The sequence below is a fragment of the Nicotiana tabacum genome, chromosome 9 (genome assembly GCF_000715075.1).
Source record: "Nicotiana tabacum cultivar K326 chromosome 9, ASM71507v2, whole genome shotgun sequence".
Lineage (NCBI taxonomy): Eukaryota > Viridiplantae > Streptophyta > Magnoliopsida > Solanales > Solanaceae > Nicotiana > Nicotiana tabacum.
In genome coordinates this window covers 53397817-53541995 of record NC_134088.1, presented here as the reverse complement: position 1 = coordinate 53541995, position 144179 = coordinate 53397817, and the positions used below count along the sequence as shown (strand labels likewise).

General features: G+C 39.9%; 1 protein-coding gene and 1 pseudogene across 7 annotated transcripts; both read left to right on the top strand.

The window, feature by feature from the left end:
* The first annotated feature begins 31560 nt into the window (after nucleotides 1-31560).
* Nucleotides 31561-113730, top strand: LOC107761962 (isoamylase 3, chloroplastic-like). Of its 7 annotated transcripts, none has more exons than XM_075221685.1 (24): nucleotides 31561-31949; nucleotides 32041-32098; nucleotides 32228-32299; nucleotides 40438-40595; nucleotides 55343-55415; nucleotides 63782-64018; nucleotides 64300-64404; nucleotides 65047-65151; nucleotides 65988-66122; nucleotides 66247-66333; nucleotides 74141-74198; nucleotides 76300-76363; nucleotides 77380-77479; nucleotides 79254-79354; nucleotides 80451-80502; nucleotides 88484-88546; nucleotides 97777-97866; nucleotides 99370-99442; nucleotides 102759-102838; nucleotides 103475-103579; nucleotides 103684-103782; nucleotides 108814-108875; nucleotides 109288-109396; nucleotides 113075-113730. In XM_075221685.1, the coding sequence occupies exons 1-24, from the start codon at nucleotides 31846-31848 to the stop codon at nucleotides 113186-113188; spliced, it is 2304 nt and encodes a 767-aa protein (XP_075077786.1). In that variant the 5' UTR covers nucleotides 31561-31845; the 3' UTR covers nucleotides 113189-113730. The 7 variants fall into 7 exon arrangements, 5 of the variants coding, with proteins under 5 accessions (XP_075077786.1, XP_075077787.1, XP_075077785.1 ...); XM_075221688.1 differs by having other exon boundaries at nucleotides 31693-31949; nucleotides 32224-32299; XR_012694867.1 differs by lacking the exon at nucleotides 108814-108875.
* An 8764-nt stretch (nucleotides 113731-122494) lies between these two features.
* LOC142163910 (origin of replication complex subunit 2-like) lies at nucleotides 122495-141683 on the top strand (annotated as a pseudogene).
* Nucleotides 141684-144179: the final 2496 nt, after the last annotated feature.

Sequence of the window (144179 nt, the reverse complement as noted above, 5' to 3'; positions counted from 1 at the left end):
AGCTGAGACCTCTTATCAGCTTCCTCCTTCGCCACCTCGAGTTGGACCTCTACCAACACCAGTTTCGCCTTGGCGTTTTCCTTCTCTGAAGCCAGCATGTCCATTTTGTTTTTCCACCCATAGTCCATGGATTGGACCTCGTTCATCTCAGCTCGGAGTTGGTCGATTAATTCGATCTTCCGTTGGACCTGCGAGGTTTGTGTTGTTAGTCACCATAACTAGATCCTCGTTTTTAGCTTTAAAGACCTTTACCTTTTCAACCAGGTAGGCATGTTCCCGCCTCAGGGTCGAAGCTTCCTTCTGAGCCTTGTCCAGCTCGGCCTAAAGGTCCTTAATGGCCCCGTCTTATTGCTCATTGAGGAGCTTGAACATGTCCTTTTTCCAAGCCTGCTCCTTAAGCTTGAACTAGAGCTGGCTGATTTCCAAGCGGTACTGGAGAAAGCTCTTGTGGTGAAGCACTGAATCTTGTAAAGAAAGGGAACTAAGTAAGAAATATCAAAGGAAAACTTAAAGTGATTCATAAGGGGAGTTTGAAGGTGTTAGAACCTTACCTGGTTCAATGCCTGATGTGCCTCATTGAAGAGACTCGACGTGCTCACCTCATTTATCTTTGTTAGGTCTTCCTTGGTTACCAGGCATCAGAGGTAGCTAGCTATGCCTACCAGAGCGAATAGGATCCGGGCATCCTCCGGGACTGTAAGAACAACCGTCCTCTTGTGCTCGGGGTCCACGCTCGGCGCAGGGTACTGCTTCACCAATCTTGGGCTCGTGCTCGGCCCATCAGCTCCTGAAGGCACGTCCTTCTTCGGTATCTCCAGGTGGCCTAGCCCGAAGAAATCTTCCAATGTAGACATATCCATGCCATCGAAGAAGGAATGGAAAGGGTCTTCTGCACCTTGTGCTCCTTCACTTGTTTCTTTGCCCGCTTGGGCCTCTTAGAGCATAGACTCCGTGTAGGAGGGTGTCTAAATGATATTAATCACACCAGTCGCCTCCTTCAGGACAGGAACTATTTCTTGATAGGTCGTAGTCTCCATATCCACTTCGGCCCCTCAAACCGGATGGAGATCGACCTCATGGCCCTTCTCTCCGGTCGTCGCCTGTTCCACGGCAGGGGTCGATCCATGAGCGACAAAAATGTCATCTTCTTCTTACTCATCCCTGAGCCGGCAAAGTGAGTCAGAATCTGACACCCGGGAGTTGGTGCTCTTATTAGTCTTACGAGCCCAGGAAGCCGCCCTCTTTTTTGGCTTCACCTCGGGACCCGGGGAGCCCGAAGACTTTCTTTTCCTCTTCTTATTCTCCCACGCGGCAGCTCCAGGTTGTCCCGTAATGGAGGGATCAACGGATAGGTATGCATCCTCGTCCCCTTCCAGCGGTCTAAGTTTGGTGGTCTTAGGCAAACCTTCGAAAGAAAGAGAAAGGGTTAGTGTTATATAAGTTCGGGGCGTAATAGTAACTATTCTGAGAAGAGCCTTACCATGAGAATGGGCCTCCCATCTGCCCTTCAAAAGCTTACGCCACAAGCGCTCAAAGTACTATCACAAATACTGATGGCGAGATAGGGAACAAAGGAGACTCGACACTTAAGGAAAGACTACACTTATGGGATGCATTCCACTTCTCGGGAAATGGTAGGAACTCAAGAGGGATCAATGAAGTGCCCCTGCCAGCCTCGGTCTCGATCTTCGTTGATGCTCGAAAAGGGGGCCTTGCTAGCCCGGCGAGTGAGATTGATTAGTCCCCCTCAAAAAATTCGGGGACTATACAGACGAAGCAGATGGTCGAGGGTAAACTGATAAGACTCGGTGTTGTTCACAAAATGACGAAGGAGGATCACGATCCTCCAAATAGATGGATGGATTTGCCCGAGGCACACCTCGTACCTCTTACAAAAGGCCACGATCACCGAACCTACTGGGCCCAGAGCAAAGGGGTAAGTATAAATACTTGAATACCCCTCCACGTGGGTAGTAATATCGTTCTTGGGCCCGGGGACTACCACTTCCTTACCTTCCCATTTACAGTGCTCTCGGACTATGGGAAGAACATCTTCGGTAATGGAGCATATCTATCTCCATGCGCCTTCACCCCGGTCCTATTTGGAGGAGGCCTTCTCCACTTTGAAGTCGTCTATGATTGAACAGCCCCCGGGAATAAAGCTTTTCATAGGGGGTTCTGATGTCTCTTCGGTAGCGGTCACCTCAAGAGCAGCTATCTCGGGAACAGCCACCTCGGTACCTATGGCCCGGTGGGAAGATGAAGAGGCAGCTTGATGAGGAACTGATTTAGAAGTCTTGGCCATCGTAAATCTGGAAAATATATGAAGATTTGGAGAAGGTGTATCAAGTTTTGAAGTTTATAAGTGAAGATATATGGTTCTGGGTTGAGAATCCAAGAAAATGTATGAAGGTTTAGAGGTTGAAGATGAAGATATGAAGGTTCAAGAAACGAGGTATGAAAATTTGAGAGAGTCGATAGCCTTTGCAGAATTCGAAGATAAAAGTTAGGATCAGAAAATCAGAAAGTGAAGGAAGTGAAAGGGGGCAAAACTTTTATAAGGGGAAATTCACGACGTGTCACATTCAGAGGCACCAGCCGTTAAATGACACGTTTCCGAAGTCAGAACGACGCGACTGATGAGACGTTTTGGCCTATCCGCCATATTGGTTGTAACGTGCGAAGAAAGGAACTGGGGTTCATCTATCGTTTCGGTAAACCTACTCTCTGAAAAATAAGGGGACTATCTGTATATAGGTAAAACCGGGGCTAATGAATACCCCAATTTCCCGATGGGCCAAACGAAGCATAGACATGACTATATGGGATCAGAATCTAAGCTAGGAACTTCTTGTACTAAGGCCCGAACGGAGTGCTCGCTATCGGGCCCGACAAGACAACACCCCCAAACCCGGTACGAGCTCCAATACTTCCGAAAGCACTACAAACGGTTGCACACAATTAACAGATGACCGTGATATCCACACCTAACCGGATATCATGGTACGAATCTCACCCGATGTCAGTAGCGTATCAATAATTGATGTGCAAAGAGGATTTTTACCTTTTTTAAAATTTTACTAGTGGTAAAACTCCCTACTATATAAAGGGGAAGTTTTTTATTTAATAGACACACTGTAACACGCATATCAAGGTAATACAAACTTGTTTCTCTGCTTTCTAGTTATTGTAAAGTTCTTATTTTAATCATAGTTCTTCATATAATTTGGATCCGAATCGAGGGTCCGATCGAGGGCAGAACTATTATTAAGCTTAAATTCGAGCTCGGACTCAACGTGACAATTAGTTTGGTTATCCATAGTACATTTAATTCATTTATCTAACATTCTTGATCATTTGTGTTGAATCAATTTACATATCTTTAAAACCTCATATAAATTCAATTGTTAGCCATTTTAAGGGTAAACATAACCGACATTGATTCACTGATAAATATTCCTAGCCGATATACATAGTTTATGTACGGTATACATGGGCTATACATATAGTATTCATCTTTCCACTTTTTTTAGTTTATAAGCTGTTGAATACACAGCTATTTAAGTTCATTCCTTCCATTGTTATTTGCGAATACAAGCACTGAACACACACAATGAACATTCAATTAGTTTGTTTCCCTCTTTAGACATATAAAATTAATAAGGAAGAAAAGATGGAGTTGGAGGTTAGGGTGAAAGTGGGCCGCACACTATCTATTGGTTCTCGAATCTCTGGTAGAGTATGTGGGGATCATGTTTCCATTACCCACTTACAGATTTAATGTGCAAGGGAGTTGACAGAGTTCTTTATATGTTCTTGTTGGACTTTTGTCTCCAGCTGTATTCCTCAAATAGCATATTTGTGCTGTGGATACACCTGTCGGTCAGGGGCGGAGCTAGCCCATTAGCTACGGGTTCGGTCCAATCCATTAGCTTTGATCTAAACTCTATATTTGTCTTATGAAATTTATTGAATATGTACTAATTATTAATTTAGAACCTAGTAACTTAAAAGAATTAGAACTCTGAACTCTTAACCTTCAAATTCTGGTCCCGCCTCTGCTGTCACTAGGCTCTACACAAAACCTGGTAAGTTGTATATTTTAACATCATGAACAGATTGTAGAGCCATACATCAGGTAGATATTCATTAATCATTATAACTAGTCAAGATTATAACTTCTGTATAGAAATTGTGTGGTGTCCTTTCACCTTTAGGCTTCAGAAATTAATCATTTGTACTTTCCAATCTTTTTTTCTGCTTTGATCTATTCTGAAGATTCCTCCCAACGCTGGAAGTTGCACAGTTGAAACCACACATTCTAGCAGGATCACAAACCTATCAAAAGATTGAAAAGTACGTTAAATTCATTCACATGGTATAAGGTCCTGATCTGGTATCTGTCTCAATTTACCTATTTATGAGGATACTAGCAACAAAGAAAATAACATTAAACAACCAGTTTCTTTCCTAGAATTCTGCTTGAATACATACCTTTTACCAACATTCTTTAGAATAGGTAATACCCATTTTACTCCTAATGTTATGGCTCAAACAGTTAGATAATCCTTCTCAGAATAGGTAATACCAAATGTATTTTTATCTGTGTTAGAATTTAAACCCTGATCTACCATGGCTTTCACACACTTCTTTGATAATTGGCACTGTCACAATCCAAAATAACCACTAAGGCGTGATGTCACTTAACATAACCCGCTAGGTAAGCTAAACAATATAAGTTGTAACTGAACTATGAAATCAACAATATATATAATAGAAACTATAACCGGTTTCAATACAACTATCCCAAGAACTGGTAGTACAAGTCATGTGCCACTATAATTTAGATTTACAAACTAATATGAAGAATAAATACAATGTTTGTTTGAAGTTTACATAAACAGAGATGAATCCTAAACTACAATGAACAAGAGGTAGCTTGAATCTGGAACGCAGGTGCATCTTCAATGCAAGGCTCTGTCTTCCACAGCTACGCAACTCCAAGATCTGCACGCAAGGTGCAGAAGTATAGTATGAGTACAACCGAAACCATGTACTCAGTAAGTATCTTAACTAATCTTACTAAAGTAGTGACGAGGTGTTTTAGGTCAAAGATACTCACTAATATAACATGTGCAGTCAAATTTGTAATAGAAACAATACTAGAAATAACAGAGAAGAGTACAAGAACAAATATGCGAAGCAGTAAATGTATACTAAAAGAAATCACGGTCAGTTTTCTTAATATCACGATCAATCCTTTTCTTAAAGCGATAACCACCAAACAACATTGTAAATCTGTGGATCTTCATAGCATGAGAAATGCATTCAAGATATCAAGTCAAATGGCACGGGAACACCGTTCTTGCATGTATCTCATCCTCACCAAATATATGGAGGTATGTCAAATCAATTGGAATGACAACACCCTTCGTGCATTTATCTCTTCCTCACAAAGCATATGTATAACAGTACCAACCAAGTAAAAGAAATGCCAATAACTTTAGCAGCAAAGTAGAAATTACACAGGTAGCAATATAGAACAAGGCAGACCATACGGACAACGACAACCGACAGGGTGGGAAGCACATGAGTAGTGATAGCAATTAAGGTAGGAGAACGTAAATTTCACTATCTAGCAAAGCATAAGGTTTAGATGAGTGCACAACAAACGAGGGAAGGCATAGATGTAATATAACAAACAAGACGGAAAATATAATTTTGACCAAATAAACAGATTGAAAGCATGGATAGAACAATAACAATTAAAGTAAGAGGCAAAGACGTGACAACAACAACATGTCACATAGAAAGCATAGGTGCAACAATGACAACTTAAAATGAAAACATAAATGTATATGCAATGGCACGACATCATCCTCCGTGCTTTATTCTCTTTCTCACATGATAATGTATATACAATGTCACAACATCACCCTTCGTGCTTTGCACTCTTCCTCACGTGATAATGTAAATCAATGGCACAATATTATCCTTCGCACGTAATAATTTATATGAAATGGCACGGTATCACCCTTCGTGCTTTACACTCTTCCTCACATGATAATGTATATTTAATGGCACGGCATCACCCTTCGTATTTTACACTCTTCCTCATATGATAATGTATATGCAATGACACGCCATAGCCATTCGTACTTTACACTCTTCCTCACCAAACACATGTATATCAATGACAAGAAAGGTAGGAAACATGGATAACATAAAGAAGAGTGGTTAAGCAAATACACCATGTGAACATCAATCACAGCTCTCGAACCAATAAACAATTCAATAAATCTCAAGAACCCTATTGTTCAAGTATCTCAACAAAACTTAAACATCCTTTTAACATAAGTATGGAACTCAAGAACCTTAGAATTACGGTCATAGACATGTATTCATGATTAGGTATACTGACGACCGAATTTAGCACATCAACAGTTTCACAAAAAGTCCGTCAAATTTAACCAAGTTATAATAAGCTGAATCATGGTTTCAAGCATTGAAATTCATATTCATATTATTATAGAAGTCAAGTAAAACATGAAATAAGAAATTCATATAATCCAACAAGGCACAAAGAATCGTATAATCTATCCCGAGTATGGATAACCCTGGTACGCTCGTCACATTGCATGTGCATCAACCCTTCATGTAGCAAACAATATTATTTTATTAGGATAAATTCTCCCAACAAAGTTAGGCAAGATACTTACCTCAGACAAGCCAAATCGATACACTAGAAGCGCCATCCCGCACAAATCGACTTCCAAACGACTCGAAACTAGCCAAAAATAACTCAAAACATCAAACAATGACATAGGAATCGAACCCAACCGATAAAGGTCGAATTTTTAATCAAATTTTCAAAATTCAACCAAATCCTCAACCCGGGTTCGCACCCTGGAATTCGACAAAACTCACAAATTCTGATAATCCATTCGAATACGAGTCCAACCATACTAATTTTATCCAATTCCAACTCCGAATCGATGTTCAAACTCAATTATTCACTTAAGAAAAGTTTAGACAAGCTTCATAAAATTAAATGCCAAAATCAAAGATGAAATTATGTAAAATAATGTAAATCGAGTCAAAAATATTTACCCCAATCCATGTGGTAAAAATCCTCTCCAAAATCGCCCAAATCCGAACTCCCTAACTCAAAATATGATAAAATAACTCAAAGTCTGAAAATAGAGTACTTTATAACACTATCGAGGTAAACCATTCACGATCGCGGGACCAGCTTCGCGATTGCAAAGCAGAAAAGGATCAGCTTCGAAGACACCCTACGCGAACAGGCTCGCGATCGCGATTCACATCTGCACATGTCACGATCCAATTTCCCCTATAGGCCGTGATGGCGCCCAACGTCGCTGCTAAGCAAGCCTACGATGAATTTACTACGAGATTACTTCTTTTAATAGGCTTACAAGTAATTAAATTCTATTTATTTAGAATTTTGAGAAACAGAGAGTCAAATGAATAAAATGAAAGCTTCTAAATGCAAGCATAAATATGTAAATACCCAAAATCATAAAGTCTATTAAAGTGTGTGCCAAGATCTAGTGTCACAAGTGTATGAGTACTAGTAGAATATACAAAACTCTAACTACTGTCTGAAATAATATAGACAGAAAAATAGGTACAAAAGAGAGACTCTAGGGGCTGCAGAACAGCTTGGAAAGCAGCTCACTACTAGGGCTCGGGATATCTGGGACGCGTGCCGATTGGACCGCCAGATGTACCTGCCTCAGATCCTACACAGTTAGTGCAGAAGTGTAGCGTGAGTACATAAACAACATGTACCCAGTAAGTATCTAGTCTAACCTCGAAGAAGTAGTGACGAGGGGTCGACATCGACACTTAATATGGGCTAATGGTAAAACAAATACGGGATTCTAAATGAGCACGGGTTATGTATAAAATAACAATAACTCAATAATAAGCAAAAAGTAAATAAACCTTTCACACATGGTAAGTTCCAAATAAATTTCCATCTTATAATTTTTTTTTGCCTCTCAAGCCGGGGAAGGATATTAAATATATGATTACAGATCGAGTGTTATCACACATGATTATGCCGAGGTCGTATGGCCCAATCCAGAATAATATGTACAATGCCGAGGGTCGAGCGGCACGAGAACCATAGATGCATCTATCTACTGCCGAGGCGTTCGGCCCGCTCCACAAGAAGAGAGGATACTTTATAAGCATTTGACTTAAACATTATTAAAGGCTAATGCACAATGTAATACAAATTCCATTAACGGTCTTTCACAATTCCTCTTACAAGTTCCAATATAATTTAGGCACTTTAATTAATAAGTAGGGTTCAAATATCTCAAATAATTCATAATTTGGGTCCTAAGACTACCCAGACATAAGCATAATTAGTAGCTACACACGAACTCTCGTCACCTCGTACATACGTAGCCCCCCCCCCCCCCCCACAATTAAAAGCAAACATTAATTTAAATCAAGAGACTTGCCTCGTCGCAAGGCTCACTTTCCAGTCACAATCTCGCTCTAAAGTCTCAACTCGGTGCTGAACAATCCAAAACTAGTCAAATGTTATATAAATTAATCAATACATGTTCAAAAGTTAATATTCCAACTATTAGAGTGATTACCCAACCCCAATTGTAGGATTCCTAAAATTCATCCCCGGGCCCACGTGCCCGGATTCTGGAAATTTTAAAGTTGTTACCCATAACCTCACGAACTCAAATATATAATTTTCACTCGATTCACTAACCATTTTCGTGATTAAATCCCATTTTTATCAAATATGTATTTAACTCATAATATATGTATTTAACTCATATTGTATAGGAATTACTTACCTCAAAGTGCTAGGTGAAAACCCCTCTCCAAGGGCTCCAAAATTGCCCAAGAGATGAAAGAAAATGAGCCAAATAGCCTAAGTCCCATATTATATAAACCATTCAACCTCCAGCGATTTTCGCACCTGCGGCTCCTTGGCCGTATCTACGGAAAGTGCCTCGCAGATACGGTTCTCCCCTCAGCTTGCTTTCTCGCTTCTGCGACCAGCGGCTCGCTTCTGCGATGAGCTCGTCGCACCTGCGCCTCCCCCGCTTCTGCGATCGTCTGCTTCACACCTGCGCTTCCGCAGATTTGGTCTTCCACCCCGCTTTTGCAGTCCCTGGGCAGCCTTTGCTGGGCTTCTTCTGCGGTTACTAGCTCGCTTCTGTGAGCTCGCACCTACGGCTGGCCTTCCGCAGATGCGATTACACCAGAAGCTAGATGCTTCAGCCATTTCCTCTAAGTTCAAACTTGGTCCGCACCTCGTCCGATTAACACCCGGGGGCCCCGCCCAAACATACCAACAAGTTTGAAATCATAAAACGAACTCGCTTGCGCCCTCAGAACGCATAAAACAACATCAAAACTAAGAATCACACCCCGAACCAAATTGAATCAACTTATAAACTACAAGTTCTTCCAACTTACTCCGAACGCGCCGAAACATACTTAAACTACTCGGAATGACACCATATTTTGCGTGAAAGTCTTAAATCACTATACAGAACTATTCCCCGGCTCGGAATCCCAAACGGACCTCGCTAGCACCAAAATTTACTAGGGGTGGGTGTCGGTCGGTTCGGTCAGTTATTATGAAAGTACGGTTTGGTTTATCGGTTTTCTGTTTTGTAATATTAATAACCAAATCAAATCAAAGTATTTACGGTTCGATGCGATTTTTTCAAGGTTCGGTTTGGTTATTTTCGATTTAGTTTTTCAGTTATTAACGGTTCAAGATTTTGATTAATACAAAAAGTTGCAGCTACTGCAAGGTAATCTGGTGAAAAATCTAAAGTGGAGTTAGTTTCTAAAGACGGATCTTCAAAGCTCTGTTTTTGCTTTTGTGAACGGTTTCGAGATTGAGAGAGCAATCTGATTCATTTCTCAACGCTTTGTAAACCAGCGACAGCTTCTTGCATGGCATTTTTTTTCCCATTTTGGATGTGTAAGTATTGTTGTTTCCATAGCCAGTAGTCATTAAATCTACGGTCATCATCACTCATACGTCCAAAACATCAGTTTTTCAGTTTAACCGAAAACCGAAACACCAAAACCGTAAACCGTACCGAAAAACCGAAATTTAATAATTTAAAAACCGCACACCGACCGAATAACCATTTAAACTGAAACCGAAAAACTAAAATTCGCAGTTCGGACAGTTTTTTCGGTTCGGCCGGTATTATGCCCACCCCTAAAATCTACTCCAAACCAAATTTAAAGAACTTTAAAACCTTCAAGGTGCCAACTATCAATATTAAGCGCCGAAACGCTCCCGAGTCATCTAAAACCCGATCCGAACATACGCCCAACGCCAAAATCATCATACGAACCTATTGGAACTGTCAAATCCCGGTTCTGAGGTCATTTACTCAAAATGTTGACTAAAGTCAAACTTAGCCTTTTAAAGCCATATTAAGGAAACAAGTGTTTCGATTTCAATCCGAACCTTTCCAAACCCCGAACTAACCATCACCACAAGTCATAAAATAGTAAAAGCACATACTGGGAGTCTTATTTAGGAGAACAGTAATCTAGAAGGCAAAATGACCGGTCGGGTCGTTACATTCTCCACCTCTTAAACAAACGTTCGTCCTCGAACGAGTCTAGAATCATACCTGAAGTGCCGAATAGGTGTGGATATCTTCTCCTCATGTCCCCCTCAGCGTCCCAAGTCGCCTCCTTGACTGGTTGGCCCCTCCACTGAAATTTTACCATAGAAATCTTCTTGGACCTCAACTGGCGAACCTGCCTATCAATAATGGCAACTGGCTCATCCTCATAACCCAGGCTCTCATCTAACTGAACCATGTTGTAGTCTAACACATGCGACCTGTTGGCATGATACCTGCGGAGCATAGACATGTGGAAAATCGGATGAACTCCCGATAGACTGGTAGGCAAGGCAAGCTCATAAGTAACCTCCCCAACTCGCCTCAACACCTCAAATGGGCCTATAAACCTTGGGCTCAACTTGCCCTTCTTCCCGAACCTCATGATCCCCTTCATCGGCGAGACCTTCAAGAGAACTTTCTTGCCCACCATACATGATAAATCACGTGCCTTCTGATCCGTGTAACTCTTCTGTCTGGACTGTGCTGTGCGAAGTCTCTCCTGAATCAACTTTACCTTTTCCGAGGCATCCTTCACCAAATCAGTACCATATAACTTAACCTCGCTGAGCTCAAACCATCCGATGGGAGAACGACATCGCCGACCATATAAAGCCTCAACTGGAGCCATCTCGATGCTGGACTGATAACTGTTGTTATAAGCAAACTCGGCCAAAGGCGAGAATCGATCCCACTTCCCTCGAAGTCAAATTACATATGCTCTGAGCATATCGTACAAGATCTGAACTATTCGCTCTGACTGCCCGTCGGTCTGCGTATGAAAGGTTATGCTGAGCTCTACACGAGTCCCCAACTCGCTCTGTACTGCTCTCTAGAAATGTGAAGTAAACTGTGGGTCCCTATTTGATATGATAGAAATAGACAGACCATTCAACCGCACAATCTCCTAAATATAAATCTTGGCCAACCTCTCTGGAGAATACGTGGTCACAACCGGAATGAAGTGTGCCGACTTGGTCAACCTGTCGACAATGACCCAAATTGCATCAAACTTCCTCAAGGTCCGCGGCAACCCAACTACGAAGTCCATAGTAATGCGCTCTCATTTCTACTCAGGTATAGTCATCTGCTGAAGTAGGCCACTTGGCCTCTGATGCTCATACTTGACCTGCTAACAATTTAGACACCTCTCAACATACTCAACTATGTCCTCCTTTATCCGCCGCCACCAATAATGTTGCCTCAGCTCGTGATACATCTTTGTAGCACTTGGATGAATAGAATACCGAGAGCTATGTACCTCTTCTAAGATCTTCTCCTTCAAGACATCAACATTAGGAATACATAGGCGACCCTGGAGTCGCAGAACACTATCCTCACCGAGAGTAACCTCCTTGGCACCACCCTGTAGTACCATTTCTCTGAGAACCAACAAGTGCGGATCACCAAACTGGCGAGCCTTGATCTGCTCGAATAGTGAAGACTGAGCGGCGACGCACAAGAACTCAGCTGGGCTCTGAAATATCCAACCTCACAAGTTTGTTAGCCAAAGATTGAATGTCCAAAGCTAGTGGCCTCTCCTCCGCTGAAATGAATGCCAAACTATCCATACTCTCCGCCTTTCTGCTCAAGGCATCTGCAACTACATTCGCATTGCCCAGATTATAAAAGATGGTAATATCATAATCCTTCAGTAACTCAAGCCACATGCGCTGCCTCAAATTGAGATCCCTCTGCTAGAACAAATTCTGCAAGCTGCGAAGATCAGTGTAAACCTTATAGGACACCCCATAAAGATAATGCCTCAAGATCTTAAGAGCATGAACAATTACGGCCAACTCAAAATCATGTAGAGGGTAATTCTTCTCGTGGGGCTTCAGCTGACGTGAAGCATATGCAATGACTCGCCCCTCCTGCATCAGGACACAACCCAAACCAATGCGTGAAACATCACAATACATAGTATATATCCCTGAACCGGAAGGCAACACTAACACTGGTGCTGAAGTCAATACGGTCTTGAGCTTCTGAAAGCTCACCTCGCAATCATCGGACCATCAGAACGGAGCATCCTTCTGGGTCAATCTAGTCAAAGGTGCTAAAATAGATGAGAAGCCCTCCACAAACCGACGATAATTACCTGCTAACCGTAGAAAGCTCCTGATCTCAGTCGATGTGGTAGGACGAGGCCAACTCTGAACTGCCTCGATATTCTTGGGATCAACCTTAATACCCTAGCCTGATACAACATGTCCCAAAAATGCTACATAATCTAGCCAGAACTCACACTTAGAGAACTTAGCATATATCTTTTGTTCCTGCAAGGTCTGAAGAACCACTCTCAAATGATGTTCGTGCTCCTCCATGCTACGTGAGTAGATCAAAATGTCATCAATGAAGACAATGACAAACGAATCAATATATGGCCTAGACACCATGTTAATCAAATCTATAAATGTCGTCGGGGCATTAGTCAAGCCAAAGGACATCACTCAAAACTCATAATGGCCATATCTAGTCCGGAAAGCCGTCTTCGGGATATCGTAATCCCGAATCTTCAGTTGATGGTACCCCGATCTCAAGTCGATCTTAGAGAACACCCTGGCACCCTAAAACTAGTCAAACAAGTCATCAATACGCTACAATGGGTACTTGTTCTTAATTATAACTTTGTTCAACTGGCGGTAATCAATGCACATCTGCATAGTCCCATCTTTCTTCTTCACAAATAACACTGGTGCACCCCAAGGTGATACACTCATTCTAACAAACCCTTTTTCTAGCAAATCCTCAAGCTGCTCCTTCAACTCCTTCAACTATTTTGGAGCCATTTGGTACAGTGGAATAGATATAGGTTGGGTACCTGGAGCCAAATCAATACAGAAATTGATATCACGATCTAGTGGTATGCGTGGGAGATTAGAAGGAAACACATCAGAGAACTCCCGGACCACTGGCACTGAATCAACCGTCGGAGTCTCTGCGGTAGTATACCGAACATAAGCTAGATAAGCCAAACACCCCTTCTTGACCATGTGTCGAGCATTCAGAAAGGAGATAGACCGACTAGATGAACTGACAGATGAACCCTTCCACTCCAATCTAGGCAATTCTGTCATCGCCAAGGTAACAGTCTTGGCATGTCAATCAAGGATGGCGTGATATAGAGACAACCCAGGATGACCTCAAAGTAGGTCATATCAAGCTCTCTAGTCTCATAACCACATAATGTAACAATGTAGGACCGATAGATCCGATCCACAATAATAAAATCGCCCACTGGTGTGGACACATAAATAGGAGCACACATGGACTCACGAGGAACACCCAAGTAATGAGCAAAAAGAGATGAAACATATGAATATGTAGACCCTGGATCAAATAGTACAGAAGCATCCCTACCGCACACAGAAATAATACCTGTGATTATGGCATCTGAGGCCACTGCATCTGGTCTGGCTGGAAAAGCATAGAATCTAGCTGGAGCACCGGCTGGCTGGCCTCCACCTGGCTGAACAATAGCTGGGGAAATTGGTGTTGGAATCATAGGCTGCTGACCCTGCTGCACTGCCTTGCCCCGAAGCCTGGGGCAGAACCTCCGCACGTGACTAAGGTCCCCACACTTGAAACAACCTCTCGGTACGATGGACTGCTAACCTGAAGTCTGACCTTGATGGCCTGAATACCCACTGGAGGATCCTTGAATAGCTGGCGGACGGTAAGAAGTCTCTGGCATGGCACTAAAATAAGGTCGCACTAGAGCACCTCGAGGAGGCGGCGGTGCTGGATATGTGAGCCTGCTAGACTGACCCCTCACGAACTGACCCCTGCCCCCAGCCATGGCACCACTGAACTCTCCAAAATACCGGAACCACTTATTCCTCATAGCCTGCTCCCGACCACGCTGACGTGCACCCTCGATCCTCCAAGCTATCTCTACAACTAGCTCATAACAAGTCCCCATCTCCACCTCTCGGGCTATAGTGGCCTAGCTAGCAGAGTGCAAACCATCAACAAACCTCTGCACTTTCTCTGTATCAGTCAGAAGTATCATAAGTGCATGGCGAGACAACTCAGAGAATCTCGCCTCATAGTCAGTCACTAACACTTGGCCCTGCTGGAGCTGCTCGAACTAAAATCGAAACTCTTCCCTCTAAGAGGGTGGAATATACCTGTCCAAGAAGAGGCGTGTGAACTAGTCCCAAGTCATGGGAGGAGAACCAGCTGGTCTGCCGAGAAGATATTACTGCCACCACCTACAGGCTCTGCCCTCCAACTGAAAAGTAGTAAAATCCACCCCATGGGACTCCAATATCCTCATGTTGTGCAGTTTGTCCCTGCACCGGTCAATAAAGTCATGGGGGTCCTCGTGTCGCTCACCTCCAAAGATAAGAGGCTATAGCCTAGCCCATCTGTCCAATAGCCTATGTGGATCGCCGACCGCAGTTGGTATGGGCTCAGGTATAGCTACTATAACTAGCTGAGCTCTGCCCACGGATAGTGCGCCCGGGGTCTGATATACAGAAGCTGCGTTCCCTGGAGCCTGAGCAGTAGGGGTCTGTGCTCCCCCTCCCGTCTGAGATGTGGCAGGGTCTGCTGGAAATAAACCAGCCTGAGTCATAGAATCCAAGAACCCTAGCATACGACCCATGACCTCCTGGAATCCCAGTGCGGACATGAAATCCACCGGGGCTCGCTCTGTTGCAGGAACCTTACCATGCTTCTCAATAATAGGATCCTCTACTGGATCCACTGGTGGCATAACTGAAGCAACTCTGGGATGCCCTCGTCCCCTCTAGCAACAGGGGGAGCAGCTCCTCCATGGTCTGGAACATTCGCTGCGCGCGTTTTCACCATCTGTGAGAGAATGAGAGAAAAATACTTAGTACTACATCAACTACACGATATGAGATGAAGAAAGAGTAGTTTCCTAACACCCTATAGCCTCTCGAAGATAAGTATAGATGTCTCTGCACTGATCCAAAAGACTCTATTAGGCCTGCTCATAACCTGTGAGACCTATGTGAACCTAGTGCTCTAATACCATGTTGTCATGACCCAATTTTCCTTATAGGTTGTGATGGCGCCCAACGTCGCTGCTAGGAAAGCTTACGATGAATTTACTACGAGATTACTTCTTTTAATAGGCTTACAAGTAATTAAATTCCATTTATTTAGGATTTTGAGAAATAGAGAGTCAAATGAATAAAATGAAAGCTTCTGAATGCAAGCATAAATATGTAAATACCCAAAACCATAAAGTCTACAAAAGTGTGTGCTAAGATCTTGTGTCACAAGTGTATGAGCACTAGTAGAATATATAAAACACTAACTACTGTCTGAAATAACATAGACAGAAAATAAGTACAAAAGAGAGTATTTAGGGGCTGCAGAATGGCTCGGGAAGTAGCTCACCACTAGGCCTCGGGATATCTGGGACGCGCGCCGGTAGGACCGCCAGATGCACCTGCCTCAGATCCTGCACGGTTAGTGTAGAAGTGTAGCGTGAGTACATAAACAACATATACCCAGTAAGTATCAAGTCTAACCTCGAAGAAGTAGTGACGAGGGGTCGACATCGACACTTACTATGGGCTAATAGAAAAAACAATACGGGATTCTAAATGAGCACGGGTTATGTATAAAATAATAATAACTCAATAATAAGCAAAAAGTAAATAAACCTTTCACACATGGTAAGTTCCAAATAAATTTCCATCTTATAATATATATTTTTGGCTCTCAAGCCAGGGAAGGATATCAAATATATGATTACACATCGAGTGTTATCACGCACGATTATGCCGAGGTCGTACGGTCCAATCCAGAATAATTTGTACACTGCCGAGGATCGAGCGGCATGAACCATAGATGCATCTATCAACTGCCGAGGCGTTCGGCCCGCTACACAAGAAGAGAGGATACTTTATAAGCATTTGACTTAAACGTTATTAAATGCTAATACACAATGTAATACAAATTCCATTAACGGTCTTTCACAATTCCTCTAACAAGTTCCAATATAATTTAGGCACTTTAATTAACAAGTAGGGTGCAAACATCTCAAATAATCCATAATTTGGATCCTAAGACTACCCGGACATAAGCATAATTAGTAGCTACGCACAGACTCTCGTCACCTCGTACGTATGTAGCCCCCCCACAATTATAAGCCAACATTAATCTAAATCACCCATGATGTAAATTCCCTCTTGCAAGGTTAGACAAGAGACTTACCTCATCTCAAGGTTCACTTTCCGGTCACAATTTCGCTCTAAAGCCTCAATTCGGTGACGAACAATCCAAAACTAGTTAAATGTTATATATATTAATCAATACATGTTCAAAAGTTCATATTCTAACTATTAGAGAGATTACCCAACCCCAATTATAGGATTCCTATAATTCATCCCCAGGCCCACGTGCCCGGATACCGGAAATTTTTGAAGAAAGTTGTTATCCATAACCTCATGAACTCAAATATTTAATTTTCACTCGATTCACTAACCAGTTTTGTGGTTAGATCCCATTTTTATCAAAACCTAAGTTTTTTATCTAAATCCATGATTTTCACAATTTTACATGTTAAAATCTACCCATAATCTATGTATTTAACTCACATTGTATAGGGATTACTTACCTCAAAGTGCTAGGTGAAAACCCCTCTCCAAGAGCTCCAAAATCGTCCAAGAGATGAAAGAAAATGAGCCAAATAGCCTAAGTACCACATTATATAAACCATTCAACCTCCAGCGATTTTCGCACCTGCGGCTCCTTGGCCAAATCTACAGAAAGTGCCTCGTAGATGCGGTTCTCCCCCCAGCTCGCTTTCTCGCTTCTGCGACCAGCGGCTCGCTTCTGCGACCAGCGGCTCGCTTCTGCGGTGAGCTCGTCGCACCTGCGCCTCCCCCCTCTTTTGCGATCGTCTGCTTCGCACCTGCGCCTCCGCCGGTGCGGTCCTCCTCCCCGCTTCTGCGGTCCATGAGCAGCCTTTGCTAGGCCGCTTCTGTGGTTATTGGCTCGCTTCTGCGAGCTCGCCTTCTGCAGGTGTGATTACACCAGAAGTTGGATGCTTCATCCATTTCCTCTAAGTCCAAACTTGGTCCGCGCCTCGTCCGATTAACACCCGGGGCCCAAACATACCAACAAGTTTGAAATCATAAAACGGACTCACTCATGTCCTCGGAACACATAAAACAACACCAAAACTAAGAATCACACCCTAAACCAAATTGATTCAACTTAAAAATTTTAAATTCTTCAAACTTACTCCGAACACGCCGAAACATACTTAAACTACTCGGAATGACACCAAATTTTGCATGCAAGTCTTAAATCACCATACAAAACTACTTCTCGGCTCGGAATCCGAAAAGGACCTCGCTAGCACCAAAATCTACTCCAAACCAAATTTAAAGAACTTTAAAACCTTCAAGGTGCCAACTATCAATATTAAGCGCCGAAACGCTCCCGGATCAACCAAAACCCAATCCGAACATATGCCAAAGTCCAAAATCATCATACGAACCTATTGGAACTGTCAAATCCCGGTTCCGAGGTTGTTTACTCAAAATGTTGATCAAAGTCAAACTTAGCCTTTTAAAGCCAAATTAAGGAACCAAGTGTTTCGATTTCAACCCGAACCCTTCCAAACCTCGAACTAACCATCCATGCAAGTCATAAAATAGTAAAAGCACATACAGGTAGTCTTATTTAAGGGAATGGGAATCTAGTAGGCAAAACGACCGATCGGGTCGTTACAGCACATACTATCGCAAACGCGGACAAATCAGCGTGAACACGAAGAAGAACCCATCATGACCTGCCTAACCTAGCTCAACACTACACGAACACGTAGTCTCAGACGCGAAGGCTTAAAGCCTCAACCATCGCAAACGCGATCTTTATAGCGCGAACGTCAAGAAGATCAACTCCCAGAACACTACGCGATCGCGGCTTCATCTTCGTGAAGAACAACTGAAGCATTAGAAATTAGCAGAAACTAGCAATAACCAACTTGACCCAAAATGGTCTGAAACCCGTCTGCAACTTACCCGAGCCCCTAGGGATCTTGTCCGAACATACCAACAAATTCCAAAATATAATACGGACCTACTCAAGGCCTCAAATCATACATAATAACATCATAATACGAATCACACCTCAATTCAAGCTTAATAAATTATTTCAAATTTCCAAATTCCAAACTTACGCCGAACACGTCTAAACAACTCGGAATCACCTCAAATTTTGCTCACAAGTTCCAAATGACACAACAAATATATTTCAACTTTTGGAACAATAATCCGAACCCAATAACATCGAAGTTAACTCTCGGTCAAACCTATAAACTTTCCAAACCTTCAAATTGCCAATTTTTACCAAATAGTGCCAAAACCTTTTAGAAACATCCAAATACAAATCCAGGCATACACCCAAGTCAAAAATCACCATCCGGACCTAACAAAAGCATAAAAAATCTTCGATCAAATGCCAAATTTATAAAAGTCAAACTTGGTCAACTCTTCCAACTTAAAGCTTCTAAAATGATAACCATTCTTCCAAATCAATCACGAACCAATCAAAAATCAAAATCGAAGATACACGCAGGTCATCATATACCGCATGAAGCTACTCATGACCTCAAACTATCGAATTGAATGTAAATGCTCAAAATGACCACTCGGGTCGTTGCATGGCCCCACCCTTGGTTACTTGGACAATGAAAGAAGCAATAATCTATAACTCATTAAACAGTGCTCCAAGTATGTTTAGAAGCAGACTATTCAAAGTAATTTCCCTCTTTACAAACCTGAATCTCCAAATAAGAAGATGGTCAACAAAAATTATATAATGACTCGACCGGTCGATTTAAGTATTTGCACTCTGTTAAGCTATTTCAAGTCTTGAGTAGCTTCATATGATGTATTATTATCTTTTTGAATTTTCGGTTTTAGTTTTCAGGTGATTCGGAATTGGTTTGAAAGAACGAATTTCATGTTTGAAGCTATAAGTTGGAGGAGTTGATCAAGTTTGACTTTTGAGTATTTGACCTTAAATCAGAGTTTTGATAATTCCTTTATGTCCGGATGGTTATTTTGTACTTGGGCGTATTCTCGAATTCACATTTGGATATTTCTAGAAGGTTTCGGCACTAATTGGCGAAAGTTGAAAATTTAATTTGGAATGTTCATAAGTTAGACGGGGAGTTGACTTTGATGATATCGGATTCAGATTTTGGTTTCAGGAATTGGAATAGCTTCGTTATGTCATTTGGGACTTGTGTGCAAAATTTGAGTTCATTCCGAGTTGATTTGATATGAATTAGCACGAGGTTTGGAAGTTGAAAGTTCAAAAGTTCATCAAGTTTGGTTTGAGGTGCGATTCGTTGTTTCAATATTGTTATGTGTGATTTCAGAACTCGAGTAGGTCCATGTTATGTAATGTGACTTGTACGCATATTTGGACAGGGTCTAGAGGGGCTCGGGTGTGTTTCAGACGAGTGTCGGATTAGTTTGGTCATGTTGGCAGTTCTAGTGCTGGTTCATCGCACCTGCGCATAATTGGCCGCAGGTGCGGACGCGCTTATGCGATGGAATTCTCACTTATGCAAATTAGAGGTGTTGGTGAATTCCACTTTTGCGGAGGAATAAGCGCAGATGCGTAATTGCTTCTGCGGGGTCTGGAACTCTTCTGCGATAATGAACGTGAGCTAGGTGTTCCGCAGGCGCGAAAGGTGTTCCGCAGATGCGATCATTGTTCCTTAAGTTGAAGTCACAGATGCGATATTTTAGCTCGCAAATGCGAGGCAGCAAGTGCGGCATTTTGTCCGCAAAGGTGAAAGTTTTGGGCAGACTCATTATATATTTAAGTTTGGTTCTTTTTGTCATATTTTGAGTTGGAGACTTCGGATTTGGGCGATTTTGGAGGCAATTTTCACCACATGGATTGGGGTAAGTGTTCTCTACTCGGTTTCGATTATATTTCATGAATTAATTTTCGTTTTTGGCATTTTGGATTATGAATTTCAAAGAGGAATTTGGAGGTTTTATCTAAAATTTCATAAAGTGAATGTTTGAGTTTTGAATATCGATTCGGAGTCGGATTTGAGTGAAACTAGTATGGTTGGACTCGTAATTGAATGGCTTTTCAGATTTTATAAGTTTTGTCAGGTTCCGAGGTGCGGGCCCGGGTTTGACTTTTGGTTGACTTTGGAACTTTTGATTAAAGATTCGACCATTATCGATTGGGTATGCTTCCTTTGGCATTGTTTGATGTTATTGACTTTCTTTTGGCTAGTTTCGAGCCGTTTGGAGGTCGGTACACACGGGATGACATTCCTAGAGTATTGTTTGGCTTGTTCGGTATTGGATTTGGCTTATTTGAGGTAAGTATCGTATCTAAACTTGGTTGAGGCACTAGTTACCTGAATTATTTGTGATACATACGTGCAATAGGTCCGCACATGTGTGGGGTTTGAGACCATATGCTAACACCTAGGGTATTTATCCATGTTCGGGTTATGCTTAGGCTATAATAATCCTAGAATTGGATGTTAAGCTTTAAGCTATGATATTTTTCATATTTGTAACATTGTGTGAACTATTTGAACCATGTTTGATGCTACATAGAGGTTTAATCCCTGTATGAACTTGATAAATGCTTTTCTTTGATGAAATTGCTGATTTGAGCAATGATAGCACACTTTTCACATGCCTACACTTTAGCATATCATTTATACCAGTCCAGGAGCATGAGATTTGTTATTCATTTATCACATACATGTATTCTTATTTATTTGCTCCTGTGTGATATGATTGCACTGGATGCTTGTGACCAAGACGGGCGATTTGTGTTGTTATGCCTGTGACCATGCCAGGCGGATTGTATTATTATGCCTGTGACCATGCCGGGCGATTTGTGTTGTTATGCTTGTGACCACATCGGGCGGATTGTGTTGTTATGCTTATGACCATGCCGGGCGAATTGTGAGTATTGACATATGAGTTGTCCGTGTGGTTGATATTGAGCCTTTGACCAAGCCGGGCGATTTATGATATTCAGCTTGTGACCAGGCCGGGCTGGTAGCACGTTAAATTGGCTGTACTTGCATGTGGATACAAATCCATCCCCCTAGGGTCACCTGTTCATGTTTCGCTATTGATGGTGTACACGCAGATTGTGAGAAGCTGATGGGTTTCTGGTTGATGTGGACTTTGGGAGAGCTGGTTACTATTATTGGATCGGGTTGCGCGCCGTAACGTACAGATATTTGGTTATTGCATATCATTTTTACTTGAAATTTCCTTGACTGATTACCTAATTTTTTTACTTGCATATTTTCCTTATATGCTGGATTGTTGACGGAGCAGAACACTTTAAAACAAAAGAATCATGAGCATCGAAATGGTTTTACCTAAGATTTCTTGACTTGATCATGTATCTGTTCTATACTTGTTGAAATTATGAATTGCACAGGTGTTAGTGAGTATCATCTATAGTTCTTGCTTCTTTCACCTTGCCGAGGTTAGTTAGGATACTTATTGAGTACATGGGGTCGGTTGTACTCACACTACACTTCTACACCTTGCGTGCAGATCTTGGTGTTGATGCTGTTGTGCATGGCGAGGGCTGGCATTGAAGATGTACATACGTTCCAGTTATGGCTATCACTTGTTCTTGGTAGCTTTAGATTCGAATTATGTTCATGTACATTTCAAATATAGGTTGTATTTATTTCATTTCAGTTATGTAAATCTATGTCTTAGTGGCTCATGACTTGTACTACTAGTCCTTAGGGAGTTGTATAAAATTCAGTTATTTCATTCTTGACTCTTAGCATTATCACTATATTGTGTTTTATTGTTATTTCACTTACCTAGCGGGTTGGGTTAGGTGCCATCATGATGAGTTGGATTTTGGGCCGTGATAAGTTGGTATCCGATCTCTAGGATCATAGGTTCTACGAGTCATGAGCAAGTGTCTAGTAGAGTCTTTCGGATCAGTATGATAACGTTCATACCTATCTTTGAGAGGGTACAAGTCACCAAGGATAAACTTTACATCCATTCTTTCCTTGTCATGCGGTATTGATTCAGCTTGAAGTATCTCTTTGAATTCTTTTCACTCACTCGTATGTGTGTGTGAGCGCTCGATATCAGCTGTGCATCGACAACTTGTGATTCTATGGATGAGGTGAGAGATGTGTTTTTTATGTTTTGGTGATGGGCCAGTCGAGAGGACTTGAGGCAGGGTTTTGACCGCAGCATGGGCATGATGATTTTAGTTATGCAAGTATGTGCTTTTGAACTTTTATGTCCAGTGGTGTCCCTATGAGTGGGGCTGGTGGCTCGGTGAATGGTTGGATGGCTATATGATGAGTATGATGTGATTACGGGATGTGTTCCGATGGTTTGAATGTGACGAGAGGAGTTTGCTTGAGATGTGAAAAGGACTATTGGGTGCTTGAGTTCTATCTTGATATGTTGTAAATTCTCGAGTTATGATCGTACTGTGGGATCTTTCATGTTGTTTATTTGTGGAGCAAAGTAGATCCTCATGTCTTGTTGATGAGTTCAGACTCAGGAAGATTAAGTGATTGCGTAGTAGTAGTGGCTGTGAAAGGGTATAATGAGATGTCAGTTTGAGGCTAAGCAGGTGGGCTATCTCTTACGGGGTGGTCTACGGATGTGTAATCCTTATGATGTTATGTGGAGGATTTCTTTTCTACCAATGGGTATAGGTGTTGCGATTTGAGTTTGGATTGGTTGAGAAAGTTGACCTGGCCGTCACGAGGATGAATGCGAGCTTAGCAGATGATTTGAGGTATTATATGGTTTGTGTTACATGAGCTTATAAAAATTTAGTTGAATCTCACTGCGGTATTATGGTAGTAATAGAGTATGGGCATTGTGAGTTATCGAGTGTTTTGATCTATAGATTTGAGCCAAGTGGGGGAGTCTCCTATCGACGATTTGATTGCATGGTTATATGTTGTATTAGTTTCGGTCGGAGGCATACTTGTGGATCATTAATAACTTGCAGAGGCTGGTTTGGAGCATGACTTAAGCAAGAAAATTTCTGGATGCATGCTGTATTACACTTTATGGGTATATGGGAATTATGGAATGATTGAGTTGTTATTCGTGAAGTATGTAGTGCACATGCGGTTGGAATTTGGTCGGTTGCGTTAAGGCGGGGTTACTTCTTTGCGTATTGTCGTGCTAATGGGGCACAGGTCATTCATCTGGTTTGGGCGGTGCAATTGAGATTTGAGCAGAGTGGATGACTCTCGAGAAGGTTCTAATGGATTCAAGATTTATATGTGACAATTGATAATTTTCTGGACTTGTATATGGCTAGAATATGAGATTTGCATGGGTTGGTGCCGGGACTCGCGGTATTTCTGTATCACTATGGATTCTACATCTCAGTATCATAAATGTCAAAGGAATAATTTTAGATTCATAAAAGGTATCTTCAGAGTAGGTGTCTCGGTTGTGATACTTTTTGGGTGCTTAAGAGGGAATACATCTGCTTATGGGCCTTAGGGCGGTACGCGGTCAACGAACTCATACTAATGCTAGGACTTGGTTTTATGCTAGGATCTCTTGTGGTGATATTTGGGTAAGGATCGTAGTGTTCTGTCAAGGAGAAGTGTCAACTTGAAGGTAATTCGGAAGGAACTCGGAGAAATAGGAAAACTTGGTAGTGGGTGGGATTAGTATGGTAATAGTATGCTCGGTTCTTTTGATTCTTATGATGATGTGAGGCTTTACGGGTGCTTTGTGGCAATACTCTTGGATTTGGCGACCTGCGTGGCTTCGTTGAGTTAGAAGGATTCCGTTCTGATGGCTTGGCTATGTGAAAATGGATTTCAAAGTGTTCTCGATGGTTTCTACCATGGTTTGAGATGGATATTTACTACCGGCGTGAGGAGCATGTTGCGTATTATGAATTTCTCCTGGATGAGATCAAAGGGAAGGTTTCTGATTGATCGGGTATGTATTTTTCTGGTGACTCAGAGTTGATTATGAGATCCTCGTGCTTTTCATATGATGGCATGATAGATGCAGTGTGTTGTGTGGGATTGAGATTTGCATGTGCAAGGTCAAGGTTCCGTTTGAAGGAAAGGTCATGAATTCTTAGACAACATGGACGGTTTCAGATGACTAGATGAAAGTTATTACTACTTGGTATTGCTTGAGAAGGGGGCACATTTCAGAAGGCGCACTGTATTTTGACTTACTGATGCTTCATTGGTATTGCGGTACTTGCCTGATTGATCGAGTGCTTATGTTCAGATTTTTTCTATGTGGCATGGAAGAATTTTTGAAGTATTTCTCATGGGGATGATTGTGTATAAGATGTGTTTTAGTTATTCAAGTGGTGGAGTTAAGATCGACTATGGTGATTGATGTGTTCTATGGATTTGGAGACTGAGAGTCCTCAGAAGCAGATTGTTTCGGGGTTACGGACTGTGAGGAGGTGGCCAAAGTTAGCTAGATGATGGTACGTGCTATGGTTAGATCATTGTGGATTTTTGGAGGGATATTTGCCCATTTAGCAATGACTGAAGTCGACTTGGAGGCCCATTGGTAGGCCCAATGAGGAGGTGTATTCTACACCAGGTCGGATTTATTGACTCAGAACTATTAGTGTTGAGGGGTGTGGCATTCGGTCAGAGTTGAGCTTGTTAGTGTTCTGATATGTTCCATGTGTTACTCTTCTATGATATGAAGGGTTGTGATTTATTGGTTAAATGCACACATGATGCGGTTCTGTTTGGGCCCTGTAGAGGAATTCAAGCGAGATGATTATTGGGGTGTTGAATGGTTGATTGCGCCTTGGTTATGTTCTTTCCGGACCGTGGTATATTGTGTTATTTGCTTCTCCATGGTTATGGTCATGCACTTCGCGTACTTGATGTCGAATTGCGTGTGGTTGTTGATTTTGAGCATTGTGTCTTGATGTATTTCATATGGACCGCTGTTTGGATGGGTCACGCATTGCAACGGGGTTATGTTAGGATATGATCCTTTGTGTTAGATTTGTGTGTCTTAGTTATACTATGTATGATGGGTTCATAGCATAGCGGTTGTGGTAGTACTTGTTGAGCTTGCGGGATGGTTCTATCATTTGAGTCATTTTCCATGTTTGAATACATTTGAATTGTTGCTTATTAGTGGACGGATTGCACAGTTTGTGGCTCTAGGTAGTATTGGTATGGAATGTCAGTAGAGTAGCTTGTATTTGATGAGATGAAGTCTTTGGGCCTGAAGTGATTCTATTGAAATTGATTACGGTACGCGTGGAAGAATAAATATCGAAAGTCGGCCTAGGATTTGGCTTTGGTTCTTGTCGGACGAGAGATAGAGCTCCATGACTTGTTGGTTTGATGGGTAGTTATGAGTTTCTGCGTGTTTCTTTCATCATCGGCAGCGTACGAAGGTTTTGAACAAGATTTCACTTGATATGAGGTCCATTACATGTGCCGAGTTTGTTTTTGAGCAGCTACTGTGATCGGAAATTATTGCTACGAGTATGCGCGTTATGTGGTATAGAATGTGATTTCATCTTGGGTTATGGTTATGGCTTGATACAGCTTGTTCAGACTTATACAGTATGTAGATGCGAGATTCGGGTCTTGTAAGGAATTTCGGATGTTGGAAATTAGGTTCCAAGGTTTATGGGCTAAGGTTGAAGGAAGAATTTTTGGTTAGGTTGAGTTTACGGACTTATACAAATTGGGGTGGCATGGGATCACCCCCGGATATGTGCTTGGTAAGTTTACACGGTGATTTGATGACTTTGGAACGACTCTGGGCACGTTCGAGGACGAACGTATATTTAAGTAGGGAAGAATGTAACAACACGACCGGGCGTTTTGAGCATTTTCACTCCGTTCAGCTATTTGAAGTCTTGAGTAGCTTTGTATGATGTATTATGACCTATGTGAATCGTCAGTTTTGGTTTTTAGGTGATTCGAAATTGGTTTGGAAGAATGAATTTCATGTCTGAAGCTTTAAGTTGGAAGAGTTGACCAAGTTTGACTTTTGAGTATGTGACCTCGGATCGGAGTTTTGATGATTCTATTAGGTCCGGATGGTGATTTGGGACTTGGGCATATGCCCGGATTTGCATTTGGATATTTCTAGAAGGTTTCAGCACTAATTGGCAAAAGTTGGAAATTTGGAGGTTTGAAATGTTCATAAGTTTGATCGGGAGTTGACTTTGATGATATCAGATTCGGATTGTGATTCCAGGAATTGGAATAGCTTCGTTATGTCATTGGGACTTATGTGCAAAATTTGAGTTTATTCCGAGTTGATTTGATATGGTTCGGCACGAGATTTGGAAGTTGAAAGTCAAAAGTTCATTAAGTTTGGTTTGAGGTGCGATTTGTCGTTTCAATGTTGTTATGTGTGATATAAGGACTCGAATAGGTCCGTGTTATGTTATGTGACTTGTTAGCATGTTTGGACGGGGTTCCGATGGGCTCGGGTTTGTTTTAGATGAGTTTCGGATTATTTTGGTCATGTTGGCAGTTTTGGTGCTGGTTCATCGCACCTGCGCATAATTGGCCGCAGGTGCGGATGCGCTTATGCGATGGAAATCTCGTTTTTGCGAATCAGAGGTGTTTTGGTGAGTTCCTCTTCTGCGGAGGAATAAGCGCAGATGCGTAAGCGCTTCTACGGGGTCTGGAACGCTTCTGCGAGAATGGACGTGAGCTGGGTCTCCGCTTCTGCGGTGGTGCATATGCTTCTGCGGAGTCGCAGGCGTGAAAGGTGTTATGCAGGTGCTATCATTGTTCCTTAAGTTGAATTCGTAGTTGCGACATTTTAGCTCGCAAATGCGAGGTCGCAGGTGAGGCATTTTGTTCGCAAATGCGGAAGTTCTGGGTAGACTCATTATATATCGAAGTTTGGTTCTTTTTGTCATATTTTGAGTTGAAGACTTCAGATTTGGGCAATTTTGGAGGCGATTTTCATCACATGGATTGGGGTAAGTGTTCTCTACTCGGTTTCGATTATATTTCATGAATCTATCTTCGTTTTTGGCATTTGGATTATGAATTTCAAAGAGGAATTTGGGGATTTTATCTAAAATTTCATAAAGTGAATTTTTGTGTTTTGAATATCGATTTGGAGTCAGATTTGAGTGAAACTAGTATGGTTGGACTCGTAATTGAATGGGTTATCGAATTTTATAAGTTTTGTTGGGTTCCGAGGTGTGGGCTAGAGTTTGACTTTTTTGTTGACTTTGGGGCTTTTTATTAAAGATTCGACTTTTATCGATTGGGTATGCTTCTTTGGCATTGTTTGATGTTCTTGACTTTCTTTTGGCTAGTTTCGAGCCATTCGGAGGTCGGTACGTGCGTGATGACATTCCTATAGTATTGTTTGGCTTGCTCGATATTGGATTTGGCTTATTTGAGGTAAGTATCGTATCTAAACTTGGTTGAGACACTGGTTGCCTAAATTATTTGTGATAGCTATGTGCTATAGGTGCGCACATGTGTGGGGTTTGAGCCCATGTGCTAACACCGGGGGTATTTATCCATGCTCAGGTTGTGCTTAGGCTAGGATAAACCTAGAATTGAATGTTAAGATTTAAACTATGATATTTCTCATATTTGTAACATTGTGTGAACTATTTGAGCCATGTTTGAGGCTACAGAAGTTTAATCTCTGGATGAACTTGATAAATGCTTTTTTGTGATGAAATTACCGATTTGAGCTATGATAGCCTACTTTGCACATGCCTACACTTTAACATGTCATTTATACTAGTCAAGGAGCATGGGATTTGTTATTCATTCATCACATACATGTATTCTTATTTATTTGCTCCTGTGTGATATGATTGGATTGGATGCATGTGACCACACAGGGTGGATTGTGTTGTTATGCCTGTGATCACACCGGGCAGATTGTATTGTTATGCCCGTGACCATGCCGGGCGGATTATGTTGCTATGCTTGTGACCACGCCAGACTGATTGTATATTTATGCCTGTGACCACACGGGGCGGATTGTGAGTATCGTCACGTGAGTTGTCTGTGCGGTAGATATTGAGACTGTGACCACGTTGGGCGATTTATGATATTGAGTCTATAACCACGCCGGGCTGGTAGCACGTTGAATTGGACATTCTTGCATATGGATACGGATCCATCCCCTTAGGGTCACCCTCTCATGTTTCTCTCTTGATGGTGTACACGCGGATTGTGAAAAACCGACGGGTTTCTGGTTGATGTGAGCTTTGGGAGAGCTGGTTACTGTTATTGAATCGGGTTGCGCGCCGCAACGGACTGATATTTGGTTATTGCATATCATTTTTACTTGAAATTTCCTTGACTGTTTACCTGATTTTTTTACTTGCAGATCTTCTTTATATGCTGGATTGTTGACGGAGCAGAACATTTTAAAACAAAAGAATCGTGAGCATCGAAATGGTTTTACCTGAGATTTCCTGACTTGATCATGTATCTGTTCTATACTTGTTGAAATTATGAATTGCACAAGTGTTAGTGAGTACCATCTATAGTTCTTGCTTCTTTCAACTCGCCGAGGTTAGTTAGGATACTTATTGAGTACATGAGATAGGTTGTACTCATACTACACTTCTGCACCTTGCGTACAGATCTTGGTGTTGATGCTGTTGTACATGGCAAGGGCTGGCATTGGAGATGTACATACGTTCCAGATATGGTTATCACTTGTTCTTGGTAGCTTTAGATTCGAATTCTGTTCATGTACATTTCAAACATAGGTTGTATTTATTTAATTTTAGTTTTGTAAATCTAAGTCTTAGTGGCTCATGACTTGTACTACCAGTCCTTGGGGAGAAGTTGTATAAATAGTAAAGTGCGGAATTAAATAACACATGACCTTTTTTTACGTGAAAAATCTCCTTGTTCAATGGAGTAAAAATCACAATCCATCCAGTGGCGAAGCTAAGAATTTCTCCAAGGATGTTTAAATTTAAAAGAAGTGAAAATTTTTTCCGATAAAGAGTGTTCAATATGTGTTATATACTTCTAAAACGTATGTATAATTTTTCGACAAAGGGTGGTCAAGTGACAATCCTTATGAGCATGTGGCTTCGCCCATGGACCTATCTCTGGATTTCTCTCAAAAAACTTCACACAACAATGAGCAGTTTAAGGTTAAAAATTCTTATAACCTAAGAGACTAAATCATAGTCACTTGAATGCCTACAATTACTCTGATTATAACAAAATGCTCAAGCTACCTCTAGCCTAAGACTTGAATTTTCTCATAGAGAAAAATATCTCAAAAGTACTTCTTAAATAAGAAAATAAGGTTACAATTTTGAAACACCTGTTACAAGATCTAAAAAAACTAAAGAACTGAAAGAGTCTCCAATATCAAGGCTTGGTTCTTCAGTATGATCTCTTTTTTGCTTTCACAATTTTTTTCTCGCTTTCACGATTTTATTCTTGCTTTGTGCTCTCTTAATGTAGGTGCTCAAGTCTGCAAAAAGACAATCTCAAAGTATATATAGATACATGTCAGCAGCAAGGGTTAGAAATAAAGGAAGAAATCATAAAAGATCTCCTAATGCTAGAGAATAAAGGAAGTATAAGGAAAATATGATTCTTTGCTCGAAATAAACTCCAATTATATCTCTACTTCTTTACAAATTTGGTTTCCAAGTTAACAATAAAGATCCTCCAAGATTCTCTATTACTTGGGCGACTGCTAGGTCATAAAACCCGAAATAAAAAATATTTCACACAAAAGTGAATCCTACTCCTCTTAGGATTAAGTGCTATCGTTCTACGAGAACCAACCAATAGGACCAAGTCGTTCACCAGGTCCTTCAATTAATTCAATATAATTGACATATTTGTTAGTGATCAAAATCAAAATTCACTAATTCTCGAAAAAGACGAAGATGGGTATGAGAAGAGAGGAAACTCTAGCTATAGTTTTTGGGAAATGGGTCAAAATATACCCCTCTACTTTCAGATATTGTCTACATTTAACCTCCGTTATACTATTCGGCCAAATTTACCCCTGTAATCAGTAAACTTTTAAAAATTATCCCTTAGTCCGTTAGGTGACCCAGAATCTCCCAAATCAGTTTAATTAAGTCACTGATTCTTCTTTTTGGTCCACTATTTTCTAAATAATTGGCATTTACCTCCTTTCTGAATTGAAAAATGGTAAGAGAAAAAATATTAAATAATACAACGTTAATAAACAAAGTATAGAAAATCGAAGAATCTAAATTAGGTAGCTTATCTAAATTCTAAAAGTATTTACAATATCACAATTTTAATGAATTCGTTGCATCAAATGTATGGAGACTTTGCAAGTATTAGTGATTGAAGTTGAAGTTTTTCGAATACTTTACATTGTCGAATTCAACTTTGGTTTAATGAATTGCCTACACATTGTGCACTCTTAAGTTAGTCGATCGAACTCTATAATAACTAGACAATGATAAAATATATTTGAATATACATGTACATATATAATGATCAGCTGCATATAATAAACAATAAATAGACTCATTGAATTCTACGATGTGTATATTGTTGAAAAATAAATAAAATTTTAATTCAATTCCAAACCCATTATTACAAGAAGAGAAATGGGTGCATTGGTAACTAAAAATATACATGAATAATTTGTATAGTCTAGTAAATTTAACAGTCACATCAATAGTAATTTCTGAAAATAGCGAAGCAAGAAGAACAACAAGTGATTTAAATAAAAGGCATTTGGGAGATTTTGGATTACTTAACAGATAAATGGGTAATTTTTAAATGTTTGTTGATGATATGTGTAATCTGGCCAGATAATATAACGATAGGGGTAAATTTGACCAGATAGTATAACGGAGAATAAATGTAAACTATATTCGAAAGTACGAGATATATTTGGCCCGAATTATTTTTCAGCTTGTGATGCCGTTAAATTATTTTTTTTGGTGAGAATCAAAGTTAGTGTAGCGTACCCGCGCTCTCGCGCCACAGTGGCCCACGTGAGATATTTATGAGGAGGGAGATGCGGGGCGGGCCGTTCACGTACAACCTTTTCACGTGGCAGACCAAAAATGACCTCACTCCGCTTCCTTCCAACCATGCCGCTCTCGAATATCCAACAAAAAATCCGACGAATCACGCAATCCAATCTTCACACTTTCACTCTCCTTAATTTCACAATTTAGTTCTTTCTGGAAAATAAAGATGACGGCATCGCCCGTGGTGGCGATACTTCCTGCTCCTCAGCTTTCATCCAATAATTTCAACCGCTTTTTTATTGCTCCATATCGTGCGTCCTCCATCATAGGGTAATTGTTTTGTCTGAGATTTTCCAGTTGTTGCAATTATTTCCGTGCAGTAATAGATAAATTCACTTCTTTTTTGCCCTTTTGGTGGCAGATTGAACTCGAGTAAAAGACCTCCCGCTGAATTTTTCGGGCAGAATAGTTTCAGTAAGGTAGGATACCCTTTCTTATTGTTATATTTAAGATTGTGGTGTCACAAGTTTAAATTTTTCGAACATTTTGGAAAAGACAAAGGTGATTGTTGAAAAGTCAGTGACATAGTGTTTCTTGGCTTTAGTTAGACAAGGGAGCATCACAAGATTAGTCCTGCTAAGGTCTATGCTCGTCGTGCTGAAGAGCAGCGTGTGATCGAGGTACTTGCATTTCTCTCTTTATATGTGTGTGTGTACATTGTTGCTTGGAAAATTTGAATTCCTTCTTTGCTAAAAGACTAATACTTTTATGTGCTTATTTACGCATGTCTTTGCTGTTGGGAATTAAAGATGTCATTTGTTTAATGAATAATGTTGAAAGATCTAATGGTGGTTCTCCAATTTATCACCTATCAAGTTTTAGATGTTCTAAATTGATCTTGGTTCCTCCGTAGACGCGGAAATGAGATTTCTGTACATTGGGCTATCCAATATGGCCTCTTAACAGCGAATATACACTAGGAATGTTCATGAGATGAAATATGAATTGGTATTAAAGTTTGTTTAAGGCTGCATACGGTCGAAATCGAGGTCGCCTACAACTTGGTAGATTAGTCTTGGAACGTGGCAACCAAGGACTGAAGATCGACCTCGAATCCCACCAAGCTAGAACCCGAGATCGGAATGCCTGCCTTCGAGGAGCAGTGAGTCCGGCGTCGACCTTAGCCTCGAACGAGCTCGGAAAGACATTGTCGAGTTAACTAACAGAAGACCGAAATATCCGCGACTGGTCGAATATTGCGGCGGGAATCTCGGCACGTATCAGTAAGGAACCGACAATCAGCGAATCAAGAGTTCTTTTACCTTTTATAGAATTATACCTAAAGTAGAATTCCTCTACTATATAAATGGAGGTTCTGATTATTCATGGGATACATTTGTAACACGCATCCCAAATCAATATATTATTATTCTCTTTAAGTTCTTATTATTCTCTCGTTGTTCTGTTCTGATATCAATCAAAGCACTTTTGGCTCGACGGTGGCTAACCTTCTAGGGCTAAGATTGTTCAACTTGTGTGGTTAGCATTTACTTTTCCATTACTTATACCAATTGCAATCTAATTTGTCGTTTTGTATCATGTTAAATCACGTATCCTTAAAATCACTTACAAATTCAATTGTTATCCGATTTTGAGGGTAAACAGTTTGGCGCCCATCGTGGGGCTAAGGATAATAGTGGTTATTTGATACAAATCTCCATAACACACTACTTTATGCTTGTTCTTTGAAGTGTCTTTAATTTTAGGTTAAAACACAAAATGTCAAACTCTCAATCAGCAGCACCCCTACATGTGGACGAGTCCGGCCATCAAGGTGAAAATAACAACATAGCGCCTGGTGATGAGGTGCCGCCCGTTGATCCGATCGGAATTCCGGCCGCGGGTCCGATTGACGCTAATTCACATGTGGCTTGGTAAGTGCTACAAGATCTCGTGCATTGGAACCCATGGTTATGGACCCGAATCCGTTAGTATGGAACTTTTTTTTTCCAAGTGAAATCCCCTAGTATATGAAAGAGTGAAAAGGTGCTTTCGTTGTTGTGGAAGAAGAAGCTTTCATATCTTAATGCACGTATTTAATTTATTCGGAGCTTTTAGAGCGGAATCCACTTTTTAGGGAATATGAGTCGAAGCAATAACAAGAATATTTCTAGTAGAACATCTTTCACAATCCCATCGACGCAAATTTGCCTACCGACCTCGAGAATAGCGTCCGCGGTGGAGCCCGATCGGCAACTTGAAACACACAAAACATTGGAGGAGACGAGATCAGTTTACGGGTGATCTTTGAAATGCTGCAGGCTCAACAGGCAACAATAACTCAGTTACAGAACCAAAGTCGTGCACCGAGCAGGGTTGAACCCGATCCACCCCAGAAAGTCACCCGCAGGGATGAACCGGTTGCAGAAAGGTCAAATGAACATGAATTGGGAGCTAACCCCGAGATCATAAAGATGCTCGAAGAGCTGACAAAATGGATAGAATCAGGGGAGAAGAAAATCTAAGCTAATGACAAAAAAGTGGAAACCTATAATTCCAGGGTAGACCAGATCCCAGGAGCATCGCCAGTATTGAAAGGCCTGGATTCCAAGAAGTTCGTGCAAAAACCTTTTCCTCCGAGCGCGGCTCCGAAGCCAATCCCTAAGAAATTCCGCATGCCCGAGATTGCTAAGTATAATGGAACGACCGACCCAAATAATCATGTAACCTCTTACACATGTGCCATCAAAGGGAACGACTTGGAGGATGACGAGATCGAGTCTGTTCGGAGAGACCCTGTCAAAAGGGGCTATGATATGGTATCACAACTTACCTCCTAATTCTATTGATTCATTTGCTATGCTTGCGGATTCTTTCGTGAAAGCACACGCCGGGGCCATTAAGGTCGAAACCAGGAAATCAGACCTTTTCAAAGTGAAACAGAAGGATAACGAGATGCTCAGAGAGTTCGTGTCCCGGTTTCAAATGGAACGAATGGACCTGCCACCAGTCGCTGATGATTGGGCCGTTCAGGCTTTCACCCAAGGGCTCATTGTTCGAAGATCGGTGGCTTCACAGCAGTTGAAACAAAACCTGGTAGAATATCCGGTTGTACTAGGGCCGGCGTGCATAACCGGTATCAATTGAAGATCAGAGTGGGAGATGATCAACTCGGGGTCCCCTTCGGGGTCTGTTTATCCCGTCAGAAGCATTGACAGAGTCAAGAGAGACATCGATCGTGAACCGAGACCAAACAGGGATCGGTACCAGCCGTATAATGGAGACCGAAGAAGCAGTGGGTTTGGGCGGAACTCTATGAGAAACGAAAGGAGAAGTGACCGAGGTCAGAGCAACCGGGGACTCATGAGCAAAAACAGCTTCGATAGGCCCATCAGGCCTAAAGAAGCACCGAGGTTATCGGAATACAACTTTAACGTCGATGCTGCCGCAATTGTATTAGCTATCGGACGCATCAAAGATACCAAATGGCCTTGACCTCTACAATCCGATCCAACCCAAAGGGATCCTAACCAGATATGTAAATATCACGGCACGCACAACCACAGAACGGAGGATTGCCGCCACTTGAGAGAGGAAGTAGCCCGATTATTCAACAGCGGGCATCTTCGAGAATTCCTGAGCGACCGAGCCAAGAATGATTTCAGAAATAGGGATTCTAACAAACAGACCGAACAAGAAGAACCTCAACACGTCATTAACATGATCATTGGTGGGGTCGATGTCCCTCAGGGGCCGATGTTGAAACGCACCAAAGTGTCCATCATGAGGGAGAAACGAACTCGAGATTACATACCGGAAGGAACCTTGTAACGACGAGGATGCGGATGGGATCGTGCAGCCCCACAATGATGCACTGGTAAAATCTGTACTCGTAAATAAAATTCGAGTTAAACGTGTGTTAATTGATCCAGGTAGCTCGGCCAACATCATCCGACCGAGGGTCGTGGAGCAGCTCGGTTTACAAGATCAAATTGTGCCTGCAGTCCGAGTTCTAAACGGATTCAACGTGACATGTGAAACCACTAAGGGTGAGATAACATTACCGGTGAACACTACCGGGACCATCCAGGAAGCTAAGTTTTATGTAATCGAAGGAGACATGAGATACAACGCTTTGTTCGGGAGGCCATGGATCCACAACATGAGGGCAGTACCTTCAACTCTGCACCAAGTGTTGAAATTCCCAACACCAAGCGGAATTAAAACAATCTACGGAGAACAGCCAGCCGCGAAGGAGATGTTTGCGATCGAAGAGGCTATTTCGGTATCCGCACTTGCAACGACAAGATGGTCGAGTTCGGTCACAAAGCCAGAAACTAAATAGCAATTACCAACACCAGCTCCGACCCAACCGGAGAAACAGGGGACTGATGAAGACGATGATTATGACTACGGGGTACCCAGATATTTTATAGCCTCCGACGCCACTAAATCGACGGTCGAGGAGCTGGAACAGGTCATATTGGTCGAGCACCTACCCGATCGAAAGGTATACCTGGGCACGGGGTTAAATCCCGAGCTCCTGAAAAAACACATTCAGTTTCTTATAGCTAACATAGATTGTTTTGTTTAGTCCCACTTTGACATGACAGGGATCCCGTCGGAGATAACCACTCATAAGCTAAGCCTGGGTCCGAAATCCCATCCGGTGAAGCAGAAAAGGAGACCCAGTCCGAGATCAAACATGCTTTCATCAAGGACGAGGTATCTAAACTCCTTAAAATTGGTTCTATTCGGGAGGTTAAATACCGGGATTGGTTAGCGAACGTAGTGGTAGTCCCTAAAAAAGGGAATGAATTAAGAATGTGTGTAGACTATAAGGATGTGAATAAGGCATGTCCCAAGGACTCTTTCCCTTTGCCCAACATCGATCGCATAATCAATGCCACGGCCGGCCAGGAGATCCTCAGTTTTCTCGATGCTATTCCGGGTACAACCAAATACGGATGGACCCGGGTAACCAAGAAAAAACCCTCGGAGGACACGAGTACAAAAAAACAATTTTTTTTTTTTATATTTTACAAAGGCGTCTAAACAACTTGGTCTTCTTCCCCCCTGGTTCCATCGGAACCCTCGGAGTCGTCTTCTTCTTCTTCGGGGCAGGCCAACTTCTTGGCCTCAGCCTCGAGCCCCTTAGCGGTCTCGATCTAGGCCGATAGATCGAAACCCCGAGCATGGATCTCCTCGAGGGCCTCTCTTCGTGACTACCGCTTCTCGTATTCAACGATATCTTTTAAGCGGTCCTGGACCGCCTCGGCATCGGCCTTATATTGGGCCACCATCTCGTCGGCGTCGGCTTTAACCACCGCCGCCACTGACTTGGCCGTTTCAAGTTCCTTGACCATAATTTTCCGCTCGGAGGTAGCCAAACTTAGCCGAGACTAGAGCTCTTCGACCTTTCTGGCCTGCGCCTCGGCCTTTTCCTTTGCTGCTCGAAGCTGGACCTCAGTCGAAGTCAGTTGCGCCCGAGCAGCCTCTTTTTTCGAGGCCAGACAATCCTGCCTGCCTCACCATTCATCGGTCTCGGCCTTCACAGCATCCATCTCAGCTCGCAGTTGACCGATTTGATCGATTTTTTGTTGGACCTGCGGATTCTGACCGTTAGTCACCAAGTCTAATTCTTCGTCACTAAGCTCAAATATTTTTACCTGCTCGACCAAGTCGGCATGCTTCTTTCGAGCCACCTCCACTCAGCTCGAAGGCACGCTGCTCACTAAGAAGTTTGTTGGAATCTCTCTTCTCAGTGAGCCCTCGAACCTCGTACTCAAGCTGTTTTAGCTCATCCCGGTATCGGAGAAAAGTCTCGTGGTGAAGCACCGAGGCCTACAAACACAAAGAGAAAATGTTAAGAGTTATCTGCAAAATAGCCTAAGTACAAATTGAGAACCATTGAGGAATATCTAAAGTTACCCGATTTAACGCCTGTTGCGCTTCGTTGAACAGACAGGATGCATCCACCTCATTCATCTTGGCCTGATCATCCTCTGTCACCAGCCATCGAAGATAACTAGCCACCCCTACAGGGGCGGAGAGAACCCAGGAGTCCTCCGGAAGGAAGAAAGTGATGAATCGCTTCCGGCCAGGATCCACACTCGGGCAGGGAATCGATTGACCAGTTTGGGACTCGAGGAAGATCTTGCTCCCGAAGATGGGCTCTTTCTCGGTATCTCTAAATCACCCAAGCCGGTGACACCCTCTGTGGCCGTAGAGTCCACTCCATCAAAGAAGCCGCGAAAGGGATCGTCCGTTCCGAGGACTCCCTCATTGGGACTTTCTTTCACCGTCTGAGCTTCATTGTACATGGACTCAGTGAACAAAGGTGACTTGGTGATCTCTATCGCACCGAGAGATTCCTTCGGCGCACTGCCCACGTCCCGGGAAGCTTCAGTCTCGGCCTCCTCCTGGACCTCCCTAGCTCGATGAAGATCGGCATCGTTTCTCTCTGGTTCGGAGGCCCTTTGCCCTTCAAGTCGTGTCGACACTCGGGTCACCAGATTGAAGGTTTCTTCCTCTTGTTCTTCGGATTCATCCCTCAGCTGATAGAGAGAACTCGAAGGTGGTGCTCGAGCGCTGGTGCTTTCCTTAGACTTATCCACCAGCCTTCTCGTTGGCTTTTTCTTCTCCAAGCTCGGAGAACTCGGTGCCCTTTTTCTTTTCTTCTCTTCTCCCTGTTTCGGAGCAAGGGACTCGGTGGAGAGATCGTCACTACCGGATGGATGTAACACGCATCCCAAAGCAATATATTATTATTCTCTTTAAGTTCTTATTATTCTCTCGTTGTTCTGTTCTGATATCAATCAAAGCACTTTTGGCTCGAGGGTGGCTAACCTTCCAGGGCTAAGATTGTTCAATTTGTGTGGTTAGCATTTACTTTTCCATTACTTATTCCAATTGCAATCTAATTTGTTGTTTTGTATCAAGTTAAATCATGTATCCTTAAAACCACTTACAAATTCAATTGTTATCCGATTTTGAGAGTAAACAAAGGCGTAAGAAACTTTTGCAAATTCTTTACTTGCTGAGCATAAAATATCCTGTGTAAGCTTCTGAAGCTCTGTTTTAAAAGGCGTTTCTGGGGGAGCCCCTGGGCGAGGCGTACCAAAAGCGCCCCGGGGCGATGGTGTGGGGCGAAAGTCTCAAGAGGCGTACGCCCCGCAATTTGGGGCGTACGCCCGGGCGTTCGGGGTGCGTTTTTTTAGTAAGGAGTAAGCCCCAGAGACTTTTTCAAATTAAAACAAAATTTGTTGAATTAGTTCTTCATATAATACCCAAATTCTCAAAAGTCAGTTTGGTAATTACTCAAAAGGTTTAAAAAGGAACTCAAAAGTATTAAATTTAAAAGTAAAGACTTTTTTTTTATTGATTTAAGCCCTAATTCATGGTTTTCCCAATTTTTTATCTTGTCCGCTAGTCTGCTAATATCTCCCAAAAGCAACGAATATTTAATTTTTTTTACAAATACAAAGATAACTACATTTTTCTTCATAGCAGCAAATTCAAAGATCAAAGTGCAGGTTAATCATCCTTTTTGTTCCTCCATATAGAAAACTTTATTCTTTTAGACTCAAATTACTTGTGCTTGTAAGTAACGTATAATAGATTGTTTTGATTAGTTTTTTGTGGGGATGGAGCACACATATATATATAGTTTTCTTCAATATTTATGCAATTTTACATGTTTATAAATATTAACTGTCATTATATTATTTTATAAAATATTAAAAATTAAATACCTATGGGGCTTATGCCCCGCGCCTCGGGGCTTACGCCCTACTGAGGCATATGTAAAATTCCCCGCCTTACGCCCACGTCTTTTAAAACACTGTTCTGAAGTTGGAATTCTAAGCATGAAATGCACATTTTTCACTATTTGATTGCAAGGAAAGTTATGAGAAAATATATTCCTAGAAAATTGAAGTAAAAGAAATTAACACTTGCTAAGCATGAAATATATTCCGTTTTTTGTAAAGAAAGTTATGAGAAAATGTATTCCTAAAATTGAAGTAAAAGAAAATTAACACTTGCTGTTTAAAAGAAAAAGGAGGAGTTCATCAAAAAAGATCAATGTATGTGGTATTGATGTAACATATGAGGTTTGATTCCTACATCTTTCCTTCTAACCATCTGTGAAGTCAACAGATTTGATTTTCATGCACTTCTCTTTTCCAGTGAACAAACAGTGTGTAGGCAAATCCTTCTTATTAGATGGTTTTCTGGGTGCTGTACAATGCCTTGAGATTTTTCTATTTGGGAATCTGATATGCTGAATTACAGTCTTCACCGTTTTCTTTCATCATGCGCAAACTAGGAGGACATGTTTAATGATTTAGTTGGGTCACTGAGATCTATGCTAGTGCTTTGTTTCAGAAAGTGGTATGAGCACCTACTTTAACATGCCATATTCTAAATCAGACTAAATCAGAAGATATCCATTGTCAGAAATAGTACGCTTTACGGCATTTGACCAGTACTAGGTACTACTTGAAATCACAATTCTACCTAGACATATTGTGAAAATTATCTTTTTTGTGATGTTCACTTTTTCTGGTGACATTAATAGAGTGATATAGGAATTGATGGAGCCAATTGCTCTGGAGTTTCTTATCTCACATATGATCTTCTTATACGATACAGATGAGATAATCCTAACTTATCCTTATTTTGCAAACCAAACGACTTTGCTTTCTTTTGTTTGTTTCGTGTTTTGACTGACCTTTGTTCTTGAAAGCGAACAACTATTGCTACTGTTCTATGGAAAACTAATGATTTGATTTCTTTAATGTGCTCATGATTTTAGGAAGAAGCTCCTCAAATGCTGGAGACTTTCCCTTCATTTGAAATTACCCCTGGTCTTGCTCATCCACTTGGAGTATCAGAAATTGAAAGTGGAATAAATTTTGCAATTTTTTCTCAGCATGCTTCTGCAGTTACACTTTGTGTAATTCTTCCGAAGAGGTTAGGCTGAAATCATGCTTTTGGATTGTGTATTTTGTTGTCTTCGATAATTCAATTCTTGTCTTAGTTGCATATTCTAGCTGTTTAGTTCTTAGATAGGTATTCCTGCCTATTAAATTTTGTTTAGGTGTAATATGTTCTACTGTCTTCTTTGTCTATCAAGCAACTGGTTTGCCTAGTTATTCATAGTCTTGTATTTTGTCCACATTGCAAATTATTAATTTAATGCATTTTTATCTGTGTAAGTTCCATATCAAAAGTGTTCTTTATGGTGCTTGAAATGATTTTGAGGTGTGTTTGGAGAATGCTGAGTTAGCTCGAGCCAACTGTGTCATTTGCACTTTTGCAACTAGTAATTATGACTACATTTGGGATGAGAATGTGGGAAAAACAAACGAATAAAAGAAGGTTGGAGAAATGCACGAAGACAACTATATTAGGTGTGGGCTCATTTGTAAATACTTTGTATAGTATATACAGTTCATTCATCTGATTTGAGACACCAATACATATTTATATATTTGAGTATCCTCTAACTCTAGTCTAATTTAATCAATTAATCTAACACTTACGCTCAAATGGATGCTTACACAGTAGTATGCTATGTAACTGCTTTGTAGATCGGAAAGGACCCGCTAAATATATCTTCAAGTTGATTCTTCGACTTCACATATCTAGTAACTGTATCTTCCCAGAGCTTCATTTCTCTGATGAAGTGACTGGAATCTGTACGTGTTTGATTTTTTCTTGGTATACAAACTGTGGTGTAATATGAAAAGCAGATTATTAAATAAAAGAGTTTTATTTGACTTACCTCTCCAAACTTTAATTATCTGAGTAGCTTTTCGATCCATTAGAGTTTGGATGTTTGTACCATCATGGATTGATGTTCAACGTATTTTAATCATGCAATTACCTTTTGCCTCTTGCTCTTCCAAGATATAAGGTTGCCTCCAAGAAAACGTAATGATATTCAAAGGTGGAACATTTATTGGATGGTGATCCTGTCCGTTCTGCGTTCATGTAAATGATGATTTTCTCCTGTCCTCTATCTTTGTATCTCAGAGAAATTTTGTTTAATGAAAGGTGTGAGAAGGCACGGGAGAAAATATGTTATTGATATTGGATGATAAATACAATACAAGAGGTCCCTATTTATAGCTATACACTACAAGGAGATATTACTCCTCTTCCAATGTGGGACAAGACTACACTATACATATCTATAAACTAACACTCCCTCCTCAAGCCGGTGCATACACATCATATGTACCGAGCTTGTTACACATGTAACTAATACGAGAACCAGTAAGAGACTTAGTGAAAATATCTGCTAGTTGATCATTCGACTTTACAAACTTTGTAACAATATCTCCTGAAAGTATTTTTTCTCTGACAAAGTGACAGTCGATCTCAATGTGTTTAGTCCTCTCATGGAACACCGGATTTGACGCAATATGAAGAGCAGCTTGGTTATCACACACTAGTTCCATCTTGCTGATTTCTCCGAACTTTAACTCCTTGAGCAACTGCTTGACCCAAACTAACTCACACGTCGCCATAGCCATGGCCCGATATTCGGCTTCGGCGCTAGATCGAGCAACTACATTCTGTTTCTTGCTCTTCCACGAGACCAAATTACCTCCTACTAGAACACAATATCCAGACGTAGAACGTCTATCAAAAGGTGATCCTGCCCAATCAGCATCTGTGTACCCAACAATCTGCTCGTGGCCTCGATCCTCGAATAGTAATCCTTTGCCTGGAGCTGACTTTATATACCGAAGAATGCGAACAACTGCATCCCAGTGACTATCACATGGAGAATCCATAAACTGACTTACAACACTCACCGGAAAAGAAATGTCAGGTCTAGTCACTGTGAGGTAATTCAATTTGCCAACCAACCTCCTATATCTCGTAGGTTCTCTAAGAGGCTCCCCATGTCCAGGCAGAAGCTTAGCATTCGGATCCATAGGAGAGTCAATAGGTCTGCAACCCATCATTCCAGTCTCCTCAAGAATGTCTAAGGCATACTTCCGCTGTGAAATAACAATACCTGAGCTAGACTGAGCGACCTCAATACCTAGAAAATACTTCAATCTGCCCAGATCCTTAGTCTGGAAGTGCTGAAAGAGATGTTCCTTCAGATTAGTAATACCATCCTGATCATTACCAGTAATAACAATATCAACATAAACCACTAGATAAATACACAGATTAGGAGCAGAATGCCGATAAAACACAGAGTGATCAGCCTCACTACGAGTCATGCCTAACTCCTGAATAATTGTGCTGAACTTACCAAACCAAGCTCGAGGGGACTGTTTCAAACCATATAGTGACTTGCGCAATTTACACACACAACCATTAAACTCCCCCTGAGCAACAAAACCAGGTGGTTGCTCCATATAAACTTCTTCCTCAAGATCACCGTGGAGAAAAGCATTCTTAATGTCTAACTGATAAAGAGGCCAATGACGTACAGCAGCCATGGACAAAAAGAGACGAATAGATGCTACTTTAGCCACGGGAGAGAAAGTATCACTATAATCAAGCCCAAAAATCTGAGTATATCCTTTTGCAACAAGACGAGCCTTAAGCCGATCAATCTGGCCATCCAGGCCGACTTTGACTGCATAAACCCAACGACAACCAACAATAGACTTACCTGCAGGAAGAGGAACAAGCTCCCAAGTGTCACTCGCATGTAAAGCAGACATCTCGTCAATCATAGTATGTCGCCATCCTGGATGAGATAGTGCCTCACCTGTAGACTTAGGGATAGAAACAGTGGACAAAGAAGATATAAAAGCATAATGTGGTGACGACAGACGATGATAACTTAAACCGACATAGTGGGGATTAGGATTAAGTGTGGATCGTACACCTTTGCGGAGTGCAATTGGTTGACTAAGAGGAGACAAGTCCGCAGTAGGTGCAGAATCTGATGCGGGGCGTGAATCACCTGGGCCTGATGCTGGATGTGGACGACGATGATAAGTCAAGAATGGTGGAGCTGCAGAAGGTTGAACTGGATTATGTGGAGGAACTGGAGCTATAGGTGGTGGAGCTACAACCGGAATTGTAGGTGGTGGAACTGGAGCTAGAGGTGGTGGAGCTACAACTGGAGTTGTAGGTGGTGGAGCTGGAGTGACTGAATCTCCAAAAGATGAAACTGGTAGTACCTCAGAAATATCTAAGTGATGACCTGAACCTGTGAAGTATGATTGGGTTTCAAAGAAGGTAACATCAGCGGACATAAGGTACCGCTGGAGGTCAGGAGAGTAGCATCGATACCCCTTTTGTGTTCTCGAGAAACCTAGAAATACGCACTTAAGAGCACGAGGAGCTAACTTATCTGTTCCTGGAGTAAGGTTATGGACAAAACAAGTGCTTCCAAAGATACGGGGTGGAAGAGAGAACAAAGGTAAGTAGGGAAACAAGACAGAGAATGGAACTTGGTTCTGGATAGTTGAAGATGGCATACGATTAATAAGATAGCAAGATGTAAGAACGGCATCCCCCAAAAACGCAACGGAGCATGAGATTGTATGAGTAGGGTACGAGCAGTTTCAATAAGATGTCTATTTTTTCTTTCAGCTACCCCATTTTGTTGAGATGTGTACGGACAAGATGTTTGATGAATAATCCCATGAGATTTCATAAACTGCTGAAATGGGGAAGACAAATACTCTCGGGCATTATCACTACGAAATGTGCGAATAGAAACCCCAAATTGATTTTGAATTTCAGCGTGGAAGGTCTGGAAAATAGAAAACAGCTCAGATCGATTTTTTATCAAAAATATCCAAGTGCACATGGAATAATCATCAATGAAACTAACAAAGTAGCGGAATCCTAAGGTGGAACTGACCCGACTAGGACCCCAAATATCTGAATGGACTAAAGTAAAAGGTGACTCTGCTCGATTATCAAGACGTCGAGGGAAATGGGAGCGGGTATGCTTACCAAGCTGACATGACTCACACTCTAGAGCTGACAAGTGAGATAAACCAGATACCATTTTCTGAAGTTTTGACAAACTGGGATGTCCCAACCGTTTATGTAATAAATCTGGTGAATCAGTAACAGGACAAGTTGTAGAAGGAAGACAAGATGTGAGTCCATGTGATTTAGCAAGGATAAGGTAATAAAGTCCGTTTGATTCACGCCCGGTACCAATGATCCGCCCCGTACTGCGTTCTTGTATAAAAACATGGTCATCAAGAAATAAAACAGCGCATTTAAGTGATTTGGCTAAGCGACTAACAGCTATGAGATTAAAAGGACTATTGGGAACATAAAGGACTGAATCTAAAGGTAAGGAAGGAAGTGGGCTTGCTTGACCTATTGCAGTTGCCATGGTTTGAGACCCATTGGCCATTGTGACTTTTGGAAGAGATTGAGAATACGAAATAGTAGTGAAAAGAGATTTGTTACCAGAAATATGATCTGATGCACCTGAATCAATGACCCAAAACTCAGAGGATGAAGATTGGGAGAAACAAGTCACGCTATTACCTGTTTGAACAACAGAAGCTATCTCAGACGATGTCTGCTTACATGCTTTATACTGAAGGAACTCAATATACTCTGCTAAAGAAACCATCCGACTATTCAAAGCAGCGGTCCCCATGTCGCTACAATTTGTAGTAGTAGCTGAAGAAATAGCTTGAAAAACACTGTTTACAGCAGGAAAACAGAACACTGTTCTGCGCCGGAACACTGTTCACGCCGGAAACACTGTAGCTCGCCGGAAAATTCCAAAGTTGTCGGAATTTGTTGTAACCAGGATGGATAGACTCGGAATTCCTTTGTGAGCAAGCTGTCCTGAAGAAATATTTTCAAAAAATGGCCAGAAAAGTCACTGTTCACGCCGGAAAAATATAAAAGTGGCCGGAATTTGATTTGAATTAGATGGGTAGGCTCGGAATTTTGAGGAGAACACACTGTCCTGAAGAAGCTTCGCGAAAAAATGGCCGGAAAGTGGCCGGAACCCTCGCCGGAAAAGTTGTTTCCGGCGCGTGGAGGAGCGTGGCGGCTTTTCTGCCGGATAAAATTTCAAGGGGTTGGTAGTCGGAGGGTGATCTACCTGATGGTGGTGTTGGTTTTAGCACAACACCGACAGAAAGTGACTTTCACTTAGACAAGCCTTAGGTCACCGGAAAAATTACACGATGACTAAGTTCTTTCTTCCCGGTTAACGCTGGAATGACGCACAGCGATCTTTTCTCACTAATGCTCTGATACCATGTGAGAAGGCACGGGAGAAAATATGTTATTGATATTGGATGATAAATACAATACAAGAGGTCCCTATTTATAGCTATACACTACAAGGAGATATTACTCCTCTTCCAATGTGGGACAAGACTACACTATACATATCTATAAACTAACAAAAGGTACGGGTCATTACATCCCAGTGTCACACAAAGAATGTAAAGAAAGGTTTGCAATGCTTTCCCAAAAAGAAAATATCAGATTGAGTCATAGAGATTGTTTAATTTACCACCGTCTTTTTATTTTTTGGTAAGGTTACGAACTGTCTATGTCTATTGGGATGGCTAAGAGGCTTGTAATAGATGCTTGTCATTCTGGTCCCTGGAGTATAAATAGAACTATAGCTTTTCGTTCTTGTCTTCTCAAGGGTGTTGAGTGCATACTTCCATTGTGAAGTAACCGGTGTTGTCAATGGCGCGCTTAAAGCGCGCTTAAGCCCTGAAGCGAGGCTCAAAACACGTTGAGCGCTTTGCCTCGCTTTGTGGGCGCTTTAGTGTCGCATCAAAACTCTAAGGTATACTTTTCCTTGCCAATGAGTGTAATCCCGAAAAGGCGACCTTAAACAATTGATATTTCACTTTATCGTGAATTTTTTTTTACAATTTCTTTGTCCATATAATTGTTATTCATGCTTATAATGATTAGTCTTGGACTACATGCATATTTTTACTTTTTCTCCCGTTGCGCCTTTCTTCATTAAAGCCCACGCTTTATTTGCGCTTTGCGCTTAAAGCCTCAACGGACCTTAGAGCTTTTTTGGCTACTTCAGTGCCAAGATGTACCCTAATCTATCTAGTTCCTTAGCCTGAAAATGTTGAAAGGGATATCTCGAGTTATCAATGTCTTTCTATCGCCGTCACTGACAATTTTGTTATTGATGGAAATCACCAAAGCAAATAAAAAGATTTTTAGAGAAACACTGAGAGAAGATGAAATGGTTTGCTTCATTGGAGTCATGCCAAACTCTTGGATGCTGGTACTAAACTTACTTTTGTATCAGGATATATTGTGATCGGCGTAATCGGCGGACAAGATCCTGGACATCCGATAACATAGACCCATCCTATTCAAGTGATGAACATGCGAATAACGATGACAACCATAAATGACAACAGATGCCGGATGATAATTGCGCGTACAAGAGAAAGTACAATCATAGTCAAGGCCAAATATATGCTTGTATATTTGGACTAGATGTTCCTTAAACCTACAATAGTTTGGACCAACATTAATCATGTACATCGAATGAAATTCAACAATAGAGTTGGAGAGCTAGTGGAGCAAGCTTAAGTACCACTGGGATTTGAAATAGACCTTTCTAGCATAATCTAATATGATGGATAGCTATGTTGCTCGGACTCTCCGAAAATGTTGCCGGGTGCGTGTCGGATCCTCCAAAAATAGTGTATTTTTGGAGGATCCGACACGGGTGCGGCATTATTTTGGAGAGTCCACGCAACATAGATGGATAGGAGAAGATACTTGTTGATATAGGGATAGAGATAATGGACAAGGGCGACAATGACACGGTGGGCTGAAGATAAATGACAATAAAAATTATAAACAGAATGAGATAACAAAGTGATCAAATACCTTTTCTTAAAGCCATCAAAAGAGATATGGAGGAGACATGTCCATAACAAGTGAAGAGCCTGACTTAGGAAATGTCATCTTAACCTAGTCGGTGGAACTGACGTCGGTGATAAGGCAAGAGCAGTGGTGCTGTTGGAAAATATTGTACTGGGAGATACTAATAAGAATGCCAAGAGGTTGCTCAGGTAAGACTTCAGATCATTAAAAGGTTGAGATGCGATGAGGTAGAGGGGTGAAATGAGTGTGGTTTTACAGAATGTAAATGGGCGAAACATATCTTCGTAGAAAAAAATAAGTTATGCACGTAGCATGTAGTTCTAAAGATACAAGAAGGGAATGTAAATTAAATGCATTGAGGTCGCGCAGTTGCGAGACAGTATTGTTGTTTGGAAGTATACAGTAGATATTCCCAAAAGAATTGGTATTGATGGACTGCAATATGTTGGTCCCATAGGTCTTTGTAGATTGGTACTGGTTTAGGCTAGCCATGTTCAGATCCTAGAAGGTACCAAACGCTAGTTGGAAAATTAAACTATCTAGTACTACTAGACCAAATATTTCTGTTACTGGATGTAGTAAGTCAATTCGTGGGCTCGATATATACGTCATTGGGATGTAATTGTACGAAGCTTAAGATATATCAAGAAAGCACCAAGTTTGTAGGGATTGTTGTATGAAGACAAATGAAACTATCAGATGATGCAGAGTGGGCCTAGGTCGGTTCACCAATTGATGGATGATGTAAATTTGGATATTGCCCTAGGTCGGTTCACCAATTGATGGATGATGTAAATTTGGATATTGCTTTTGTTGGTGGGAATCCTGTATCATGTTAAAGTGAGAAGCAGAACATTGTTATTTGATCTAGTGTATTAGTTGAATATCCAGCCCTGACAGTAGCAATGTGTGATCTCATATGGGTAAAACAATTATTTAGAGAATTGAAGTTTGTGGACGTTAAAGAATTGGACTACGTTGTAATAATCCATTTTCTCAAAAGAACTAGTCATTTAAAATGGATTTTCACTTTGTTTCAGAAAAAGTTCTTTCCGATAAAGTGTCACAGAATCAGTTAGCTCAAATGAACAATTAGCAGACATCTTTGCAAAGGCTCTCAAAAGACAGCAAAGACAATACATTTGTAACAACTTGACGCATATGATTTATATGCTCCAACTTGAGAGGGTGAGTGTTGGATATTAATTATCATGAGAACAAAAATTAAAAAATCAAGTTCACTACTACTGCAACAACAACAACAAGCCCAGTGTAATCCCATAAATGGGGTCTAGGGAGAGTAATGTGTACGCAAACCTTACACCTACCTAATAGAGATAGAGAGGTTGTTTCCGATAGACTCTCGGCTCAAGGAACAGTGGAGATGAAGCAACCAAGTAGCAAACAATAGTAACAACAATGTAATATGGTAACGGGCGTGAATGACACAACAACAACAACAACCCAGTGAAATCCCACAAGCGGGGTCTGGGGAGGGTAGCGTGTACGCAGATCTTACCCCTACTACGGAGGAGTAGAGAGGCTATTTTCGATAGACTCTCGGCACAAGAAGAAGGAACGAGACAGTGTAGCAGTGACAACAAAGGAATCTAGAAAGATAACACCAGCAACGTAATAACCAGAAAATAGAGAGAAAAATAATAACACTAAGCAGTAACAATGGCACAGTACTACAAACGCAAAGGAATAATATGGATACAACAAGAGCCACTAACATACTACAGCCTAACCTACAACCCTAATGAAGTACTAAGGACACAACTGGAGCCACTAGCAGCCTAAAACAAAACACTATCATACTAACCTCCTATCTCCTAACTTACAACACTAATGCTCGACCTCCACAACTTCCTATCAAGGGCCATGTCCTCGGAAATCTGCAGCCGCACCATATCCTGCCTGATCATCTCTCCCCAATATTTCTTAGGCCGCCCTCTACCTCTTCTCATACCCGTCAAGGCCAACCGTTCACACCTCTTTACCGGGGCATCCAGGCTTCTCTTCCGCAAGTGCCCGAACCATCTAAGCGTAGCTTCCCGCATCTTGTCTTCCATGGGAGCCACACCCATCTTCACCCGGATATCTTCATTCCTAATCTTATCCAGCATAGTGTGCCCGCACATCCATCTTAGCATCCTCATCTCTGCAACTTTCATCTTCTGGATATGAGAATTCTTCATTGGCCAACACTCTGCACCATCAACATGGCCGGCCTAACCACCACTCGATAGAACTTTCCTTTAAGTTCCGGAGGCACCTTCCTGTCACACAAGACGCCAGACGCTAGCCTCCATGTCATCCACCCCACCCCTACGGTGCGTGACATCCTCGTCAATCTCCCCATCCCCCTGGATAACCGATCCCAAGTACTTGAAGCTCCCTTTCTTGGGGATGACTTGAGAGGCAAGCCTCACGTCCATGTCCGCTTCTCCCGACACGCCGAACTTGCACTCCACGTATTCTGTCTAAGTCCTACTCAGCTTGAAACCTTTAGACTCAAGGGTCCGTCTCCAAACCTCCAACCTCTCGTTAACAATGCCTTGCGTCTCATCAATCAGAACTATATTATCAGCGAATAACATACACCATGGCACTTCCCCTTGAATATGGTGTGTCAGTGCATGCATCGCCAGAGCAAATAAGAACGGGCTGAGCGCAGATCCTTGGTGTAACCCTATAACAACCGGTAAATGCTCCCAGTCGCCCCCTACTGTCCTAACCCGAGTCTTTGCTCCATCGTACATGTCCTTAATCACCATAATATAAGCCACCAAAATACCTTTCACCTGCAGGCATCTCTAAAGAACTTCCCTAGGGAACTTGTCATATGTTTTTTCTAGGTCAATAAACACCATGTGCAAATCCTTCTTCCTTTCCCTGTACAGTTCAACCAACCTCTGAATAAGATAGATAGCTTCCGTGGTAGAACGACCAGGCGTGAACCCAAACTGGTTATCGGATATCGACACCAGCCTCCTCACCCTCACTCCCACTATCCTCTCCTACACTTTCATGGTATGACTTAGTAACTTGATGCCTCTATAGTTGTTACAGTTCTGCATATCGCATTTGTTCTTGTATAGCGGTATCATCGTACTCCACCTCCATTCTTCTGGCATCTCCTTCGTCCTGAAAATAACATAAAACAACCCAGTTAGCCACCCACATACCTCCAAAATTCTACTGGAATTTCGTCTGGCCCGGTAGCTCTGCCCCTACTCGTCTTACGCATAGCCCTACAACCTCCTCGACCTTAATGCGCCTACAATAGCTAAAATCTCGGTGACTCTCAGAGTGTTCCAATTCTCCTAGCACAATGTCTCTGTCCCGTTCGTCATTCAGCAGCTTATGAAAGTACGTCTGCCACCTCCGCTTAATCTGAGCGTCTTCCATCAACACTCGGCCTTCCTCGTCCTTGATGCACCTCACTTGGTCTAGATCACGAGCGCCCTCTCTCTCCCTTTGGCCAGCGGAACAACTTCTTGTCCCCGCCTTTGTCCCCCAGCTCTTCGTACATGCGACCAAACGCTGCATTCTTAGCTTCCGTGACCGCTAACTTCGCCACCTTCTTAGCTTCCTTATAACTTTCTCTGTTCGCGCGAATGGCACATCATGTAATAATAAAGAACCATGAATAAGAAAATACAAAAATAGCCCTAATACTACGGTTAAGATTGTGCCCATATGAAACCTCATACTTGTAAGGATAGAGTGAGACTTTTAAAAATATGAACAATAGGAGGAATACTTACTTGCTTGACAGTCAACCCATAGGATTTCCACTATATTTAAAACAAATAGCAGACTTATAATAATGTTCAACTGCTAACTTTGCAACCGTTTCTTAGGCTGGTTGTACTCCATGTTCACAACAATAAGAGTTAAGAAAGAAAAATTAGGAATTGTTATATATCTTAACATGAGCCTGGTGTCACAGCTAAGGCACTTACCGTCTCAAGGCACAACAAAGTCAAGAAAGATTGCCCCCAATTAGGACTAAAACACAAGATTCTTTATTCCTACAAAAAGAAAAACTAACTAAACCCGGTTCAAGCAAAAACCCTTGGAAAAGAACCGCGACACAAAGAAAAACCAAGGCGGAAGTGTTACACTACCTATAAAAAAACATAAAAGACATATTTTTGGTTTTTTAATTTTTTTTGATTTTTTTTTCTTATTTTTACGTTAATCCTTCAAGGAAATTGTCTAGGAGATCCATCGTCGGAAAAAGTCTAAATCTTTTTTTAAAAGAATGACGAAAAACACACAAAGATAAGAGGAAAATAAATACACTACACATATTTACATCCCCCACCCCACACTATAAATTGTGGAATGTCCCCATGACACACAAATAAAAGGCATGAAGTAAAGGAAACTCCCCTGAATTTTTTTCGTTTTCGATAACTTATGAACTAACCCCTAATTCTGAATTTATTCCTCGTTTTCGCTTCTTGGGATTCTTTATCGAGCTCATTAGGCCCAATTCGTCTGAGGATATCTGCAAGACCCGCTCTTTTCTTTCTTTCTTGGCCTCATTTTGAGCGGTGAATTGTTCTTTCAGGATGATCCTCAACTTGTTCCTGCATTCTTCTACAGGATCACTCTGTGCATCTGCCTGTAAATTCCCAAAAATAAAATCCACATTTTCAATATTAGAATAAGAAAGCAAAGAAAAAATGTCATGAGAATATTCCTCCAAGATGTCAAAGACGATTTGTTTCTCATTATTTTCTAGTATAACCTGTAAATGTGGAAAGGTGGATGGGGGTTGGAACTCTTCTTTTATTGCTTCACAATCAACCAAAACCTCATCTTCAATCATCTTAATTGAATCAGAGTCTTCTTGCAGAGTGGAAAGTTATCTCTGTTATGCTCACCATCTTGGGTAGGCTCATTCTCACAGGGTATCTCCTCCATATATTCACCATCACAATGCAATGAGCTTTCTGAATGTATACTTACTATTTGACTCAATTGTTGTTTTAGGTTCTTAATGGCTTCATCATTTTGTATAAGTCTTTCTTCCACATTATTCATGAACTTATACATAAGCTTTTCTAAACGGCCATTTTCCTCTTGAGGTGGTTGTCTCATTTCACTTTCATTCCAGTCATAACCAGGGTACCCGTTCCATCCAGAGTTAAGATTGTGCCCATATGAAACCTCATACTTGTAAGGACTTGAAACAGAGTGCAACTTTTCAAAAGATGAACAGTATGAGGAATACTTACCTGTTTGACAGTCAACCCATAGATGATTTTCACTATATTTAAAACAAATAGCAGACTTATGATAATGTTCAACTGCTAACTCTGCAACCGTTTCTTAGGCTGGTTGTACTCCATCTTCACAGCAATAAGAGTTAATATTAGGAATATTTTCTTCAAGCTTTCTCCCAAGCATTTGTCAAGTAATACAAAAGAAATCTTGAAGACAAGTTGATTAAAAAAAATAAAAAAATAAAAGCTAATTCCTGAATTAACACCAAAAACTATTTAGAACACTATTGATTGCCAATCCCCGACAGTGGCGCCAAAATTTGACGAGCGCAAAACCGACGTGTAAAACTGAAGCTCGCTAGTCAAAAATAGTATAGTAAAATATGTCTACACGAGCGCAAAACCGACGTGTAAAACTGAAGCTCGCTAGTCAAAAATAGTATAGTAAAATATCGTCTACACAGGGATTGGATTTAAACAACGTTCGAGTAATTTCTGGCTTATTTGCTTTTCAAGCTGAGTAACACTTTGATTTGGAGTGATTAACAACTATGATTAATGAACTAAACTAGATTACGACTAAGTAGACTTGATCACAGGGAATGAGAGAGTTGCTCTAAACGGGTTGCTATCAATGTGAGAAATAAGGGCTATGACAGGATATGTGCAAGATAGTCATTCGAGATTTAACTCTGTTTAAATTCACTTCTAATGTTCTAATGATTCTCACGAATTTACTCGATGATTAGTTTAAATGTAAGGTCAAGATTCCTCTCTCGATTAAATCTGAACTCTACGAGATAAACTAATATGAAGCACTATGAAGATATACAAGAACACGTTAATGGACTAGTGTTTAGGAAAACGTCATTCGAATATTCTCCTAACTTGGTTTAATCAACAATTCAAAAAGCTCTCTCGATTATTTACAAGAATCACTAAATCAAACCAAATAAAATAATGTAAAGATAATCACCAAAATATTCATTTTTCATTAAATAAGCCGGTAAATAAAGTTGCAAACAATTCAAAGCTCTATTAACGAATTCATGCAATTAAACTAGAGTTAAATTCTCAAATATCAATCAAAACACCATATCCGTCAAAACCCTAAGGAAGAACTACTCCATAGATATGGAAAAATTCATCACAAAGAAGTTTAAGAATATAGAAAACATCAAAGACAACTTTACAATACAAGCTCCGGTTTTGCGCTGATTGTTGGCAAGAGAAGTGATGAAATCTTGTGTATTCAAGCTGTAGTAGCTCTCAAAAACTCTCCTAGGTCGAATCCCCTTAAAAAATTGTGTTTAAAGTGTATTTATACCGAGTATGAGCGGCCCTGAACCAAAATAATCTCTCTGAGCCGAATTGGGATAACTGGGCAAAATATTTCACTGGTTCGCTGCCTAGCGCAACACACTGCACGTCGTGTTATTGGGACTTATCCGTAAGGTTCAATTAAAGTGAAATTTTGCTGCCTGACAACAAAGGAATTGGCAGCCACCTCATAGCTCACGTCATCCCTCACTTTGTGTCAATGGCCAACTTCAAAAACTTAAAGTTTTTTTGCCTTATGCTGCAAAATTGCACAGCCACTAGGTGCCACATTTCGGCTAGCACGACGTGGCAGCCTTATTTCATTTTTGAATTTGTTTTTTCATTTTTTCTTATGTATGCTCGGTCCTCGGCACTCGAACTCGATCCTGGCTTAATCCTTGAACTTCTACTCAGACTTCGAAGTCCTATTTTACTTAGTTTTGCTCCAAAGACTCGTCTTAGCTCAAAATCACGGCCTACACAACATAAAACACGTAATGAGTATAAATTATCCATATTTTAGCTCAAACACAATTAAATTGTAGCAAATAATAGGTGCAAAGTAGCCAAAAACCCATATTTCTGGCCTACCATCAGATTTAAAAATATCTAGTGCATACTTCATTTGTGAAATTACAGTATCATATCTTGCTGGCACGACCCTATTGCCAAGTAAGTATTTTAGATACTTGAATACTTAATCTGAAAGTGACCATGTTTCTTTAACTGAATGAATAATGACTCTGTCATCTACATATATCACTAGAGAAAAATAAATGTTTCCTTTTACTATTTTCCCCTTGTAATTATACCAAGGAGGGGGGGGGGAGCATTACAGCAAGTGTGAAGCAACTTATAGACATTGTAAACAATATGTACAACACTTCCATCTTAGAGATGGAGGACCGTGTGTATCAGAATAAATATGTTTTTGGACATTCTCTTTAAAATTCAAATTCAAAGTGGATATTCCTGTACGAGTCTCAACTTAGAAGCATGTTAATGTAGTGCTGTTGTGTTTTCTGGTGAAGCCAGCGTGATATTTTCTTATGTAGTAGTTGACATCGTATCACCTTGAGATTCCATTATGCATTTACTGTGTAATAAATGTCCAAATGACGTGTTACACTTAGGATAAAGTATCATACACTTGCAAAAACAGTTAACTAGTTTGAAACTACCCGTTCAAGCATCTTGCCAAGGCAAAAACTATATGCCCTGGAGGGGTCATACTCAAATTTTCTCTTCTCATATGTATATCTGCTTAAAGCATGCTGAGCTAATGTACTTCTTTGGAATGCCTGACAGTGATGGAATGATTGAATTAGCGCTGGACCCACAGAAGAATCGCACGGTGAACATATGGCACATATGCATTAAGGTAGTAACTTAACTGTTTTATGTACCTTCATTACATATTCACTCAGTCACCATCGAAGATTACATTCTGGCCTGTGATAGCGTAGTTTAGTCCCATCAAGTTTTTGTCCACTTTCTACTCCCTTGTTGTTATCTTGGTAACCTGCTCCCTATTTTGGGCAGTGTCAAATGATTGATCTCTTTGTTTGATTAGTATTCTAATGGGTCCATAGTTTCAATGACTTCTGAACTTTCACGAAATTATTTGGCCATGATAATTTGGGTATGATTTTATTTTCTTGTGTGAGAATGCACAGGAGAAAAATCTATTTTTTAACAATGATACAATGTGTCCTATATATAATACATATTATACCCCTACTACATATGGGACTAGGACATATTCTACTCCTACTACATATGGGACTAGGACATTCTATTCCTACTCATATGTGACTAGGACTATTTACGCATAACTATCTAATACTCCCCCTCAAGCCGGTGCATGCAAATCATATGTATCGAGCTTGTTACATATGTAACTAATACGAGTACCAGTAAGGGACTTGGTGAAAATATCTGCAAGCTGATCATACAAGGCCACTAGACTCCCCCTGAGCAACAAAACCAGGTGGTTGCTGATAAACACAAGTTGGCCAAAATGTCGTCGGAAAAATTTGAAAATGGTGAGACTAAGCCAAATTCCACACTACAAAATAGGTTCTAAAATACTACTAGAAATCAGAAACTTTTCTCGAAATAACTGTTCATGCCGGAAAATTACTATTCATGCCGGAAAAAATAAAAGTTGTGAGAATTTGATGTAATTTATATGGGTAGGCTTGGAATCACTGGACGAGTAAGTTGTCTTGAAAAAGTTTTGTCAAAAAGTGGCAGGAATGGCTCACACACGCCGGAAAAGTTATTGTAGCTCGCTGGAAAATTCCAAATTCTCGAAATTTGTAGGAAATTGTACTGGTGGACTCAGAATCACCACATGAAACAACTGTGCTAAAGAAAATTTTGAAACATCTGGCTGGAAAGTGCTACACGCACCGGCGCATGTGTCAGACGCGCTCGCCGGAACCCTAGTTTTGGAGGCGCGTGAGGGACTTTCTGCCAGAGCGATTGACTGGGGTTTTGTCGCCTGACTTTTCCGAACAAGATGGTAGTGTTGGTTTTCGCACAAGACTTACCGATAAAGAGATAATGCAAATCATTCTTGAGTCGTCAATCGGAAAGACGCATGGTGACTGACTTTTCTGTTCTGAAGGGACTGGGATTTGTGGGGTTTGGTCGCACAAGGGTTTCAGATCTGATGGTGGTACTGGTATATGCACAGTACCACTGTAGCAGGGATGAACTCTGAGAACAAGACGAAGTTGTCGGAAAATTGCACGGCGATGAGATCTTTCTTCCCAGATGTCGCTGGAATGACGCACATCGATAGTTTTCTCACTGAAGCTCTGATACCATGTGAAAATGCACGGGAGAAAAATCTATTTTTTAAAAATGATACAATGAGCCCTATATATAATACTCCCTCTGTTTCAATTTATGTGAACCCATTTGACTGGGCGCGGAATTTAAGAAAAGAGAGAAGAGAGAAGACTTTTGAACTTGTGGTGTAAAATGAGGCACATATATTTTGTGTGGCTATAAATCATTGCATAAAGGTAAATTGTTTCCAAATAAGGAAAGAGGTCATTCTTTTTGGCACGGACTAAAAAGGAAATACGTTCACATAAATTGAAACGGAGGGAGTACATATTATACTCCTACTACATATGGGATTAGGGCATATTCTACTCCTACTACATATGGGACTGGGATTATTTACAGATAACTATCTAACATCTTGTAGTTATTTTATTCTCTTGGATTAACTTTCAAATTAAATCAATGTCAAATCTAATCTGAAGAGTTGTTATGTTGTCCTAGAAAGTCAAATAGCCTCGCATATATTTGGAGGGTGAATGGTACTGCGCTTTGACCTTGACCTGACAGGTTTTCCACGTATTATATTCTTTGTCAACCATTCCAACTTTTACTGAGAAGATCCCAGCTTAGGAAATCACAGACACTTGTCATGACCCGCCACATCATCATGCCATGTAGGTGCCACTTGGCGTATATTTTTGCCATATGGAAAGCTTACATAGGAAAGAGGCTAGAACTTGTAGGAAAGTTCTAGAGAAATATAGAGGTGTCTCTAGGAAGCCCCTAGAACCCTATGGATTTGCTAGAAAAGTTCTTGGAAGATTCTAGCTATGTAGAAAATTCTAGAGAGGGGTCATACTTGTAAATAATAAGGGACTTGTGTAATAATTATTATCTAATCACTAGCCCCTAGGAGACTAGTATATAATGGAGGCCATTCATTTGTAATTCACCAAGCAAAACAATCAAGTTATCTCTCAATTCTCCTGTGTTCGAATATTCCCTTAGCGATCATTAGTGTAGTAAGGCTGACTTGGCATAGCAAGAACGTGAGCAAGTTGTCAAGTGTCGCACGTGCGCTTAGTTGAATACTAAGGATGTGACAACGTGGTATCAGAGCGAAGGTTGCAACTAAGGGAATGACGAACGACGGAGAAATTAACGCTGCCAACACCCAAGCCAACGTCATCCAGGATGCTGCTGACAAGAACGACCGTAACAAAAAGAGGAATGCCACCAACAAGAGCCAGGGGGTGCTGCCCGAGGTTGTGCCAAAAGAGGGGCTTACATCCCAAGAACCATCTGCTGCTGAGGCGAGCGAGGATGAAGTGGAGGTCCTGCCGGAGGACATCTCGCTCTGTAAAGAGTAGGTGATGAAGATAAACGCGGGGATAAACGCCGTGGAGATATTTGACCAATGCTTGGGGAAGGTGGAAGGCACCCTTACCGTTCTTAAGGGGCACGCTCTTGAAGAGATTGAGAGTATCCGAAATGACTTGGAAGGACGTACACAGACTGATATGGACCTAAGGCAAACCATCACTGCCTTAGAGTGCAGACTCATGGAGGCTTTGAGTACTATCGATGCTATGAAGGCAAAGATAGAATCACTCGATGAGCATATCGATGCTGGCGTGACCGAGGCTGCCAGCAATGTTGTGGTGACGAGAGAGGCCAAGATTGAGGCTCCCAAACCCCCGGTGTTCAAAGGTGTTCGTGATTCACAAGAAGTGGAGAATTTCCTTTGGCACTTGGAGAACTACTTCAGGCACAACAAAGTGAGGGACGACCAGGCCAAGATTAACACTGGTACCTCTCAGAGATCGTCGCGCTGTGGTGACGTCGAAAGTGTGCTGACATGGAGAAGAGGCTATGCAAAATTGAGTCGTGGGAGCAGTTCAAGAAGGAGTTGAAGAAGCAATTCTACCCGATGAATGTGGTGTACGAGGCTAGGCGGAAGCTAAGGGAGATCCGACAGACGACCGCAATTCGAGAGTATATGCGCGAGTTCACTACCTTAATGCTGCAAATCATGTCATTGTTCGAGGAAGATTCCCTCTTCTACTTCATGGATGGGTTGCAAAATTGGGTAAAGCAGGAGTTAAGAAGGCATCAAGTAGCAAACATGGACGAGGCCATAGAGGTAGCTGAGTCACTCGTTGACTTCAAGATGGAGCCTGCCAAGTCCAAAGAAGACAATGCCGAGAGAGTTAGGGGAGGTCATGACAAAGACAACTGGAAATATATAGCCGAGGTATACAAGGGCAATGGCAAGGGGCCGTCCCATAACGGACAGGGGTCCAAGAGAAACGGCAAGGGGCCGGAAAACGGTAGCGAGTACGTGCCTAAGGGAGGGTGCTACTTCTGTAAAGGATCACATCGGGCAAGTGAATGCCCAGAGTTGGGGAAGCTTGCAACAATAACTTTGCTCAGGCACATAAGGGTGATACATGAGAAACCGCCTGCATTTGGGGGGATGCGCTTGGAATCTAAGCCGAAAGTAGAGGATTCCAAAGCCTATCTTTGCGCCATACACATGGAGCGTGATGGTAGCAAGAGAAGTTGGGCGGACATAGTTGAAGAGGATGGCAAGTTAGAAAGTGATGGCACGCTATCGGACTTAGACGAAGCACCAAGCAGAGGGGTCAAGTTTGCCAGTAAAGCTGTGACCACGGAGGGCAGCCAAATAGGGAGTGGAAGCATGTACCTGATGCTTGAGAAGATGCTAGACTTGGTTGGGTCATGGGGAGATTCATGCCAATAGCAAGGAGAGGCATCCGATGGGCGGAGGATCGAAGCCATCATTGCTAGCCATCCAAAGTACAAACGGGGCAAGAAGAAATGTGACCAGTACCTTGTGACATGGGAAGGCGAACCGCTCCATAGGGCATCATGGCTAAAGGACAAAAATCTCTGGTGACGCCAAGGCGAGGTGCGCACGTACGTGTCGATACTTTGTGTCGAGGGCGGCACAAAATTGGGTGGGGGAGAGTGTCATGACCCGCCACATCATCATGCCACGTAGGTGCCACTTGGCGTATATGTTTTCCATATGGAAAGCTTACATAGGCAAGAGGATAGAACTTGTAGGAAAGTTCTAGAGAAATATAGAGGTTTCCCTAGGAAGACCCTAGAACACTATGGATTTGCTAGGAAAGTCCTTTGAAGATTCTAGCTATGTAGAGAATTCTAGAGAGGGGTCTTACTTGTAAATAATAAGGGACTTCTGTAATAATTATTATTTAATCACTAGCCCCTTGGAGACTAGTATATAAAGGGGCCATTCATTTGTAATTCACCAAGCAAAACAATCAAGTTCTCTCCGATACAAAAGCTTTCTTTGGCAATTTTTCTGTGTTCTAACATTCCCGTAGCGATCTTTAGTGTAGTAAGGATGACTTGGCATAGCAAGAACATGAGCAAGTTGTGCAAAATCGTGAGCAAGTTGTCAAGTGTCGCACGTGCGCTTAGTTGAAAACTAAGGACGTGACACACTACTCAAACTTTCTTTCCATGCTGGAGGAAAGTTCACTTCAGATAGATGAAAAGGAGTTGCAGATCTTGCTAATATGAAAAGATTAATTAGAAGGGAACAAGTTAAGGTGAAAGAGAAGTAATGTAAACTATCAGGATAACTGCAAAGTTATCTACTCGTGTCACCATCTCATCCATTTCTCTTGCGCCTTTTTTGTACACAACTTTGCTCCTTACCACATAAATCTCCTCCGTTATGATCTTTCTATTTTTTTTTTCCAACTAGTTCTTGGACACGCGCGTTGCGCGTGTACCATTTAAAATATTCTTAACTTAAATTTTTCCATGATCATTTAGTAAGAAATATAATAAGTAGCACAAATTATAGTTGTATCTCTTACATTTTTATACATTAAATTTGAAATAATAATGCATTTTCAAACGGTACAGGAATCGATCAATTATCTCGTCTATCAATATTTTGCTTTGATCATTAGCAAAGTAATGTTAAAAAATTCTCTTTTAGAAGATGAATTAATTCACAAAGATGATGTAAGCTTCCGTAACTTATCGTTTAGAAAATAAATCATTTGACACAAAAGACGATTATGCACTTATTTTAAGTGACGTTAACAAAATGATACAAATGAGTTGGATAAGAAATTAAGAAGTAGATCTTAGCATTAGACAATAAACAAAGCAGTTTATTTGGACTCTGTATTACTTTTTCGTCACAACTCTATAATCTAAAAGGACCAAACATATGACTGCATAGATATAACATAATTCATAGATCAACTATCATTCAGATTAAAAAATGACAAGTTTTAAATCTTTAAAAGAAGAAATATTAGATACTTTGAAAAGCTAAGAGAATCCACCACGTCCTCAAAGTTTCAAGAATCATAAGAAGTAATTTGAAGTAAAAATTCTTATTTGTGTAAATATATTGCTATTATTGAGTAAATAAAACCGGCTATGCTAGCTATTGATTTATTTCAAGATGTTTATTTTATAGTGCAAAAGATGCTAGCTATTGATTTGTTTCAAGATGTTTATTTTATAACGCAAAAGAATCAATATTTAGTTTAAGATTTGGACAACATATATAAAAAAGCAACTCATCTTGAACTTTCCATTCGTATCCCCTCCCTCCCGAAAATAAGAGTAAATCAAAAGGAGAAAAAAAGATAAATTAAAATTTCTCTACTGTATAGAAAGAGATACAATATATAGAAATGAAGGGGAACGTCTTCAGTATGACTCTTTGTTACCCACATTTACTGCAACCCTTCGTTACACTTATCCACCACAATATTTCACTAATTCCATCCGTTTCTTTTGAAACCATTTGTTGAAATTAAATGAGTGATAAAAATGGTACTCCCTCCGTTAATTTTTAGTTGTCCACTTTTGACTTTGAACTCTCTTTAAGGAAAAATAAAGTATGTATTTTACAGTTTTACCCATAATAATGATAGCATTTTAAAAGGTATTGGGAAATGATTTGAGTAATGAATAGTTAATGATAAGGGTAAAACAAGAAAGAAAAAAATATTTTTCTCTTGATTTGTTAAAATTGACAAGTAAAAGCGAAAATGTATTTTTAGTATAATGGACAAGCAAAAATGAACGGAGGGAGTACATGTTTCAAGATAAATTTAGGTAATTTATGGCTTCACACATTAATGGTGAAGCAGTAATTTGAGAGGTTATTCTACTACTATTTGGTTAAAAAGTTATAGGAGTAATTGTGCTTAAGTGAAGCGCAAAATAGTGACTTAGTTTTTAATAGTAATTTTAGGTGAAGCAGTAGTTGTGTTTTTAACGGGACATACTTTAATTTAACAGTACAAAATAGCACACGCATATCATATGCTAAGCCTAAAGGTTACAAAAATCATACTATTTATTTTGACGTGTTAATTAAAAAATCACCTTTCTTTTCATGTATGAATATGAGTACATAATATGCAGAAACAAACTTGTTCTGATTCTATTTCTAGGCAAAAAATTGAGGGACATGATGGCCCTTAATTAGACCATTACTCCCCTCTTTCATTGTAAGCCAAACCACAAGTACGCTAGCATAGGCTCCATAGCACAACATAAGGAAAAGGATCTCTCATCTCTCTCTGATTTCTTTCCTTTCTGCATTTCTTCTTGTCTTCCTTTCTCTTCTAACTGCACAGCTTAACAATAAAGGTCACAGCTTCAGCTCAGAATTCCAGCTTTGCTTTCATATCTTTAAAATCATCATCTAAGGTAGCAAAGAGTGAAGGCTAGTACAATTTACCAAGAAACAATTACATATGGTCATGAAAATCACTAAATGAATGATATTATTGATAAATTAGCAACAACACAATAGTTAATGAAATGAGTTTCCAACTCGCTGAAAAGAAAAATTACAAGTGTGAATGTGGTAATATTGGCCTTTTTATATTAAAATTTGAATGAATTTGTCTTCATACAAGGATGAACACAGTTTACCGAGCCAAGTGTAAATATATGTTAATGCAGCTATTTTGAGGTAAGAAGCAAAAACTTTCAAGAATTCAAGAAATCGTCAGAATCCTAAGTAGCAAAATAAAATTAACTCCATAAACCAATTCTCAAAATACTTAATTCACATAAACCATGTCAACCCCCAGTTTGTAAAATTTTATTCTTACCTAACCCAAAAAAGCCCATTCAAAATTCACCACAAGCACACACACACTTATGCAGATAAAGACACTAAAATGTAAAGAGCTATAGAGGAAGAGCAAAAAGTACCTAAAGCATGTTGGATAAACAACGGGAAGCATCACCGGACCACAAAAGAGAGAAAGCTGAAAATGGTGGAATAGAGTAACATTCTGAAGAATCTGAACCGTTGTTTGCAATAAGTGTTTGGAAGATGAAAGTACTTCCAAGACATTGAATATACTGCATTAAGTGCTTGGCTGATGCACGGAACTCTAGGCCAGTCTCTTCTCATTCACCTGATTCATTGTAGTACAACCTTATAATTTATTAGAAGGTAATTTTACTTTTTGGTACAAATACATTAAAGAATTGGTGTTTAAGTAAAGGAGAAAACGGACATTCCATTATTGCTGGGCATTTCGGTAATCTAACTTTGCACTTGTGAGCTTCCTACTTTGATTGACTTCAGTGGTGGACTTCGAACTCGTTCAAATCCTTAAGTATCTTTAAGTTTAACATTCACCAGTTTCTATCAATTTCGTGTTCTCAAATGTTTTCCTATCAATTTCATATTCTCAATGACCTTGAATGAATCAATAGTCTCACAGGTTTTTGTACTATAGGAACCTTGTACTGAGGGGATATATCAGCCGGCCTTTCCGCGGTTTCTATTTTAGTCACAGTTTATGCTGCTATGTTTTTAATCGTTAGTATTGACTTATGCTATTATTGTCCTTTCTGTTACCTTTTCTCATTGTATCTTCTTTTCTCCATTATCTGCAGGAGTTGCCTCGTGGCGACGTCCTCTATGGTTATCGCATTGATGGTCCTCAAAGTTGGCATGAAGGGCATCGATTTGACAATAGCATTGTTTTGATTGATCCTTACGCGAAACTAATTGAAGGTCGGCGAGCTTTTGGAGATGTTAGCAACAAAATATGTAGATTTTTTGGAACTTACGATTTCAATACCTTGCCTTTTGACTGGGGAGAAAGTTACAAGCTTCCAAATATACCCGAGGTAGGTTGAGAAGAATTACTTGAATGACTTTCTTGACTTGTGCAAATCAAAAGATAATTTACTTGTATCTTCAGCTAATTCACTTATGAGCTATGACTAAGATGACAGAACTGTCATTATTAAGTGCTCAGATTTTCTGTCACTTGTTCTTGTTATTTCAAGTAAGAGGAGTTTCAGCTTATTCTCCTTTAGTAATGTTGTTGCTTCTTTGGTAGATTGAGCTGTATGCTTTGAATCTGCTATACATTTACTCTTAATGCATATCCTTTTTCTTTTGGCAGAAAGATCTTGTTATATATGAGATGAATGTCCGTGCTTTTACTGCTGATGAATCAAGTGGTTTGGATCCAGATCAACGGGGAAGCTACCTTGGTGTGATTGAAAAGGTACTTTCAATTTCTACGAGTTTGTTTACTTTTACCAAACATTTGATTGGTTGTTAAAGTTTGGTTTATCTGCCTTAATAGCAGTACCACAAGTTATACTACGAGTTAAAGTTTCAATGTTAAAATTGTTGTTATGTTCTTTGGTCCTTTTTCTTATGTTGGATGTCTTTGGTTCTTTCATCATGTATTATAGCCTGTTGGCGAAGCTTCAAAAATCAGCTTATTTGAGAAGTGTTTTTTTTTTTCAAAAGTGCTTTTCTCAGAAGTACTTTTGATGAGAAGCAGTTTATGTTTGACTAATTAATTTGAAAAGCACTTCTGAGCAGCAATTAGTGTTTGGCCAAGCTTTTAAAAAGTACTTCTAAGTGTATTTTTCTCAAAAGTGTTTTTCAAAAAAGCGCTTTTGGGGAGAAGCTACTTTTTTCTGCTTCTCCAAAACTGCTTCTGCTTCTCCTCAAAAGCACTTTTTTTTCTTCTAAAAGCTTGGCCAAACACTTAACTTTGAAAAAAGTATTTGTTTTGAAAAAAAAAGTGCTTTTGGATTTTGAGAAGCTTGGCCAAACAGGCTATTAGTCACTTACAGAAATTTTAAACTTATTTTATTCCTTTAGGTATCTGACATTCATTCATCTGTAAGTGTAGATACCACATCTTCTGGAGCTTGGTGTTAATGCAGTAGAATTAATGCCTGTCTTTGAGTTTGATGAACTGGAGTTTCAAAGGCGACCTAATCCGAGAGATCACATGGTAAACTTACATTTTCTTTATGCTTTATAACTGTCTATGACTTATTCTTTTCTAGTGATTTCTCTATTCTGAAGCTAGTTATGATGATTATTCTTTCATGCCTGTTGCCTGTGTGAGCTTGCTCACATTGCCGGTCCCAAGCCCGGATAAAGGAGGAGGATTGAGGTAGCTTGGCAGCCAGTATAAAATTTGCCAATTCAGGATAAATCCTCATAAAACCTGTTAATTGTTTTTGTATGTGAGCACGCACGTTGTGCTTCCTCTGATGTTCACAACTCTGTCATTGTTATGGCATAGCGCATCAGTAAAATACCAATGCTTTGAATGGTAAAGGAGAATTAGTGTTCCACTTTTATTGAGTAATGATTCACTAGAATGCAGATTCTTTCAAATGTGATCAAGAGACTCTTAAAGTGGCTGATTGAAATAAGCTCATCAACTTTTACTATATATATTAGAAATAACTGCATCAATTTTATCATTTATTTGAGGTATTAACAGCAAGTGAGCAACCGTTTACCCTTTCTGTCCCCATCAAACTCATAATGCCCAAGATTAGACCATAATAACTGTGCCCAGTCAAAGTGCAAAGTTCAATTGTTGACTTAAGAATACTTTGTTGACTTAAGAATACTTTATTTCGATAATCCTTTTTCTTCTTCCCATCTACTTTGTTGTTTGTATGCTACCTTCATTGCTGGAAACTTGATGAAAAGATGCTGTGAGTATCTATTTGATGTGCATGTATTCAAATTCTTCATTGACTACTATGGCTAATTAAAGGGGCAGAATGCTCTTGGTTTGTCTGAATACTTTTGAACTCATGTTAACTTTAGATCAATACGTGGGGTTACTCAACAATAAACTTTTTTGCTCCAATGAGTCGATATGCAAGTTGTGCTGGGGGACCCGTCAGTGCTTCTCGGGAGTTCAAACAAATGGTCAAGGCCTTGCATGATGCTGGAATTGAGGTTCGCCTTGTATCAGCTTGGTCTTTAAAGAGCTTGCTACACATACCCATAATGTCTCCTCTACCTTTTCAACTGTCTATTTAAAGATATTGGTTTCTCTTTCTCACGGCTTTTCATTCTACAGGTCATTTTAGATGTTGTTTATAATCACACTAATGAAGCTGATGACAAAAACCCGTATACCACCTCATTCCGAGGAATAGACAACAAGGTAAAGGAACTATCCAATGTAATAGGTCTTGGTCAATAAAGTTATGAATTAAATTTTCATTGCATGTAATGTACCTCAGCAATTTACTATGCTTAGGGCAACATCTACATTTGTTTTGATAGTAGGTTCATGGGGTTATTGTGTCTGTTAATAGATAACGGTTTCAGTAATCATCATCATCATGTTTGAGATGTGTCTTGATCTGCATTAACTGTTTTGCAAGAATAGTTATTTTTGTAACTTTACAGAACTGTTCAACTCGAGTAGTCTTCGATTATGGAATTTGTGTAGATTTTAAGAATAAGAAAAGGCTTCTTGTATTTTTGTGTGTTTCTTACCTCCCTAAGCAAATGTATTTATACGCTAGGTCCTATGACTATCTTAGGAAGGGAAATAAATTACAATCAATTTACAATCAATCAGAATAAAATCAAATCTCAATCAGAATCAAATCTTTCCTAATAATTAAGGCAATCAACACTCTCCCTCAAGTTGGTGTAAAGATGTCGCACATGCCCAACTTGCAAACTAGTGTATGAAAAGTTTGTTTGTTGAGACCCTTGGTAAACACACCAGCTAGCTGCTTTTCTGATGACACATGAAACAAGTTCAAGACACCACTCATAACTTTTTCTTTGACGAAGTGTCGATCAATTTCAACATGCTTTGTTCAATCATGCTGGACTGGGTTATGAGCTATGCTGATGGCAGCCTTGTTCTCACAATGTAAGGAAAGTTTCCACTTTTAATTCCTCTAGTAACTTTAGTAACCAAAGTTGTTCACAGACACCCTGGGCCATAGCTCTATATTCTGCTTCTGCACTTGATCTAGCAACTACACTTTGCTTCTTGCTTCTCCAAGTAACCAAATTCCCTCCTACGAGTGTACGATAACCGGATGTAGATCTTCTATCATCTAAAGATCCAGCCCATCCACATCAGTATAGGTTTTTACCTGAAGGTGATCATGTTTGGAGAAAATCAGACCTTTGCATTGAGCAGACTTAAGATACCGCAAAATGTGAAAGACAACTTGCATATGAGGATCTCGGGATCATGTATGAACTGACTCACCAAGCTGACTGAATAGGCTATGTCAAATCTAGTATGAGAGAGATAAATGAGTCTACCAACCAACCTCTGATACCTCTCCTAATCAACTGGCTCTCCAACTCCTGTTTGTAGCTTGTGATTACTTTCAATGGGCGATTTTGCTGGTTTGCAACGAGTCATACCAGTTTCTTTCAAGAGATCCAAAATATACTTTACTTTGAGAAATTATGATTCCTCTTTTTGATCTAGCAACCTAAATTCCCAGGAAGTACTGCAATTTTCCTAGATCTTTGATCTCAAATTCTTGTGCCAATAGCTTCTTCAATCAGGTCATCTGTCTTTGTCATCTTTTGTTATTACTATGTCATCAACATAAACTATGAGAAAAATGAGTTTACCCCTTTGATGTCTTATAAAGAGAGTATGATCAACATTCCTTTGTTGGTAGCCGAAGGAGATCATTACTTTGCAGAATCTGTCAACCAAGCTCAAGGGGATTGCTTCAGTCCGTACAGGGCTTTCTTCGGTCTGCACACCTTTCCTTGACTTTGTTTAGTATCAAATCCAAGAGAAATCTCTATGTATACCTCCTCTTCTAAGTCTCTGTGAATAAATGCATTCTTCACATCAAACTGTTGTAAGTCCCAATCAAGATTAGCTGTACAAGATAAAAGAATCCTGATATTGTTCATTTTTGCAACATGGGTAAATGTCTCTTGATAATCCACTCCATAAGTTTGAGTGAATCCCTTAGCCACCAATCATGCTTTGAATCTTTCAATCGAATCATCAGCTTTGTGCTTCACAGTGAAGACCCATTTGCAGCCAACCAACTTCTTGTCTGGTGGTGAAGTGACAAATTCTCAAGTCTCATTTTTTTACAAGGCATTCATTTCTTTAATCATAACTTGCTTCCATTTAGGATCTGCAAAAGTTTTCCTCCAATTCTGGGGAATAGGCACAGAAGAAATAGACAAGGCAAAGGCTCTATAGGAGGGATACGAAGAATAATAGTAGACAAAATTAGATAAAGGGTGTTTGGTGGTGCAAGATCCGACTCCTTCTCTGTGAGTAATAGGCACATCTAACTCATTAGGAAATATAGATAACTCACAAGTAGAAGAAGGTTCAGCTTCGGTAGATTGCGTTATAGCTTCTTTTGCTCTATTTCTCCTTGAGTAAGTTTTCAAATCAGGCCTATCCAGACGCCCAATTGTCTCCCTCTGAATTCTTTCTCCAATTTCACTTTCCCTTGTGACGATATCATCAGGAGGTCCAATAATGGAACTCGGTAGAATCACCTCTTCCTCCTTACTGCTCTCCCCCCGAAGAGGTGATGAGTGATACTGAGGACTCAAATTCTTGAAAGGTAACATCCATGTTAACAAAAGATCTCCTTTAGGGAGGATGATAACGTTTGTAACTTTTCTGTGTTTGAGAATACCCGATAAAACACACTTTATAGCTCTAGGATCTAGTATCCCAAAATTCCTAGTGTGGACAAAGCAAACACACCCGAACACCTTTGGAGGAACAACATATTCATTCTTACCCTTTAAAGCTTCCAGATGACTGTCACGCCCCGACCCCGGGGAGCGCGACCGACGCTCAACCGAGATACCCCGGTTGAGCAAGCATGCACAATGCCGTCTACCCGACTCACCCAAGAATAAAGAGAAGATACATTTCATTAATTAGACAATAAGAAGGTCACGTGAACAACACCATTTCATTACCATTGGTTACTCCATTTATAAGTCTCAAAATACATTACACATTCATAGTTTGAATTGGAACATGTGATACAAATACAACATTTTTAGTTTGACTTTCCCAACACCAATATACAACCCATACCATGTCTACGGAGTCTCTAACAGAAACCAAAGAGTGTTATGACAGTGCCGGCAACAAGGCTCCGGCTATCCTCGAAATGCTATGTACAAGGACAAAAGATACAGGACCCCGAATTGAAGTGGGGCTCACCAAGTCAGCTGAGGAGAGGATGTACTGCTATCACTACTCAATGCCGCCCGCTGTGGAACCACTTGCATCCATTAAAGATGTAGTGCCCCAGCAAAAAGGATGTTAGTACTGTCATGGGCGGCTTTCCAGCCATGCCCCATGATCCCTTGGACGCGCCCCGTGGCGTCCTGGCCAGCCTCCCAACGCCCGTCGCCACGGTCGGCCCCGTGGTCTCGGCAGCTCCAAGTGACAAGCGCGCATGTGCCTCTGTCGCCCCACCGATAGCCATCGCCAGCGCCCAGCCACAGGCAAAAGCCAACAGCGCCGCGCGCGCAGACAATGCCGCGCGCGCAGACCCTGATGCTAAAGACAAAGTTGCTGCCAACGGACTTGCTGCTGCTTTGTAGAAGACTAAGTCCTTTTCATTGTAAATATAGAGTAGTTTTGCTGCATTTTCTTTAAGTGTGATTTTCCAGCTTTCATAGGTCTAGTCATGTAACTTTGGTTTATTTTTTTTAAGCATTATTAAGGGGGACCAAGCAATCAAAACTTTCAAGCAAGCAAACAATTCTCTGTACTGGTGTCTCTCCCCCCGACACCGTCTTGTTTTCTGTAATAGCTTTCATTCAATGCAATCAAGCTTTCTTTCATTCTCAATTCTCTTTTCTGCTCTCTTTCAATTGCTCATGACATTGGTTTTCCCGTACGGCACTGACAATCTAGTCTAGCGTACGGAGGGGACCTCAGTTGGCGGACAGCAACCGTACTGACATCGGTTGCCTAGCCTTACGTCGCCCTTCCAAGGAACTTCAGGAAGGCGCCGCGTAACAGTACATATGGAATTATATTAGTATGAAAACTAAACACCCCTCAATAGAACGAGTAACAGTACAATGATAAAGAAACATGAAATCAATGAGGGCCTCATCAATATTAAAGTACCAAGTTAGGAGAAGGAATAAATTTCAAGCAAGTTTCAATATTTTAAGTTGGGAGATCTTTAGTACCGATACGCCGCCGTGTTTTTAGCACGGAGTCCGATCTCAGCTCGATCGGCTAAGCCGTCTTACCCCGAGACGTCCACTCACAATACCACCATGTGCGTGGCATGACGTCCGATCTTGGCCCGATCGGCTAAGCCGTCTCACCACAATGTTGTATGGGTCGACGTCACCTCACATTCCGCTAGCAATCATCTCATCCCATTTAAGGGGAAATATCTCAACACATCAATCCCATCCCATATTCGGGGAGAATTCTCATCACCTCACACGGGGATTTCCTCATTCACTCCTACACCGGCACGTGTAGTTTCGGGGTTAAGTCATTTCAACCTACCTTTCGTGGGTGACTAAACGATACTCCCAAGGCATTTATTATTTAAAGAATTTACAGCTCATTTCAATGTCTTTTACACTTCTCTAGATTATCAACAACAAGGCATTTCTATTCAAGACTTTAAGTACAAATGTGAGCAAATAAGGGTCTTAGGCACAATGAGATTTCTTACACAATTCGACATGATAGCTTTCATTAGAATCACGTCTTGAAGTCATAGCATGTTAACACACAACCCATACTTAGATCACATTCCCGAAGGATAACACAATAAGATAAAAGCATTCGGAATAGTCAAATTTATAATGATCAACTCGGGGCTTACAAGAACATCGTGGGATTCAATTCTAAGAGAGAAATTTAGCCAACATACCTCGCCTTGAGCTTCCTTAAATTACTACAATGGTTCGGAAATCTTAGCCACTTCGATCTATTTGGAAATATAACAAAATTGAACACAAATTAGGAATGAGTTCATGGTTCCAGCTCATTTGAGCATTTTATCAAACACTAGGTGGGCATTATGATTTCAAAGTCCTCCTAGGGTGGATTCCTTCATCCCACTACCCAAAGTCTACCCAATTGAGCTCAACAATCTTCCCACAAACCTTGATAGTACATGCATGCATAATGAACAACTCCCACACCCAAGAATTGCTTTTCTCATTACCTATTTCCAGTTAAATCCCGAAATTGAGGACTAGGGAGTAGAATCTTACCTCTAGGAGGAAGACCTAGTGAGTCTTCCTTGTTAATTCTCCAAGCCTTGAGCAAGAATTGATGAACAATTAGTTTAGGAACCCCCTCACTCTAGAGCACTTCCTCACTCTCAAAATATCAGATTTTTACTTTACAAATGGCCCTTAACGTCTATATATTGAAATAGAGTCGGGTTATAAAAATCAGAAAATGGACCCTCCGAACACAGCTCTGCGGTCGCTTAGTGGACCGCAGAATGGATATGCGGTTCACAAAATGGGCCGCAGAAGTGATGTCAAGAACTGGGCTGTTCGGGTCAGGTCTGCGGTAGGTCTGCGGTCCGCAGACCAGTTCTGCGGTTGCATATCCTCTCCGGAAATCTTCATGCTGAATCTGCGATGGATTGTGCGGCCCGCGAAAGCATTATGTGGTCGCATATTGGACCGCAAAACGATCATCCAAAATTGGCCATTTTTTTGTTGCACTCTGCGGCCCGCAGAGTGATTCTGCGGTCGCATAGTGGACCGCAGAAATGTCCTACTATGCCAAAAATTTTCTTCATCTCCCTAACGCACTGTTCAACCCAAAAAATCTGTACCCCGGGTCTCTTCAACTTATGTGTCTCTACAATCATCGACACATAAGTCCACCTTGGCATCACGAAACCCCGGGTTCTAGGTGAAATTTTACGGGACCTTACAATGACTTTGAAAATAGAGGGTTTTAAGTGGCATTCTGTTGATAAGTTAGACAACCACTAGAATTGCATCCCCATGTAAGGTTTTGGTAGATGCATGGTGAATTGAATATAAGAGATTTTGCTACTTCTAAAAATGCCTATTTTTTCTTTCAGCAACCCCGTTTTGTGCACCAGTGGTAGGACAACTACTCTGATGGACTATCGCATTGGACTCTAAATAAGCACCAAATCTTTTATCCATGTATTCGCTGCCATTGTTAGTTCTCAAGATTTTTATTTTGGCATCAAACTAAGTACCAATCATCTTATGAAATGATTGAAAACAAGAGAAAACGTTACTTTTGGCTTTTAACAAATATACCCAAGTCATCCTAGTGTAGCAATCAATGAAAGTAACAAATCGACTACCAGACAAAGAAACAGTTTGGGTAGGATCCCATACATCAGAATGAATAGTCATAAAAGTAGTTGTGCTTCTATTATCACTCCCAGGATAACAGTTTCTAGTATGCTTGGCATATTCACACACATCACAGAACAAAGATTCAAATTGAGTCCTTGAAAACAAATCGAGATATAACTTCTTCAAAACAAAGAATGATGGGTGTCCTAACCGTCTGCTCCGTTGTATTATTTCTTGGTTGACATCCTTACTTTCCCCAAAAAAGGCTTGACAAGAGTTTTGAATTCCATCTAATATATACAAGTCATCATGCAATCTACCACTGCCAGTCTTTTTCTCTGTTTGAAGATCCTGGAAAATACAATGATCGGAAAAGAACTCGATTTTACAGTTTAGAGCTTTGGTGATAGCACTAACAGATAAAAGATTGACAAGGAACTCAGGGAGTTGGAGCACGGATGATAGTTTAATATTAGGAGTACAAACGACAGAACCTGTTCCAGAGATATGTGTTTAAGAACTATTGGCTATTTTAACATTATCTCCTTTGGGACACGGAGAATAGTTTTGAATGCCTTTAGAAGAGCCTGTCATATGTCTATTTGCATAAGAATTAACAATCCAAGAATTAAGGTGAGCAACAAAGGCAGTAACTGATTGCACATAGTTGGATGTGGCAACATTAGCAGAGTCAGGTTTGGCTAGGAGGTGGAGAAGCTGAATTTCATTAGAAGACAAGATTTTTCTAGAAATCGTTTCCATGAATGTCTACATATTTTCTGCCCATTCAGAGAGAAATTTGAATAAAATTGCTCAAAAATAATCTGCCTCGCAAGAAACCAAATCTGTCTCGACGGAACCTTAACTCCGGTGAACGAAAAAATCAAAACTGGCAAGAATAGGCTCGGAATGTTCTAGCGACCCCCAACAGAATAGAAAATTCCAACAGAAAACTGACCAGAAGGAATTTGTGTTGCGGATAGCCACCAAGAGAAGAAGACTCGACCTCTTTCATAAAAACGAAACCCTAGTGCTGCGAGGGAGATAACTCACCTCAAAAAAGCAACAATGGCTCTAATACCATGTAATTTTTAAGAAGAAAATGCTTCTTGTATTTCTGTGTATTTCTTAGATCCCTAAGCAAAGGTATTTGTACACTAGGTCCTATGACTATTTTAGGAAGGGAATAAATTACAATCAATCCGAATAAAATCAAATCTCAATCAGAATCAAATCTTTCCTAATAAAGCTAATCAACAGAATCAAATCTTTCCTAATAATTAAGGCAATCAACTATTTGACAATTGTTTATACTCTCTGTTCTGCAGCTTAATACGGAGTGAAAGATCTACCATCATATATAGTTATAATGCTAGAACTTGCTGTTTTTCCCCCTTCTTCTCCTATAAACCTTCTCAGTAAGAGCTGCATCAAACCCATTGTAGATGGATTTAACTTATTGTGTTTTTCTCTATAATGCATTGTCTCCTGCAAAACCAGATGAGACCAGGTTTACTTTATTAAGTTCTAAATTAAACTATTTATATTGGATGGCCTGAATATCAGTTTCTTTTTTTCCTTTTTTACAAAAACTTCTTCTTTCTCCCCACCCTCTCTTAAACGTTATTCCTTGCCCTGACAATTTGCAGGTTTATTACATGGTGGATTTGAACAATAATGGTCAGCTGCTGAACTTTTCTGGATGTGGTAATTCGACCACCATACACTTTACGACTTAAATAGAAGGAAAGTTTGCAGGGCTGTTTTGAGCATATCTCTATAATCCTGTCTTCAGGATTTTCGTTGGTCATCTAAGATTGTTAACAATTTAACATGAAGCATAGTTTCCTAGGTATCAATTTTGGGAATGTCATAATGGAACATGATACAAACGTAGTCTAAGCTATTTATTTGATAAGTAAAAGTAGTCAAGATTATTACCCTTTGTGGTTTTTGATTTACTCAACTAGATGTAGACAAATGTCAGTCAACAAAAAAGAAATGTATTTCAGAAATTCTATTAGTACTCTTACTTTACTGCATAAAAAGTTCAGTGATGGGACCAGTGAAGAATTAACCGACGTGAGGCTTGATACACAAATCAACAACAACAACGACGACCCAGTATAGTCCCACAAGTGGGGTCTGGGGAGGGTAGTGTGTACGCTCTACGTAGACCTTACCTCTACCCTGATGGGGGTAGAGAGGCTGTTTCCGAAACACCCTCGGCTCAAGAAGACGAAAAGACGAAAAGACGAAAAGAGACAATATATCAGTACCATCAATAAAAACCATGTAAATAATTACGACATCACAAGAACCAGTGAATAAATGGAAAGCAGAAATAATAACCAGTAAATAACGGAAGAGTAGTGAAAACACAACACTGACCACTAGCAGTCTAAGACTAAATCCTATCAGCCTAGCCTCACACTGGTAGACTAAATGAACTCAACTACCTCCTAACCTACAACCTTAATGCTCGACCTCCACAGCTTCCTATCGAGTGCCATGTAATCCAAATCATCCCCAAGAAAGATAGTTTCAAGTACCTGGGGTCTATAATCCAAGGTAATGGAGAGATTGATGAGGATGTTACGCATCGTATTGGTGCGGGGTGGGTGAAATGGAGGCTCTCATCCGGTCTCTTATGCGATAAGAATGTGCCTCCTAAACTTAAAGGTAAGTTCTACAGAGTAGTAGTGAGACCGACTATATTGTATGGGGCAGAGTGTTGGCCAGTCAAGAATTCTCGTGTCCAGAAAATGAAATTAGCAGAAATGAGAATGTTGAGATGGATGTGCGGGCATACCAGGATTGATAAGATTAATACTGAGGATATTCGGGCCAAGGTAGGAGTGGCCCCCATGGAGGACAAAATGCGGTAAGCGAGACTTAGATGGTTTGGGCATGTGAAGAGGAGAAGCGAAGATGCCCCGGTAAGGAGGTATGAGAGGTTGTCAGTAGGGGGTCTTAGAAGAGGTAGAGCTATGCCAAAAAAGTATTGGGGAGAGGTGATTAGGCAAGATATGGCTTTGCTTCAGCTGACCGAGGACATGGCCCTTAATAGGAAGGTGTGGAGGTCGAAGATTAAGGTTGTAGGTTAATAGGTAGTGGTGCGGGTTTCCAGACATTTCCAGTGTTATTAGTAGCAGTCTTGTATTTTAATATTGTAGATTTCGATTTTCATGTTGTTTTTTTCGCCTTATTTTCTTTTATTTTGTTCTCGTTATTTCTTGTTGTTACTGCTCTTTTCTCATTTTCCCTCGTGCCGAGAGTCTACTAGAAACAGCCTCCCTACAGTGGGTAAGGTCTGCGTACTATCTACCCTCCCCAAACCCTACTTGTGGCATTATACTGGGTTTGTTGTTGTTGTACTTTACTGCATAAAAAACATTGTAAATATTTCTCCTAAATAATTTACTCGAAAGTCCTCTAAACTTAAGAAGGCTTTTCTCCTGATGAAGACTTCTTAGATTATAGTACAAACTACCTTTAGACAATTGCATTTCGGGTTAAGCTACAGTGGTGTTTTGTTCCCATTCCACCCACCAAAAAACTTAGTTTTCTCATTGTTGAGCTCTTCTTAAGATTTCACATTGTTCTTCCCTTTTCAAAAGGGATAGTTATAGAGTTGAACCTAGGAAGGAAAAAGATGTAAAGGTCTAACTACTAATGTTCATTTTACTTCATGCTCATCTGTTGCTAGTCTGAGATTCCTAGATTTATAAGAGTGATTGATGTTCTGATGCATATCTTTCTTTTGCCTTCATAAGAGCACTGAGATGCAATACTTTGGTCTTTCCAGGAAATACTTTTAACTGCAACCACCCTGTAGTCATGGAACTTATACTTGAAAGCTTAAGACACTGGTACATTCATTTCCTTTCACTTTCTGGTTGTCTGCTTTGGAGTTAGCTGTATTTTTACAGTTAATTACTCACTAATTGGTATCAATATATCATTATTTTAGTCACAACTAAACTAAGCTTTTCCCGAAGGTATGCGATTTTTGTCTTCAGTTTTTTGCCCAACACATGAAAGGTACTTGCAATGTCAAAATTCTATGTACTTGTTCAATGTGCATAAAGTGTGTCACCGACATCTCTACCGTCTGCTTTGCCGTATTCCCAAGGGTTTTTGTGATGGGTTCCACAAGAATTGTACTTCCCCATTTGAAATACTTAGTGTCTAGCAAACTATATTCATTGAGTCCTCTTTTTTTTCTTTATTTTTCTTTTGATGAAAATAATAACCAGTGGAACCTCTTTCCAGATGACACATACAAAGAGACCCACTAGCAGTCGAATAATTAGTGAATCTTAGAGATAGTCAGATAGAGACATATTTCAATGGTTGGTTTGTTTTTCTTCTATCCCATATATCTTTTTCTTCAGTTATTTACTAGAGAATCTATGATCTGGAAGTCGATATGGGGCAAGTTTCTGGATCTGTTATGACATAGCCTTGAACACTTAACCGACTCTTTACTTGGTTATGTACACACAATGGTGTAAGCAGTTTTGCAGGTTGGTCAGTTGACATGGTTGAAATATATGCTTTCTTGAATGCGTAGAAGTTTCTTGGAATGCTGATATGTTCACGAAATTCATTATGTTGGCTCCTATTGGATTTGATTTGTTGAATGGAATACTTTGTCCAGGCTTATCCTTCTCTTTTCCTCCTCTGTTTTCAACGGTCTCTCCATATGCTTGTTCATATCTGCATATAGAATGAACATTTTTTGGAATACCTAATTGAAGTTATTACAGACAGAATGAACATTTTTTGCATTTTACCCAGGATGAATTGGTTGGATTCTCAATTAAATTAACTAACCATTTTCCCATTTGATATTCTCTTCTACCTTGTGCTGGAGCAACTAAAGGGTCGCCGAGTATCATGTCGATGGATTTCGCTTTGATCTTGCTAGTGTTCTTTGCCGAGGGACAGATGGTACTCCCATTAATGCTCCCCCCCTTGTGAAGGTGAAGCATTTATATACCTTTTTCATAATGGTGCATCAAAAAGGAATTCTGTGCGATGGAAAGCAACATAATAAGTTGATAGTGAAGTGACTAATATTCCACTGCCATTCACAATTTTCATGTTCACCTCAACCCTTCTCTATCATCACCTAGGATTGTTTTCCTTCTTGTTTTATCTTCTTTCTTGTCTCTTTGATTTTCCATTTGACTTAGAATTTCATCTTTAACACACTCAGCTCCAACTTTTCATGTGTTTAAAAAAGGATGACTGATAAATGCAGAGAAAATGCAGAGAAGGCTGAAATATGATGATATGGTGCATTCTTGCTTGTGAATGAACAAGATGCTACATACTTGAATGAAGTGATGCAATATTAATAATAATACGTTAATGCAGGCAGATATTTGTTCTTGAAATAATGAATCTTTTTTACTCCCTCTGCTTCATTTATGTGATGTAGTTTGACTCGGCACGAAGTTTAAGAAAAAAAAAAGGAGTTTTGGTACTTTTGGTCTTAAAAGCTTAAAGGGTAAAAACTTTGCGGGGTCATAACATTTGTGTGACTATAAAATCTTCTCATTAAGGGTAAAATAATTCAAAGTTAAATTCTATTTTGTTGAATTAGACTAATAAGAAAAGTGTATCACATAAATTGAAATGGAGGGAGTATTTGATACTGAGATCGTAGACTTATTTTGTGGGCCTTTTTAAGATAAAGAAGTTAAAATTCTTGAAATGAGTGTTAGATCAATCACACCAAAATAACTGTTTAAAAAGCCATTACAGGACTGAGTTTTTCCTGAGTGAGCATGATTTCTTGCTACATTCACGATATTATGCTCATTCTTACCTCAAATTTTAATGGGTGATTTAGCATAAGTGTAGGCACGTTAAGTTAATGGCACCGTGTTCCTGTTAATCTATGAGAGTTAAAGGTTCATAAATATCCTTTCTGTTAGAGGTGGCAAAATGGGTAAAAGAAGACAGTTATCCACCTATATTATTCATTAAAAAATGGGTTGGATAATGAACTTTTTAAAAACGGGTCGAATATGGATAAAAACCATATTATCTACTTAGAAAATTGTTAACCAAATGGATAATCAATGGATAACTAATGTGTTTAACTTTTACATTTGTAAAGCCTCAAATTGGGGGTTCTTCAAGTTTGAGAGACTGGGAATTCTCCCAAAAGTGATCATATTCAAGAAGCCATGGATAATATGGATATCCATATTATCCACCGGTTAACCCGTTTTTTATCAGTCTCAAATACGGGTCGGGTCGGATAATTTATTCGTATTTAAAATTATCTATTTTCGACCCACTCATATTCGACCCGCCCCGCCCCGTTTGCCACCCCTACTTTCTGTCAACAAATGTTTGACTAGGAAGAGTTAAACTATAAATGAACCGACAATAGCATTGAACAGTAATTCTGTCATCTTTTCTTAGATGCCCATAGTTTTAAGTATACATTGGTGTTCAAAGATTAAAAGTTCATAAAACAATTTAGTGCAATGCCAACTATCAAGAAAAAAAATATTGCGATGCAAAGATAATTTTCATTTGTAACTTGGAATTTACCTCAGTACTACTTTTACGAAAAAAGCTCTCCATACGAAAATGATTTAAGTTGATTGAGAGCCATATTAGTCCCCGTTTATAGGTTCTGGCTTGAGGAGGATGTTTTCGATTTCCTCTTTCTTGATTGTAGAGCAGTAATAATCATCACCTTTTGTACTTCCCAGATAATTTTCTTTAATGCTGCAGGCCATTGCCAAAGATAGTGTACTGTCGAGGTGCAAAATTATTGCTGAGCCATGGGATTGTGGAGGCCTTTATCTTGTTGGAAAGTTTCCAAACTGGGACCGGTAACATCTACAAGAACATTGTTTTATATTATTGATTTATCCTATTGTTGAGAAAGAAGAAAAATCATCTATTGCATCAGATTGTGTGAATGTGAAAACTAGGTTAGTGTGGTTGGATTTAGTCATTGAGGGTGTGGAAGGCCTAAAATAAATAAATAAATAAATATGTCGGCTCTCTGACAACTTACAGCTTGAAGTGGTTATACAATTCTACAGGGTGCGAGGGCAGGCAGAGGTTTTTAGATCGTCATACCATCACCTATTATCAGTGAGGATTTTCACGTGCTTGGCAAAAAGAAAAAAAAGGAGTAATAAAAGAATTGAGTAAAATAAATAAGTAAATATGATGCCCCTCCTAACAGTTGAAATTTTAAAATGAAGTCATATCACAATTCATTGGACCTACGTACAGTTGACTGATCCTATCCCAAATTCTTTGTAAGTGAAACATTATTACTTTTGAGATGATGAAACGAGGCTGTTACCTTGTAATAATAGCCCTCCATTTTTTATCGGATGCCGCCTTCTTTTTATTATCTTTTGACCACTTTTATGATTGTTTTATTAAGATGAGCTTTTTATAGGGCCAGCAAGGTGCCCCAATTGTGAAATGTTTTAACAACAGGAGAAAAGAATCCCCTAATAGAGGTCATCGGGTCGTTCCTAGCTCATTTGTATTGTTGTGAGGTGCCGGATAAAAGTGATTGTTGTGCTATAGCTTGATACTCTAGGTAATCACTGTAATCTGCTCTGGTCAAAGTAATAGAGTCTGTTTGTTGGTGCTTTGTATCTCTACCAGTCACACGAAACATATAATGGTTGTTGTTGTTATTATTGTTGTTATTTGTTATTCTTGCATGGTGGTCGACCGTAGTTTCCAACAAGTGTCTCGAATATGGCCTGGCTTGTCACAATTATTTGCAGTAGGATCTGGTACCTTTACCTTTCCTTTTCTGATAGCCATTCTGGCCCTGCAAATTTCCATTCTTGGCAGCTAACAGAGGTTTCAGCTTAATTAGTTTTTGATAAACATGTATGTTCCATTCTATGGCGAAGTTTCATAGCATGATACTTATCTTGATAAACATGTATGCAGGTGGGCTGAGTGGAACGGGAAGTATCGTGATGACATTAGGAGATTTATAAAGGTGACTCTAGGAGACAATCTGAATTGAAATTTTAACTGAATTAAGTTTGTCAGCACAAACTTTTCCATTATATAACCAGTGAAGTACCAGGAAAAAACAGAAAGTGACTTTTGTTTTCTCGTGATATAAGGAGGTTTAAATTGCATATATCCATGATTAGACATAAATTGATAGGCTTCTAGTTTTTGAAGCTCAGTTTGTATTGATTAGCATGATTCAAGGAGATTTGATTTACGAGTCTTAATTTGTATGATTTCAGAAGATTTGATTATATTTAGGAGATCTGATCTGATTTGATTTGATAGCTGGATTGATTGTATAGATTTATTTTATTTCCTTTATTAGCATTAAGAGCTTTGTATAAATTCCCTTGCTCATGGAATGTAAAATACACTGAAATATAAGAAGTCTTTTCTTCTTCTCAAAATCTAGATGGTATCAGAGCCATTGCTGCCTTTTTGAGGTGAGTTATCTCCGTCGCAGCACTAGGGTTCCGTTTTTATCAAAGAAATCGAGTTTTCTCTCTCTTGGTGGCTGTGCGCAACACAAACTCCTTCTGGTCAGTTTTGTTTTTGGAGTTTTCTTTTCTATTAGGGTCGCTGGAACATTCCGAGCCTATCCCTACCAATTTTAATTTTTTCTGTTCACCGGAGCTAAGGTTCGCTCGAGACGGATTTGGTTTCCAGCGAGGCAGATTATTTTTGAGTAATGTTTTTCAGATTTTCTTCTGATTGGGCAGAAATATGGAGACATTCAAGAAGACGGTTTCTGGAGAAATCTTGTCTTCGGATGAAATTCAGCTTCTCCGTCGCCTCCTAGCCAAACTTGACTCCGTTAATGTTGCCACATCCAATCATATGCAATCATGTACTGCCTTTGCTGCTCACCTTAATTCTTGGATTGTTGATTCTGGTGCAAATAGACACATGACAGGCTAGTCTAAAGGCATTCAAAACTATTCTCCGTGTCCCAAAGGAGATAATGTTAAAATAGCCAATGGTTCTTTAACACCTATCTCTCGAACAAATTCTGATCTTTTATCTGTTAGTGCCATCAACAAAGCTCTAAACTGTAAAATCGAGTTCTTTCCCGATCATTGTATTTTTCAGGATCTTCAAACAGGGAAAAGACTTGCAGTGGTAGATTGCGTGATGACTTGTATATATAAGATGGAATTCAAAATTCTGGTCAAGACTTTTTTGGGGAAAGTAAGGATGTCAACCAAGAAATTATACAACGGCATAGACGGTTAGGACACCCATCATTCTTTGTTTTGAAGAAGTTATATCCCGATTTGTTTTCCAGGACTCGATTGAATCTTTGTTCTGTGATGCATGTGAATATGCCAAGCATACTAGAAACTCTTATCATGTGAGTGATAATAGAATCACAACTCCGTTTATGACTTTTCATTCTGATGTATGGAAAACTCTTATCATGTGAGTGATAATAGAAGCACAACTCCGTTTATGACTATTCATTCTGATGTATAGGGTCCTACCCACGCTGTTTCTTTGCCTGGTAGTCGATGATTTGTTACTTTCATTGATTGCTGCACTAGGATGACTTGGGTATATTTGTTATAAGCCAAAAGTGAAGTTTTCTCTTGTTTTCAGTCATTTCGTAAGATGATTTGTACTAAGTTTGATGCCAAAATAAAAATCTTGAGAACTGACAATGGCAGCGAATACATGGATAAAAGATTTGGTGCTTATTTGGAATCCAATGGGATAGTCCATCAGATTAGGTGTCCTTACACTAGTGCACAAAATGGGGTCGCTGAAAGAAAAAATAGGCATATGTTAGAAGTAGCGAGATCTCTTATGTTCACAATGCATCTACCAAAACCTTACGGGTGATGTTATTCTAGCGGCTGCCTATCTTATCAACAGAATGTCACTTAAACCCCTCAATTTTCAAAGTCCTCTGGAAGCGTTAAAGGGTAAGAATGAATATACTGTTCCTCCAAAGGTGTTTGGGTGTGTTTGATTTGTCCACCATAGAAATTCTAGGAAACCTGATCCTAGAGCTGTAAACTTTGTTTTCATTGGATATTCTCCGACACAGAAAGGCTACAAATGTTATCATCCTCCCTCTAGGAGATCTTTTGTTAGCACGAATGTTACCTTTCGAGAATCTGAGCCCTATTTCAGTATTACTTCATCACCTTTTCAGGGGAAGAATAGTAAGGAGGAAGAGGTGATTCTACCTATTTCCATTATTGGATCTCTTGATGATATTGTCACAAGTAAAGTGAAATTGGAGAAAACAATTCAGGGGAGACTATTGGGCATTTGGTTAGGCCTGATTTGAAAACTTACTCAAGGAGAAATAGAGTAGAAGAAGCCATCATGCAATCTACTAAAGCTGAACCTTTTTCTACTGGTGAGTTAGCTACATTTCCTAATGAGTTAAATGTGCCTATTGCTAACAGAAAAACAGCTAGCTGATGTGTTTACCAAAAGTCTCAACAAGTGAACTTTCCATACTTTGAGTTGTAAGTTGGGCACGTGCGACATCTTTGCACCAACTTGAGGGGTAATGTTGATTAGCATGATTCAAGAAGATTTGATTTAGGAGTGTTGGCTAGCATGATTTCAGGAGATTTGGTTATATTTAGGAGATCTAATTTTATTCGATTTGATTTGATAGCTGAATTGATTGTATAGATTTATTTTATTTCCTTTATTAGCATTAGGAGCTTTGTATAAATTCCCTTGCTCATGGGATGTAAACATACACAGAAATATAAGAAGCCTTTCTTCTTCTCAAAATTTACAGTTTGCTTGTTAGATTTTGTAATGATGTTGTTAACAGATGGTGGCAATTAGTAGTAATGAGAGCAAAATTCACTCTACTGGAGATATCATCTTTTATTTAAGCCCTGTTCAATTTTTCATAGTTAACTGGAACTTTAGTTAATTGGTGTCTCTATTTCTTTTCGAGTTTTCAATTGTTAAGAGCACCATATAGGATTTTACAATGATACCATTTTGCACTGTTTGTGCCATCCTACTGTGCCCCCTATTCAAAGAATGCAGCTGGATAAACTACATTTGGTACATTTACACAGTAATGCTCAGGTCCTCAACAAGTACGTACCTATGCATAGTCTGGGACACTTATGGAATTTCCAGAGATGTATATTTGAATACGAGGCACTTCCAGTCACATTAGTAATTGATATTGTTAGTTTACGTATAATGTATAGTGTAGTCTTGTCCCACATTGGAAGAGGAGTAATATCTCTTTGCAGTGTATAGCTATAAATAGGGACCTCTTGTATTGTATTTATTATTCAATATCAATAACATATTTTCTCCCGTGCCTTCTCACATGGTATCAGAGCATTAGTGAGAAAAGATCGCTGTGCGTCATTCCAGCGTTAACCGGGAAGAAAGAACTTAGTCATCGTGCAATTTTTCCAATGACCTAAGGCTTGTCTAAGTGAAAGTCACTTTCTGTCGGTGTTGTGCTAAAACCAACACCACCACGAGGTAGATCACCCTCCGACGACCAACCCCTGAAATATTTTCCGGCAGAAAAGCCGCCACGCTCCTTCACGCTCCGGCGACAACAACTTTTCCGGCGAGGGTTCCGGTCACTTTCCGGCCATTTTTTGGCGAAACTTCTTTATGACAGTGTGCTCTCCTCAAAATTCCGAGCCTACCCATCTAATTCAAATCAAATTCCGACCACTTTTATATTTTTCCGGCGTGAACAGTGACCTTTCCGGCCATTTGTTTTTGAAAACATTTCTTTAGGACAACTTGCTCGCAAGGGAATTCCGAGTCTATCCATCCTGGTTACGACAAATTCCGACGACTTTGGAATTTTCCGGCGAGATACAGTGTTTCCGGCGCAGAACAGTGTTTTGTTTTCCTGCTGTAAACAGTGTTTTTCAAGCTATTTCTTCAGTTTTCTCACAGGAGTTACTTATTTCCACTATTTCAAGTTAACCCTACTAAAAATTGTAGCGACAAGGGAACCGATGCTTTGAATAGTCGGATGGTTTCTTTATCAGATTATATTGAGTTTCTTCAGTACAAAGCATGCAAGCAGACATCTTCTGAGATAGCTTTTGTTGTTCAAACAGGTAATAGTGTGACTTGTTTCTCCCTATCTTCATCCTCTGAGTCTTGGGTCATTGATTCAGGTGCATCAGATCATATTTCTGGTAACAAATCTCTTTTCACTACTATTTCGTTTTCTCAATCTCTTCCAAAAGTCACAATGGCCAATTGGTCTCAAACCATGGCAACTGCAATAGGTCAAGCAAGCCCACTTCTTTCCTTACCTTTAGATTCAGTCCTTTATGTTCCCAATAGTCCTTTTAATCTCATAGCTGTTAGTCGCTTAGCCAAATCACTTAAATGTGTTGTTTTATTTCTTGATGACCATGTTTTTATACAAGAACGCAGTACGGGGCGGATCATTGGTACCGGGCGTGAATCAAACGGACTTTATTACCTTATCCTTGCTAAATCACATGGACTCACATCTTGTCTTCTTTCTACAACTTGTCCTGTTACTGATTCACCAGATTTATTACATAAACGATTGGGACATCCCAGTTTGTCAAAACTTCAAAAAATGGTATCTGGTTTATCTCATTTGTCAGCTCTAAAGTGTGAGTCATGTCAGCTCGGTAAGCATACTCGCTCCCATTTCCCTCGGCGTCTTGATAATTGAGTAGAGTCACCTTTTACTTTAGTCCATTCAGATGTTTGGGGTCCTAGTCGGGTCAGTTCCACCTTGGGATTCCGCTACTTTGTCAGTTTCATTGATGATTATTCCAGGTGCACTTGGATATTTTTGATAAAAAATCGATCCGAGCTGTTTTCTATTTTCCAGACCTTCCACGCTGAAATTCAAAATCAATTTGGGGTTTCTATACGCACATTTCGTAGTGATAATGCCCGCGAGTATTTGTCTTCCCTATTCCAGCAGTTTATGAAATCTCATGGGATTATTCATCAAACATCTTGTCCGTACACATCTCAACAAAATGAGGTAGCTGAAAGAAAGAATAGGCATCTTATTGAAACTGCTCGTACCCTACTCATACAATCCCATGCTCCGTTGCGTTTTTGGGGGATGCAGTTCTTACATCTTGCTATCTTATTAATCGTATGCCATCTTCAGCTATCCAGAACCAAGTTCCATTCTCTGTCATGTTTCCCCACTTACCTTTGTTCTCTCTTCCACCCCGTATCTTTGGAAGCACTTGTTTTGTCCATAACCTTACTCCAGGAACAGATAAGTTAGCTCCTCGTGCTCTTAAGTGCGTATTTCTGGGTTTCTCGAGAACACAAAAGGGGTATCGATGCTACTCTCCTGACCTCCAGCGGTACCTTATGTCCGCTGATGTTACCTTCTTTGAAACCCAATCATACTTCACAGGTTCAGGTCATCACTTAGATATTTCTGAGGTACTACCAGTTTCATCTTTTGGAGATTCAGTCACTCCAGCTCCACCACCTATAGCTCCAGTTGTAGATCCACCACCTACAACTCCAGTTCCACCACCTACAGCTCCAGTTGTAGCTCCACTACCTATAGCTCCAGTTCCTCCATATAATCTAGTTCAACCTTCTGCAGCTCCACCACTCTTGACTTATCATCGTCGTCCACATCCAGCATCGGGCCCAGGTGATTCACGCCCCGCATCAGATTCTGCACCTACTGCGGACTTGTCTCCTCTTAGTCAACCGATTGCACTCCGCAAAGGTGTACGATCTACACTTAATCCTAATCCCCACTATGTCGGTTTAAGTTATCATCGACTGTCGTCACCTTATTATGCTTTTATATCTTTTTTGTCCACTGTTTCTATCCCTAAGTCTACAGGTGAGGCACATCTCATCCAGGATGGCGACATGCTATGATTGATGAGATGTCTGCTTAATATGCGAGTGGCACTTGGGAGCTTGTTCCTTTTCCTGCAGGTAAGTCTACTGTTGGTTGTCGTTGGGTTTATGCAGTCAAAGTCGGCCCGGATGGCCAGGTTGATCGGCTTAATGCTCGTCTTGTTGCAAAAGGATATACTCAGATTTTTGGGCTTGATTATAGTGATACTTTCTCTCCCGTGGCTAAAGTAGCATCTGTTCGTCTCTTTTTGTCCATGGCTGCTGTACGTCATTGGCCTCTTTATCAGTTAGACATTAAGAATGCTTTTCTCCACGGTGATCTTGAGGAAGAAGTTTATATGGAGCAACCACCTGATTTTGTTGCTCAGGGGGAGTTTAATAGTTGTGTGTGCAGATTACGCAGGTCACTATATGGTTTGAAACAGTCCCTCGAGCTTGGTTTGGTAAGTTCAGCACAATTATTCAGGAGTTCGGCATGACTCGTAGTGAGGCTGATCACTCTGTGTTTTATCGGCATTCTGCTCCTAATCTGTGTATTTATCTAGTGGTTTATGTTAATGATATTGTTATTACTGGCAATGATCAGGATGGTATTACTAATCTGAAGCAACATCTCTTTCAGCACTTCCAGACTAAGCATCTGAGCAGATTGAAGTATTTTCTAGGTATTGAGGTCGCTCAGTCTAGCTCAGGTATTGTTATTTCACAGCGGAAGTATGCCTTAGACATTCTTGAGGAGACTGGAATGATGGGTTGCAGACCTATTGACTCTCCTATGGATCCTAAGCTTCTGCCTGGACAAGGGGAGCCTCTTAGAGACCCTACGAGATATAGGAGGTTGGTTGGCAAATTGAATTACCTCACAGTGACTAGACCTGGCATTTCTTTTCCGGTGAGTGTTGTAAGTCAGTTTATGGATTCTCCCTGTGATAGTCACTGGGATGCAGTTGTTCGCATTCTTCGGTATATAAAGTCAGCTCCAGGCAAAGGATTACTATTAGAGGATCAAGGCCACGTGCAAATTGTTGGGTACACAGATGCTGATTGGGCAGGATCACCTTTTGATAGACGTTCTACGTCTGGATATTGTGTTCTAGTAGGAGGTCACTTGGTCTCGTGGAAGAGCAAGAAACAGAATGTAGTTGCTCGATCTAGCGCCGAAGCCGAATATCGGGCCATGGCTATGGCGACGAGTGAGTTAGTTTGGGTCAAACAGTTGTTCAAGGAGTTAAAGTTCGGAGAAACCAGTAAGATGGAACTAGTGTGTGATAACCAAGCTGCTCTTCATATTTCGTCAAATCCGGTGTTCCATGAGAGGACTAAACACATTGAGATCGACTGTCACTTTGTCAGAGAAAAAATACTTTCAGGAGATAATGTTACCAAGTTTGTAAAGTCGAATGATCAACTAGCAGATATTTTCACTAAGTCTCTTACTGGTTCTCGTATTAGCTACATGTGTAACAAGCTAGGTACATATGATGTGTATGCACCGGCTTGAGGGGAGTGTTAGTTTACAGATATGTATAGTGTAGTCTTGTCCCACATTGGAAGAGGAGTAATATCTCTTTGTAGTGTATAGCTATAAATAGGGACCTCTTGTATTGTATTTATTATTCAATATCAATAACATATTTTCTCCCGTGCCTTCTCACAAATATCTTCTAGTCCAAATGGTGTTGTTGTATAAAACGATAAGGGTAATTGGATTTGCCATGTTTTCCCTTAAAATAAAGGCTTTTTTTCCCATGTGGTTGGACATCTGACTCCTAACATATCTTAAGTGTTTAAAAAAAGTTAAAGAGTTTTATTCACCAAGTTCTAGCTTTGGCATATATCCACTTCGATTTTTGAATTACACTAGCATTTTCAATATCTAATGACTCAATTCTGAGATGATGTTTATTTATTATGTGAAGCTGTCCCCAAGAAGTTGTGAGAATGTAGATATTATCGGATTAACCGAAAATTAAGAGAGGAAGTGTGTTATTTCCACACCTCATTTAGCTGTTTCAGCTTTTTGGTTATGTACAAGTATTTTCTTTGATTATAATGCTTATGCTTAACTGAAAATTTCCTTGAATATATGTTATCCTGATACAATTAAACAGGGCGATGCTGGCATGAAAGGAAATTTCGCTACCCGTGTCGCTGGTTCAGCGGATCTATACAGAGTAAGAGCTACAGCTTCCAGAATCATGCTTTGATAGCTAGAGAATATTTATCACACTATTCCGTTTCCTCTGCCTCCTTAGTTATGTTTCTTCTTTTGCTTGATTCATTATATTTGAACAACTTTCAATTCTATGCAGTAGCAAGTAGCTTTCACCAGTAGGTTCCTATTTGAATGGATTGGTTTAGTAAAGTATCTGATCGGTCAAATGCATATGGCTAGATTCTATTTGATCCTTTTGGTCTATTGAGCCATTCTAAAAGTATAATTTATGTTTCCGTTCTTTTTCATCTCCTCGTTATTAGCATGATCATTTCATAATACATGAAATTGCCGTCAGTCACAGAATGTATCAGTAGTATCACAGTTTGTCTTAATTTATTACCATCTCATTTAAGCTGATTTCATTGGGAATAAAGTACCAAGTTTATATGTATCTGTTTCTTCCATAGTTTAGAAGAAATCTTGCTGATTCTAACCATGTTTATGTAAGAAAAGATTGTGTCTTTTACCAGAAGTAAGTGGAAAAAGAAGATAACTTCCCGTTCATGAAGTAAAAGACTGAATCATGTTCAGAAGTTTTAGTTTTGGATTTGTGATATCTATTTAACTCTATAATCTAAATCAAGTTTTAGTTTTTTTTAATTAAATTTTGTAGTCAAGGCACTGTACTATGTTTATTTCATTCTGCAATGGACTTTGCAGGAATTGTGTAATGATCTTTATGTAATGTTCCCCCTTTTTTGATGGATCCCTAGTTGTTTTGCGATGGAGGCAACACTTGTGTCTGTATCATTTGGTCATAACTGTAATAAGAATAGGTTGCAGGCATCCTAGAAATAGCTATTTGCTTTTTAGTTTGACACTGGAGTATCAGGATTTGTTCTTCTACGACTTTTATTGAAGCTTTTGTTGCTCTACAGTGCCAAGCCGGGTGGTTATTCCTAGGGAATTGTAACTCGGGATCTAGGACCATTTATCTTTCTTTCACGTCTAAGTTACTATTTAATTCACTGTTAACAGCCTCTTATATTACTTTGTTACCTTGCTTTTTTGAGCTCTAAGTCATCACCCATGCCTACTTTTCTAACACCATGCTAACCGAATTATGTTCCCAAAACTTGGGCAAATAGTCGTGAACTCAAGCCCTAGGGGCTGTTAAGAGATGAATTAATTATTTGTTAGTTAGTTAGTACGTTTGGTAGTTGCCAGCTGTATAGGTCGTTAGTGGCAGTTACCTGCCACCTCACTCTACCACACTCTTATTATTTTTCTTTGGCTTGTGTATATATTGCTCTATCTGAGAAAGTTAATAGATGGAGATTCATTTTCCCATCTCCTTCATCTCTCTTGTTCAACTGCTGTGAACACATCTAGAAGCTTCTAGGGAATCTCCATTGGTGCTCAGCTTGAGCTCATTTCTAGCTAATTCTCTGATGTTTGATATAGTATCAGAACCTATTGGCTTCATCTCTGACAATTCGTTGTCCGATTTCGATTGACTAATTCTCTGTTCTATCCGGTACATGCAAACCTAAGTTCGAGCCGATTTGGCATACGTCTGCTCCAATTCGCCATTATCACTTGCAATTTACTCAATTTCTTCTTTAATATTTCAATTCAGTTGATTTTGTCATGGCAATTTTGGAATCTGTCAATTTGCCGGCTGATGGTGGACAGTCCGGTATAGATTTGAGTAGTACTTTCTATGTGCATCCTTCAGATAATCCTGGTGCTACGCTAGTATCAGCTCCATTTAGCGGTGTTGGCTATCGATCTTGGAGGAGGAGTTTGATGCATGCCCTATCTGTGAAGAATAAAGTAGGGTTCATCAATAGGGAATGTAAGAGGCCAGATCCATAGTCGCAGAAATTTCGACTGTAGGAGAGATGTGATGACATGGTAACCTCGTGGATTTTAAACTCATTGTCCAAGGAAATAGCGTTGAATATGTAAATGATGCAGCAGAACCGTGGAAGGAACTAGAAGATCGGTATGACCAAACCAATGGTGCCAAGCTATATCAAATTCAGAAGGAAATCGATGATCTTTCTCAGGGATCCCTCGACATCATAGGCTATTACACTAAGATGAAGAAACTGTGGGAAGAATTAAGCAACTTGAGTGCCAAAAATCAATGCACTTGTCATTGCACTTGTGGAGCCAAGGAGAGCATGCATAACGCAGAACAAGATAGAAGACTAATAAAATTTCTCATGGGCCTTAATGAGGTCTACACCGTGGTGCGAGGCAGCATTTTAATGATGAATCCTTTGCCTTCAATGGCACAGGCCTTCTCTTTGCTGGTTTAAGAGGAGAAGCAGAGGGAAATTAGGCCCAACAATCGGCTTGTTATGGAGTCAACTTCTTTAAATGTAAATACTTCAAGGCAGAACAATTACAGGACCAACTATTCCCCTAGCAACAACTACAATGGTGGAGGCAGGTCCAGGCCAGCGTGTGAGCATTGTAAGAAACCAGGACACACCAAAGAGAGGTGTTACAAGCTACATGGATACCCTCAGGGTTCAAATCAACACTTCAAAGTGAATAACAACTTTGGCCATCACAATTCGAATCAGATTTTTAAGTCCAACAATGGCTTTAACAGGACAGTTGCAAATGTGCATGACAGGGATATATGGAAGTTCCACCAGGATTAGAACTCACTAAGCCAGGACTGGTTTGCAAATTAAACAAGTCTCTATATGGTTAAAACAGGCAAGCAGGCAGTAGAGCAAAGACCTTGGTAAGCTGCACTATTTCCTGGGAATGGAAGTGTTTTACTAAGAAGATGGTGTGGTGATATCACAAAGAAAGTTTGTGTTAGATCTGTTGAATGAGTATGATTGCCTGTCTCAGAGTAGTCTCTCTTCTCCATTGAATCCCACTGTCAAGTTGAAAGCCAAAGAGGGTGCCACATTACAAGATCCCACTTATTATAGAAAGTTGGTGGGCAAGCTCAATTTCTTAACTAACACCAGAATGGGCATTGCCTATGGGGTACAACATCTAAGCCAATTCATGCAAGATCCCAGAGAACCCCATCTTAAAATTGCCTACATTATTAGCATCATCATCAATTATATTTGCATAATAATTATATAATTGCTGTAAATAATCATTTAGCTTTGTGAGAAAGCACGGGAGAAAATATATTATTGATATTAGATGAACAATACAATACAAGAGGTCCTTATTTATAGCTATACTATACAAGGACATACTACTCTTCTACCAATGTGGGACAATACTACACTATATACATGCTGTAAACTAACACTCCCCCTCAAGCAGGTGCATACAAATCATATGTACCGAGCTTGTTACATATATAACCAATACGAGGACCAGTGAGGGACTTGGTGAAAATATCTGCAAGTTGATCATTCGACCTCACAAACTTTGTAGCAATCTCTCCTGAAACTATCTTTTCTCTGACGAAGTGACAATCAATCTCAATGTGTTTAGTTCTCTCATGGAACACCGGATTTGATGCAATATGAAGGGCAGCTTGATTATCGCACACAAGTTCCATCCGACTGATTTCATCAAACTTCAACTCCTTGAGCAATTGTTTGGTCCAGACTAGCTCACATGTTGCCATAGCCATTGATCGATATTCTGCTTCTGCACTAAACCGAGCAACTACATTCTGTTTCTTACTCTTCCAGGACACCAAATTTCCTCCTACTAAAACACAATATCCAGACGTAGAACGTCTATCAGAAGGTGATCCTGCCCAATCAGCATCAGAGTATCCAATGATCTGCTCATGACCTCGATCCTCAAAGAGTAACCCTTTGCCTGGAGCCGATTTTATATATCGAATAATGCGGACAACTGCATCCCAATGACTATCACAAGGAGAATTCATAAACTGACTTACAACACTCACAGGATAAGAAATGTCGGGTCTAGTCACTGTGAGATAATTTAATTTTCCAACCAGCCGCCTATAGCTTGAAGGATCGCTAAGCGGCTCCCCCTGTCCTGGCATAAATTTAGAATTCGGATCCATCGGAGTGTCAACAGGTCTGCAACCTATCATCCCCGTCTCCTCAAGAATGTCTAAAGCATATTTTATTTGAGAAATAACAATACCTGAGCTAGACTGGGCAACCTCAATACCTAGAAAGTACTTCAATCTGCCTAGATTCTTAGTTTGGAAGTGTTGGAAGAGATGTTGCTTCAGATTGGTAATACCATCCTGATTATTGCCAGTAATAACAATATCATCAACATAGACTACCAGATAAATACAGGACTTGAAGCAGAGTGCCGATAAAACACAGAGTGATCAGCTTCACTACGAATCATGCCAAACTCCTGGATAACCGTGCTGAACTTACCAAACCAGGCTCGAGGAGACTGCTTTAGACCATAAAGTGACCGACGCAAGCGACATACAAGGCCACGAGACTCCCCCTGAGCAACAAAATCAGGTGGTTGCTCTATATAAACCTCATCCTCAAGATCACCGTGAAGAAAGACATTTTTAATGTCCAGCTGATAGAGGGGCCAATGACGAACCGCAGCCATGGATAGAAAAAGGCGGACTGAAGCCACTTTAGCCACGGGAGAGAAGGTATCACTGTAATCGAGCCCAAATATCTGAGTAAATCCTTTGGCAACAAGACGGGCCTTAAGTCGATCAATCTGTCCATCGGGACCAACTTTGACTGGATAAACCCAACGACAACCTTATACTCTCTTCCACCTTGTGCTTTTGGGAGCACGTGTTTTGTTCATAACTTAGCCCCTGGGAAAGATAAGTTAGCTCCTCGTGCTCTCAAGTGTGTCTTCCTTGGTTATTCTCGTGTTCAGAAGGGATATCGTTGTTATTCTCCAGATCTTCGTAGGTACCTTACGTCGGCTGACGTCACATTTTTTGAGTCTAAACCTTTCTTTACCTTTGCTGACCACCATGATATATTTGAGGTCTTACCTATACCGACCTTTGAGGAGTTTACTATAGCTCCTCCTCTACCTTCGACCATAGAGGTTTTATCCATACTAACCGTTGAGGAGTCTAGTATTGTTCCCCCTAGTTCCCCAGCCACAGGAACACCACTCTTGACTTATCATCGTCGTTTGCGTCTTCCATCAGGCCCAACTGGTTCTCGTCCTGCACCTGACCCTGCTCCTGCTGCGGACCCTGCTCCTAGTACACCGATTGCACTTCGGAAAGGTATACGGACCACACTTAACCCTAATCCTCATTATGTCGGTTTGAGCTATCATCGTCTGTCATCTCCCCATTATGCTTTTATATCTTCTTTGTCCTCGGTTTCCATCCCTAAGTCTACAGGTGAAGCGTTGTCTCATCCAGGATGGCGACATGCTATGAGTGATGAGATGTCTGCTTTACATACAAGTGGTACTTGAGAGCTTGTTCCTCTTCCCTCAAGTAAATCTACTGTTGGTTGTCGTTGGGTTTATGCAGTCAAAGTTGGTCCCGATGGACAGATTGATCGACTTAAGGCCCGTCTTGTTGCCAAAGGATATACTCAGATATTTGGGCTCGATTACAGTGATACCTTCTCTCCCGTGGCTAAAGTGGCTTCAGTCCGCCTTTTTCTATCCATGGCTGCGGTTCGTCATTGGCCCCTCTATCAGCTGGACATTAAAAATGCCTTTCTTCACGGTGATCTTGAGGATGAGGTTTATATGGAGCAACCACCTGGTTTTGTTGCTCAGGGGGAGTCTCGTGGCCTTGTATGTCGCTTGCGTCGGTCACTTTATGGTCTAAAACAGTCTCCTCGAGCCTGGTTTGGTAAGTTCAGCACGGTTATCCAGGAGTTTGGCATGATTCGTAGTGAAGCTGATCACTCTGTGTTTTATCGGCACTGTGCTTCAAGTCTCTGTATTTATCTGGTAGTCTATGTTGATGATATTGTTATTACTGGCAATAATCAGGATGGTATTACCAATCTGAAGCAACATCTCTTCCAGCACTTCCAAACTAAGGATCTAGGCAGATTGAAGTACTTTCTAGGTATTGAGGTTGCCCAGTCTAGCTCAGGTATTGTTATTTCTCAAATAAAATATGCTTTAGACATTCTTGAGGAGACGGGGATGATAGGTTGCAGACCTGTTGACACTCCGATGGATCCGAATTCTAAATTTATGCCAGGACAGGGGGAGCCGCTTAGCGATCCTTCAAGCTATAGGCGGCTGGTTGGAAAATTAAATTATCTCACAGTGACTAGACCCGACATTTCTTATCCTGTGAGTGTTGTAAGTCAGTTTATGAATTCTCCTTGTGATAGTCATTGGGATGCAGTTGTCCGCATTATTCGATATATAAAATCGGCTCCAGGCAAAGGGTTACTCTTTGAGGATCGAGGTCATGAGCAGATCATTGGATACTCTGATGCTGATTGGGCAGGATCACCTTCTGATAGACGTTCTACGTCTGGATATTGTGTTTTAGTAGGAGGAAATTTGGTGTCCTGGAAGAGCAAGAAACAGAATGTAGTTGATAGGTCTAGTGCAGAAGCAGAATATTGAGCAATGGCTATGGCAACATGTGAGCTAGTCTGGACCAAACAATTGTTCAAGGAGTTAAAATTTGGTGAAATCAGTCGGATGGAACTTGTGTGCGATAATCAAGCTACCCTTCATATTGCATCAAATCCGGTATTCCATGAGAGAACTAAACTTATTGAGATTGATTGTCACTTCGTCAGAGAAAAGATACTTTCAGGAGAGATTGCTACAAAGTTTGTGAGGTCGAATGATCAACTTGCAGATATTTTCACCAAGTCTCTCACTGGTCCTCGTATTGGTTATATATGTAACAAGCTCGGTACATATGATTTGTATGCACCTGCTTGAGGGGGAGTGTTAGTTTATAGGATGTATATAATGTAGTATTGTCCCACATTGGTAGAAGAGTAGTATGTCCTTGTATAGTATAGCTATAAATAAGGACCTCTTGTATTGTATTGTTCATCCAATATCAATAACATATTTTCTCCTGTGCCTTCTCATAACAACATCTTAAAAATAAGTATGTATAATTCCATCTAGTAACAATTTCATCTGGCATGAATCTGTGGTTAAGGTTATGTTCGGTACACTTAGTAGTTAGTATGACTCTGATCTTCATCATATTTAAAAGCAATAATACGTTTTTGCATACAATAATTATCATCTATCCAATGACATGTAATTGTCAAATTATCATTTTCATTAATAGCATAGCCAATATTAAAAGTTAGAGAAACTCTACAAGGAAGGTGGTCAAACAAATAATGTATGTATGTCTGATATTGTTCATGAAGTCTAAAGATATCAGATTTTCAAGTACTTCTAGGGATACCTTTAAATAAAGGATTATAAATCCTTTTAATATACATAATAAGATATGGTGAAAAAGCAAAATAAAAAGGTAGATAACCCAAAGCAATCATTTTTGCTAACTCCTCGCGATCCTTCATTTTATCATATTTCATAAGTAATTAAATATGCAAATAAAGTATTGAAAGCTCACTTCTGCGCCCCTTCATAAGTAAATCAGAGCCCCATTCTATAGGGTGAGTAATTCTCAGATGTCTACTAAGTGTCCCAGCCCCCCCAAAACTTCCTCCGGTCTTTGGTTTAAAATCATCTTTACAAATTTTGCATCTAACTCTATCAGTATTCTCTATTTCCTCAAAATATTTCCAAACTTTACTTCTCCTTCTCCTATGACTAGTAGTCGGGGCCACATGTGATCTACTAATAGTGCCACGACTACCACCCCTGCTACCAGGGGCGGATTTAGGGGGGCGGAAGGGTGTTCACCCGAACCTCCTTTGCCGAACAATTACAATGTATATGTAAGGCAAAATCTGTTTTTTACCTCTATATATTATTTTTTTGAATCCCCTTGACACATCCCAAATGCATAGCTTAGTGATCAAGGGGTTCAAAAACTTTATAAGGTCATTGGTTCTATTCCCACTAGCTACAACCTTTTTAACTTTTTTTTTTTTTGAACCCCCTTGGCGGTAATCCTGCCTACGCCACTGCCTGCTAGCAACTCCAACACTACTAGGTGTAGGTGGTGTCTTATCTTCAATTTCTAAATCATTATCTTCTATACCGTAATCATCCTGTAATTGTTAATAATCTATATTATTCTTAGGTGATGTTTCAGAAACATGTGTAAAGTCATTTAAATTACTATCAGAAGTTGAAGTAGCACCTCTTTTTCTATTTCCCCGATTACCCTGATTAGCAACTTTATTACAAACTCGTTTTGTAGCATTAAACATATTGTGAAAATTTAACTACTAATAAAAATTAAATATGCAAATAAAATATTAAATAAGAGAAAGAGTTGGAACGAGTGCACCGAATTCCGCAATAAATTGAACACTTGATGATTTTTGAAGTCTTGAAATTGAATTTCGCAACTCCGACGTTACCACGAATAACTTCAATTGTTCAAAGTTCAAACTTCAAATAATACCATAAATAAAATTCCAAAAAAAATGAGAGCCAAATAGTTGATAGCAATTTAGGTGAAGAATGAGAGAATGACAATTGAGAATTTAAGTTTGAGAATTAAGAGATGAGTGAAGAAATGAAGAAGAGGGGGTGAGGGTGGGGGTGGGGTGGGGGGGAGGTCTATTTATTATTTTTCAAAGGGCTAAATTAGTAAATAATAAAAGTGTTATTTTTGAAAACAATGCCCAAAACGGTCAAAATGGCAGCTGACCGTTGCCTACGGTCAAGACTATAAAAAAATAAAAATTGAACTAGTCATTGAATTGGTCCGGGCCGGCCCGGTTAACCGGTTCACGAGTGACAAGACCTTACCAGGTTGGACCGGTATAAAAATTTTCCCGGCACAGGCCGGTTCCCGTCCCAACCCAGCCCTGCCCGGCCCCCTTACCACCGGGCCGGTCCGGTCCGGTCTAAAACCGGTCAGGGCCGGTCCGGAACCAGGCCAGCCCGGCCCGTTTGACACCTCTAACTAGGAGTGACTTCTCTCTCAAAATAAAATGAAAAATAAAAAGAAAAATTGTGACAAAGGAATGCCTTATATTTGGCTTATGCATCTGTCATGGAAACAATTCTTTTGGAGGGTTTACTAGGTATATCTTTCATGTAGATCATTTGAATTTTCATCAAAAACCTTAAACTTAAGCAAATTTCTATGCCATCCTAACATTTGGAATTCTTTTTATGCTGCCTCAACTTCACTGAACTGATATATTATGTTTTTGCTTTACGTAGGTGAACAAGCGAAAGCCGTATCACAGTGTCAACTTCGTGATTGCACATGATGGCTTTACCTTGTATGATCTTGTTTCATACAATAGTAAGGTATATGTTTAGTTTGATATTTTCATTCTTCTTTAACGGCTTTTATTGTTGAAACGGAAAGGGTCATATATAATATCGCTCTACTTTCAAATATTGTTTGTATTTGTCCTTCGTCATACTATTCGACTATATATACCCCTATCATTATATTGTTGAACAAAAATACCCTTCATCTGTTAAAGGATCCAGTCCCAGCCCTAAGATAGACAGGTGGAGAGCTGTTACACATTTTAAAATACCCGATTAAGTTGCCCAAACCCATTACCCGACCCATCCTAGAATCCTATTCTAAACCATCTCCTCTTTCAAGCCCCAATATCCTCCATTTTCCCCTGTAGAAATCGCTGCAAAAATTCCAAAACTACCGCCAAGAATACAAAAAGGAGGCAGCTTTACCACATTACAACCCCTTGGAATTGCACTAACCAAAGCTCACCTAATCTCAAAACATTCGTTGGACCGTGATCATCAAACTTGTCCTCCTACCAAAGCTCACCTAATCTGGAATTTTCCTTCATGAAACACCATGTCTCCAATGCTAATAGCACTACCATCTGTAGTCCCAAAAAGCACCATGAGAACAATGCCATTGCCATCACAGTAGCCAGTATAGCTACCAATATTATCTTCATCTTCTCGATTTCACAGGTTTAATTCGCAAAGATGGACATTGTCTCTTTTCTAAATTAAGCTCTTCCCTTTGATGTAAGTTCAGTAAATTAGTGCATAGAATCCCCTTTCAATCTCAAAAGCTCTATTAGCAAGATGATTTGCCAAAGCATTTCCTTCACGGAAAGTATGCAAAAATTGGACTTCACATTGTCGCGTCTTTTATCAACCTGAGCAAAAATTATCCTTTTAATTAAGTTTGTAAATTGTTTTACTCCATCGAAATTTCTAAAAATTAATGGAAGCTAAGCTCAAACAAAACCCAGAAAATTTTTCTGCCAACATAAACCACGCCGACTCAAAGGTTTCTATCAAAAAAAAAAAAAAATCTCTTCATTGACAACCTTCCGTGGAAACTTTGAACGAAGGGATTCATTTGACAATTTCTAAAGGGTGAACAGTTCTTTATCCACCATGATTAAGGTAGAGAATGATATAAGTAATTGAAGTTTCTTACTAATGGTCAAACGAGAAATAAATATACTTCAGAAGTCGATAAGGATATGATGCGAGGCTTCTCAAATTTTCATTAGGAGTTCTCTAGAAAGGTGAGAGTTTAGAACAGGATTCTAGGATGGGTCGGGTAGGTTTTGGGCAAATTAATCGGGTGTTTTAACTCTCCACATGTCTATTTTAGGGCTGGGTCCGGATCCTTTGACGGATGAAGGGTATTTTTGTTCAAAAGTATAACGGTAGGGGTATATATAGTTGAATAGTTTAACAGAGGAAAAATATAAAAAATATTTTAAAATAGAGGTGTATATATGACCCTTGTCTGTTGTTGAAAATATGAAAACTAGTACATCATATGGATTCGGATGGTGAAAATTACAGCATAATGATGCTAATGGCGAAGGTGGCAATGACGGATGCAATGATAATTTCAGTTGGAATTGTGGAATTGAAGGTAAAGATGAGGTTGAACCCACTTATTTATTCTTTCCTTTCTTCCTGTTTTGCTTATGTAAACTAAGAGCTTGTTTGGAAAGCCACAAAGGAATTGGGTGTAATTACACAATTTGACCTGTTTGTTTGGCCTAGTAATTACTTGGTTAGTAGGAAATTTGGTGTAACCGAGAGGGAGTGATTACACTCTCCAATTCTCAAGGAGGGGTAAAGAATTGGGTGTAATTACATGATGTAATTACAAGGTTTCAAACTCTTCCCCTTCTCTTCAAATATTTTTTCTTAAAACTCATACCTCTTTCACTTTTAACTGTCCTCCACCCTTCACTGCATTTTTCTCATTCAGAAACTTTGTTCTAATTAGCAGAATTGACCAGTCCTGTCTCTAGCCCCATGCTCGTGGCACTTTCATTATAGTGACTCAGGTTATTGAAAGTGGTTAAATAGCTACTCTGACAAGTATTATCATTATTTTGTTAAATAATAACTGCTTAATATGCATTATTATCTTAAAGTATCATTAGTTATATTAATTGATATGGTTTTGCAAAATATGATAATTTTCTTTACAGTAGACATCCTTATCTAAAATTAGGACCTTTTATTACTGAACAAAACCAGTTCTTGCATTATTACTCCTTTCACAAAAATTTATCATCTACTTATTCTCATTGCATGTGGTGGTTAAAAGACTTACTACTCAGTACTTTAATATAAATTATCTCTCTTCCTTAAAAAAAATAAATTAAAAGACTATCATCTCTCATATTCCCTATTTTTAATACCTCATATATATTAGATATTCCTTATTAATATATATGTTTTTCACACAATAAAACTTATCCACATGTTTATTTGAAAAAAGAATTATTTAACTTTGTAATTACACTTGTCCAACAAAACATGACAGAGAGAATTACAATGTAATTACGTTCTAACAAGCAAACAAGTCATTGTAATTACTATACTATGTAATTACCACACTATGCAATTACTACCCTAGTAATTACATAGCCTGGTAATTACATATGGCTTTTCAAATAGACCCTAAAACTTTTTTGTCTTTTCACATTTATATTATCATATCAGGCTACTCCTTCCGTCCCCAAAAAGATGATACTTTTCGATTTCGAGAGTCAAACTTCTTAACTTTGAGCATGAATTCGGACGTAGAATCTTTAAGTTTTTTTAAATAAGATTTATATATTTGAAAGCTACATAAAAAGTACGATAAGTCACAATAATTAACAATTCAAAATATTTAAAAGGTATATGAAAAAATCGTGGTCAAAGAACAACTCATTTGAATCTCTAAATCCAAGAAGTATCATCCTTTTTTGGACGGATGGAGTATTATTATCTTTTACCTTGTTTGGTACAATCACAAAAATATGACCATGCGTTAAACTTTTAGTCTTTCCTTAAGGAATCATATATTCTGCTGGAGTCCAAGATTTTAGCAATATTTTTCTTCCAATGATAGATGCTGAAAATGTAAAGTTTATTCTGTCCTCAGGCTATTACGCCCTACATGTTTTATTTTTCTAAATTTTATTTTACACATTGTCATTATTAATTATGTTATTAAATTTTATTTGGAATCTTAGACTTGTGGGCTATTGCATATTAAATAATACTCCCTCCGTCCCAATTTATGTGGCGGTGTTTTACATGACCCTTGATAAGAGGGTGTGAAGGTCGAGTATTAGGGTAGGAGGTTAGTAGGTACCCGAGCGTCTTCCTTCCTATACCAGTAGTACTAATATGTATTCCCGTATTTTTGTATTCTTAGATTTTTATTACTCCCTCTGTTTTAATTTAAATGACACACTTTCCTTACTAGTCCGTTCCAAAAAGAATGACACATTTCTTCAATTGGAAATAATTTAACTTTAACTCTTCATTTTACCCATTTTATCCTTAATGAGAAGCTTTTGTAAGCACACAAATGTCATGGCCCCACAAAACTTTTAAGACCACAAGTTTCAAAAGTCCTTTTTTTTCCCCTTAAACTCCGTTCCGAGTCAAACTACCTCATTTAAATTGAAATAGAGGGAGTACTACGTGATGTTTCTTTCGCTTCGGTCATCCTATTACTTTGTTGGTGCTACTGCTTCTTATATAACTTCTACGTTATCGTATTTCTTTTCATTATTTTGGTGCTTTCCTTGAGCCGAGGGTCTATTGAAAACAACCTCTCTATCCCACAAAGGTAGGGGTAAGGTCTGCGTATACACTACTCTCCCCAGACCCCACTTTGTGGGATTACACTGGGTATGTTATTGTTGTTGTTTGACTGGGCACAAAGTTTAAGAAAAAAATAAAGACTTTTAATACTTGTGGTCTAAAATAAGTCATAGATAGTGTGACCAAAAATTATCTCATTAAGAGTAAAATGAACATTTTAAAGTTAAATTGTTACTAAATACTAAAAGATGCCATTCTTTTTCGGACTGACTAAAAAGAAAAATGTGTCACATAAATTGGGATAGAGGGAGTAATAAAGGTCTGCGATTTTGTCTGTTGTTTGGAAATTAATCCAAATTACATTGCAGTGAGATATCATTTGTTGTATCTTGGCTTCCACTTTTTCTTTCTTCTATCGGTTTAAGTTAGAAAAAAAACAATGGATTATTATGTTCTAGCCAGCAGTGATGTGGCAAAAACGAAGTGAGAGCATGAATATGACGTTTTTGCTCACACTAGTAAAATGATGAGTTTTAAATCTACCAAATGGTTATCCCTGTTCTCCAAGAATGAAGTGAATACTGTATCTGAGGTAGATGCTTGTGGGAACAACCTAGCTGGATACAGCAGCCAAAAAGAGTGTCGGCTCAAAAAAGCAGTATAGAATGGTATAATATGATGAAGTGAAGAATTCAATCCTTAAAAATAGATAATAATGCCTTGACAGCGAAGCATACTAATTTTTGGCTTAAGTAAAACTAGCTTTGTCCACTTGTATACCGAGCCATTACTTGCCTTTGATATTTATGTGTAGTGTATTCCTTTTAGGATTTACTTTACCGTTATTGTCTTCAGACTTCATTGACAGACTCATATCAGGAGCCATTGATTTATCCTCCACCACCCCCCCCCCCCCAAAACCCACCCACCTTCCCCCCTTTTTACGACTGGGTATTATTGGTGGACAGTATGTACTGGATTTCTGAAACTGAGGCCAGTACAAGATTTAATCTAATTGCAACTAACACCTACTAACTGGAACAGTTCCCAAACGGAGATTTCTTTCGTAATTGATGTTATTGTTTCAAATCCTATCACAAAGGCTATCATCTTGTTGTATCGTCTTCCAGGTGAAACTTCAGATGCATATATTTTCGCATTGCGTTCGCGGCAAATGAAAAATTTTCATTTGGCACTGATGATTTCACAGGTGTGATGCTCATCTGCTCAGTTAACAGCATGTGCATTTCTTTTCTTGCAGATATTGTGAATGAGTCAGTAGCTATCCATTGGTTCCACAATTTCTTTTTCCATGAGCTGATCTTAAATGGAGAAATAAGGATTCATATAGCCGACCCCAACTTGTTTGGGATTAAGGCGTAGTGTTTTGTTTTTTTTGTGACTATTGAGTTTATTTGTTACAGAATTTGTCCTACCTTGTTCAACAAGAAATAAAATACTGCCATATAATTTTAGGGCCACACTTTTGATATAGTGCGATAACAAATGTCATGTTTCGATGTTTGTTTCGGCTAGTTTCGGTTGAAGTATTGGTTTCTCAAATCCTCATAAAAAGGGTTATTTTGACATACTATGATTCCAAATTTAATATTTCAATTTACTTATTGCTGTTCTGATTTTGGTTGCATTTTTTGTATTTGAGCCTTCGGAGATTGTATAGGGCGTTTAAATTCCTTAATGTATTACCTACTCTTACCTTTCCTTGATTATTCCCTAGCTTCAGTAGTTTTCTTGTTAATAGTGTTATATATGTATTAGATGTCCTAACCTTATTATGTTTTTGCAAGTTTACCTTTCTTTCTAAATTCTTGTACATGCTATAAAGGGAACACCAATGATGCTAATGGGGGATGAATATGGGCATACCCGCCGTGGAAATAATAACAGTTATGGACATGATACAGCTATCAACAATTTCCAGTGGGGGCAAGTATGATATTATGTTATCTCCATTGCTGTTACTTCTTTCCTGTTATTGCAAGTATTAACTTCTTTCCTTTATTGAATGTAACCCAATGAACTTTGTCAATCCAGTTGGAAGCAAAGAAGAATGATCACTTCAGGTTCTTCTCCAAGATGATAAAGTTTCGACAGTCACACAGTGTTTTTAAAAAAGAAAATTTCCTTGACAAGGTAATAATGTTGTCTACCTGGTGTCCGATTTAAATTTAATGGCAACTGTACTACTGAGAGAGAGTTAATTTTAAAAATGAATTCTGTGTGTAATTTCATTTGTGGCAATATTCTTTGTTTTTAAGTATGAGTGCAACAGAAAAAGCTAATGAAAGAGTGCCTGTGAAGTAATGATCACGAGTATGTGATCAAAATGATACAAATGTCTATTTAGACCTTCTGATTCGTGGTTGGAGTTGGTGGGACTTAACCTGAGGGTGCTAAAGGTCAGTCTTTTTGGGGTCCTCTCCGAGGAACATACTTACATGGTGTTTCCTCACATGACATATAGTTAGTTTAGGTTATCGCATCTATGATCCGTAAGTCCTTTTATAGGCTGTTTCTTTTTCACATGTTCGGAAGAATTAATCAATGTTGGACCCCTCAAGTACTGATGGTTCTCTTCAAGGTGTTTGAGATATTTCTTGCTATTTGAATCTTTTGGTGCCTGCTATCATTCTTTTTTTTTCCGGGTGAAATAATGAAATTAGCTTGCATATCACTAAATAAAGATAGGTGCATTTCCATTTGTTAGTTTATAGATATGTATAGTGTAGTCTTGTCCCACATTGGAAGAGGAGTAATATCTCATTGTAGTGTATAGCTATAAATAAGGAACTCTTGTATTGTATTTATCATCCAATATCAATAACATATTTTCTCCCGTGCCTTCTCACATGGTATCAGAGCATTAGTGAGAAAAGATCGATGTGCGTCATTCCAGCGTTAACCGGGAAGAAAGAACTTAGTCATTGTGTAATTTTTCTGGTGACCTAAGGCTTGTCTAAGTGAAATTCACTTTCTGTCGGTGTTGTGCTAAAACCAACACCACCGCGAGGTAGATCACCCTCCGACTACCAACCCCTGAAATTTTATCCGGCAGAAAAGCCGCCACACTCCTCCACGCGCCGGCAACAACTTTTCCGGTGAGGGTTCCAGCCATTTTTTCGCGAAGCTTCTTCAGGACACTGTGCTCTCTTCAAAATTCCGAGCCTACCCATCTAATTCAAATCAAATTCCGGCCACTTTTATATTTTTCCTGCGTGAACAATGACCTTTCTGACCATTTTTTGAAAATATTTCTTCAGGACAGCTTGCTCGCAAAGGAATTCCGAGCCTATCCATCCTGGTTACGACAAATTCCGACAACTTTGGAATTTTCCGGCGAGCTACAGTGTTTTCGGCGTGAACAGTGTTTCCGGCACAGAACAGTGTTCTGTATTCCTGCTGTAAACAGTGTTTTTCAAGCTATTTCTTCAGTTTTCTCACAGGAGTTACTTATTTCCACTATTTCAAGTTAACCCTACTACTACAAATTGTAGCGACATGGGAACCGATGCTTTGAATAGTCGGATGGTTTCTTTAGCAGAGTATATTGAGTTCTTTCAGTATAAAGCATGTAAGCAGATATCTTCTGAGATAGCTTCTGTTGTTCAAACAGGTAATAGCGTGACTTGTTTCTCCCAATCTTCATCCTCTGAGTCTTGGGTCATTGATTCAGGTGCATCGGATCATATTTCTGGTAACAAATCTCTTTTCACTACTATTTTGTATTCTCAATCTCTTCCAAAAGTCACAATGGCCAATGAATCTCAAACCATGGCAACTGTAATAGGTCAAGCAAGCCCACTTCCTTCCTTACCTTTTAGTCCTTTATGTTCCCAATAGTCCTTTTAATCTCATAGCTGTTAGTCGCTTAGCCAAATCACTTAAATGCGCTGTTTTATTTCTTGATGACCATGTTTTTATACAGGAACGCAGTACGGGGCGGATCATTGGTACCGGGCATGAATCAAATGGACTTTATTACCTTATCCTTGCTAAATCACATGGACTCACATCTTGTCTTCCTTCTACAACTTGTCCTGTTACGGATTCACCAGATTTATTACATAAACGATTGGGACATCCCAGTTTGTCAAAACTTCAGAAAATGGTATCTGGTTTATCTCACTTGTCAGCTCTAGAGTGTGAGTCATGTCAGCTCGGTAAGCATACCCGCTCCCATTTCCCTCGGCGTCTTGATAATCGAGCAGAGTCACCTTTTACTTTAGTCCATTCAGATGTTTAGGGTCCTAGTCGGGTCAGTTTCACCTTAGGATTCCGCTACTTTGTCAGTTTCATTGATGATTATTCCAGGTGCACTTGGATATTTTTGATAAAAAATCGATCTGAGCTGTTTTATATTTTCCAAACCTTCCACGCTGAAATTCAAAATCAATTTGGGGTTTCTATTCGCACATTTCGTAGTGATAATGCTCGAGAGTATTTGTCTTCCCCATTTCAGCAGTTTATGAAATCTCATGGGATTATTCATCAAACATCTTGTGCGTACACATCTCAACAAAATGGGGTAGCTGAAAGAAAGAATAGACATCTTATTGAAACTACTCGTACCCTACTCATACAATCTCATGCTCCGTTGCGTTTTTGGGGGGATGTCGTTCTTACATCTTGCTATCTTATTAATCGTATGCCATCTTCAGCTATCCAGAACCAAGTTCCATTCTCTGTCATGTTTCCCCACTTACCTTTGTTCTCTCTTCCACCCCGTATCTTTGGAAGCACTTGTTTTGTCCATAACCTTACTCTAGGAACAGATAAGTTAGCTCCTCGTGCTCTTAAGTGCGTATTTCTGGGTTTCTCGAGAACACAAAAGGGGTATCGATGCTACTCTCCTGACCTCCAGCGGTACCTTATGTCCGCTGATGTTACCTTCTTTGAAACCCAATCATACTTCACAGGTTCAGGTCATCACTTAGATATTTCTGAGGTACTACCAGTTTCATCTTTTGGAGATTCAGTCACTCCAGCTCCACCACCTACAGCTCCAGTTGTAGCTCCACCACCTATAGCTCCAGTTGTAGCTCTACCACCTATAGCTCCAGTTCCACCACCTACAGCTCCGGTTGTAGCTCCACCACCTATAGCTCCAGTTCCTCCACATAATCCAGTTCAACATTCTGCAGCTCCACCACTCTTGACTTATCATCGTCGTCCACATCCAGCATCAGGCCCAGGTGATTCACGCCTCGCATCAGATTCTGCACCTACTGCGGACTTGTCTCCTCTTAGTCAACCAATTGCACTCCGCAAAGTTGTACGATCTACACTTAATCCTAATCCCCATTATGTCGGTTTAAGTTATCGTCTGTCGTCACCACATTTTGCTTTTATATCTTCTTTGTCCACTGTTTCTATCCCTAAGTCTACAGGTAAAGCACTGTCTCATCCAGGATGGCGACATGCTATGATTGACGAGATGTCTGCTTTACATGCGAGTGACACTTGGGAGCTTGTTCCTCTTCCTGCAGGTAAGTCTACTGTTGGTTGTCATTGGGTTTATGCAATCAAAGTCGGCCCGGATGGCCAGGTTGATCGGCTTAAGGCTCGTCTTGTTGCAAAAGGATATACTCAGATTTTTGGGCTTGATTATAGTGATACTTTCTCTCCCGTGGCTAAAGTAGCATCTGTTCGTCTCTTTTTGTCCATAGCTGCTGTACGTCATTGGCCTCTTTATCAGTTAGACATTAAGAATGCTTTTCTCCACGGTGATCTTGAGGAAGAAGTTTATATGGAGCAACCACCTGGTTTTGTTGCTCAGGGGGAGTTTAATGGTTGTGTGTGCAGATTGCGCAGGTCACTATATGGTTTGAAACAGTCCCCTCGAGCTTGGTTTGGTAAGTTCAGCACAATTATTCAGGAGTTCGGCATGACTCGTAGTGAGGCTGATCACTCTGTGTTTTATCGGCATTCTGCTCCTAATCTGTGTATTTATCTAGTGGTTATGTTGATGATATTATTATTACTGGTAATGATCAAGATGGTATTACTAATCTGAAGGAACATCTCTTTCAGCACTTCCAGACTAAGGATCTGGGCAGATTGAAGTATTTTCTAGGTATTGAGGTCGCTCAGTCTAGCTCAGGTATTGTTATTTCACAGCGGAAGTATGCCTTAGACATTCTTGAGTAGACTGGAATGATGGGTTGCAGACCTATTGACTCTCCTATGGATCCGAATGCTAAGCTTCTGCCTGGACAGGGGAGCCTCTTAGAGACCCTACGAGATATAGGAGGTTAGTTGGCAAATTGAATTACCTCACAGTGACTAGACCTGACATTTCTTTTCCGGTGAGTGTTGTAAGTCAGTTTATGGATTCTCCCTGTGATAGTCACTGGGATGCAGTTATTCGCATTCTTCGGTATATAAAGTCAGCTCCAGGCAAAGGATTACTATTCGAGGATCGAGACCACAAGCAGATTGTTAGGTACACAGATGTTGATTGGGCAGGATCACCTTTTGATAGACGTTCTACGTCTGGATATTGTGTTCTAGTAGGAGGTAATTTGGTCTCGTGGAAGAGCAAGAAACAGAATATAGTTGCTCGATCTAGCGCCGAAACCGAATATCGAGCCATGGCTATGGCGACTTGTGAGTTAGTTTGGGTCAAGCAGTTGCTCAAGGAGTTAAAGTTCGGAGAAATCAGCAAGATGGAACTAGTGTGTGATAACCAAGCTGCTCTTCATATTGCGTCAAATCCGGTGTTCCATGAGAGGACTAAACACATTGAAATCGACTGTCACTTTGTCAGAGAAAAAATACTTTCAGGAGATATTGTTACAAAGTTTGTAAAGTCGAATGATCAACTAGCAGATATTTTCACTAAGTCTCTTACTGGTTCTCGTATTAGTTACATGTGTAACAAGCTCGGTACATATGATGTGTATGCACCGGCTTGAGGGGGAGTGTTAGTTTATAGATATGCATAGTGATAGTCTTGTCCTACATTGGAAGAGGAGTAATATCTCCTTGTAGTGTATAGCTATAAATAGGGACCTTTTGTGTTGTATTTATCATCCAATTTCAGTAACATATTTTCTCCCGTGCCTTCTAACACCATTGTAGTACATAGTGTTTTCTGAAATTAACTCTTCAGTGTTGCCGTCTCAATTCGACTATTCTGATGGCTAAGCAAAGATTCCTTTGCAGAACGAGATTACCTGGCTTGAGGACAACTGGTACAATGAAGAGAGTAGATTCCTTGCATTTACGTAAGAAACTAATCCCTATTGACAAACTGACAATAATCTCCATATTTAGATGACGGATAGGCTCAAATATAGTTTTTATTTAAAATGTAGATTGTTCCGTTGGTTTTTCTCATGCTTTGAGCTCTTCTTCTCAGTAAGACAATTGGCGTGTAGCCAATCACCTCTCTGTTTCTGCATTTTGAATTCACTCACACGCTGATGATGTATGACAATGATGACCAGTCCCTTTTTAAACTGCTTTCATGAACACTGTTCCTTTAGCACTGATTTTTCTCTAGTTTTTCTTCTCTCTCAGTTTTCACTTGCAGCTGATTTCAGATTTTCAACATTTACTTTGACAATATCAAAAATTTATGATCTATTGTTTTCGCACAACTGAATTGGCATAATGGGTTCTCTTTGTACAATGCAGGCTCCACGATGGGAATGGAGGAGATATTTACTTAGCATTTAATGCGCACCACTTTTTTGTCAAAGCAGCAATACCTTCACCACCACAAAATAGACGCTGGCACCGAGTGGTAAGCTATTCCTGTTAGTACGGAACGCTTTTTGCATATACATCCAAAACAAAATACGAGACAGCCTCTGAATTCTGTTACTGCTCTATATTTGTTTATTCTTTTGGAATATAGAATTGTACCTACCAATTTTGCAATTTATGGGTCCAAGCTGGCAAGCGTTGTATTACTTCCCCATTTTCCTATCCCATTTCCCATTGAACGCTTCCTTTTGTCCGAATTGAAGTTTAACATTTTGCTCTTTTCAGAATGTGAACAATCCATCATGATCGTGCTACCGAATTGGATATAGTTGTGTCCTTAGTTTGTGATTAGAGTAGTGGAGTATGGATACACGGATTTCCTTTTCTATGTAACTTTAAGTGGAATTTCATTTAAAAAGGGGGGAAATTGAAAGTAGAACAGACTAACTATTCTCTAATTTATAAAAAGTGTTGGGTGTGCGAACAAAGTCCGACATTGGTAGCTGAAAAGATTGGAAACTAATCTCGTTCAATTTCACTCCTCTATTTGAGGATATGAAAACGGTCGATGCAATAGTAATACCCAACAAAGAGTCGGGGTCGATTTTCCACAGGGAGCTATGAATGGGTCTTAGGAATATATATTATAGTGTATGAGCTTGAATTATCTCAAATTGCACTTCCACAAATTTTGGTTGTTTCTAGGTCTAATTTAAACGAAGACTACAAACTAAGAATTTAAACTTTGAAAGTGTTTTTGGTTGTTTTTCAAATGTTATGAAAGGCCTAGGGCTATGACCTTCACCTAGGTGTTCACCTAATGGGTTGTAAGCTTTAAAGCTTGTTTTATTGGTCGGGGTGTATTATAGCTATCAACACCCAAGTACCCACTCAATACCTCTCGGTCAGATAGTGATTTTGCCCAATTTGGCTTTCACAAATCCAAATGGGTATTGAACAAAACAGTTGATGATAAGCTCAAATCGGGTTTTACTATCTCTAGATTCAACCCTTTAATTGGGCTTATCAATCTCTCGATTGACCCAATTTCTTGCTAGCCAAGTTTTTCTAGACTAAGTCTCTCTTTCTCAAGTAGAGACCAAGTCAAATAGGCATGAAATAATGTTTGCAACCATTAATTCTTCACATAAAAGCAAGAACTAGGCTAGATAATCAACACCCAACCATAAACAAGCAATAAATCAAACACCCATTAAGTTTACACACTAGGGTTGGGTCACAACCTTAGTGAAAATCTAGCTACTCATGCTTGAATTGAGAGAAAAAGAAGAAGTAATAATTAAACCCATGTTGATAATTAAAATGATGAAATCAATATTCAAAAAGCTCAAAATAGCAAAAACTACTAAAAAGAGTAAAAGAAAACGTCTACTGTAGCTGCTGATGTCAAAACTTGACCTGAAAAAGTGAAACTCTTCTATTTATAAAGTGCTGGAATTTTCGGACAAAAATGCCCTTTCGGAGGTTCTGCGGCCGCACAATTCCATGTGCGGTCCGCACTTTGCTTCAGCCTGACAGGAATGGAAACCTGCGGCCGTATAATTTTGAACTGCGGCCGCACTTCTCTCTTTCTGCGGTCCGCGCATTTCTGAGTGCGGCCGCACATTGCTCTTCTGCGGACCGCACAAATGTGGCTGCGGTCGTGTAGCTGTTCTTCTGCGGCCGCACAATAATTGTGCGGTCCGCACTTCTATTGAACTTGAGATGCAAGTTCTCTGAACTTTTGCTCTTGCCCAGGTGACATGTGCGTACCGCACTTTGCACTTGTCTCTGATAGGAGTTTCTTCACAATCTGCTGCCGCAGATAAAAATCTGCGGTCCGCACTTTGAGCTTTTGTGCATGTTTGTGTCCTTGAGTTCAGATCACTCCTTGAGTTGGATTTCATCTTGGGGGCTCCTTTTTCCACTATTCCTGCAATTAAGCATATTTCATCAGTTTTCGGGAACACAATTAAACGCTTTTGGACTAAAACGAAAGCAAAAAGGTACTAATAAGTAGTCAAAATCCCCACTTATCAGAAACCTACATATAAGGTGTAAGAATCTTTTAATTGTGTGAGCCCTTTTGGAGGAAACCGTATGAGCTTTGACCCAATAATTGGTATCAGAGTTCCGGTTCGGCGGGACGAGTATGCCGGTGGCAGAGTAATCGTGTGGGGCTTGATTTACTTCCCCTTACGAGCTTAGAGAAACACACAGACAAGAAGAAGCTAGTAGCAGGCTTTGATTGCCATAAACACTCTAATAATGTGGGTGACACATAGTAAATCTTGGAAATTGACGGATCATGGTATTGACCACGTGGAACTTAGTTTGAGGGGGAGATTGTTTGGTGTGCAAGCAAAGTCCCACATTAGTAGTTGAAAAGATTGGTAACCTATATAAAAGGTGTAGGGGAGTCTTTTGGGGAAAACCATGCGGGCTTGACCCAAAGCGGATAGTATCACACTATATTAAAGTATATTTGGGCTGGTTTAGCCCAACAAACTGATTTTAATCCATATTTTTCAGCATTACAATCTCATTGAAGCCTGTCAAAGGAATATAACAAGCTACTTCTTTGTATAGAAGAAAACACAAACACTGTACGGCATTCAGTCATATACAGTGTCATATATGACATACACTGTATAGCATGTGAAATAATAGCAGTCGTATACGCAGCATGGCTACAGTACCAGTATGATGTTGAATACAGATGTAATACTATGTTGAATAGGGATACAATACCAGTGGTTATGCTAATATGAGATAATGTCTTGCAGTTTGTTAAAACGATATGAAGATATGAAAATTAGGGGAAAAGCTACCATTTGGTAACTACATTATAGTATTGCTTGTGTTAGTTGTGTCATCAGAAGAATACAAGTAGCAATCGTTGTTATAATAAAAGGCTTATCCCATTCATGAAGTGTTCCCAAACTAGTGCTGGGGTAGAGGGCACTGGCGAATATACCATGTCGCCTTCCCCTTGCATTATTATACTAAATAAATAAAAAAACTAACCATTTTATTTTGTTATCAGAAGAATACAGCAAGAAACAATCACAACTATAACAAATAAAGGGTTTACTGGCTCACGGAGTGTTTCCAAACTTGTGCTACAGTACAGGGCGTGGGCGTAACACGACGCCAGCTTCCCCTTTCATTACTATAATAAATAAATTAACTTACCATCTTATTCTTTTTCCTCCCTAAAATTTTCAGACTCCTGTCAATCATACAAAGATCGTGTTCCTTTTTCTGAAAACATATTTTGACACTACCATATCCTTTTCAGAATATGCACGCTAAGATACAGGATATTTCACTTCAGAAGATATAAAAGCATGAAAAGGAAAATATGCAGCAGATACTGCATCCCAGGCATATTTTACCTTGGATGAATTGGAAACTAATAAATGATCTATGACATGATATCCTTTCTTCATAAAGTTTCATTCTGCCGAATCTGCGAAACAACAGCCATTTGGACCTATCTCCAGACAATCTTCCATTTATTTTACATTATTTTGTTCGCTCTGTTGTAAGTTCCAATTTTTTATGAGAAGGAAGGTTGATTTGCATGTCTGTTCAATGTAGCTAGTATTTGTTTTGGTGGTGTTGTCTTGATCTTTACTGTCTCAAGTAGTACGGAAACTAAAGGTGTTACCCTCTTCAAATTTCGTACAAACTGATAATGTTTTAAGTGCAGGTGGACACTAATCTGAAATCCCCTGGTGATTTTGTTACTGAAGGCATTGCTGGTATCAGTGGAACTTATAATGTTGCACCATATTCTGCTATTCTTCTGGAAGCAAAGCAATAATTATTAGATTATGCTGCTTAAGATATTCTGCCCTGGGTTATCACCTTCTTGATTGGGTGGTTAAATCGAAATTCAGGCGCTAATATAAGCATACAGTTAGCCTACAGATGTAATCTGTTAGAAGCAGAAATTCATGAAGAAGTTTGCGATAAGTGACCAGTTTGTTCAGGCTGTTATTAACATGTATAAACAACCTGCAGTAACCAGATAAATGGGGACCATTTGTCCAGGTTGTTAGAGACGGATCTTGGTTATGAGGAATGCGCAGGACGTAACATATTAAGGCAGGCTGTTGTGTTGGCTTGCAGAATCAACATATTCATCTGCTGACACATGCTTCGGCCATCCTTGTCTCTGAGAGGTAGGAACATAGTGGTGGGTCGCAAGGAATTTTTAAATAGGCAAAGGTTCTGTAAAGTGCCTTCATCATGTTTTCTCTTCAAAGGAGACAAATTTCTATGTAAATGTTTCTTTATAAAGTTCATTTCTTATTAACCCCGCAAAGTTATTCCAGAGAGGATAAAAAGAGACTTTGGGATGTGCATCCTTTTCTCCCTTCCCATTTCATTATTTTTATGTATCAGGAATACTTAGTCTAAAGCCTTATCTAAAACTCTGGAAATAAGGTAAACCTTGACATTACAGTTGGTTTCACGTTTCCAGAGTGCAGCTTCTAGGGGCGTTCAAAGAAAATTGAAAAATATAAAGCTTCAATCTTTAATCAAATCCCCAAAAGTCACAAAAATTAATTTAGGTTCACATGGTCAAAACACGAGTCAAAGAGTAGATTTTGACTACCCATATCCTTACGAGTCTAAATATGTGATTAGATTTCAAAACAAAGTTCAAATCGACCATCAAATCTCCAAAATTCAACTTCTTAAGTTGTACACAAACTCCAATTTTCACGTTGAAATTTCAAGTTTAAGGTGTAGAATTTAATAGGGAATCAAGATATCAAGCCAAATCCAAGTGAATTCCTTACCTCCAATGTGGTAGTGAATTTGCTCTTCAAAATCTCAATCTCTTGAAGTCTAGGGTTCAAAACATAGAGAGAATGGGTCAATTCCGGAAATAAATCTCTTAAGTGGTCTGCCCAAGCATCTTCGCACCTGTGGCTAAAAATCTCGCACCAACGAGATTGTATTTGCGACCAAAATCCTCGCTTCAGCCTTCCCTCGCACCTGTGGCACATCATTGCAACTACGGAGACGTAGGTGTGTCCTACCTTTTCCAGATGTGTACAATCCTAGGTAGTCCACTCTTTGTAGGCGCACGATAAATTTACGCATCTACGCAAACCACCTCGTAGATGCAGCCAACTATTGGACTAAGCCGTCCTTCACTTCTCCGCATAGAATTTTCGCATGCGAGACATCACACCTGTGCACTAAGAATCGCAGGTGCGGCACACCAGCAATGCTAACAACATCCAAAGTGATCTCGAATCATCTTGAAACACACATGAGCCCCCCGAGCCCCCATCTAACCATACAAAACGAATCCTAATACCTTATCTTAACTTATTCAAATGATCAAAACACCACAATTAACATCAAAACCAAGAATTAACGATTAAAACCTATCTCTTAACTTCCAAACTTTCTAACTTTGCCAAATACGTTTGAATCATGCTTAAGCATTCCAGACTCCAACCAAACTCCGCACACAAGTTCCAATCCACTAAATGAACCTAACCAAAGTATCGGAACACCAATCGAAAGCCGATAACATCAAAGTCAACTCCCGATCAAACTTATGAACTCTCCAAATCTTCAAATTGCTAACTTTCGACAAAAAAAAATCAAAACTTTCTAGGAACCTCCAAATCCAAATTCGAACATATGCCTAATTTCGAAATCGCTATAAGAACATATTGGAATCATAAAATCACCAGCCCGAGGGCGTTTGTTCAGAAGTTAAACTTAGGTTAACTCTAGCAACTTAACCTTCTAAATTGGAACTAAGTGTTCCAAATTACTCTCAAACCTTCCCGAAATCAAACTAACTATTCCCGTAAGTCACAAAACAACAAACACATATACGGAAAGCATCAAATAGGGAAACGAGGCTCAAAGGCCGATCATTACAAGTACATGGGGTCAATTGTACTCACACTACACTTTTGCATCTTGTGTGTAGATTTTAGAGTTGAGCTGTTGTGGATAACGAAGGCTAGCATTGAAGGAGATGTACCAGCGTTCCAGTGGCAAGCTACCCTTTTGTTCATGGTAGATTAGGATTGTACTTTTGTTTATGTATATTCAACCAGATGTTGTATTTTCTTCCTACCATCGTTGTAAATCTAAAATCTTAGTGGCACACAACTTATACTACTAGTTCATGGAATAGTTGTATTGATTTTCGCGTTCTTATATTAATATATTTGATGATTCTCGATTTCAATTGTGTATGTGTTAGTTGGTTTACCTACTAGGTTGGGTTAGGTGCCGTCACAACTTGGTGGCATTTTAGGTCGTGACAAGTAGGTATCAAAGCTATAGGTTCATAAGTTATACAAGTCATGATGAAATGTCTAGTAGAGTCTTGTGGATTAGTATGATAACGTCCATACTTCTATTCGAGAGGCTACATGACATTTAGGAAACTTTACTTTTTTTTTCTTTCCTTATTATGTGACCTTGACTCAGCATGAAGTCTAATCATTGATTTTTCTCTATTTGATCGTATTCGTTGTTGAGTACTCGATATCAATTGTGCATCGACAACTTGTGATGTCATGGATGAGGTGCGAGATAGTTTTCTGTGTTGTGAAGGTAGGACAATCTAAAGGACTTGATGCCAGGTTTAGGCTACAGCTTTGGCTTCACAGATTCAGTTGTGTGAGTATGTGATTTTGGGACTCTTACATTCGGTAGTGTCCCTAGTAGTGGGATTGATGGCTCGGTGAGTGGCAAGATAGCTATGTGATGAGTATTATGTGACTGAAGACTACTCCTAGATAGTTTGGATGTGATGAGAAATATTTGCTTGAGGTGCAAAATGAATATGAATATTTGATTATAATCTTGATGCCCAATACTATCTTAAGATTTGGTATGTGTTGATGGACCTTTCAGTTGTTCATTAGTGGAATGAAATAGATTTTTATATCTTGTTGACGGGTGTAGAATCTGGAAGATGAATTGGTCACATAGAGGTTGTAACCATGGTAAGGTCATAGAAGATATTGAATGGAAGCTACAAATGGGTTATCTCCTGTGAGAAGACTTGAGGTTGTATCATTTCTTATGAGGTTCCTATGAAGAGTTTTTCTTCCACCCGATGGAATGTATGAACTACAACAAGAGTTCCAATCGCATGAGGGAGTTGGTAAAGCTGTCACATGGATGAGTATGCACTTGGACAGATCATGATAGTTATGAAGGAAAAGTATTGTGGATTATTGGATGATGTGATTATGGCTTAGATCCAAGTGTGGGAGACTACCATCAATGATTGGGTCATATAGGCTTGCGTTGTTGTGATTCCGAGACTATACGCTTGTGGATTACCTATGATTTGAGAAGGGTGACATCGAGGATGATTTGGGCAAGGAATTTGCTGGATACATGATGTACTATACATTATTGATATATGGAGATTATGGAACGACTCAGGTTTGATATTCTTTGTGGATCTATTGTGCAAAGGTAAAGAATTACTCGGTTGCCTAAGGATGAGGTTGCTTCTTAGATGTATTTATGTGCTAACGCAACACAAATCGTTCGGCATGTATTGGCTATGCATAAAGTTCTAGAGCAGAATGTATGATTCCCTAGAATGGTTCTAGTGGGTTAAGTTCTAGGATGTGATACTTGAGGATTTTCCAGATTCCGTTGTATGGTTAAAGATTTGAGATTTGCCTTGGATTGTGCTTGGATTATTTCTATATCATTATTGGTTCTACATTGTAACGTTAGAGAGATGAAATGAACAACTTCAGATTCACTGAAGGGCTCTTTAAATCAGACATTTGGGTTTGAAGTACTTATGGGTACATGAAAGGGAGTATAGTGGCTTACGGAACTTAGAATGTTGTAGTTTCATGCTGGGATCAATTGTTATGAGTTTTTCTTAAAGACCACAGTACATTGGAAAGAAGAAAGACCCCTTGAAGGCAGATCAAAGGAAATCTAAAGAAGTTAGATCAGCATAGCAGTGGCTTGGATCAACATGGTAATAGAAATAATCGATTTCTTTTGGTATGATGGGCCATTTCAGTCACTTTTGTGGTAGGACATCTGTGTTTGGAAATCTGCGTGACTTGTTTGGCTTGGAGAGATTCATTTTTTATTGTGGATTATTGTGTAAGCGGATTCTAAAAGTTTGAGGACTATCACGAAGGATGTAGTGAGTTGTGTAATGTTTGGACTGCCTTGAAAAGTAGCGATTTATCTTCAGGTAGAAGGATTGGGATCAGATATAGCGCAAATGCTTTGAGTTGCTTATGGACCATGGTAGTATAGATTTCTCCATCATCAAGAAAGGGAATGTGTTGTAAAGGGTACCTACATATGAGGTATGAGAATAATTTGACTAAGAGCTATGGCAATTGTGTGATGGTCAGCAATCGAGATTTTGGATTTTAGTTGCTATGGAGGACCTATGGATAATGCACGTTTTGGAGATGCTTGCAGGCGTGACTTTAGAGTTGTTTTTGAGTAGGCATTTTCATTGGGATGAGGAGTCTTATACTTTTGGAGTTTAGAGATTTGGCTTTCTAGAGGTGAGACTATCTCCTTGGTTATGGTCAGATTGCATGTGTCCTTGGTGGATGAAATGAGAAGATTTGTGCTTGTTCGAGCTTGTGGATTATGGTATTTAGGGTGTTGTGATCTGCTTAGGTGTAGTGATGTATCTTTCTAGGAATTGTTGATTTGAGGAGTATGGTTCGAGAGGTTGTTGGAACTATTTTATGTGCTGGAATGATGAACAAGTTGAGTAATGACTTAGAGGCTCAAGGATTTGTGTATTCTATGCATTGGGTTCCACAAGGTTATAGCTGATCATGAGTGGTGTAGTTGATAATCAGGTTGATAACATGTTGCATGTATATATTCGCAGTTGAGGCCAATGGTTTAGAGATCTCTTGTGTACTCATGAGTGAGAGTTAGAATGGGTCACTTTGGACCTTTGGAAGACTATTTACCTATTTCGGAATGGTTTGAATCGGTTTGGGGGCCTATTCGTAGACCTAATAAGAATGTGTATTTTACACTGAATTAGATTTGCTTTCTCAACGCAACATTTTCTATGGGTTTGTCATCAAGTAGAATTGGTCTTATTCATGCCATGATTTGTTTCGTGTGTTACTCTCTTATAATATGATGAGTTGTGATACTCATGCATGTTTTGGTCATGTTTAGGCCTTATGGCGATATATGAGAAGATGAATCTTGAAATGTTTATTTGCTTATTGCTCTTTAGTCGTGCTTACCTTTTCCGTGGTATATTATGTTATCCGTCTCCCCACGATTATGTTTATGCACTTTATGTGCTTGTTGTTGATACACATGTGTTTGGTGAGTATGATAATTATTGCTCAATGGGTGTTCTCATGTGGATTGATATGTTTAGATTGGGTTGCATGCCACAACAATGTTATGTTGGATCGGGTTGCACGCATGTAACGACCTAATTGGTCATTTTGTGTATTTAAGTCCTGTTCCCCTATTTTATTCTCCCCGAAGTTTCTTGTGATGTTTTGCAACTCGTAGGGATGGTTGTTTTTGTTTTGTAAAGGCTTGGGAGTGAATTGAAACACTTAGTTTCATCTTTGAAAGCTTAAGTTGTAAGAGTTGACCAAGGTTTGAATTTTGAGCAGACGACCTCGGATTGGTAATTTGATGGTTCCAATAGGTTCGTATGGTAATTTTGGATTTGGGTGTATGTTCAGATTTGGTTTTGGATGTTCCTAGAAGGTTTTCGATCTATTTTTGAAAATTTACAATTTGAAGAATTATAGAGTTTGTAGGTTTGACTAATAATTGACTTCAGTGTTATTAGGCTCCCATTGGTTTCCGAGACCTTGGATTCGTTTGGTTGGATGGAACTTGTGTTTAAAGTTTGGTTATAATATGGAAGTCTAAGTGTGATTCATACGTGTTTGGCGAAGTTGGAGAGTTTGAAAGTTAAGAGATGGATTTTGATCTTCGATTCTTGGTTTTGATATTATATATGGCATTTTCGACATTTAGATAAGTTTGGATAAGGTAATAGGAATTTTTGGTATGGCTATATAGGGGCGCGGGTGTGTTCTGGGATGGTTTCAGACCATTTTAGGATGATTTGGCATTGCTAATATATGATAGATCACACATGTGGAGGAATGATCGGACTTGGGAAATCGCATTTGCGAGAGACGGGTCGTAGATACGCTTGCTGGCTGGGCTAGAGGAAGGTTTTAGATGTGAGGTTATTGTCGCCCCTGCGTGTCTGCTTCTGTGGAGGTTCCATCACAGATGCGAGGTTTACCTTTGGGCTGGAGTTGCGCAGAAGCGCTTGTTTTGTCGCCGAAGCGACATCGCACCTGTAGCTTAGTAAGCACAGGTACCAGGATGCTTGACGGGAGTTATATTTCTAGGGTTTTGCTCATTTTTCATTATTTTGAGTTTTGGAGCTTGAGAAGAGGCGATTTTGGAAGAGACTTTCACTATTACTTTGAGGACGAGTGATTTCCACTTGATTTTGATTATATATATTTTGATTCCCCATAGATTCATACACTTTAATCATGGAAGTTTGAAAAGAAATTTAGGGTTTTTGTCTAAATTTTAAGAGAGTAATTTGGGGATTTTAGGGTTGATTTAGACCTGATTTTGGAATCTAGTAATATATTCGGACTTGTGGGGTTATGGGTAATCGGGATCTACCCCTTGACTCAAGGTTTCACCATGTGGGCCCGGGTTGACTTTTGTTGACTTTTAGGGATTTGATTAAAGATTGAAGCTTTATTAGTTGGAGTTGATTCCTATGCCTTTGTTCGACGTTATTGAGTTGTATTTGACTAGGTTCAAGTTGTTTGAAAGTCGATTGAGAGGAAAAGCTGTTTGGAAGGTTGAAGTTGTTACGAACTGGAGGTAAGTCTCTTGTCTATCCTTGTAAGAGGGAATTGTCCCCATATGTGATCTATTTTCTATTTGTTGCATGATTTAGGTGCCATGTATATGCAAGGTGACGAGTGTATATCCGTAGCTGGGTTATGACCCTACGGACAAAGTTAGGCTTATGATATGCCTTATTTGGACTTTATGAATTGTTTATTCATGTTTCTTTGATTCTATGACTACATGATGAATCTTAATCATGATTAGAAGCCATGCTAGAGTTTATCATACGCTAAACGTTCCATTTAGCGCCTCAAGGCTTCTTTCACGGTGTTGGGCTTTCTATTTAGTTGTAGTCATATAATTGTCATGCTTGATTTCTTATTTGTTGGATTTTTCTTCTTTTCTAGTATTGATGTCACGATCAAACTTAAAATGTTAAATAAACAAATTGAACTGTTCTGAAAGTTGGAGTATGTGACTAGCCATAGCCATCTCTTATTCGTATTAATATTTATTCGCTTGTTTTATTATTGTATCATGGTGCTCCTTTATTATATCATAAGCATCGTCCTTAGTTATATAGTTAAATATTGTGAAAAGTTGGGAATTTAGGCATCAAGGACCTTGTGAGCAGATATTGATTATTGATGATATAGTATGGATTGGGCTGTACGCCGCAATGGTATTATGTGTAGATCGGGTTGCATGCCGCAACAGTAATATGATTGGATCTGGTTGCACACAACAAAATTATTAGTGTTAGTTATTTAGCTGTTATGTATATTGGTGGTAAAATATTTAAAAGAAAACAGTTATCTACCCATATTATCTATTAAAAAATGGGTTGAATAATGAACTTTTTTAAAACATATCAAATATGGATAAGAACCATATTATCCACTTAGAAAATAGATAATCAATGGACAACTAATGAACTTAACTTTTATATTTGTAAAGCCTCAAATTGGGGGTTCCTCAAGTTTGGGAGACTAGGAATTTTTCCAAAATTGATCATATTCAAGAAGTCATGGATAATATGGATATTCATATTATCCACTGCTTAACCCATTTGTTATTCATATTAAATATGTGTTGGGACATATATTTTATCTATTTTTTGCATTACCCATTTTTGACCCGCCAATATTTGATCCGACCTGCCCGTTTGCCACCCCAATTTATGTAAGTGAGCATAGTCCTACATGGAATAAGAGTAGTGTAGGTATTTTGTATTGTTATAAATAGGGGTACTTGTATTATAGTTAATATACATGAATAATATATTTTTTCGTACTTTCTCACATGGTATCAGGGTAACAAGTGAGAAATCCCCGCTGTGCAGTAACCAGCGAGTCTGTGACAGTCACCGTGCCTTTTTTCTGGTGAATTTTAGGTTGTATTTTGCGTCATCCCTTCTCCGGTGGGTTTTTTTACAAAAAATAACACCGCCAATAGGTGTGAAATTCTCAAGGGACCAAACCCCAGAAAACTAGACCGGCAGAACCCTAACCACGTGCTCTTACGCGCCTCCAGAACTTCTGATGCCGCCGCCGGGTCAGACCCACGTGCCAGTGCGTGACCATTGTTCTGGCTATTTTTTGGAAAGGTTTCTTCAGGACAGTCTTATCCTCTAGTAATTCTGACCATGCCCATACTATTTTCTTTTTATTCCAAGCACTTTGAGATTTCTTCGACGACTACACTGATTTTCCGGCTGCTGCAGTAATTTATTCCGGCAAATACAGTGTCTTCTTCGTCTATTTCAGTGAGTTTCAATTTATTATTTTTGTTATTTGGTGATAATTTTATAGACCTCTCTTCAATCCAACGATGTCTTTGGGAGTTGATATTTTTGTGTCTAAAAGCCCGGGCTCTGGCAGTTCCGGTGCTATGATTACCTCAGAACCTTTAATGGGAAGTTCAAACTACTTAGCTTGGCTTTCGTCTGTCGAGTTGTGGTATAAAGGTCAAGGTGTTCAAGATCATTTAATCAAAAAGTCTAGAGAAGGAGATGAAAAGGCAAAGTATTTTGGGAGAAGATCGATGCTCAGTTATGTAGTATTACGTGGCAATCTATTGATTCAAGTTGATGGCCTTGTTTTGTCCATTCCAGATATGTTATTTGGTTTGGGAAAAGGCTCGCACTTTATACACTAATGACATATCTCGTTTCTATGATGTGATATTGAAGATGACAATTTTAAAGAAACAGGAATTAGATATGTCTACTTACTTTGGATAAGTACATGCAGTCATGGAGGAATTTGAGAAGTTGATGCCAGTTTCTGCTACTGTTGAAAAGCAACAAGAGCAGCGACAGAAGATGTTTCTAGTTCTTACCCTCGCTGGACTTCCTAATGATCTTAATTCAGTACACGACCAGATTTTGGCTAGTCTGACTGTCCCCACAGTTGATGAATTATTCTCTCGATTACTTCGCCTTGCTGCAGCACCAAGTAACCTAGTGATCTCATCACAGAAACTTGACTCCTCTATTCTCGCATCCCAAACATTGGACAATTGGGCATCTCAAGCTATAGAGAATAAACGATGAGGAGGTCGTTTTGGAAGATCTAGACCCAAGTGATCTTATTGTCATAAACTTGGACACACTCGTGAAGTGTGCTATTCTTTACATGGTCGTCCACCCAAAAATGCTTATTTTGCCCAAACCGAGACTACAGGTAACCAGGAATTTTCATTATCTGAAGGGAAATATAATGAGTTCGTTCAATATTGAGCAAGTAAGCAGACATCTCCACAAGTAGCCTCGGTTGCTCAGTCTCATACTTCTGTTGCTCGTAATTCTTTTGCTTGTGTTTCCCAGTCTAGCACACTTTGACCATGGGTCATGGACTCAGGCGTTTCTGATCATATCTCTGGTAATAAATACTTTTGTCGAATAATTTATATTCACAGTCTCTTCCCACTGTTACTTTAGCCAATGGGTGTCAAAATAAAGCAAAAAGGAGTTGGACAAGATAATCCCCTATATTCTACCACTCTAGATTCTGTTCTTTATGTCCCTGATTGTCCTTTTAGTCTTGCATCTATTAGTCGTTTGAATTGTGCCCTCTATTGTAGTATATATCTTATTGATGATTCTTTTATTATGTATGACCGCAGTACGAGACAGACGATTGGCACAGGCCGTGAATCAGAAGGCCTTTACTACCTTAACTAACTCAATACCTTCACAACATGTCTAGTTACATATCTGTCTACATTAGATTGTGAGTCGTGTCAGCTTGGGAAACGTACCCGAGCCTCCTTTCCGTGTAGTGTTGAGAGTTATGTAGAGTCTGTTTTCTATTTAGTTTATTCTGATATATGGGGTCCTAGTAGATCATTTTAACCTTGGGATTTTGTTATTTTTATTGATGATTATTCAAGATGTACTTGGATTTTCTTAATGAAAGATCGTTCTGAGTTGTTTTCTATATTCTAGAATTTTTGTGCTGAAATCAAAAACTAATTTGGTGTTTCTATTTGCACTTTTCGCAGTGATAATGCCTTAGAATATTTATCCTCTCAGTTTCAGCAATTTATGACTTCTCAAGGAATTATTCATCAGACATCTTGTCCTTATACCCCTGAGCAAAATAGGATTGCAGAGAGAAAGAATAGGTACCTTATTAAGACTGCTCACACATTTCTCATTGAATCCATATTTTCTTGAGTTTTTAGGGCGATGCAGTTCTCACAGCTTGTTATTTGATTAATCAGATGCCTTTATCTCCCATCCAAAATCAGATTCCGTATTCAGTATTGTTTTCCTAGTCACCCTTATACTCTCTTTCCCCTCGTGTTTTTGGGAGCACATGTGCCATTCATAACTTAGCCCCGAAAAGATAAGTTAGCTCCTCGTGCTCTCAAGTGTGTCTTCCTTAGTTATTCTTGTGTTTAGAATGGACATCGTTGTTACTTACCTGATCTTCGTATGTACCTTATGTCAGCTGACGTCATATTTTTTGAGTCAAAAACTTTCTTTACCTCTTCTGACCACCATGATATATCTGAGGTCTTACCTATACCGATATTTGAGGAGTTTACTATATATCTCCTCCATTTTCAGCCACAGAAGTCTTACCCATACCAACCATTGAGAAGTCTAATGTTGCTCCTCCTAGATCCCCAGCCACAGGTTCACCACTCTTGACTTATCATCGTCATCCACGCCTAGCATCAGGCCCAGTTGATTCTTGTCCTTCACCTAACCCTACTCCTACTGCGGACTTGTCTCTTCCTAGTACACTGATAGCACTTCGAAATGTTATATGGTCCACACTTAATCCTAATCCCCATTATGTCGGTTTAAGTTATCATTGTATGTCATCCCTCATTATGCTCTTATATCTTCTTTGTCCTCTATTTCCATCCCTAAGTCTACAGGTGAAGCGTTGTCTCATCCAGGATGGCGATAGGCTATGATTGACGAGATGTCTGCTTTACATACGAGTGGTACTTGGGAGTATGTTACTCTTCTTTTTGGTAAGTCTATTGTTAGTTGTCGTTGGTTTTATGTAGTCAAAGTTGGTCCGAATGACCAGGTTGATCGACATAAGGCTCGTCTTGTTGTCAAAATATATACTCAGATATTTGGGCTCGATTAGAGTGATACTTTCTCTCCCGTGTCTAAAATAGCATTAGTCCACCTTTTTCTATCCATGGTTGTTGTTCTCCATTGGCCTCTCTATCAGCTGGACATTAAAAATGCTTTTCTTCACGGTGACCTTGAGGATGAAGTTTATATGGAGTAACCACCTGATTTTGTTGCTCAGGGGAGTCTCATGGCCTTATATGTCACTTGCGCTGATCGCTTTATGGTCTAAAGCAGTCTCCTCCAGCATGGTTTGGTAAGTTCATCATAGTTATCCAGGAGTTTGGCATGACTCGTAGTAAAGCTGATCACTCTATGCTTTATCCACATTCTGCTTCAAGTCTCTGTATTTATCTGGTGGTCTATATTGACGATATTGTTATTACTGGTAATGATCAAGATGGTATTACCAATCTGTATCACCATCTCTTCCAACACTTCCAAACTAAGGATCTAGGCAGATTGAAGTTCTTTCTAGGTATTGAGGTTGCTCAGTCTAGCTCAGGCATTGTTATTTCACAAAGAAAATATATTTTAGACAATTCTTGAGGAGACAAGAATGATGGGTTTCAGACCTGTTGACACTCTGATAGATCTGAATTCTAAACTTCTGCTAGGACAAGGGGAGTGGCTTAGAGATCCTGCAAGATATAGGCGGCTGGTTGGTAAATTAAATTATCTCACAGTGACTAGACCTGACATTTCTTTTCCTGTGAGTGTTGTAAGTTAGTTTATAAATTCTTCCCGTGATAGTCATTGGGATGCAGTTGTCCGCATTCTTCGGTATATAAATTCTGCTCTATGTAAAGGGTTATTGTTTGAGGATCGAGGTCATGAGTAGATCATTAGACACTCATATGCTGATTGGATAGGATCACCTTCTATTATACGTTTTACGTGTGGATATTGTGTTTTAGTATGAGGCAATTTGGTGTCTTAGAATAGCAAGAAAAAGAATGTAGTTACTCGGTCTAGTGTAGAAGCAGAACATCAAGCAATGGCTATGGAAACATGTGAGCTAGTTTGGATCAAACAATTGCTCAAGGAGTTGAAATTTGGTGAAATCAACCAGATGGAACTTGTGTACGATAATCAAGCTGCCCTTCATTTGCATCAAATATGGTGTTCCATGAGAGAACTAAACACATTGAGATTGACTGTGACTTTGTCAAATGAAAAATACTCTCAGGAGAGATTGAAACAAAGTTTGTGAAGTCGAATGATCAGCTTGCAGATATTCTCACCAAGTCCCTCACTGGTCCTCGTATTAGTTATATATGCAACAAGCTCGGTACATATTTTTTTGTATATGCACTGGCTTGAAGGGGAGTGGTAGTTAGTTAGCTGTTATGTAAATAAGCATAGTCCTACACGGAATAGGAGTAGTGTAGGTATTGCGTATTGTTATAAATAGGGGCACTTGTATTATAGTTAATATACATGAATAATATATTTTATCATGCTTTCTCATAATTATTAGTGGATCGGGTTGTACACTGCAACATCTCTTGGATATGGATCCGTTCCTCCAGAGTCAATTGATTACCCATGTTACTTTGGGCGCTGTTAGCACATGCACTCGAAATTGTGCTAGTTTGGATATTAATAAGCTTGAATTGGGTTGCGATTCGTAGAACCGATATTGTTTGATGTGATTTTAGGCCTCGAGTAGGTCCGTTATATGTTTTGAAACTTGCTGGTATATTCGGACAGGGTCCAGGGGGGCCGGGTGAGATTCAGATTGAATCCGGAACCATTTTGGACTTGGTTGATTGTTGAACCACTGTTGAGTCTGGGGCAATCGTACCTGTGCACTTTGGGTTGCTGGTGCGGCACTGCAGAAGTGGCCCTCGAGCCACAGAAGCGAATATAGGTCTAGCAAGCTGGGACTGCAGGTACGGTCAGTGATGCACAGAAGCGGCTAGCCTTTTGTAGAAGTGCAAGCACAGATGCACTTAGGGGTCCGCAGGTACGAGATTTTAGGGGCCCAAGTGAGGGCCGCACCTGCGATGTAAATTCTACTGGTGCAGCCAGGCAGAAAGGGGAGTGTTCGAGGGTTTAATTCCATTCTTCATCTTTTGACCTAGAGAGCTCGGTTTATGGTGATGTTTTGCGGGTTTTCAAGGAAATCATGGGGATACGTGATTCTAACTCGGATTTGGCTATTATACATGAATATATCGTCATTTTTGTTATTTAATTAGTGATTTGAGTTGGAAAATTTGGAAAACAAAATTGTAAAACTTCTTAAACCAAATTTTGGGGATTTAAAAGGCGATTTGAAGTCGAATTTGAGTAATTCTTGTATGGTTGGACTCATTATTGAATGGGTGTTCGGATTTTGTATGTTTGGTCGAGTTCCAAGATGCGGGACCGGGGTTGACTTTTTGAGTTGACGTTTTGTTTATCTTTAAAGATTGTAACTTTATTGTTCGGAATAGCTTCCTATAGTTTGTATTTATGGTATGAAGTTGTTTTTACTAGATTCGAGCCATTCGGAGTTGGATAATCGCGGGAAAAACTTACTAGTGGATTAAGTTAGCGTGTTTGGAGGTAAGTGTCTTGCCTAACTTTTTGTGAAGAATTACCCCTTAGGATTGGTGTTGTTTTGTGTTAATTGTGATATGTGGAAGACGTGTACGCAAGGTGACGAGTGTGTACACGGGCTAAATGTGGTAATTGGCCAGTTTTAGCTATGTAGATTCTTTCCATGCCTTTAATTGAGTTGTCATAACATGTTACATTCATCCCCATTAGTCTATCTTCACATGCTTTACTTGACATCGTTAATACTTCTCTTATATATTACTTGCTAATTGTCTTACATGTTTAGTTGAATTATTGTTCTCTCCATTTCCTATTCATTATTTAACTGTTGAGCTCTTTTACTTGAAGTTGTTATTTCTTGGAATATCTTATTGTTGAATTTAGTGTTGAAGTTATGAAGGTCGTGATTCACATTGAGGGAACGTTGTAAATTTGTTGAAATACCATTCTTATTGAGTTATTCACTTTCGGTTGCTATTGTTGATATTATTCTACATATTGTGGTTGAGCCATGGGCTATTTATTGTGGAAACACTATTATTGTTGACTTCTTCGGCAAGTTGTGATATTGGGAACTTGAGGTGCGATTTGTGATACGTTGTGATATTGATACGTATGTTGTGGTATAAAGATTGCGGTTGAAACGCATGCAAAGCGATAAGGTGGGCTTGATACACATGTTGCTAATAGGGGAACTACTTAAAGCCACGAGGTGAGATAAGGTGGGCTAAAACGCGGGTAGCTATTTCGGGAAAATAATTTTCAAAAACTAAATGACAGGCTCCTGCGGTGATATAACAAAGGATTGTGATTTGATTTGTGAAATGAGATTATGAGACGGTACCTCGGTAGTGCTTCTTTTTGATACCTTTCATTTACATCACTTGCATTTTTTGTTGCATTATTTCCTTGGCTTTCTTATTACGTGTTTCTTTCGTGATGCCTTAATTGCCTTAGTCTCAGTGTAGCTATTCTTGTTATATGTCTACCTCATATCATTTCACTTATTTTCATTATCATATTATGTTTTACCTGCTCAGTCTCTTTACTTAATCCAATAGGTGTCTTGACCCGACCTCGTCACTACCCTACCGAGGTTAGGCTTGATACGTACTGGGTACCGTTGTGGTGTACTCATGCTATACTTCTGCGCATCTTTTTGTGCAGATCCAGATACCTCATACCAGCCTAGGCACCAGTGAGTCGAGCTCGGATCGGAGACTTCAAGGTATACCTACCGGCGTTCGCAGAAATCGGAGTTACTATCTATCTAGTTCTATATCATTCCTCTTTTATTAGATACTGTTGTATAGGGATGTTCAGTACGCTCATGTAGAGCTTGTGACTTGGTATCACCGGATTTTGGGAGTTTTATTCTGTTGACTTGCGGAGTCCTTTTTATGATAGTTGTTGGTTAATTTGGAAGTTTATCATTATCTCAGTAAATTTTGCATGTATGTTAAGCTTACCTAGTCTTAGAGACTAGGTGCCATCACGACATCCTACGAAGGAAAATTGGGGTCGTGACAAGTTGGTATCAGAGCTCTAGGTTCATAGGTGTTACGAGTCACAAGCAGATTTAGTAGAGTCTTGCAGATCGGTACAGAGACATCTGTACTTATCTTCGAGTGTCTATGGAACTATTAGAAAACTTCATTTCTTTGATTCTTTATCGTGTGAATTTGTTGACTTCAAATTCTAAATCTTTGTCTTTCTATTCTCTCAGAGATGGTGAGAACACGTACCTTCGGATCCGACGATCAGATACCCGTGCCCCTTGCTAGAGCCGAGAGAGGTCGGGGCTGGGGCAGAGGCCGAGGAGGGGCAAGTGGTGCAGCCAGAGCACCTTCCCGAGTTGCGACAGAGGAGCCACCAGTATCTCCAGTTGGGGGCCAGGCACATGGGGCGCCTGTTGCTACCCCTGCACTTCAGGAGACCCTCACCCAGTTCTTGAGCTTGTTTGGTACTCTCGCTCAGGCGGGGTTGATTCCACTTGCACCAGCAACATCTCAGGCTGGGGGAGGATCACAAACTCCTACAGCTCGTACACCAGAGCAGCGGGTCCATGTTGACTAGTCCCAAGGGTTATACCAGTGCAGTCGATTCTCTCATTTTAGCCCGAACATAGGGCAGCAGCGTCTAAGGAGGAGCAACTCAGACTTGAGAGGTACAAGAAGTACCACCCTCCTACTTTCAGTAGCCTAGATACAAAGGATGCATAGGGTTTTCTGGAGAAGTGCCACCGTATTCTATGTACCACGGGTATAGTGGAGACAAATGGGATTGCTTTCACTACTTTCCAGCTATCAGGGCTAGCATACCAGTGGTGGTGGGCTTATGAGGAGGATAGCCCGGTCGAGGTAGCTTCACTAACATGGGCTGAGTTTTCAGAGATGTTCATGAGAGAGTATGTTCCCCAGAGCCTTCGGGTTGCATGGCGCGTGGAGTTTTGAGCAGTTGCGCCCAGGTGCTATGACCGTCTCAGAGTATGCTGTCAGGTTCAGTGAGTTGTCCAGACATGCACCCGCCTTGGTTTCCACAATCAGAGAGTGAGTCCATCGATTTATCGAGGGGCTTAACTATGGTATTAGATTCAGCATGACTCGAGAGTTGGAGACTGATACCCCATATCAACAGGTGGTAGAGATCATATGGAGATTAGAGGGCATGCAGGGCTGGGAGAAAGAGGACAGGGAGGCCAAGAGGCCCCAGTTGCAGCCCGTCATGGAAGAGGCTATGTGAGCCGTCCAGTTCATTCAGCACTTCCAGCTTCCAGTGGTATTCCGGCTACTTCCAGGCCTCAGGTTTCCCATTATGCACCGCCACTGTCTAGTGCACCTCCTGCACGGGGTACTTTCAGCGGTCAGTCCAGCTGACCAGGCCCGAGCTAGTTTCACCAGCCACGTCCTCCAAGAGCTTGTTTTGTGTGTGGTGACACTCGTCATATGGTGAGGGACTGCCCCAGACTCAGGAAGGGTGCACCTCCACAGACTACTTAGGCTCCATGTACTCCACAGGGTCCCCAGACTTCTCAGGCCGTGGTTACTGTGCCAGTTGCTGCTCCACCTGCACAACCAGCTAGGGGTGGAGGTCAGGCGGTTAGGGTCACCCTCGCGGGGAAGGCCAGGCCAGATGTTATGCTCTTCCGAGTATGACAAAGGCGGTTGCATCAGAAGCATTTATCAAAGGTATTGTTCTGGTTTGTCATAGAGATGCATCTGTATTATTTGATCCAGGCTCCACTTATTCATATGTATCATATTACTTTGCTCTGTATTTAGGTATATCTTGTGATTCTTTGAGTTCTCCTGTTTATGTCTCCACGCTTGTGGAGATTTTATTATTATTGACCATGTGTATCGGTCGTGTTTAGTCATTATTGGTGGTCTTAAGACCGTATTTGATCTATTGTTGCTCAATATGGTAGACTTTGATGTTATTTTGGGCATGGACTGGTTGTCGCTCTATCATGTTATTCTTAACTATCACGCCAAGACGGTGACGTTGGCTATGCCAGGTTTACCGTGGTTCGAGTGGAAGGGTACTTTGGATTATGTTCCTAGCAGGGTTGTGTCCTTCCTTAAGGCACAACAGATGGTTGGGAAAGGGTGTGATGCATAACTAGCTTTTGTGAGAGATGTCAGTGTTGACACTCCTACCGTTGAGTTAGTTCCGGTAGTGAGAGACTATCAAGATGTATTCCAGGCGGATCTTCCGGGCATGCCTCCCGATAGGGATATCGATTTTAGTATTGACTTGTTGCCGGACACTCATCCCATTTCTATTCCACCATATCATATGGCCCCAGCAGAGTTGAGGGAGTTAAAATAGCAGTTGCAAGAGTTATTTGATAAGGGTTTCATTCGGCCCAGTGTGCCACTTTGGGGTGTTTCGGTCTTGTTTGTAAAGAAGAAGGATTGTTGTATGTGCATGTGTATTGATTGTCGGCAGTTGAACAAGGTTATAGTGAAGAACATGTATCCATTGCCACGTATTGATGACCTACTTGATCAGCTATAGGGTGCCAGAGTGTTCTCAAAGATGGATTTGCAGTCAGGTTATCATCAGCTGAAGATTCGGGATTCGGATATTCTGAAGACTGCTTTTAGGACTCGGTATGGTCACTACGAGTTTCTTGTGATGTCATTTGGGCTGACCAACATCCTAGCAACATTCACGCACTTGATGAATAGTGTATTCCATCCCTATCTTTACTCATTCATCATTGTGTTTATTGACAACATCTTGGTGTACTCCCAGAGCCGGGAGGATCGGTCATGAGCAACATTTGAGGATTGTGCTACGGACCTTGAGAGAAAAGAAGTTGTATGCAAAATTTTTGAAGTGTGAATTTTGGCTTGATTCGGTGGCATTTTAGGGTCATGTGGTGTCGAGTGAGGGGATCAAGGTAGATTCGAAGAAGATTAAAGAAGTGCAGAGTTGGCCCAGACCGTCTTCAGCTACTAAGATCCAGAGTTTTCTTGGTTTGGCCGGGTATTACCGTCGTTTCGTAGAGGGTTTCTTATATGTTGCTGCTCCTATGACCAGATTGACCTAGAAGGGTGCTCCGTTCAGATGGACTGAGGAGTGCGAGGAGAGCTTTCAAAAGCTCAAGACTATTTTGACTTCAGCCCCAGTGTTGGTATTGCCTACGGGTTTGGGGTCTTATACTGTGTACTGTGATGCATCACGTGTTGGCCTCGGCGTGGTGGTAATGCAAGATGGTTGGGTGATTGCTTGCGCATCTAGACAGCTGAAGGTGCATGATAAGAATTATCCTGTCCACGATCTGGAGTTAGCAGCTATTGTCTATTCCTTGAAAATATGGTGGCACTATTTGTACGGTGTCCCTTGTGAGGTATATACCGACCACCGGAGTCTACAACATCTATTCAAATAGAAGGATCTTAACTTGTGGCAGCGGAGGTGGTTAGAGTTGCTGAAGGACTTTGATATCACCATTCTATATCATCCTGGGAAGGCCAATGTGATAGTCGATGCCTTGAGCCGAAAGGCACAAAGTTTGGGCAGTTTAGCATATCTACCAGCACTGGAGAGGCCATTAGCATTGGATGTTCAAGCCTTGGCCAACCGGTTTGTAAGATTGGATATTTTAGAGCCGAGTCGAGTTCTAGCCTGCGTGGTTTCTCGGTCTTCTCTATATGATCATATCAGAGAGCGTCGGTATGACAACCCCCATTTGCTTGTCCTTAAGGACACGGTTCAGCACGGCGATGCCAAGGAGGTTACTATTGGGTATGACGGTGTGTTACGGATGCATAGCCGGTTATGCGTGCCCAATGTGGATGGTTTGCATGAGTTGATTCTTCAGGAGGCCCACAGTTCGCGGTACTCTATTCATCCGGGTGCCGCTACGATGTATCAGGACTTAAGGAAACACTATTGGTGAAGGAGGATGAAAAAAGACATAGTGGAGTATGTAGCTCGGTGTCTAAATTATCAGCAGGTGAAGTATGAACATCATCGGCTAGGTGGGTTGCTTCAGAGGCTTGATATTCCCAAGTGGAAATGGGAGCGAGTTACCATGGATTTTGTTGTTAGGTTCCCACAGACTCAGAAGAAGTTTGACACAGTATGGGTGATTGTGGGTAGGTTGACCAAGTCAGCTCATTTCATTCCGGTAGTGACTACCTATTCTTCAGAGCAGCTGGCTCAGGTCTATATTCGTGAGATTGTCCGACTTCATGGTGTGCCAGTATCCATCATCTCTGACCGGGGTATGCAATTTATATCGCAATTCTGGATGGTCGTACATCGTGAGTTAGGCACACATGTTGAGTTGAGTACGACATTCTATCCTCAGACGGATGGACAGTCCGAGCGCACTATTCAGATGTTGGAGGATATGCTTTGTGCATGTGTCATGGAGTTCAGGGGTGTTTGGGATCAATTTTTGCCTCTTGCAGAGTTTGCCTACAACAACAGCTACCAATCAAGTATTCAGATGGCTCCGTATGAGCCCTTGTATGGGAGGCGGTATCGGTCTCCGGTGGGTTGGTTTGAACCGGGTGAGGCAAGGCTATTGGGTACTGACTTGGTTCAGGATGCTTTGTAAAAGATTATGTTGATTCAGGATTGGCTTCGTATATCCCAATATAGACAGAAGATTTATGCAGATCGGAAAGTTCGCAATGTTGTATTCATGGTTGGAGAGCGGATCTTGCTCTGGGTTTTGCCTATGAAGGGTGTTATTAGGTTCGGTAAGAAGGGCAAGTTGAGCCCAAGGTATATCGAACCTTTTGAGATTCTTGAGAGAATTGATGAGGTGGCCTACAAGTTTGCATTGCCACCTAACCTAGCTGCAGTTCATCCGGTATTCCATATTTCTATGCTCCGGAAGTATCACAGTGATATGTCTCATGTTTTAGATTTCAGCTCAGTCCAATTGGACAAGTATTTGTCTTATGTTGAGGAATCGGTGGCCGTTTTGGACAGGCAGGTTCGAAGTTGAGGTCAAGGAGCATTGCTTCAGTGAAGGTTTAGTGGAGGGGTCAGCCAGTCGAGGAGGCAACTTGGGAGACCGAGCATGATATGCGTAGCCGTTATCCTCATCTTTTCACCACTTCAGGTATGTCTCTATACTCATTCGAGGATGAATGTTTGATTTAAAGGAGAGGATGTAACATCCTGGCCGGTCGTTTCAAGTATTTTTAGCCCCGTTCCCCCATTTATTGCCTCCTCTATGTCGTATTGTGGTTATGTAACTTAGGGGGTATTTGGTTTTGGTTCGGGTGAGTTTCGTAGTGAAAGAGTTGACCGTAGTTTGATTTTTTTGTAGACGACTCCGTAATGGAGTTTTGACAGTTCCAATAGCTCCGTATGGTAATTTTAGACTTAGAAGCATGTCCGGATGTTAGTTTGGAGGTCCATAGGTCGTTTCGGCTTGAATTGGTGAAACTAAGGAAGCTGAAGGTTTGAAAAGTTGAGAAGCCTGACCGGAAATTGACTTTATTGATATCGGGGTCGGATTCCGATTCCGAAAGTTGGAATAGGTCCATTATGCCATTTATGACTTGTGTGCAAAATTTGAGATTATAATTCTTTTGGTATGAATCGACATTAGTTTTGAAAGTTGGATGTTCATAGTTTTAATAGGCTTGAATTGGGTTGCGATTCGTAGAATCGATATTGTTTGACGTGATTTTAGGACTCGAGTAGGTCCGTTATATGTTTTGGAATTTGTTGGTATATTCGGACAGTCCTTTTTATGATAGTTGTTGGTTAATTTAAAAGTTTATCATTATCTCAGTTAAATTCTGCATGTATGTTAGGTTTACCTAATCTTAGACACTAGGTGCCATCACGATATCCTACAGAGGGAAATTGGGGTCGTCACAGAGGTTGAAAATAAAGCAAAATGTTCCTTTTACTTGGTGTTATGGAGGCTATCAATACTTAAAAATATACATAGTTTTTGACACAGTTCATTTGATTCCTCGTGCCTAGGATTTAATATAACGATAGTAATTTTCTTTTTAAATTTTATGTATTTCTTAATTAATATCAACAATTATTATAGTTATGAGCAACCCCTCTTTTATGATATTATATGATAAGATTGCATGAGATGCACAATACCCGCATTCTGGGACAGATATAGAGTGTTATCGACGGGTTCAATTGAATACATAATTTTTGATGCGGAGTAAAAATTTACATGTAAAAATTTATTAAAATTATAAAAATAATATATATGAACTCATAACTTTAAAAATATAATAAGTTCAATACTAAAAATTTTAAAAGTTTAACCCATAAGATTTAAATTTTGGATCTGCTCTGTCCGCATTGCTGGCACAAAATCATTCTAGTAATACAAAGAGATTTGCTATCATTGATCTTTTATTGCAGGTGGTGATAACACTAGCTGAGCTCCTTTGGGATCAACTAAAATTGCGACGAAAGACAACCTCAGGAAATCTGTCTAAAAGCCAACAACCATTTAACCCCAGATCCATGGATGAGCTTCTTGATTTTTCTAGACAAACCAAATCTAGAAGATGAGCGTTTTGTTTGCATCATTGTTCATAACATTGATGGTCCTGGGTTGCGTGATTCTGGCAGCCAACAATGTCTTGCAAGCATTGCTGCTTGCTCTCATGTCTGTATGGTTTCTTTGATTGACCATGTCAATGCTCCTCTTTGTAAGTGTTTTCTGAAAAAGTGTGGGGTGAGCATGTATGTGACGTGTGCATAATAGGGGATGTCTAGAGGTGTAAGGGAGTGGTTTGTGAAGTCCTTTTTCGTAGCTTGCATGTATTAGTGCCTATTACTAATTTTACTTGTTTTAAGAATTACTAGGTATTAATTGCTGCCTTTAGCTAATTTCTGATTGACTGTAAATATATAGCACCTTAACTGTACCATTTGATGCTGAAATATCAAATTCTGGTCATTCTTTAGTATCTCTCTTAACACCTGGAATTCGATCTCTTATATTTATTATGTGCATGTCACATTGAAAAAAGTCTGACATTTACTACGTTGGCTATGTCATGTATACCAGTGTGGGACAAGAAGATGGTTCGTACACAGTTTATCAGGTATTGGTGCCATGTTCCTACTTTTGCTCCGTACAAGGTTGAAGCAATGTTTTCCCCTTTCATTCTCGCTCATGGGGGCACTGCTCAAAGTATGAAGACAGCTTCAATTGTCGTACATGTTGGGAATAAATCCCCTATAGAACTAATATTCACAGTAATAAAAACGGAATAATAACGTAACACCGAGATACGATAATTAACAAGAATAAAAGAGTGACAACGACACTAAGATTTTTACGTGAAAAACCCTTTTGAATAAGGGAAAAACCACGGCCCCGAGACGAACAACTGATATCACTATAGCAAGGAATCCGAGTAAAATACTCCAAAGACCACTACAACACTCAAAAAAAATAACCCTCTTTTAATATTCCCACCTCACTACAATATCGTTCATTCTCTATTTTTCTCATAGACTATTTTCTTATACCTTCTCTATGAAACCTCACTCTTTCTTTCTCTCTTTGTTGGTGTAAGCTCTCATTTTATAGCCGAAGCGTCACTCTCTAAAGCCTACTATATTTGACAATTTGCACACACTTTTTCTTCTTTTTCTTCAATGTTGACAATTCAACAAAGTTGACTACCAAACCAAAAAAATTCAACAAAGTTGACTACTAAACCAAAGAAATTCTCAGCCAAATATTTTCCTTAGGCACATACCTATTACTTTGGCTTTTGAATGAGATGGACCCCATCAATATCCCCCTCTAGTCTCATTCATCTAGAGGAGGTAGCACTGTTGGTACCACCTTGGTCAACATATCAGCAGGATTTTTGCTCGTGTGAATCTTTTTGACCTGTAAAGATTCGTTCTCTACCTGCTCACGAATCCAATGATATCTCACATCTATATGCTTTGTTCTTGCATGGTATATGAAGTTCTTGCTCAAGTTTATTGCACTTTGACTATCACAATAGATGTCATACTCCTTTGATGTAATTCCAGCTCTTGAAGAAACCGCTTGAGCCATACCATCTCCTTCCCAGCTTCTGTAGCGGCAATGTACTCTGCTTATGTTGTTGAAAGTGCAACACACTTCTGCAATTTAGACTGTCATGATATAGCTCCTCTTAAAAAAGTAAATAGATATCCAGTAGTGGATTTTCTATTATCAGTATCACCGGCCATATCAGCATCTGTGTATCCCTTAAAGATTGGATCAGATCCTCCAAAATACAAGCAATCTCCTACAGTGCCTCTTAGGTACCTAAGTATCCACTTGACTGCTTCCCAATGTTCCTTTCCAGGATTTTCAAGGAATCTGCTAACAACACCAACTGCATGAGCAATATCAGGTCTGGTGCATACCATTGCATGCATCAAGCTTCCGACTGCTTAAGAATAAGGAACTCTAGCCATGTTCCCTTTCTCTTCCACTGTTGTAGGACACATATTCTTGCTTAACTTTAGATGACTATCAAAGAGGTTTGCTGACTGGCTTAGCATTCTTCATGTTGAAGCGTTCCAGTACACGTTCAATGTACTTCTCCTAAGACAGCCACAACTTTCTGCTTGTTCGCTCTCGAACTATCTTCATACCCAGAATTTTGTTGTGCTGGGCCCAAGTCCTTCATATCAAATGACTTGGACAAATCGCCCTTCAATTTTGCGATCAATCCCTTGTCTTTTCCTACAATTAACATGTCATCCACATACAACAACAATATAATAAAGTTATTCTCAGATATTTTTTGAAGTATAAACATGGATCAGAATAGGTCTTTATGTATGTTTGACTTTTCATAAATGAGTCAAACTTCATGTACCACTACCTTGATGCCTACTTCAATCCATAAAGACTCTTATTCAATTTGCACACCATGTGTTTCTTTTCAGATACTTCCAATCCTTTTGGATGCTCCATATAAATCTCCTCTTCCAACTGCTCCACTTCAAGATCTAGGCTAGCTGCTAAGCTCAAAATTGTTCGAATAGAAGTCATTTTGACAACAGGTCAGAAAATTTTATCGAAATCAATACCTTTTTTCTGTTCGAAGCCTTTAACCACCAATCGAGCTTTGTATCTGACCAGCTTGCCATTTTCATCTTTCTAGAGTTTAAAGACCCACTTACATTTGAGTGGTATTTTACCCGTTGGAAGTTCAACCAGCTTGTACGTGCTATTTTTCTGTAGAGATTCTATCTCTTGTTGCATGACTTTCATCCATTGGTTCTTTTCTGTATGGGACAAGACTTCTTTAAGACTTTCTGGCTCCCCCTCATCAGTGATGAGAACATACTCTGTGGCAGGGTGCCTGCATGACTCTACCCTTGGCCTTTCTGATCTCCTTAGAGGTTGAGGTTGTTCTTCTCCCTGAGTGGGGTGCTCCACTTGCTCGACATCATCATCAAGTTGCTCCCCCTGCTCAATAACCTCACCAGGTTGCTCCCCCCTGCTCAGCAACCTTGTCGGTCCTACTTTCTGCACTTGTGGGATTGTTAGAAGTAGAAGGAACAGTAACAAGGTTAGGAATTGTACCAATTTTGGCCTTCTCTGGCATATCATCAGCAGTTCTAACTTCACTTTCTCAGAAGACTACATCTCTGCTTCTGATGACCTTCTTCTTTACAGGATCCCACAATCTATATCCGAACTCTTCATCTCCATATCCGATGAATATGTAGGGAGCGGATTAAACATCCAGATTTGCTCTCTACTTCTTTGGTACATGTGCAAAAGCTCTGCAACCGAACACCTTGAGATACGAGTAGGACACTTCCTTGTTGGTCCAAACTCTCTCTGGGATGTCAAACGCCAACGGAACTGATGGACTCCTATTGATCAGGTAACATGCTGTCCGAACTGCTTTACCCCAGAATGACTTAGGCAGTTTAGCCATTCTAAGCATGCTTCTCACCTTCTCCACAATGGTGCAGTTCATCATTTCGGCTACTCCATTGTGGTGTGGGGTTCTAGGAACTGTCTTTTCATGTCTGATCCCATGGCTCTAACAGTACTCTTCAAATTCCCTTGAAGTGTACTCACCTCCATTGTTACTTCGGAGACGCTTTAGCTTTTGGCCTGTCTTCCTTTCCACCATAGCATGAAACTTTTGGAAAACTTAAAACACCTGATCTTTGGTTTTCAAAATATAAATCCATAATTTTCGTGAAGCATCATCACTAAAAGAAACAAAATATTTGTTACCGCCCATCGATTCAATTTCCATTTGACCACAAACATCATAATATACCAAATCAAGTATATTCAATTTTTTTCCAGATGATGTCTGAAATGAGACTCTATGCTGCTTACCAAATAAACAGTAGTCACAAGGTTTTACCGTTGTACCTTTGGCATAAGAAATGAGTGATTTTCTGGCAAGAATCTACAATCCCTTCTCGCTCATATGACCCATCCTTTTGTGCCACAAATCTGCAGAAATCTCATCTTGTGTCGCATTCAATTCACCTTGGCATATTTTTGCATTTGTCCTATACAACGTGTCACGAGCAACTCCCTTTGCAATCACCAATGATCCCTTGGTGAGTCTTCACTTTTGATTTGCAAAATAGTTCTCGTATCCATCTCAGTCTAAAGCAATTCCCGAGATTAAGTTATCCGCAAATCAGGTACATGCCGCACGTCCTTTAGAACCAATGTGCATCCGACATTTGTCTTGATGCAAATGTCATCGATCCCCGCAATCTTTGAGTAACTCGTGTTACCCATTATCAGTTCCAAAATCACCTGCTACATATCAGCAAAAAATTTCTCTTACCGGTGTAGCATGGTAAGATGTTGTTGTATCAATTACCCATTCTGAATATGGACCTGACAAGTGCATGCATTCCTCTTCCTCATTTATGAAGAGGACAACATTATCATTATTTTGCACCATGGAGGTTGTGTTGTCGTCATTTTTCTGGCCACTGCTTTCACCTTTGCCCTTCCTTGGATTTGGGAAATCTCTTTTGAAGTGACCTGATTGATCACAATTGTAGCAATTTCTAGCTCATGATTTGGATCAGTTCTTAGACTTCCCATGAGCTCCAGATCTACCATAGTTACTCGAACTCCTTTGATAACTCCTGCCTCTACCTTCTGTGAAGAGAGCCTGTCCTTGATTTTCAGGCTTCTTTCTCATCTTCTCATTGAGTAGAAGAGCCGATGTGACATCTTTCAACTTAATGGTAGTCTTACCATGCATGATGGTTGTTGCCAAATTATCGTACAAAGATGGCAATGAGTTCAACAGCAATATGGCTTTATCTTCTTCCTAGATTTTCACTCCGATATTGGCGAGCTATGTGATTAGTCTGTTAAATACATTTAAATATGACAAAAAATTCGTACCTTCACCCATGTGTAGAGCGTATAGCTGCTTCTTCGGGTACAATTTATTTGTCAGTATTTTGGACATGTATAGGCTTTCCAACCTTGTCCAAATGCCACATGCGGTGTCTTCATCAATGATGTTATTTACCACATCATCTGATATGTGCAGCCTGATTGCACTAGCAACCCTTTCATCCAAGTCAGCCCAATCCTCAGCTTTCATAATATCATGCTTTTTGGCATCAGCATCAAGTAACTTGTGTAATCCTTGTTGGATGAGCAGATCCCTCATCCTTCTTTGCCATGTTGAGAAACCGCTATCTCCGTTAAATTTTGCTACCTCATACTTTACTCCAGACATTTTTATTTTTCACCGAGTATAGTACAACCGACAGTGAATAGTATTTCTGTGAATGAGCAGAACCTGTGCTCTGATACCAGTTATTGGGAATAAATTCCATACAGAAATAATATTCACAGTAATAAACGCGAAATAATAACGTAGCACCGAGATACGGTAATTAACAAGAATAAAAGAGTGATAATGATACCAAGATTTTTACGTGGAAAACTCTTTTGAATAAGGGAAATACTACGGCCTCAAGACGAGTAACTGATATCATTATAGAAAAGAATTTTACACTTTGTAGGTCCGAGTAAAATACTCCAAAGACCACGACAACACTCAAAAAAAATAACCCTCTTTTGATATTCCCACCTCACTACAATATTGCTCACTCTCTATTTTTCTCACACACTATTTTCTTATACCTTATCTATGAAACCTCACTTTCTTTCTCTCTTTGTTGGTGTGTAGAAATGAGAGCCAAAGCTCTCCTTTTATAGCCGAAGCCTCACTCTCTAAAGCCTACTATATTTGACAATTTTCACATACTTTTCCTTCTTTTTCTTCATTGTTGACAATTCAACAAATCTGGCTACCAAACCAAAGAAATTCAACAAAGTTGGCTACCAAACCAAAGAAATTCTCAGCCAAATATTTTTCTTAGGCACATATCTATTACTTTGGCTTTTGAATGAGATGGACCCATCATTACAGAGTCTGAAACCAAATGCTCAAAATGCGTTTAAAGTTCTTGCGGAGCAATATCAATTGGCGCATTCTGATGAAGAAGGCAAGTTCTTTCATACGTTGGTTTCCCCATTTTTATTTCAATTTTCCTGTATGTTGAATGCAATTAGATCTGCTATTAATCATTCATTTAAGTTGGACATTGTTCTTAATTCTCAGGGATGCCAATCAATAATCTGTACACTACATGCCGAGAACGTTTCCTGGTGAGTAGTCAAGTTGCTTTGAACTCACATCTTAAAGAATTTAAGGACCATGAGTTTATCAAAACCAAAAGAAGTTCGGATGGTCAAGATTGCTTGTATATTCCACTTACAAATGAAGCCCTTCAGAAACTTATCGAAGAGATCATTTAATAGAGTTTCTATACAAGAGAAGAAATTACTAAATGGCAAGTTTAAATCTGATGCATGTTTATGCATGGGAAAATTTTCATGTGCAGAAAAGTGCATCTATTCACTACTTGTGCATAAGAAATATACTAGCCTGGTTCTCCGCTGGCTGTCACATTGACATGTTAGGATATCTGTGAACTGTGAAGTATGGAAAGTCTATCAAGAATATTAAAGAGAGAGCAAGGTACGGCGTTCTCCTGGTTTCAATTGTATATGGTGTGCGGGTTTTATTAGATCCTCTTTTGGAATGTTTGTAACCGTAGTAATTTGTCACAGCCCAAAATTTAACCCGTCGTGATGACACTTAACCCAATCCATTAGTTAAGCCAAATAACAATAAAATACAATATAGTGATAATGCTAAGAGTCAAAAATTAAATAACAATAAAATGCTCAAATGAGCTAAAACCACGATTATCTTCCTAATTTTGGTTCAATTTGTTATATTTCTATAATAGATTAAAGTTGCTAAAAATTTCAGATTATTTTAGAGTTTAAGGAAGCTCAATTGAGGTATGTTGGCTAAACTCTTCTTTAAGAATTGGAACCCCAATATCCTTGTAAGTTCCAAGATATTTATTACAAGTTGAGTATTCCGAATAAGTTTTGTGACAAAGATATATGTTTAATTTATGTTTCAAATGCTCTCATGATATTGCATTATTAATTGAGGATGTGTTCCAAACTATTGATTGTGTATTTACGTGTTATGATTTCAAGTTGTGATTTATATGAAAAACTATTATGCCAAATTGTGTAGAGAATGTGATTGGGGTTACACCTCCACCAGCATATATTTGGGTGAGGCGGCAAGGCCGCTTTGTGTATGATTTTGGTATGGTTGTTGCACCACCACCCACATATATATACTGGGGTGAGGCGGCATGACCGTTTTGTTTATATATTGATATCGTTGATGCATTTCCACATGCATATTGGGGTGAGGCGGCGGAGCCACTTTGTGTGTAAATGGGTATTGTATTTACACCTCCACCCGCATACATTGGGGTGAGGCATCAGGGCCACTTGAGTAGAGTTTTGGTATTGAGATTACACCTCCACCCGCATACATTGAGGTGAGGCGGCGGGGCCTCTTTATGTGGAAATGGTTACAGAGGATCTCATCTTGAATTCTATAAATGTTAATGACAACTCTCGATAAGCTTGTTTTGGTTTAACCGGTTATCTATGCTATTCTATTGTCGCCCTTGTTCATCATGTTCATATTGTATTTTCGAGTTCTTAAATTGGTGTTTGGTTTTCATACTAGTACTATTCGACATGTACTAACGTCCCTTTTTTTCGGGGGCGCTGCATCTTTAATGGATGCTGGTGGTTCCACAACGGAGGATATTGACCAGTGATAACAGTGCTCAGTCTTCCCAACTGACTTGGTGAGCCCCATCTCATTTCGGGGTTGTGCATCTTTTGTTTTGTATGTGTTATCATGTTTTGAGGTATAGCCAGAGCCTTGCTCCGACACTATCATTGTAATCTTTGGTATTTTAGAGGCTTCGTAGACTAAGTGTGGGTTGTGTATGAGTTTTGGGAATGTTAAACTAGTTGTGTTGTGATTAAATCACTTGTTCCACTTTGAACCATGAAGGTGTGAATATGTGTGTTTTGAGACTTATTAATTGAGACGAAAATATGTACTATCCCTATTCATGGATAGGGTTTGGGTAGAAGGAAATCTAATAGGCTAGCTCGGCCGGGTTCACTCGGTTGAGCGCCGGTCGCGCTCCCCGAGTTTGGGGCGTGACAAACTTGATATCAGAGCCTAAGGTTTAAAAGCGTCCTAGGATGTCTCGGAGCCGTGTCTAGTAGAGTCCTTCTTATCGGCGTGTTGTCGACCACATCTATAAGTTGGAGGCTACTTGGGCATTTTGGAATAATACCTTTCTTTCATGTTCTCGATCGTGCGTCAAAGCTGATTGTAAGATTGTTCCTCCTTTAACTCGTGCGTTGCTCTAATTTTTAATACATGGCACCTAAGAAGAGGGCAAGAACTGGCCAAAGAGCCAATGTCACTCCGGGAGTGGCAGTTGATCCTATATTTGACGATGCTGGTGAGCACCCGAGGGGTGAGGATATTCCCCCAGTTACTACACTGCATGATTCCACCACAGTTGATCATACCGCACCTGTCCCTACGCCTACTGAAGGGGCAACGGTTCCTCCAACCGATATTCAAGCTCCACCTCCAGCTCCAGCTTCTGATTCAGGTGTTTCTGATGTTGGTCTTAGGGGAGCCATACAGATGTCGGTAGAGATAGTGCCTTCTCAGGCCCAGAGATCTAGTGTTGGGCCTACTTCATCCAGTCAGCCAGGGGAATCTGCTAGTTCCAGGGTGAACAAGTTTCTTCAGTTAGATACTCTAGTGTTTACGGGTACTAATCCCGAGGAGGACCCCCGGGACTTTATTTATTAGATGCACAAAACTCTACGGGTTATGCA

Excerpts from the sequence above, each read along its gene's own strand:
- LOC107761962 (XM_075221684.1), top strand. The coding sequence starts at position 31,846 with ATGACGGCATCGCCCGTGGTGGCGATACTTCCTGCTCCTCAGCTTTCA. Across the intron at positions 32,099-32,227 it reads GGCAGAATAGTTTCAGTAAG|ACAAGGGAGCATCACAAGAT; the intron begins GTAGGATACCCT and ends GGCTTTAGTTAG. Across the intron at positions 40,596-55,342 it reads TGTGTAATTCTTCCGAAGAG|TGATGGAATGATTGAATTAG; the intron begins GTTAGGCTGAAA and ends AATGCCTGACAG.